Here is a 144,179-nt window from a genome sequence, read left to right as displayed (position 1 = left end):
TTATTGCACCAAGGAAAAGCTGCCTAATGACAGCTCCCGATTGGTCCAGCCTCAATTTGTTACAGATTCTGTGGGAGTCTGAAGCCAGAAAACACCTCTCCCTCTCCCTGAAACGATTAGATTTTCGGCCCAACCAGTCCACAGCCACCCTCCAAAGAGTAACCCACCCAGCCCCATTCCCCTCTGACAAATGCACCACACACTATGGGACAATTTAGCCTGGCCCATTCACCCTAACCTGCACGTCTTTGGACTGTGGGAGGGAACCCCACGCAGACAATGTGCAAACTCCACACAGTGCAGTCGCCTGAGGCTGGAATCGAACCTGGGTCCCTGGTGTTAGCGAGGCAGCAGTGCTAACCCACTGAGCCACCGTGCCACCCAGAGGCAAAACCCAATCCACCCAGAGACTTGTGATACTGTGAACTTCATAACTTTAATAAACTGTTGAAAGAATCACACAGAGATACACACAAAAATAGTAGCATAACTCTGGAATAAACTATTAAGGGACAAGGGCACATTTAAACAGAAGTTGAAGATGATCAGCCATGTCTAGGTAAAGGTTTCGAAGCTATGTAAATAAAGCTGTTTTGACACCTGCCTTATGCATTAATGACTGGCCACAGGGATAGATTCATCCCCTGCAGATGAATTTAAGGAATGAATCATTGGATTCTGTGTCTTCAAACAGACAGTCAATGCCAAATGTTATAAGGAATAAGAAATGGCAGATGGAGTACAGCGTGGGCAAGTGTGAGGTCATGCACTTTGGCAGGAAGAATAGGGGCATGGACCGTTTTCTAAAAGGGGGAGAAAATTCAGAAATCTGAACTGCCAAGAGACTTGAGAGTTCTAGTCCAGGATTCTCTCGAGGTAAACTTGCAGGTTGAGTCAGCAGCTAGGACAGCAAAGGCAATGACAGCATTTATTTTGAGAGGACTTGAATATAAAGGCAGGGATGTACTTCTGAGACTCTATAAGGCTCTGGTCAGGTTACATTTGGAATATTGTGCGCAGTTTTGGGCCCCATATCTCAGGAAGGATGTACTGGTCTGGAGCGGGTTCAGAGAATGGTCCCAGCAGTGAAAAGTTTAACATATGAAGACTGTTTGAGGACTCTGAGTCTGTACTCGGTGGAGTTTAGAAGGATAAGGGGGGGATCTAAATGAAACTGACAGAATACCGAATGGCCTGGACAGAGTGGATGTTGGGAAGATGTTTCCATTGGTAGGACAGCCTAGGACCCCAGGGCACAGGCTAAGAGTAAAGGGAAGACCCTTTAGAATGGAGATAAGGAGAAACGTCTTCAGTCAGAGAGTGGGGAATCTATGGAATTCATTGCCATAGAAGGGTGTGGAGGCCAGATCAGTGAGTATATCTAAGATGGAGATAGATAGGTTCTTGAGTGTCAAGGTTATGGAGTGAAAGCGGGAGAGTGTGGTTGAGCAGCTTATCAGTCATGATTGAATGGCGGAGCAGGCTCAATGGGCTGAATGGCCGAATGTCTGCTCCTATGTCTTATGGTCTTATGAACAAAGAAGCTACTTCTGATAAGAAGGCAAGCTGCAGATTTGCAATATTTTGTTTGAGAGGAATCTAAAGAGTCATCAGTAATATCACATCACAGACCTGAAAGATGTAAGTCTGTGTTAAGAATCCAACACCATAGAGTCAGAGAGATGTACAGCACAGAAACAGACCCTTCAGCCCAACCCACCCATGCAGACCAGATATCCCAACCCAATCTAGTCCCATCTGCCAGCAGCCAGCCCGTATCCCTCCAAACCCTTCCTATTCATATACCCATCCAGATGCCTTTTAAATGTTGTCATTGTACCAGCCTCCACCACTTCCTCTGACAGCTCAGTCATGCACCACCCTCTGTGTGAAAATGTTGCCCCTTAGGTCCCTTTTATATCTTTCCCCTCTCACCCTAAACCTATGCCCCTCTAGTTCTGGACTCCCCCTCCCCAGAAAAAAGACCTTGCCTATTTATCCTATCCATGCCCCCTCATAATTTTGCAAACCTCTATAAGGACACCCCTCAGCCTCCGACACTCCAGGGAAAACAGCCCCTCGGCCTCTGCCTAGAACAATTCAGCAGCAGAACTTCTCAAAGAACAACATTGTACAAGGATCAAACTGTGGACACATCGAAAGACAGACACTGTTGGTTGGAACTGTAACTAAATTTCACCATAATTAGGTAATAGCCAAGTCGACTTATCAGGCTTACTTAACTTAAGAGTTAAAATTCACACAACATTAGGGAGTGCTTCCAAATAAACCTGTTGGACTATAACCTGGTGTTGTGTGAATATTAGCCTTGTCCATACCAGTCCAATATCAGCTTCTCCAAATCTTACTTAATAGGTCTTATTTTGGTTGCAACTTGCAATAAAGTTTAAATAATTGTTTTAGTATTTGAATGTCTGTGAGATTCCTTAAGAAGTAGCCAATTTAAAGGTAACTTGAGGTGATTTAGCCACAACAGACTTAAAACAAAGAATTCTGATGTGAGAGAAGACGGAGGTCAAATGACCAGCTGTGAAATTGAAAACCAACAGTCGCTCTGCAGACAAAGAACTGTGAGAAATATCTCTCTATTCCTCATAGTCTAGATGTTTAATCTGCAGAAATCATTTTACCTTTCCATATAGTTTCCATTTGTAATGTTTTTGTCAAACTGCTTGTCTTTTGTCTGTCCTATTTCTGAATGTGTGTGTGTATATGTGTATGTGTGTCTCTGTGCGTCTGTGAGACCATGTGTCTTTGTGTGTGTGTGTGTGTGTGTGTGCGTGTGTGTGTCTGTGTGTCTGTGCATCTGTGTGTGTTTGTGTGTGTGTGTGTGTGTGTCTGTGTCTGTGCATCTGTGTGTGTTTGTGTGTTTGTGTGTGTGTGTGTGTCTGTGCATCTGTGTGTGTTTGTGTTTGTGTGTGTGTGTGTGTGGCTGTGTGTCTGTGCATCTGTGTGTGTGTGTGTGGCTGTGTGCATTTGTGTGTGTGTGTCTGTGTGTCTGTGCATCTGTGTGTGTTTGTGCGTGTGTGTGTGGCTGTGTGCATGTGTGTGTGTGTCTGTGTGTATGGCTGTGTGCGTGTGTGTGTGTGTGTGTGTGTCTGTGCATCTGTGTGTGTTTGTGTCTGTGTGTGTGTGTGTGTGTGTGGCTGTGTGTCTGTGCATCTGTGTGTGTGTGTGAGTGTGTGTGTGGCTGTGTGCATCTGTGTGTGTGTGTGCATGTGTTTGTGGCTGTGTGCATGTGTGTGTGTGCATGTGTTTGTGTGTCTATGTGTGTGTGGCTGTGTGTGTGTGTGTGCATGTGTTTGTGACTGTGTGCGTGTGTGTGTGGGTGTGTGCATGTGTGTGTGTGTCTATGTGTGTGTGGCTGTGTGTGTGTGTGTGTGCATGTGTTTGTGACTGTGTGCGTGTGTGTGTGTGTGTGTGTGCATGTGTGTGTGTGTGGCTGTGTGCATGCGTGTGTGTGCATGTGTGTGTGTGTGCATGTGTTTGTGACTGTGTGTCTGTGTGTGTGTGTCTGTGTGCATGTGTGTGTGTCTGTGTGTGTGTGGCTGTGTGCGTGTCTGTGCGTGTGTGTCTCTGTGCTTGTGTGTCTATGTGTGTGTGTCTGTGTGTATGTGTCTCTGTGCATATTTGTGTGTCCCTGTGCATGTATGTCCGTGTGTATGTGTCCCTATGCATGGGTGTGTGTGTATCTGTGTGTATTTATATCTGTGCATGTGTGTGTGTGTCTCTGTGCATGTGTGTGTGCGCGCGTGTGTGTGGTTAAGGTTTGAAAGGGGTATAGTTAAATTCTGAAGGTAGTAATGTAGTGATCCAACATAACAGAAACATGGCTCAGGAATGGACAGGACTGGCAGCTTAATGTTCCAGGATACAAATGCTGCAGGAAGGACAGAAAGGGAGGCAAGAGAGGAGGGGGAGTGGCATTTTTGATAAGAGATAGCATTACAGCTGTGCTGAGGGAGGATATTCCTGGAAGTACATCCAGGGAAGTTATTGTAGGGAATGTAGGGAAATAGATGGTGACATCTTGCAAAATGTCCATATTACAGAGGAGGATGTGCTGGATGTTTTGAAATGTATAAAAATGGATAAATCCCCAGGATCTGATCAGGTGTACCCAAGAACTCTGTGGGAAGCTAGGGAAGTGATTGCTGGGCCTCTTACTGAGATATTTGTATCACTGATAGTCACAGGTGACGTGCCGGAAGACTGGAGGTTGGCAAACGTAGTGCCACTGTTTAAGAAGGGTGGTAAAGACAAGCCAGGGAACTATAGACCAGTGAGCCTGACCTCGATGGTGGGCAAGTTGTTGGAGGGAATCCTGAGGGACAGGATGTACATGTATTTGGAAAGGCAAGGACTGATTCGGGATAGTCAACATGGCTTTGTGCATGGGAAATCATGTCTCACAAACGTGATTGAGTTTTTTGAAGAAGTAACAAAGAAGATTGATGAGGGCAGAGCAGTAGATGTGATCTATATGGACTTCAGTAAGGCGTTCGACAAGGTTCCCCATGGGAGACTGGTGGGCAAAGTTAGATCTCATGGAATACAGGGAGAACTAGCCATTTGGATACAGAACTGGCTCAAAGGGAGAAGACAGAGGGTGGTGGTGGAGAGTTGTTTTTCAGACTGGAGGCCTGTGACCAGTGGAGTGCCACAAGGATCGGTGCTGGCCCTCTACTTTTTGTCATTTACATAAATGATTTGGATGCGAGCATAAGAGGTACAGTTAGTAAGTTGCAGATGACACCAAAATTGGAGGTGTAGTGGACAGCGAAGAGGGTTACCTCAGATTACAACAGGATCTGGACCAGATGGGCCAATGGGCTGAAGAGTGACAGATGGAGGTTAATTCAGATAAATGTGATGTGCTGCATTTTGGAAAAGCAAATCAGGCAGGATTTATACACTTAATGGTAAGGTCCTAGGGAGTGTTGCTGAACAAAGAGACCTTGGAGTGCAAGCTCCTTGAAAGTGGAGTTGCACGTAGATAGGATAGTGAAGGAGCTGTTTGGTATACTTTCCTTTATTGGTCAGAGTATTGAGTACAGGAGTTGGGAGGTCATGTTGCGGCTGTCCAGGACATTGGTTAGGCCACTGTTGGAATATTGTGTGCAATTCTGGTCTCCTTCCTATCGGAAAGATGTTGTGAAACTTGAAAGGGTTCAGAAAAGATTTACAAGGATGTTGCTGGGGTTGGAGGAATTGACCTATAGGGAGAGGCTGAACTGGCTGTTTTCCCTGGAGCATCGGAGGCTGAGGGGTGACCTTATAGAGGTTTATAAAATCATGAGGGGCATGGATAGTATAAATAGCCAAGGTCTTTTCCCTGGGGTGGGGAAATCCAGAACTAGAGGGGCATAGGTTTAGGGTGAGAGGGGAAAGAGACCTAAGGGGCAATGTTTTAACTTATAGAGTGGTACGTGTGTGGAATGAGCTGCCAGAGGAAGTGGTGGAGGCTGGTACAACTGCAACATTTAAAAGGCATCTGGATGGGTATATGAATAGGAAGGGTTTGGGGGGATATGGGCCAAGTGCTGGCGAGTGGGACTAGATTGGGTTGGGATAACTGGTTGGCATGGACGGGTTGGACTGAAGGGCCTGTACATCTCAACGACTCTACGACTCTAAGTGATGAACCCGAGAGATAATTGCAAGCTGTGCCAAATCAAGTGAATCAGCGAATCATGTGATCGTAATGAAAGGATTTGGGAGAGGTGGACTCTGATGGGAAAAAGGAATCACAGTACCCGCTAACATTCCAGCAGCTCACTGACCCCCCCCCCCCCCCCGGAGTCTAGTATCGGGTGGTCCCTCAGGCTGATGTATTCCCTGCACCTCAGTCCCACTACTGGGTGAACCAACCCAACAGGTTACAGTGTTGAGTTCCTAAGGAATGCAGCTTCTTAAAGATATTGGATACAGTCTACGCTTCTTACTGCTCCCAATGAAGTCACAAACCAATCTGGAAGGGAAATGGGAAGGTGGTCGATCCTCAGTGAGAGAAAGGACAATTCAAAACAACTTCTCCCCTCAGTGATAGTGGAATCACTGGGCTTATCTATGAGTGGTCTTCGATGGGTCGTTCGGGACTGGAGGGACTGTATTCAATAAGGAAGAATGGTCTTCGATGGAGAGTTAGTGGAGTAGAGGGATGGTCTTTGATGGGTTGTTAAGGGTTAGAGAGATGGTCTTTGATGAGGGAATTAGGGGTCTGGAATGATGGTCTTTGGAGGGTATATGGTGGAATTGTATCTCTTCATGCATGGGATGTGGGTATTGCTGGCTGGACTGGCATTTATTGCCCATCCCTAGCTGCCCTTGAGAAGGTGAGGGTGAGCTGCCTTCTTGAACCACATTACCAAGTCATAATCCAGTAGTTTTATTTGGAAGCACTAGCTTTCGGAGCGCTGCTCCTTCATCAGGTGGTTGTGGAGAATAAGACCACAAGACACAGAACTTACAGCAAAAGGTTACATTATCATGCAACTGCAATAATATAAAATGCTATAAAACCTTAAGTTATCTCAAGAAGGTGACTTAAAAGAAGTTCTGGGATTTACATATTAATGAACTGAAACCTGTAACTATTCTAAAAGATGAGAGACTTAACAACAATCCAGGTTTGTTCACCTGCATGATGATGTGATCTTTTGCTATAAATTCTGTATCTTATGGTCTTATTCCCCACTGCCACCTGACGAAGGAGCATCGCTCCGAAAGCTAGTGTGCTTCCAATTAAACCTATTGGACTATAACCTGGTGTTGTGTGATTTTTAATTTCGTCCACCCCAGTCCAACACCGGCACCTCCAAACCTTCTTGAACTGCTGCAGTCCGTGTGCTGTAGCTTGACCCACTTTGCCCTTATGGAGGGATTTCCAGGATTTTGACGCTGAGGGAATGGCTGATATATTTCCAAGTCGGGATGGTGAGTGGCTTGGAGGGGAACTTGTAGGGGGTGACGAGTTTGGAAGGGCTTTGTGTGTGGATGGGTCCCTTGTTGTGTCACCTATTCCTCTCTGATTACTTCACGTTGCTCCATCTCAAAAACAAAAGCTCAGGATTTTCTACGAGTTCTCTTCCTTAACCACGCGAGGAAATCTTTGGATAATTGCATTCTCCGTCATATCTTTCTCTCTCTCTCTTTCTCTTTCTCTTTCTCTCTGTCTCTTTCTCTCTCTCTTTCTCTCTCTCTCTGTCTCTCTCTCTTTCTGTCTCTTTCTCTCTCTCTCTCTCTTTCTCTCTGTCTCTCTCTCTTTCTGTCTCTTTCTCTCTCTCTCTTTCTCTCTCTCTGTCTTTCTCTCTGTCTCTTTCTCTCTCCCTCTTTCTCTCTCTCTCTCTTTCTCTCTCCCCCTTTCTCTCTCTCTCTCTCTCTCTCTCTGTCTCTCTCTCTCTTTCTCTCTCTCTCTCTCTGATAATTGCACAGCTCATTAAATCCTATCCTCCAGCAATTCAGATACTGACAGCTCGCAACCTTTGGAGTGACATGACGAGCTCAACAATCCTTCAAACCAGCTCCCAAGTCCCCAGGAGGTGTCCTTGCTACAATCCGACATTCTGGAAAGGTATCCAATGAAGGGTGGCAGATGGGGACACAGAGGCTGGTCGGAATAAGAGACTCAAACCTTTGAAGGTGGCATCGAAGGTTCTGGGAGGCGGTGGGCGAATCTGAAAAGGTTCTTTCTCTCACTCCAGGGGGAGCAATTAAATTTGCGGAATGAGTTCTGAGCTCCCAGGTCCATTTCCTCAGCAGCGATCTCGCTAGTTGCCAAGGATTCTGAGCTCCGGAATTTCCCTCCCTCAACCTCTCCACCTCTCCTCATTACACCCTCCCTCAATCCAGCCAAAAATACAAACATGCAAAAGGTACAGCGTCTAGGGGTGCAGGTTCATAGCTCTTTGAAAGTGGGGTCCCAGGTACAGCCATAGAGTCCTCCAGCACGGAGAGAGGCCCTTCAGCCCAAACTGGTCCATGCTGACCAAAATGGCCGTCCACTCTAACCCCATTTCCCTGCACTTGGCCCATATCCTTCTAACCCTTTCCTATCCATGGATTTGTCCCGATGCCTTTTAAATGTTGTTAATGTACCCGCCTCAACCACTTCCTCTGGCAGCTCATTCCATCTGCGTACCCCCCTCTGGGTAAAAATGTTGCCCCTCAGGTTCCCTTTTATTCTTTCCCCCCCTCACCTTAAACTGATGCCCTCTAGTCCTCGATTCCCCAACCCTGGGGAAAAGACTGAGTGTATTCACCCTGTCCATGCCCCTCATGATCTTATACACCTCTATAAGGTCCCCCCCTCAGTCTCCTACGCTCTGATGGAAACAGCCCTCGCTTGTCCAACCTCTCCCTATAACTCAGACCCTTGAGTCCTGCCAACATCCTTGTAAATTCCTTCCACACTCTTTCCAGTTTAATAACATCCTTCCTATCGCACGGGGACCAAAACTGAACACAATACTCCAAGTGCGGCCTCACCAACCTCCTGTCCAACTGCAACATACCTTCCCAACTTCAGTCCTCAAGGCCCTGACTGATGGAGGCCAGTGTACCAAAAGCCTTCCTCACTGCCCTGTCTACCTGGGACTCCACTTCCAGAGAACAGTGCACCTGAACTCCAAGGTCCCTCTGTCCCACTACACTCCTTAAGGCCCTGTCATTCACCATGAAACTCCTGCCTTGATTTGACTTTCCAAAATGCAAGGCTTCACATTTATCTATATTAAACTCCCGATAGTGGGGAAGACTTTCTGCATACTTGGTTTCATTGATCAGAGCACTGGGTATAAGGATTGGGACATCTTATTGCAGTTGTACCAGACGTTGGTGAGGCCACACTTGGAGTACTGCATACAGTTTTGGTTGGCTATCAGCAGAAAGCATATTCTTAAACTAGAAAGCTTGCAGTAAAGATTTCCTAGGACACTTTCTGGGCTGTAGGATTTGAGTTGTAAGGGAGAGGCTGGATAGGCTGGGAATTTTTTTTTCCCTGGAGCGTCAGAGACTGAGGTGTGACCTTATAGAGATTTATAAAATCACAAGAAATTACGAGGGGCATGGATAGGGTAAATAGGCAAAGTCTTTTCCCTGGGGTCGGGGAGTCCAGAACTAGAGGGGCATAGGTTTAGGGTGAGAGGGGAAAGATATAAAAGGGACCTAAGGGGCAAATTTTTCACACAGAGGGTGGTACGTGTATGGAATGAGCTGCCAGAGGAAGTGGTGGAGGCTGGTACAATCACAACATTTAAGAGGCATTTGGATGGGTATATGAATAGGAAGGGTTTGGAGGGATATGGGCCGGGTGCTGGCAGGTGGGACTAGACTGGGTTGGGATATCTGGTTGGCATGGAAGGGTCTGTTTCCATGCTGCACATCTCTATGACTCTCTATTCCCTAGAGTAGAGGAGTCTAAAACTCGAGGGCATAGGTTTAAGGTGAGAGGGGAGACATACAAAAGGGTCCAGAGGGGCAATTTGTTCACACTGAGGGTGGTGAGGGCTGTGAGGGGTAGTGGTGGAGGTGAGTATGATTCTGACATTTAAGAAACATTTGGACAGATACATGGATGGGATAGGCCTGGAGGGATATGGGGGGTTGAAAACCGTGGTGCTGGGAAAGCGCAGAAGGTCAGGCAGCATCCGAGGGGCAGGAGAATCAACGTTTCGGACATAAGCCCTTTTTCAGAAGGGCTGAAGAAGGGCTTATGCCCGAAACGTCGATTCTCCTGCCCCTCGGATGCTGCCTGGCCTGCTGTGTTTTTCCAGCATGTCATTTTTCAACTCTGGTCTCCAGCATCTGCAGTCCTCACTTTCTCCTGAGAGGGATATGGATCAACCACAGGCAAGTGGGACTAGATTAATTGTGAAAACTGGGCGGCATGGACAGGTTGGGCTGAAGGGCCATTTTCCACGCTTTTAGACCTCTCTGACTCTAAAGAGGCCATTCAGCCCATCAGAGATCCACAGACGACGCTAACAGCCCCAGCCACTCTTGGTGGTAGATTCTGAAATCACCTCCCCCCGTCACCCCACAGTATCTTTCTTACCCTTGTTGCTTCCTCCAAGTGTTGCTCAACGTGGAGGAGTACTGATTCATCGGCCGAGGGTATGGGGCAAGAGGTCCCCTCACCCGTGTTTGACCTGAAGCTTGAGCCTTCATGGGGTCCAGAGTCAATGACGAGGACTCCCAGGGCAGTCCATGAGAATAGGACACAGCCATGTATTACAGAGCCCTTGGGGGCATTGAGAGAACAGAGGGGACCTCATTGAAAACCAATCCCAGGACTAACGAGCTGGTTTGGACTTTGTTTAGTCACTAATCTGGCAAATAGCTCCTACATGGAGTCCCATGCATGTGGCCCTTGTTATGTTTGCACTCTCAGAGTCATAAACAGACCCTTCGGTCTGACTCGTTCATGCCGACCAAATTAACTTCGGAGGCCTTGGCCTAGCTGTATTATCACTGGAGTCAATCCAGAGGCTCAGGGAACGTACTGGGGACCTAGGTTTGAATCCTGTCATGGCAGATGATGGAATTTGAATTCAATAAAAATCTGGAATGAAGAGTCTAATGATGACCATGCTGATTGTCGGAAAAACCCACCGGGTTCCCGAATGTCCTTCAGGGAAGGAAACTGCCATCTTTACCTAGTCTGGCCTACACGTGACTCCAGATCCTCAGCAAATGTGGTCGACTCTTAACTGCCCTCTGGGCAATTAGGGACAGGTAAGAAATGCTGGCCTGGTCAGTGGTGTCCTCATCCCATGAATGAATAAAACCAATCTAGTCCGACCTGCCAGAACCCGACCCATATCCCTCCAAACCCTTCCTATTCATATCCCCATCCAGATGCCTCTTAAATGTTGTCATTGTACCAGCCTCCACCACTTCCTCTGGCAGCTCATTCCACACACGTACCACCCTCTGTGTGAAAAAGTTGCCCCTTAGGTCACTTTTATATCTTTCCCCTCTCACCCTAAACCTATGTCCCTCTAGTTCTGGACTCCCCCACCCCAGGAAAAAGACCTTGTCTATTTATCCTATCCATGCCCCTCATAATTTTGTAAACCTCAATAAGGTCACCCCTCAGCCTCTGACACTCCAGGGAAAACAGCCCCAGCCTCTTCAGTTTCTTCCTTTAGCTCAAACCCTCCAACTCTGGCAACATCCCTGTAAACCTTTTCTGAATCTTTTGAAGGTTAACAACATCTTTACTGCAGCAGGGAGACCAGAATTGAATGCAATATTCCAAAACTGTCCTGTACAGCTGCAACATGACCACCCAACTCCTGTACCCAATCCTCTGACCAATAAAGGAAAGCATACCAAACGCCTTCTTCACTATCCTATCTACCTGAGACTCTACTTTCAAGGAGCTATGAACCTGAACTCCAAGGTCTCTTTGTTCAGCAACACTCCCTAGGACCTTACCATGAAGTGTATACGTCCTGCCCTGATTTACCTTTCCAAAATGCAGCACCTCGCATTTATCTCGATTAAACTCCATCTGCCACTCCTCAGCCCATTGACCCATCTGATTAAGATTCCTTTGCACTCTGAAGTAACCTTCCTCACTATCCACAACAGCTCCAACTTTGCAGTTTCCATCTGCAAACTTACTTCACGATTCCAACTAGGTTCACATCCAACTCATTTGTGTAAATGGTAACCAGCAGAGGACCCAGCACCGATCCTTGTGAAACACCACTGGTCCCAGGCCTCCTGTCTGAAAAATAACCCTCCACCATCATCCTCCACCTCTAACTTTCAAAGTTAAATATCACACAACACCAGGTCATAGTCCAACAGGGTGATTTGAAAGTACAAGGTTTTGGGGCGCTGCTCCTTCGTCAAGCTGATTTTGTATCCAATTGGCTAGCTCTCCCTGGATTCCCCGTGGTCTGACCTTGCTGCTCATTCCACCATGCAGGACCTTGACGAATGCCTCACTGAAGTCATTTCAGCTTCGTAGAGTCCCCACAGTGTGGAAACAGGCCCTTCGGCCTAGCAAGTCAACACCGAGCTCTGAAGAGTAACCCACCCAGACCCATTTCCCTACACCATTTGCCACTGATTAATGCACCTAACCTGCACATCCCTGGGCACTATGGGACAATTTAGCACGGCCAATCCACCCTAACCTGCACATCCCTGGGCACTATGGGACAATTTAGCACGGCCAATCCACCCTAACCTGCACATCCCTGGGCACTATGGGACAATTTAGCATAGCCAATCCACCCCAACCTGTACATCCCTGGGCACTATGGGACAGTTTAGCATGGCCAATCCACCCTAACCTGCACATCCCTGGGCACTATGGGGCAATTTAGCACGGCCTATCCACCCAAACCTGCACATTCCTGGGCACTATGGGACAATTTAGCATGGCCAATCCCCCCTAACCTGCACATCCCTGGTCTCTATGGGACAATTTAGCACGGCCAATCCACCCTAACCTGCACATCCCTGCACACTGTGGGACAATTTAGCACGGCCAATCCACCCTAACCTGCACATCCCTGGGCACTATGGCGCAAATTAGCACAGCCAATCCACCCTAACCTGCACATCCCTGGACACGATGGGGCAATTTAGCATGGCAAATCCATCCTAACCTGCACATCCCTGGGCACTATGGGACAATTTAGCATGGCCAATCCATCTTAACCTGCACATCCCTGGGCACTACGGGACAATTTAGCACGGCCAATCCACCCTAACCTGCACATCCCTGGGCACTATGGGACAATTTAGCGTGGCCAATTCACCTGACCTGCACATCCCTGGGCACTATGGGACAATTTAGCACGGCCAATCCACCCTAACCTGCACATCCCTGGGCACTATGGGACAATTTAGCATGGCCAATCCACCCTAACCTGCACATCCCTGGGCACTATGGGTCAATTTAGCATGGCCAATCCACCCTAACCTGCACATCCCTGGGCACTATGGGACAATTTAGCACGGCAAATCCACCCTAACCTGCACATCCCTGGGCACTATGGGACAATTTAGCACGGCCAATTCACCCTAACCTGCACATCCCTGGGCACTATGGGACAATTTAGCACGGCCAATCCACCCTAACCTGCACATCCCTGGGCACTATGGGACAATTTAGCACGGCCAATCCACCCTAACGTGCACATCTTTGGACTGTGGGAGGAAACCGGAGCACCCGAAGGAAACCCCACACAGACACGGGGAGAATGTGCAAACTCCACACAGACAGTTGCCCAAGGATGGATTCAAACCCAGGTCCCTGGTGCTGTGAGGCAGCAGTGCTAACCTCTGAGGCACCGTGCTGCTCTGCGGTTGCTAATTCTGAATCCACGTGTCCATGTTTAAGATGGAAACTCCCTAGGTAAACCCAGCGCCAGGCAACAAGAGACAAGACAACCACTACCCCTTGACATTCAATGGTGTTATTCCACCATTCCCCATTGTCAACATCCTGGGGCTTACCACTGACCAGAAACCCAACTGGACCTGCCATACAAATACAGTGGCTACCAGAACAGGTTAGAGACTGGGAATTAATAGGAACAGAGGAGCTAGGGTAGACCATTCAGTCCATGTACCCCTCAGATCCCTTTTAAATCTTTCCCCTCTCACCCTGAACCTATGCCCCTCTAGTTCTGGACTCCCCCATCCCAGGGAAAAGACTATGTCTGTTTACCCTATCCATGCCCCTCATGATTTTGTAAACCTCTATAAGGTCACCCCTCAGCCTCCTACGCTCCAGGGAAAACAGCCCCAGCCTGTTCAGCCTCTCCCTGTAGCTCAAACCCTCCAACCCTGGCAACATCCTTGTAAATCTTTTCTGAACCCTTTCAAGCTTCACCAACATCCTTCCGATAGGAAGTAGCCCTCCAAGAGAGGTCTCACCAATGTCTTTTACAACCTTAACATGAGGCCCCAACTCCTATACGCAAAGTACTGAACAATGAAGGCCTTATTTACTTCCTTATAGCCTTATGTGTATATGACGCATATATGTAGGCCAGACTGGGTAAGGATTGTAGTTTCCTTCCCTAAAGGACTTTGGTGAACCAGATGGGTTTTACTGGACCGTTGACCTTCATGGTCTTCATTAGACTCTTAATTTCAGTTTTGATTTTTAAAAATTGAATTCAGATCACACCATTTGCCCATGGCAAGATGTCAGCCGAGGCCATTACCTTGAGGTGTAGATAAACAGACCAATGATAATACCACTATTGCCATTGCCTCACCCTTCATAGCCCTCCTTTGCCATATTTTCAAACTTTCCCAATCATCAGGTCCCTTACTATTTCTGGCAACTTTACAGGCCCTTTTCTTTTAACCTTACACTAACCTTAACTTCCTTTTTTAATCACGGCTGACCAACCTTGTTTCGGGTTTTGGTACTTGGAGGAATATACAGTTGTTGGAAACCATGTAATGATTATTTAAAGACCATCCAACACCCAAGTACCATCTTACTTTTTAATCTGTCTATTCCTGATGAAGGGCTTTTGCCCGAGACGTCGATTTTCCTGCTCCTCGGATGCTGCCTGACCTGCTGTGCTTTTCCAGCACCATTCTAACCTAGACTCTGGTTTCCAGCATCTGGAGTCATTGTTTTTATCTTACTTTTTAATCTATTGTCCCAGTATACCACAGCCCTTCGTAGTTTCTTTTGTACAATCTTGAGACCTTAGTTTCAGATTAGGCCACCTCACATTCAAACATAATGTAAAATTCTAGCATATTGCGATCACTCATCCCGAAAGATTCCTTTGTGGCGAAATTATTAATTAGCCCTTTTCCGTCATATAATAGTAGGTCTAAAGTTCATATCCTTTAGTTGGCTCCTTGATATACTGTCCCAGAAAACTGTGCCTACAACAATCCAGAAATTCTCCCTCCACAGCTTTAGTGCTCAAATGGTTTGCCCAGTCTATGTACAGACTGAAGTCGGCATAAATACCATGTTACTCTCGCTACACTTTCTCTCATCCCTTGAGGTATTCTATGCCCCACATGATCACTAAGGTTTGGGGGCCCATAAATAACTCCAATCACTGCCCAATGCCCCTTAGCTCCACCCATTCCCTTCTCCTGATTCTGCCTGTACTGGACCCACATTTATCTGAGCCGTTCTCTTCCTTTTTAACCTCCAAGGGCTTTTGTAGTCTTTGTTCACTGGTTTACATCCACATTCCGATCTTTTTTGTCATCCTCTCAGTCCTTCCTTCTTAAATCCTCCCAATCCTCATGCTCACTGCCGGCTCTGGCAATTTTTTATAAGTTCCAAATTTTTCTCCCCCCCCCCCCTTGGGATAGGTCCTTCCTACATGAATGTAGCCTCTCCATTTCCTCCTTGCCTGTCCTTCCTGACTATCCTGGAATATTCAGTCCCCGGATCCTGGTCACCTTGCAGTCATGTGTCTGTAACTGCAATCGGACAGACTCATTTACCTCCATTTGTGCTTTCAGCTCATTCACCTTGTTGCATTCAGATACTGGTCCTTCAACTTTGTTTCCTTTTTGACATAACTCTGCATTCTTCCAAACCCATGATTGCCAGCTGATCCACCTCCCCTAAAAAAACAGATGCCCGGTAGCCTTTCTGTGAAGCCCTTTGTCCCTGGCACTGGGGAGGTGACACAGCTTCCTGGCATCATGTTTCATGCCATGGAAATGTTTGTCAGACCTCCCCCCCCACTGAATTATCCACCATCACTACTGCCCTTTCATGTCTCTTTCTCCCTTCCTGTTCACCCTCGGTGATGTGGGCTTGCCCCTGGGGCTGCACTTGCCTTTCACTGGGATTACAACTTGGCAGGTATGACATACTGTCCCAGAAAACTGTGCCTACAACAATCCAGAAATTCTCCCTCCGCGGCTTTAGTGCTCAAATGGTTTGCCCAGTCTATGTACAGACTGAAGTCGGCATAAAAACCATGTTACTCTCGCTACACTTTCTCTCACCTCTTGAGGTATTCTATGTCCCACATGACCAGTAAGGTTTGGGGGCCCATAAATCACTCCAATCACTGCCTAGTGCCCCTTAGCTCCCTCGAGGGGGTTCCTGCACTCCCTGCCTGGCTCTCCATGCCCAGCCTGCTCGTGCCCGATCCAAGGTGAGATTGCTTCCCCGAGACAAGCTCTCCGTGCAGGAAGGATCCACCTCGTTCCCTGTATCCCTTCCAGGTTTCGCGCCTTCACAAGAGAAAAAGAACACGTTATACACTTTAAAATATGCTCAGCAATTACTGATTATCACCTTCGTCTAAAAAATTTAATCATTTGCGTCATTCCCATAACTCTGTTTCTATTGCGTTGAGGATAAGTTTGAAATACACAATGAGCCATGAAAAAAAGTTACTGAAGTTTTACCAAGCTTGGTTTACATTTGGCTGGTCCTGAAAACTGGTTTCTGACCTTTCGTCTTTATACTAACTGAATTATAACTCGAGAATTGACCAATTTATTTTTCCCCCATCATGCAATGTCAAGCGTTCCCCACGATACCACAGTGGCCCCCCCCCCCTGCAAATTCACAGACGTTCACACACAGACTCAGGATCCCACAGCCGGTGACAGCAGATGTCAACAAGTTCATACAAACAGTCCGACCAGTCCGTGCCGAACTAAACTGGTCCCACCTGCCCGCTCCTGCCCCATGTCCCTACAAACCTTCTTGTACTTATCTAAGCGCCTGTTAAGTGTGGGAACTGTGCCCCCTTCCTCAGGACGTTCATTCCATGCACGGCCCACTCTCTGTGTAAAAAAACCTGCCCCTCACTTTCGCTTCTTCTCTCATCTTAAAGGTGTGCCCCCCTCATCTTGAAACCAACCCCTCCCCGCATTCTCGGGTCAGGACACCGACCATTAACCTTACCCGTAAGCCCTGAGGATTTTATAAAGCTTAATAAAGTTGCTCCTTCTACGCTCCAATGAGAAAAGGTCCCAGCCTCTCCCTATAACGCAAACCTCCCATACCCAGCAACATCCTGATAAATCTCTCTTGAACTCTCTCCCGTTTAATAATATCCTTCCTGTAACAGAGGGACCAGAACTACACACAGTACTCCAGAACAGGCCTCACCAACGTCCTGTACAACCTCAACATGGCATCCCAACGCCTATACTCAAAGGACTGTGCAATGAAGGTAAGTGTGCCAAATGCTTTCTTAACCACCTTGACTATATGTGATGCAAATTTCAAAGAATTACATACCTGAACCCCCGAGGTCCCTCCGTTCTACAACACTTTCCAAGGACCCTACCATTAATTGAAAATGTCCTGCCCCCTGTTGATTTTACCAAAATGCAATACCTCACATTTATCCAGATTGAACTCCATCTGCCATTTTTCAGCGCATTGACCCATTTGATCAAGATCCCTTGAGAAAGCTTTCTTCACTAACGTGCGACCAATTTTGGTGTCGTCCGCAAATATATCAACTGTGCCCTTATCCTGTGCACATCCGGGACGCAGGGTGCCACCATGACTTCCCACGCACCTCGGAACGTGCATTCCCCTTGGCCGAGATGACCTGCCGTAACTTCAGAAACAATCTACTAGGACCAGAATAAATGGAAGGGGAGAAACTGGAGGCTGAGATAGAGGTAGAGAAAAGGGGCCCCTCCTTCCCCTCTCCAACGATCTGCATTACTCACAACGCTCCTCATTCACACTCTGTGCAGATGAGGCACCGCTGTGGAGTCATCTATTGACTTGGCCTGAAAAAAATAATTCAAAGCTTCGGAAAATCTATGAATATTTTTATTCACACCGTTTTTCTAACCAACCTGTTCAGGGGTGTCACTACATGTCTCTGGAGCAGGTGGGACTTGAACACGGGCCTCCTGGTCCAGAGGGAGGGACACTATCAGTGCACCACAAACCCCCTTTGTAACTTGGAGGCTGGCAGGGATTAGCCATGGCAAATGCAGGCTTACGGGGATAGGGGAGGGGGGCTGAGCCTGGTTAGGATGCTCTTCCAAGGGTCAGTGTGGACCCGATGGGCCAAATGGCCTGTTTCCACACTGTAGGGATTCTGTGATTGCACGAATGTGATCGAGAGGGGCTAAATGTTGTTTCTCTGGGCTGCGTGTTTGAGGGGGATCCTAACACTGTGCTGTGGGGGCAGAAATTTAATCCACGCTGGCTTTCTTTCGCGGGCTGGCCTGACATCTCAAGTGTGATTGAGGACAGAGGTGGGACAGAGGAAACCTAAAAAGACTGGCACTAGGCTACAGTTGCCTAGCGATGAGCGCTTACTAAAATCGACCCGTTGCAATGCTGTTTTCATCATGGGCTCTGGGAGCTGACATCTGTCATCACAAACACGACCTGATCAGTCTCACTTCAAACAGGGATACAACATCGCAACAATTAATTCCTGCACTGATCAAAATCAAAGGCATGCACGTTGCAGAGGGTGTTAATCCATCCCGGCCAGGAGCTATTGACCATCCTAATTGCCACAAGTCACGAGTGACCCCGTTGCCAAGGGGATGGAGTAGGCCGAGACCAGGTAAAGATGGCAGTTTGCCTCCCTCAGTGAACCAGATGGGGATTTTCCAACAATGGGATCATGGTCATCATTAGACTGTTAATCCCAGGTTTCTGTTGAATTCAAATTCTGTTGTGGTGGGATTCAAATTCAGGTCTTCAGAATATTACCGGGCTCTCTGGATTCACATCCCAACGAAAACACCTGAAGGCCATCACCTTCCATCGAGGCATATCTGTCTGGACGTTTGTGCCAGGGAGTGAGTTCATGACTGTGCCCCGGGATGTTTCCGCATATTGACGTCCAAACTTGATATTCAACATAGAAATTTTATTTGATCCCCTCGATTACACTCCAGTCTGTAACTCACTCCCAGGTATCTGTTATTCTATATATAAACCACTCCAAAACCCTCAGTTAGATCCCAGTCTGTAACTCACTCCCAGGTATCTGTTATTCTATATATAAACCACCCTGAACCCCTCAGTTAGATTCCAGTCTGTAACTCACTCCCACGTATCTGTTATTCTGTATATAAACCACCCTGAACCCCTCAGTTAGATTCCAGTCTGTAAATCACTCCCAGGTATCTGTTATTCTATATATAAACCGCCCTGAACCCCTCAGTTAGATTCCAGTCTGTAACTCACTCCCAGGTATCTGTTATTCTATATATAAACCACCCTGAACCCCTCAGTTAGATTCCAGTCTGTAACTCACTCCCAGGTATCTGTTATTCTATATATAAACCACCCTGAACCCCTCAGTTAGATTCCAGTCTGTAACTCACTCCCACGTATCTGTTATTCTGTATATAAACCACCCTGAACCCCTCAGTTAGATTCCAGTCTGTAAATCACTCCCAGGTATCTGTTATTCTATATATAAACCGCCCTGAACCCCTCAGTTAGATTCCAGTCTGTAACTCACTCCCAGGTATCTGTTATTCTATATATAAACCACCCTGAACCCCTCAGTTAGATTCCAGTCTGTAACTCACTCCCAGGTATCTGTTATTCTGTATATAACCCACCCTGAACCCCTCAGTTAGATTCCAGTCTGTAACTCACTCCCAGGTATCTGTTATTCTATATATAAACCGCCCTGAACCCCTCAGTTAGATTCCAGTCTGTAACTCACTCCCAGGTATCTGTTATTCTGTATATAAAAATCATCCCCAACCCCTCCATTAGACTCCAATCTGTCACCACTATCGGTTTTAACCTCAGATGAGCTCTGAATGGTGTGGTGTTGCTGGAACACCTCTGCCCTCTTGTGGCTCTTGTAAGAATTGTCAGTGCAAAGAGCAGGTTAGTTTTTGTGAAAATGCTCCTGTCAGCCCCAGTTGGTCACTGATCCCAAGTGGGAGAATGAATCAGTGGTGTTCAAAATGTCTTTCAGATTTGTGAGTCCTCCTCAGTGCTTTCTCTGTTTCTCCCTTTAGACCCCTACAATACAGAACGAGGCCATTTGGCCCCACTATGCTAGTTGATAATGTTTTGAAAGGGCTACTGTTTTTATTTTTCACGTGGATCGTGCAGTTGGGTTTCTGGTCAATGGTAACTCCCAGGGATGTTGACAGTGGGGAATTCAGTGATGACGACGACATTGAATGTTAAGAGTAGATGGAGACCATTTGTCGGAGATGATTTCTGTCTGGCATGAGTGTGGCAGGAGAGGGACTGTAGGGGACTATCAGCAGGAGACAGCCAAACCTTTTGGACAAATCCCCCCTCAACCTCGTGAGCGGCACTGAAAACAGAAACATGCGGCTGAAGATTTTCAACATCTGGACGAATGCAAGAACACCAAATTTCAACCCCTCGTGACAGATGACACCTGAAGGAAGGAAGAGTAGTGATTGGTTCGCAAGTCAACTGTGTCCGAGGCATGCTGTGGGATCTCTAAGCTCCCCGAGTTAACCACGAGCGGGATGCTGCCGTGAGATTCTGCCTTCCATAGAATCCAGAAACGTGGTATCTGAATTTTAGTGCTGGTGTGATGCCGGATATATCGGCGCGAATGATCAGGTGGTTGGCTGTCACAAACAGCCTCCTTCGCTAACTGTTCAAACTAGACTCTACTCAACCAACCTACCCCTTGCAAAACATGAAACAATACAGACGCTGCAAACATGAGCAGCCAATCCCTTACCACCAATGAAACTCACAACATCTGGGAACATCTGCATTTGCTGCAATGAACATACATTCATGAGCAAGGGACCAATCCTTTGCAAACAAAAAGTATACATTCAGGCCTTGTGCTCTTTTAAAATTGACCAGAAGCACGCTGGACAAATAGATCCCCGTCATATTCATCTCAGTCACCAATCAGCGTCCCTTTTCTATGGCGGTGTAAATTGTTGTTCCCCCCCACCCCCCCGTATTTGTCCTGAATTTCTGCGAAACCGTCACAGCTTCAGTGGAAAGCACAGAAACACTCTGGTGCACAACCTACGTTTGTATGGTGCCCTCAGCACGGTTAAATGTCTGCAAATGTTTGAGAGCACTGCTCTGAGCTGGAGGTTTCAAGGTCTGTAATGTAGGAGGAGAACTGGCAAGACAGGGACGGTTAGGGAGGAGAGCTCAGGGATCCAGGCAGCTGAAGGCCTGGGTGCCAGAGGAGGATAGATGGGAATTAAGGGATGCACCGTATGATGATCGCAAAAATTCACAGAGGCAAAGTCACAACCAAACACCAACATATTCTCATTCATCATAGAAACATAGCCTTCGGTCCAACTCATCTGCACTGACCAGGCATCCCAACCTCACCTCATCCCATTTGCCAGCACCCGGCCCATTTCCCTCGAAATTGAATTGAATTTATTGCCTCGTGTATCGAGGCACAGTGAAGAGCTTTGTCTTGTGAGCAACACAGGTAGGTCACACTGAGTTAAGTAGCATCGAGAGTAAATAATAGGGAAACAGCAGCAAAAACAAAAATGTAGGGACAGGCAGGCGAATGTTTGTGAGGCCATTCGGTATTCTAACAACAGGAGGGTAGAAACTATTTGGAAACCGGCTGGTGCCTGTGTTCAGGCTTCTGTACCTTCTCCCCGATGGTAGAGGTTGGAGAAAAACATTCCCAGGGTGGGGATGGGTCTTTGGGAACGCTGGCGGCCTTTCCTTGACCCTGGTAGATGGATTCTGTGGATGGGAGGTTGGCCTTTGTGATTGTTCCCCATTCTCTGTAACCGTCTCCGATCTTGAATGGTACAGTTGCCGTACCAGGTAGTGATACATCCAGACAGAACGCTCTCAATGGGGCACCTATAAAAGTTGGCGAGGGTATTCACCATCATGCCAAATTTCCTCAGCTGCCTGAGGAAGAGGAGACATTGTTGGGCCTATTGTAACCAGTGCGTCCACATGAAGAGTCCAAGGAAGCTTGTTGTGGATGACCACTCCTAGGAGATTGACACCCTCCACTCGTATCCATCCAGGTGCCTTTTAAATATTGTCATTGTACCAGCCTCCACCACTTCCTCTGGCAGCTCATTCCATACACGCACCACCCTCTGTGTGAAAAAGTTGCCCCTTAGGTCTCTTTTATATCTTTCCCCTCTCACACTAAACCTATGCCCCTCTAGTTCTGGACTCCCCGACCCCAGGGAAAAGACTTTGCCTATTTACCCTATCCATGTCCCTCATGATTTTATAAACCTCTATAAGGTCACCCCTCAGCCTCCGACACTCCAGGGAAAACAGCCCCAGCCTGTTTAGCCTCTCCCTGTAGCTCAAACCCTCCAACCCTGGCAACATCCTTGTAAATCTTTTCTGAACCCTTTCAAGTTTCACAACATCTTTCCGATAGGAAGGAGACCAGAATTGCACACAATATTCCAACAGTGGCCTAACCAATGTCCTGTACAGCCGCAACATGACCTCCCAACTCCTGTACTCAATACTCTGACCAATAAAGGAAAGCATACCAAACGCCTTCTTCACTATCCTATCGACCTGCGACTCCACTTTCAAGGAGCTATGAACCTGCACTCCAAGGTCTCTTTGTTCAGCAACACTCCCTAAGTCCTGCTCTGATTTGCCTTTCCAAAATGTGGCACCTCACATTTACTCACATTCATTCACAGACTTAGAAACACACACACACGCACTCATACACACACAGACACACACACTCTCTCACATGCACACATACATGCACATTCCCTCACATGCACACACACTAACACACTCTCACACACACACAGACACACACAGACACTCACTCACTCACACACACACACACTCAGACACACACACGTACACACACACAGACACTCACTCCCACACGCATACAAACATACACAGACAGACACACACGCGCACACACACAGACACACGCACACACACACACACACACACGCACAGACACAGACACACACAGACACACACACACACGCACGCACACACGCACACGCACACACACAGACACACACTCATATGCACGCACACAGACACTCATTCCCCCCCACACACACACACACACACACACATGCTTCCTCAGTTTCCCTTTTTAAAGGCAAACACATTCACTGTTACTGTGAGAGGGGACGTAACGCAAGGTAGGTGTTTGAAGTAAGGGAGCCAGGTGGGTAAGGATTAGAGTGCTGGTACCAAGGATGGCAGGTACATAGTGTGCCAGGTGGGTAAAATGCCCGGTGGTTGGGAGTAAGGTACCAGATAGGTATTCTGCTGGTGAACAGAGGTTTGGGCCCCAGGTGAGTAAGGGGACAGGTAGGTATGATGCTAGGTGAAAAGGGCTTAGGGCACTGGGCATGTCAAATGGCAAGTGGGGAGGATGCTGGGTAGTTATGGTGCCAGGTTTCTGCTTCTGTCTTACTGTGTAAGAGTGTGTGTGTGTATGTGTCTGTGTGCGTTTGAGTGTGTGTGTGTGTGTCTGTCTGTCTGTCTGTGCGAGTGTGAGATGTGCGTATGAGTGTAGGTGTGAGCGTGCATGTTAGTGTGCGCATGTGAGAATGTGTGTGTGTGTGAGTGTGCGTATGTGTGTGTGAGATTGTGTGTTTGTGTGTGTGTGGGTGTGTGGGGGGGTGTGTGTGGGGGGGGTGTGTGTGTATGTGTGTGTGTATATATGTGTGTGTATGTGTGTGTATGCATGTGTGTGGGGGTGTGTGTGTGTTTGTGTATGTGTGTGTGGTGAGTGTGTATGTGTGTGAATGTGTGTGTGGGTGTGTGTGTGGGTGTATGTGTGTGTATGTGTGTGTACATATATGTGTGTGTTTTTGTGTATGTGTGTGTGTGGTGTGTGTGTGGGGTGTGTGTGTGTATGTGTGTGTGTGTTTGTGTATGTGTGGGTGTGTATGTGTCTGTATGTGTATGTGTGTGGGGTGTGTGTATGTGTGTATGTATATGTGTGTGTATGTGTGTTTGTGTTTGTGTATGTGTGGGTGTGTATGTGTCTGTATGTGCATGTGTGTGGGGTGTGTGTGTATGTGTGTGTATGTGTATGTGTATGCATGCGTATGTGTGTGTGTGTTTGTGTATGTGTGTGTGTGGAGTGTGTGTGTGTGTGGTGTGTGTGTATGTGTGTGTGTGCATGAGGTGTGTGTGGGGTGTGTGTGTGTGGTGCGTGTGTGTGTGGGGGAGGTATGTGTGTGTGTGGGGTGTTTGTGTGTGTGGGGTGTGTGTGTGGTGTGTGTGTGTGGGGTGTGTGTGTATGTGGGGGTGTGTGTGTGGGGTGTGTATGTGGGGTGTGTGTGGGGTGGGTGTGTGTGGGGGGTGTGTGTGGGGGTGTGTGTGTGGGGTGTGTGTGTGGTGTGTGTGCGTGGGGTGTGTGTGTGGTGCGTGTGTGTGTGGGGTGTGTGTGTGGGGGTGTGTGTGTGGGGTGTGTGTGTGGGGTGTGTGTGTGTGGGGTGTGTGTGGGGGTGTGTGTGGGGGGGAGTGTGTGTGTGGGGTGTGTGTGTGGGGTGTGTGTGTGGGGGGGCGTGTGTGTGGGGGTGTGTGTGGGGGTGTGTGTGGGGTGTGTGTGTGGGGTGTGTGTGTGTGGGGGGTGTGTGTGGGGTGTGTGTATGGGGTGTGTGTGTGGGGGGGGTGTGTGGGGTGTGTGTGGGGTGTGTATGGGGTGTGTGTGGGGTGTGTGTGGGGGGTGTGTGTGTGGGGGGGGTGTGTGTGTGGGGTGTGTGTGTGGGGTGTGTGTGTGTGGTGTGTGTGTGGGGTGTGTGTGTGGGGGGGGTGTGTGTGGGGTGTGTGTGTGGTGTGTGTGGGGGGTGTGTGTGTGGGGGCTGTGTGTGTGGGGGTGTGTGTGTGTGGTGTGTGTGTGGGGTGTGTGTGTGGGTGTGTGTGTGTGGGGTGTGTGTGTGGGTTGTGTGTGGGGGGCGTGTGTGTAGGGGGGGTGTGTGGTGTGTGTATGGGGTGTGTGTGGGGTGTGTGTGTGGGGTGTGTGTGTGGGGGGGTGTGTGTGAGGGGTGTGTGTGTGGGGGGTGTGTGTGTGGGGGGGTGTGTGGTGTGTGTATGGGGTGTGTGTGGGGTGTGTGTGTGTGGTGTGTGTGTGGGGGGTGTGTGTGTAGGGGGTGTGTGTGTGTGTGTGTGTAGGGGGGGTGTGTGTGTGTGGGGTGTGTGTGTGGGGTGTGTATGGGGTGTGTGTGGGGTGTGTGTGTGGGGTGTGTGTGTGGGGGTGTGTGTGTGTGGGGTGTGTGTGTGGGGGGGGGGTGTGTGTGGGGTGTGTGTGTGTGGGGGGTGTGTGTGTGGGGGCTGTGTGTGTGGGGGTGTGTGTGTGTGGGGTGTGAGGGGGGTGGTGTGAGGGGTGGGTGTGTGTGTGTGGTGTGTGTGTGTGGGGTGTGTGTGGGGGCTGTGTGTGGGGGGGTGGGTGTGTGTGTAGGGTGTGTGTGTGTGGTGTATGTGTGTGGTGTATGTGTGTGTGTGTGTGTGGGGGGTGTGTGTGTGAGGGGGGAGGTGTGTGTGTATGTGTGTGTTGGTGGGGTGTGAGGGGGGTGGTGTGTGTGTGAGGGGGGTGTGTGTGTGTGTGGTGTGTGTGTGGGGGGTGTGTGTGTGTGTGGTGTGTGTGTGTGTGTGTGGTGTGTGTGTGTGGTGTGTGTGTGTGTGTGGTGTGTGTGTGTGTTGGTGGGGTGTGAGGGGGGTGGTGTGTGTGTGTGTGTGAGGGGGTGTGTGTGTTGGTGGGGTGTGAGGGGGGTGGTGTGTGTGTGTGTGGGGGGGGGGTGTGTATGTGAGAGTGGAGGTGGGGGAGGTGGAGTGACATGGTTTTAATTCCCTGGATTTTTCCACTCCACGTGGGGCCTGTCAAAGTAAAAGTTGCCCTCCATGTTTCTGATGGAGTTCCCACCGGAATTTCCTGTCAGAAATGTGGATATGGATTGCTAATTCCTGATATTCCTCAGAAACTCCAGCCGGTGAACTTATTATGTTAACCAATCGGGGCGGGGGTGGATTTAATCGCCTGGGTGGAACCGCACTGACCGAAGTGTGAGGGACAGGCAGCCATGGTACCAGCAGACCCACTCCCTCCTGCCCACGCCCCCCCCTCCCCAAGAACACCCTTCATCCCCTGATGAAAGACTTGCACATTGGACAGGGGGCGATTGTACAGGGCACCAGATGGCTCCCTGGTACCAAACCAGGGACCCATTTCATTGGCACTGCAACCTTTATAGGACAGTAAGATAAGAGCTCAGGAGGCCATACTGCCCCTCGGTCCTGCTGCCCCATTCGATGAGATCGCGGCCAATCTGACGGCCCTCAACCCCACTTTCCTGCATTTTCCTCCCGATCCCCTCTTCCCGTTAAAAATCTGCCTCAGCCTTGAATATCCTTAAGTGACCCAGATAGCCCTCTGAGGCAAAGAATTCCATAGATTCACTCCGAGAGAAGAAATTCCTCCTCATCCCGGTCCTAACTGGCTGGCCCCCTTATTCTGAGATAATGTTCCTCTGTTTCTCGACTCTCCCACAATGGGAGATAAGCTCTCCATATCCAATGGCAGCACGGTGGCTCAGTGGTTAGCACTGCTGCCTCACGGCATCAGGGACTTGGGTTTGAGCCCAGCCTCGGGCTACTGTCTGTGTGGAGTCTTCACATTCTACCCCCGTGTCTGTGTTTGGTTTCCTCACACAGTGCCCAGGTTAGGGTGGATTGGCCGTGCTAAATTACCCATAGTGCCCAGGGATGTACAGGTTAGGGTGGATTGGCCGTGCTAAATTACCCATAGTGCCCAGGGATGTACAGGTTAGGATGGATTGGCTGTGCTAAATTGTCCCATAGTGCCCAGGGATGTGCAGGTTAGGGTGGATTGGCTGTGCTAAATTACCCATAGTGCCCAGGGATATGCAGGTTAGGGTGGATTGGCCATTCTAAATTACCCATAGTGCCCAGGGATATGCCGGTTAGGGTGGATTGGCCGTGCTAAATTACCCATAGTGCCTAGGGATGTGCAGGTTAGGGTGGATTGGCCACGCTAAATTACCCATAGTGCCCAGGGATGTGCAGGTTAGGGTGGATTGGCCGTGCTAAATTGTCCCATAGTGCCCAGGGATGTGCAGGTTAGGGTGGATTGGCCGTGCTAAATTGTCCCATAGTGTCCAGGGATGTGCAGGTTAGGGTGGATTGGCCGTGCTAAATTGTCCCATAGTGCCCAGGGATGTGCAGGTTAGGGTGGATTGGCCGTGCTAAATTATCCCATAGTGTTAGGTGCGTTGGACAGAAATGGGTCTGGGTGGGTTACTCTTTGGAGGGTCGGTGTGGACTTTTTGGGCCAAAGGTCCTGTTTCCACGCTGTAGGGATTCTAAACTAATCTAAAGTCTCTCAAGAATCTTGTATATTTCAATAAGGTCACCACTGATTCTTTGGACCTCAGTTGAGTACAGACTAAATCTCCTCAACTTCTCCCCATCAGACTGTCCCTCTAATAAGTGGGGAACCTTCTCTGGCCTACCTCCAATGGCAGTGTGGCTTCCCTAGATAAGGAGCCTAAATCTGTTTGCAGTATTCCAGCTGTGGGCTGACTAGTGCCTTCCTGATGAAGGGCTCATGCCCGAAACGTCGATTCTCCTGCTCCTCGGATGCTACCTGACCTGCTGTGATTTTCCAGCAACACGCTCTCGACTCTGATCTCCAGCATCTGCAGTCTTCACTGTCTCCTCATGCCTTGGACAGGTTTAACCAAACCTCACAACTTTTATATCGCATTGCAATAAAGGCCAATACTAAATGAACCTTCCCTGTCACACGCTGAACTCAGAGGCTAGCTCATGGAAGAGGGCCCCCAAATCCCCTGGTCCACAGCTTTCCGCAGTTTTTCTCCATTTAAGTAATATTCAGCTCCTCTGTTCTTCCTGCCAAAGTGTGTAACCTCACATTTCCCCTCACTATATTCCATTCACCTCTGCATTTTGTCTTGGTCCCTGATTATTCAGAAGTATCTTACAGAGTCAGAGAGTCATACAGCACAGAAACAGACCCTTCGGCCCAGCCAGTCTGTGCCGACCATAATCCCAAACTAAACTAGTCCCATTCGCCGAGCTGGGAATTTGTGTTGCAGACGTTTCGTCCCCTGTCTAGGTGACATCCTCAGTGCTTGGGAGCCTCCTGTGAAGCGCTTCTGTGATCTTTCCTCCGGCATTTATAGTGGCCTGTCTCTGCCGCTTCCGGTTGTCAGTTCCAGCCGTCCGCTGCAGTGGCCGGTATATTGGGTCCAGGTCGATGTGCTTATTGATTGAATCTGTGGATGAGTGCCATGCCTCTAGGAATTCCCTGGCTGTTCTTTGTTTGGCTTGTCCTATAATAGTAGTGTTGTCCCAGTCAAACTCATGTTGCCAGACTACTGCGACCACTAGGACTCATAACAGCACACAAACCAACAGCCACACTCAGAAAACAACTCACCAGAACGAAGGACCCGATACCCAGCATGAGCAAAACCAACGTAGTGTACAATATCCCATGCTAGGACTGTACAAAACACTACATAGGACAAACAGGAAGACAGCTAACGGTCCGCATCCATGAACACCAACTAGCCACGAAACGACACGACCAGCTATCTTTAGTAGCCACACACGCAGAGGACAAGCAACATGAGTTCGACTATGTTCTATACGCTATGTTCTACGTTCTATGCTCTATGTTCTACGTTCTATGCTCTATGTTCTACGTTCTATGCTCTATGTTCTATGTTCTATGCTCTATGCTCAATGCTCTATGTTCTTTGTTCTGTGATCTATGTTCTATGTTGTAAGTTCTATGTTCTTTGTTCTATGCTCTATATTCTATGCTCTATGTTCTATGTTCTATGTTCTATGCTCTATGTTCTATGTTCTATGTTCTATCTTCTATCTTCTTTGTTCTATGCTCCATGTTTTATGCCCTATGTTCTACGTTCTATGCTCTATGTTCTATGTTCTATGCTCCATGTTCTATGCCCTATGTTCTATGTTCTATGATCTATGTTCTATGCTCTATGCTCTATGTTCTATGTTCTATGCTCTATGTTCTGTGCTCCAAGCCCTATGTTCTATGTTCTTTGTTCTATGCTCTATGTCCTATGTTCTTTGTCCTATGTTCTATGTTCTGTGCTCCAAGCCCTATGTTCTATGTTCTTTGTTCTATGTTCTATGTTCTATGTTCTGTGCTCCAAGCCCTATGTTCTATGTTCTTTGTTCTATGCTCTATGTCCTATGTTCTTTGTCCTATGTTCTATGTTCTATGTTCTATGCTCTATGCTCTATGTTCTATGTTCTATGCTCTATGTTCTGTGCTCCAAGCCCTATGTTCTATGTTCTTTGTTCTATGCTCTTTGCTCTATGTTCTATGTTCTATGTTCTATGCTCTATGTTCTATGCTCTATGTTCTGTGCTCCAAGCCCTATGTTCTATGTTCTTTGTTCTATGTTCTATGTCCTATGTTCTTTGTCCTATGTTCTATGTTCTATGTTCTATGCTCTATGCTCTATGTTCTGTGCTCCAAGCCCTATGTTCTATGTTCTTTGTTCTATGCTCTATGCTCTTTGTTCTATGCTCTTTGCTCTATGTTCTATGTTCTATGTTCTATGCTCTATGTTCTATGTTCTATGTTCTGTGCTCCAAGCCCTATGTTCTATGTTCTTTGTTCTATGCTCTATGTTCATTGTTCTATGTTCTATGCTCTATGTTCATTGTTCTATGTTCTATGCTCTATGTTCATTGTTCTATGCTCTATGTTCTATGCTCTATGTTCTATGTTCTATGTTCTATGCTCTATGTTCATTGTTCTATGTTCTATGCTCTATGTTCATTGTTCTATGCTCTATGCTCTATGCTCTATGTTCTATGTTCTATGCTCTATGTTCATTGTTCTATGTTCTATGTTCTATGCTCTATGTTCTATGTTCTATGCTCTATGCTCTATGCTCTATGCTCTATGTTCTATGTTCTATGCTCTATGTTCATTGTTCTATGTTCTATGTTCTATGCTCTATGCTCTATGCTCTATGCTCTATGTTCTATGTTCTATGCTCTATGTTCATTGTTCTATGTTCTATGCTCTATGTTCATTGTTCTATGCTCTATGTTCTATGCTCTATGTTCTATGTTCTATGCTCTATGTTCTATGATCTATGTTCTTTGTTCTATAACTATGTCCTATGCTCTATGCTCTATGCTCTATGTTCTATGTTCTATGCTCTATGTTCTATATTCTATGCTCTATGTTGTTTGTTCTATGCTCTATGTTCTATGTCCTATGTTCTATGGTCTATACTCTATGTTCTGTGATCTATGTTCTATATTCTATGATCTATGTTCTATGCTCTATGCTCTATGCTCCATATTCTATGTTCTATGCTCTATGTTGTTTGTTCTATGCTCTATGTTCTATGTCCTATGTTCTATGGTCTATGTTCTATGTTCTATGATCTATGTTCTTTGTTCTATGTTCTATGTTCTATGCTGTATGTTCTATGCTCTATGCTATACGTTCTATGCTGTATGTTCTATGCTCTATGCTCTATGCTCTATGTTCTATGCTCCATGCTCTATGTTCTATGTTCTATGCTCTATGTTCTTTGTTCTATGTTCTATGTTCTATGTTCTTTGTTCTATGGTCTATGTTCTATGTTCTATGTTCTATGTTCTATGCTGTATGTTCTATGCTCTATGCTATACGTTCTATGCTGTATGTTCTATGCTCTATGCTCTATGTTCTATGTTCTTTGTTCTATGCTCTAAGTTCTGTGCTCTATGCTCCATGTTCTTTGTTCTATGTTCTATGCTCTATGCTCTATCCTCTATGTTCTATGCTCTATGTTCTATGTTCTATGTTCTATGCTCTATCGTCTATGCTCTATGCTCTATGTTCTATGCTCTATATTCTATGCTCTATGCTCTATATTCTATGCTCTATATTCTATGTTCTATGTTCTATGTTCTATGTTCTATGCTCTATCCTCTATGTTCTATGCTCTATGTTCTATGCTCTTTGTTCTATGCTCTATATTCTATATTCTATGTTCTATGTTCTATGTTCTATGTTCCATGCTCCATGTTTTATGCTCCATGCTCTATGTTCTATACTCTATGCTCTATGTTCTATACTCTATGTTCTTTGTTCTATGCTCCATGCTCAATGTTCTATGCTCTATGTTCTATGTTCTTTGTTCTATGCTCTTTGCTCTATGTTCTATGTTCTATGTTCTATGTTCTGTGTACTTCTGTCCTTTCAGTGGATCACTGCAGGTCAAGTTAGCCAGTGGGATTGATTCCTGGGAGTGGGAGGGTGCAGAGGGTTGTTCTATGCTCAATGATCTGTGCTCTATGCTCTGTGTTCGATATTCTTTGTTCTGTGCTCCACAGAATATGCTACAAGGATTTTCATACAATCGTAGATTCATACAGCACAGCAAAGACCCTTCGGCCTATCGAGTCTGCACTGACATAACTACCTTTAAAGTTGCACTAATCCCAAATTTCTGCTCTTGTTCCACATCCTTGAATGTTATGAGAGTTTAAGCGCTCATCCAAATATTTTCTAAAGGTCAGAAGGTTTCCGGCCTCCAATGCCTTCCCAGGCAGTTCCTTCCAGATTCCCACTGCCTGCTGAGTGAAAAACGGTTTATCCCCAAATCCCCTCTGAATCTCCTGCCCTTATCCCTAAAACTATGCCCCCCCCCCCCCATGATTGACCCCTCCACCAAGGGGAACAGCTGTTCTCTACTCATCCTGTCCACCCCCCTCACAATCTTATCCACCTCAGTCACATGCCCCTCCCCACCCCTCCCCCCCCTTCAGTCTTCTCTGCTGTAAAGAAAACAATCGAAGCCTATCTGGTCTCCCCTTCTCGCTCGATGTCTCCATCCCAGGGAACATCCTGGTGAGCCTCCTGTGTACCCCCTCCAGTGCGATCACATCCTTTCTGTGGTGAGGGGACCAGAACTGTACACAGTACCCCAGCTGTGGGCTGACCAATCCTCTGTACAACTCCAACGTTACCTCCCTGCTCTTATACTCTGTGCCATGGTTCTGATGACAGCAAGTGTCCCATTAAGCCCTAACTATCCTGGTCACGTGCTCTGCCGACTTCAGGGATCTGTGAATAATTAGCCCCAGATCCCTCTGTTCCTCAGTGTCCTGTCATTCGTTAAAGACTCCCTCATCTTCTTTCTCCTTCCAAAGTGCAGCACCTCATCAGCGTTAAACACCTGATCTCCCCATCTGACCAACCCATCTGTATCTTCCCGTAATCTACAGCCAATCTCTTCGCCATTAACCACTCTACCCGATCTCGGCACCATCTGCTTAACATGCCCCCCCCATATTTTCATCGATATCATTTCTGTGTTTAACAAGCAGTAAGTGTCCCCAGTGCTGGTCCTTGTGGAGCACGGCTGGACACCGACCGGCCTCCAGTCACTCAATGTACCCCATTATGAAGCCAGTTTCTGTTCCATCTCCCTCAAGGCTGTTAACACAAAGGTTGGTGGTTCAGGCCCACCCAGGGACGGCCAGTAATTTGCAACAGTCTGTGCGGAGTTTGCACGTTCTCCCCGTGTCTGTGTGGGTTTCCTCCGGGTGCTCCGGTTTCCTCCCACAGTCCAAAGTTGTGCAAGTCAGGTGAATTGACTGTGCTAAATTGTTCGTAGTGTTAGGTGAAGGGGTAAATGTAGGGGAATGGGTCTGGATGGCTTACTCTTCAGAGGGTCGGTGTGGACTTGTTGGGCCGAAGGGCCTGTTTCCACACTAAGTAAGTAAACTCTGTGTCCTTTAGCCTTCGCAGTCAGTCTCCCATGTGGCAGAAGAATTGAATTGGTACTTCAGATCTGTGTTCACTGGGGAAGACACAAGCAATCTCCCTGAGTTAACAGTGGCTGAAGGACCTGAACTGAAGGGAATTTATATTTGCCAGGAATTGGTGTTGGAGAGACTGTTAGGTCTGAAGGTTGATAAGTCCCTGGGGTCTGATGGTCTACATCCCAGGGTACTGAAGGAGGGGTCTCGAGAAATCGTGGATGTGTTGGTGATTATTTTCTAGAGTTCGATAGATTCGGGGTCGGTTCCTGAGGATTGGAGGGTGGCTAATGTTGTACCACTTTTTATGAAAGGTGGGAGAGAGAAAGCAGGAAATTATAGACCAGTTAGTCTGACCTCAGTGGTGGGAAAGATGCTGGAGTCTATTATAAAGGATGAAATTATGACACATCTGGATAGTAGTAACAGGATAGGTCAGAGTCAGCATGGATTTATGAAGGGGAAATCATGCTTGACTAATCCTCTGGAATTTTTTTGAGGATGTAACTCTGAAGATGGACGAGGGAGATCCAGTAGATGTAGTGTACCTGGACTTTCAGAAAGCTTTGGATAAAGTCCCACATAGGAGGTTAGTGAGCAAATTAGGGCGCATGGTATTGGGGACAAAATACTAAGTTGGATTGAAAGTTGGTTGGCTGATAGGAAACAAAGGGTAGTGATAAACAGCTCCATTTCAGAATGGCAGGCAGTGACCAATGGGGTACCGCAGGGATCAGTACTGGGACCGCAGCTTTTTACAATATATGTTAATGATATAGAAGATGGTATTAGCAATAACATTAGCAAATTTGCTGATGATACTAAGCTGGGTGGCAGGGTGAAATGTGAGGAGGATGTTAGGAGATTACAGGGTGACCTGGACAAGTTAGGTGAGTGGTCAGATGCACAGCAGATGCAGTTTAATGTGGTTATCCACTTTGGTGGCAAGAACAGGAAGGCAGATTACTTCCTAAATGGAATCAATTTAGGTAAAGGGGCAGTACAGAGAGATCTGGGTGTTCTTGTACACCAGTCAATGAAGGTAAGCATGCAGGTACAGCAGGTAGTGAAGAAGGCTAATAGCATGCTGGCCTTCATAACAAGAGGGATTGAGTATAGAAGCAAAGAGGTTCTTCTGCAGCTGTACAGGCCCCTGGTGAGACCACACCTGGAGTACTGTGTGCAGTTCTGGTCTCCAAATTTGAGGAAAGACATTCTGGCTATTGAGGGAGTGCAGCGTAGGTTCACGAGGTCAATTCCTGGAATGGCGGAATTACCTTACACTGAAAGATTGGAGCGACTGGGCTTGTATACCCTTGAGTTTAGAAGACTGAGAGGGGATCTGATTGAGACATATAAGATTATGAAAGGATTGGACACTCTGGAGGCAGGAAACATGTTTCCGCTGATGGGTGAGTGCCGAACCAGAAGGCACAGCTTAAAAATACAGGGTAGACCCATTTAGAACAGAGATGAGGAGAAACTTCTTCACCCAGAGAGTGGTGGCTGTGTGGAACGCTTTGCCCCAGAGGGCAGTGGAGGCCCAGTCTCTGGATTCATTTAAGAAAGAGTTGGATAGAGCTCTCAAAGATAGTGGAATCAAGGGGTATGGAGATAAGGCAGGAACAGGACACTGATTAAGGATGATCAGCCATGATCATATTGAATGGTGGTGCAGGCTCGAAGGGCAGAATGGCCTACTCCTGCACCTATTGTCTCTTGGCACCTTGTCAAAAGCTGTGCTGAAATCCATACATCAGCTAACAAATTTGTTAGGCATGACTTCACTCTGACAAAGCCGCGCTGACTATCCCTAATTAACCCATTTCCTTTCCAAGTGACGATCCTCTCCTTCAGAATTTTCCATAATAGTTTCCCTACCACTGACATGAGACTCTGTAATTTCCAGGTTTATCACTACACCACCCATCTTAAAAAGTGGAATGACGCTAGCTGTCCCTCAGTCCTCTTATACATCCCCCCCCTTCCCACCACCCACCCCCCTACCCCTGCCCCCCACCGTGACCATAGAGGAATTAGACATTTGCCACAGAGCCCCTGTGTCACCCTCCCACAGCAGCCTGGGATACAAGTCATCGGGGAATTTTCTGTTTATAAGCCCGATAAAGCCACCACTACCTTCCCCATTTCCTGTGCCAAACTGCGCAAGTTCCACACAATCCCTTGTCCTGAATCCCGTACCTAAGTACTCCTTTTCCAGAGGGAAGACTGAAGAGCAGTATTCGCTCGACCCCCCCCCCCCCCCTTCCAATATCCCACGGCTTCACACACGGATTGCCCCCTTGCTCCCTGATCAGGCTCTACTCTTTCCCCTGGTTAACCACTCCCCTTTCTTGCGTGTAGAAATTACCTCAGGATTCCCCCTCTCCCGGTCTTTCTCATGTTCCCTTTGTGCTCTTTTAATTGCTTTCCTTAAATTCCCTCCTGTACTTCCTGTTTTCCTCAAGACCCAGGGACGAAATTCATTGAGGAGAGATGGTCTCAGAATGGATTGGGGGGGTGGGGGGGTGGGGTGGGGGGGATGCTCCAGTGACGACCTAAATGGAGAGAATTTCTTTCGGTGGATGGTCTTCCCAATTCTCTTCCCCAGTGAGCATTGTAGAGAGACCTGCCGAACTTATTCAAGGCTGAGTTTGAGTGGGGATCCAGGCCACAATGTGATTGACCACGATCATATCGAAGATGAAGAATACTAGAGGGGCCAAATGGCCTTTTCTAGTGCTTCCGACTTCACTCGGATCATGGTGAGGTCTTAGGACCTCACCACCACAGAGATTGTGAGGCGAATGGTGCAGACTGTAAAAAAGGGAAACAGATTAACACACGAGGGAGAAGGGGATAAAGGGACGTGGGGCCACAGGATCTTGATCAGATGGGCCAATGGGCTGAGGAGTGGCAGATGGAGTTCAATCTAGATAAATGTGAGGTGCTGCACTTTTGGAAAGGCAAATCAGGGCAGACCTTATACACTTAATGGTAAGGTCCTAGGGAGTGTTGCTGAACAAAGAGACCTTGGAGTGCAGGTTCATAGCTCCTTGAAAGTGGAGTCGGAGGTAGATAGGATAGTGAAGAAGGCGTTTGGTATGCTTTCCTTTATTGGTCAGAGTATTGAGTACAGGAGTTGGGAGGTCATGTTGTGGTTGTACAGGACATTGGTTAGGTCACTGTTGGAATATTGTGTGCAATTCTGGTCTCCTTCCTATCGGAAAGATGTTGTGAAACTTGAAAGGATTCAGAAAAGATTTACAAGGATGTTGCCAGGGTTGGAGGGTTTGAGCTATAGGGAGAGGCTGAACAGGCTGGGGCTGTTTTCCCTGGAGCGTCGGAGGCTGAGGGGTGACCTTATAGAGGTTTACAAAATCATGAGGGGGCATGGATAGGTAATCGGACAAGGTCTTTTCCCTGGGGTGGGGGAGTCCAGAACTAGAGGGGCATAGGTTTAGGGTGAGAGGGGAAAGATAGAAAAGAGACCTAAGGGGCAAATTTTTCTCACAGAGGGTGGTACGGGTATGGAATGAGCTGCCAGAGGATGTAGTGGAGGCTGGTACAATTGCAACATTTAAAAGGCATCTGGATGGGGACATGAATAGGAAGGGTTTGGAGGGATATGGGCCAAGTGCAGGCAAATGGGACTGGATTAATTAATGGTCGGCATGGACAAGTTGGACCGAAGGATCTGTTTCCATGTTGCACTTCTCTATGACTCTATGACACTGGTTGATGTCAAATGTAATCTCTATGACATTAGCTTGATAGGCCGAATGGCCAGGTTTGGAGCTCTGAATCTGATGCGATCCCAGATGATGCAAAAAGGAGGTCATTTTCAGTGTGAAATGTCAGAGCCTTGTCAGAGGCCGCGTGAAGTGAGGAGGTGTGACAGGAGGGAAACCAAGAATGACTGGAGGGAGCCTGTGCCTGTCTCTGACCATCAGGGAGGTTTGACAATGACAACAAGCTGCTTCAGGCCTGAGGACCAAATGTTAGGCCTCTGCCTTTAACAGAGCGACAGGATCAGTGACAAACACTGACACAAGTACGGTGAGGTATACACCGATCTAATGGATTTCTTAAAACCAGATTTTGCTGTCCTGGGGAACACTGGGCCCAGTTTGGTACAGAGCAGGGCTGGAGTTAATTGCCAGGTTCCATGAGCTCATGTGGGTGTGACCTCTGACCTGCCCTGACCCCATAGTGATCCCTCCTGATCCAATGTGTGTCAGAAGTCAAGGGGTCAGCATGATCAAGAGCTGGAAGCATTCCCCCTGTAACACCATCGAAGGGACATACCCAGCTCTCAATCTCCAGCACAGAGGGAGTGCCGCACTGTCAGAGGTCGGTACTGAGGGAGTGCCGCACTGTCACAGGGTCAGTACTGAGGGAGTGCCACACTGTCAGAGGGTCGGTGCTGAGGGAGTGCTGCACGGTTGGAGGGTCGGTACTGAGGGAGTGCCGCACTGTCGGAGGGTCAGTACCGAGGGAGTGCTGCACTGTCAGTGGGTCAGTACTGAGGGAGTGCTGCACTGTTGGAGGGTCGGTACTGAGGAAGTGCTGCACTGTCGGAGGGTCAGTACCGAGGGAGTGCTGCACTGTCAGTGGGTCAGTACTGAGGAAGTGCCACACTGTCAGAGGGTCGGTACTGAGGAAGTGCTGCACTATCGGAGGGTCAGTATTGAGGGAGTGCCGCACTGTCGGAGGGTCAGTACTGAGGGAGTGCCGCACTGTTGGAGGGTCGGTACCGAGGAAGTGCCGCACTGTCGGAGGGTCAGTACTGAGGGAGCGTCGCACTGTCGGAGGGTCAGTGCTGAGGGAGTGCCGCACTGTCACAGGGTCAGTACTGAGGGAGTGCCGCACTGTCAGAGGGTCGGTGCTGAGGGAGTGCTGCACGGTTGGAGGGTCGGTACTGAGGGAGTGCCGCACTGTCGGAGGGTCAGTACCGAGGGAGTGCTGCACTGTCAGTGGGTCAGTACTGAGGAAGTGCCACACTGTCAGAGGGTCGGTACTGAGGAAGTGCTGCACTATCGGAGGGTCAGTATTGAGGGAGTGCCGCACTGTCGGAGGGTCAGTACTGAGGGAGTGCCGCACTGTTGGAGGGTCGGTACTGAGGAAGTGCCGCACTGTCGGAGGGTCAGTACTGAGGGAGTGCCGCACTGTCAGAGGGTCAGTACTGAGGGAGCGCTGCACTGTCAGAGGGTCAATGCTGAGGGAGTGCCGCACTGACAGAATTTGCAGCCCATAATAAACTGTTCACTCTTACACCGTCTCACCCACTCTCTCTCACTTCCTTTCCCCCTCTCACACTCAAACCTTCAATCAAACATTCTCTGACACACACACTCTCTCTCTCTCTCTCTCTCTCAGGGAAGCTGATTGTGCTCCAACCTTGATGACTGACTAATGGAGCAGTGGGTGACACAAACTGTCCGCCTTTTCATCGACCGGCTGTGTGAATTGTGCTCCCATTATGTGTGGTGACTCTGCTGCTCATTGGCTTACCTCTGGGCTACCGTACCCACCGACGGAGACACAATCTCCTCCTATAAACCAATCTTCACGTCAAGATCGGGGGAATTTCCGGAAAATGCAACACATCGGTGACCCGGTTGAACTCTGTGGATATTTCCTCTGCAGCATGGGGAACATTTTCATGGGATATTCCAGCCAATTGCATCAGCGTTCGCCCCATCACTGTTTTCAAACTCCTTCTGACTTTGCCTGGATCTGTCCCACATGGACAGCCACTTTCTCCAGAGCAACCACCCCTTCCCCCACCACCTCCTGCCTCAGATTTAACCCTCCATCATGTACCCAGGGCTGAAATCGTACCCTGTTCCTCCACCCCAGCCACTTCCATAACCTTCACACAGATTCACCGGACATTTCTCAAACTTCTGCGCTTTCCTCTCCAACCTCGTCCAGGACTCTAACACTTTACAGGACTAAATCGGCATGTTATATTCTTTGTTCGAGGGACATTGTGCTTTTATTGACTGTCCCCAGTTGCCCCTTGAGAAGGTGGGGGTGAGCGGCCATCTTGAACCGCTGCAGTCCGTGTGCTGTGGGTTAGACCCACGATGCCCCTGGGGGAGGGAGTTCCAGGAATTCTGACCCAACGACACTGAAGGAATATTATTTCCAAGTCGGTATGGGGAGTGGCTTGGAGGGGAACTTGCAACGGGCTGGTATTCCCATGTATCTGCTGTCCTTGTCCTTCTCGATGGAAGTGGTCGTGGATCGGGAAGGTGCTGTCTGAGGATCTCTGGTTAACTTCTGCAGTGTACCTTGTAGAGCTTCTTGAGTGTTGTTGGAGCTGCCCCCCCCCCCCCCCATCCAGGGGAAAGTGGGGAGTATTCCCTCACCCTCCTGACTCATGCCTTGTCGATGGTGGACAGGCTTTGGGGGAATCAGGAGGGGAGTCACTCGCTGCAGGATTCCCAGCCTCTGACCCGCTCTTGGAGAGACAGTACTTATATGGTGAGTCCAGTTTCTACTCAATGATAAGAACCAAGAGAATCCCAACATTGTGGGAGCAGGCCATTTGGCCCATCGAGTCCACACCGACCCTCCAAACAGTGTCCCACCCAAATACAAACCCCCTTCCCTATCCCTGTAACCCTGCGTTTCCCACAGCCAATCCACCCTAACCTGCACATCCCTGGGCACTATGGGACAATATAGCACGGTCAATCCACCCTAACCTGCACATCCCTGGGCACTATGGGGCAATTTAGCGTGGCCAATCCACCCTAACATGCACATCCCTGGGCACTATGGGACAATTTAGCACGGCCAATCCACTCTAACCTGCACATCTCTGGGCACTATGGGACAATTTTGCATGGCCAATACACCCCTAACCTGCACATCCCTGGGCACTATGGGACAATTTAGCACGGCCAATCCACCCTAACCTGCACATCCCTGGGCACTATGGGACAATTTAGCATGGTCAATCCACCCTAACCTGCACATCCCTGGGCACTATGGGGCAAGTTAGCACGACCAATCCACCCTAACCTGCACATCCCTGGGCACTATGGGGCAATTTAGCACGGCCAATCCACCCTAACCTGCACATCCCTGGGCACTATGGGACAATTTAGCACGGCCAATCCACCCTAACCTGCACATCCCTGGGCACTATGGGGCAATTTAGCACGGCCAATCCACCCTAACCTGCACATCTTTGGACTGTGGGAGGAAACCGGAGCACCCGAAGGAAACCCCATGCAGACACGGCAGGGGGGGGATGTGCAAACTCCACACAGACAGTCATCCAAGGCTCTAATCGATCCTGGGTCCCTGGCGCTGTGAGGCAGCAGTGCTAACCACTGAGCCCAAGTGGCAAGTATCGTTTATGCCACACCAGTCTCAGGAAATGACCATCTCTAACCAGAGATCATATAACCGCTGCCTCCTGACATTTAATGGTGTTACCATCATTGAACTCCCCTGTTATTGGCATCCTGGAGGTAATAGCTATGTAGCTTCACCTGATTGATGTCGAGAGTGTGTAGTGCTGGAAAAACACAGCAGGTCAGGCAGCATCCAAGGACCAGGAGAATCAACGTTTCGGGTATCAGCCCATCCCCGAAGGGCATATAACCCAGAACGTTGACTCTCCTGCTCCTCAGATGCTGACCGAACGGCTGTGCTTTTACAGCGCCACACACTCTCTTGACTCTGATCTTCAGCAATCTGCAGTGCCCACTTTCTCCATCTCCTGATTGATACCCACCTTCAGGTCAGCCTGGTGCTGTTCCTGGCATGCCCCCCCCGCCCCCGCACTCTCCATTGAACCAGGGTTGATCCCCTGACTGGGTGGTCATGGGTGAGTGGGTACAGATTGTGCAGGAGTACCATTCTGATGCTGTTGATAGGCCACCACACCTTGAGTAACTAGATCTGCTCGAAGTCTGTCCCATTTAGGGTGGTGACTGTGAACGGAGGGTATTCTCAATGTGATCACGTCTCCACCAGAACTGGGCGGTGCTCACTCTTCCCGATGCTGTCGTGGACAGATGCGTCTGCAGCCGGGAGATTGGTAAGGGTGAGGGTCAAGTATGTTTTTCCCTCTTGTTCCCTCTCCCTCACCATCTGCCGCAGACCCAGTCTAGCAGCTACACCCTTCTGAACCTGAACAGCTCAGTCGTGCTGTAGCTGCGCCAGTCTTGGTGAGGGGGCATTGAAATCCCTCACCCAGAGTACATTTCGCCAATCCTCAGTGCTTCTTCCAACTGTCGTTCAATCTGGGGCAGTACCAGTGCATCAGCCGAGGGAAGAGGTTACATGGAGTCCCCTGCCCGTGTTTAAACTGAACCTACGAGACGTCCTGAGGTCCAGAGTCAACACTGAGGACTCTCAGAGCAAATCTCTCCCAACTCAGCACGATATATCCAGGGACGGATGGTGGTGTCAGAGTCACTGCCTTAGACATATTTTCTGGTCTTCACGATATTAAATGCTTTAGTGTACTTTTGATACTCTCCAATTTAAACACAGTGGCTGCAAGAGGCTGCGAAAACCTGCAGCAAGTAATTCCCTACCACCCCCTCAACTCTCCAAAGACTGTCTACAGGCCTCAAGTCAGGAGGGTGAGGGAATCCTCCTCACCTACCCCTGGAGGGGGGTGGGCAGCTCCAACAAGAAGCTCCCCCAGCCCAATTGGCACCACACCCACACCATCGACGCTCAGTGTGTGCCATCTACAAGATGCCCGGCAGAGATTCACCGAAGGTCCTGAGACAGCACCTTCCAAACTCAGTACCGCTTCCATCTAGAAGGACAAGGGCAACAGGTACATGGGAACACCACACCACCCCCCCCCCCCCCCCCCCACCCCCCCTGCAAGTTCCCCTCTAAGCCACTCACCGTCCCGACTTGGAAATAAATTGCCATTCCTTCAACATTGCTGGAGTACCCTCCCCCAGGGGATGGGGAGGTTCCCCCCTACCTTACGGACTGCAGCAGTTCAAGATGGCGGCTCATCACAACAGAGGGACAATCAGGAATGGACAGTCAGCGCTAGCAACATCCACATCCCATGAACGACCATCTAGTTGGGTGGGCGGCCTGTAGGATTGGCCTGGTTTCGTTCAGTTGGTCGGGGTTCAATTCCACCCTCAGGAATGTGAGGAGTTTGTGTGTGTGAATGTCTGTGTGCAGTTTGCACTTTCTCCCCGCACCCCCCGCCCCCCCCCCCCAACCCCACTCCGTGTCTGCGTGGGGTTTCCCTCGGTTGCTCTGGTTTCCCCCTCAAAGACGCGCAGGTCAGGGTGAGATTGGCTGTGCTAAATTGCCCCATTGCGGCCAGGAATAGGTGGGTTGACCAGGGTAAATAGGGTGGGGGGGGTTGGGGGGCGATGGATCCGAATAGCTTGCTCTTTGGAGGGTCGGTGTGGGCTGAATGGTTTGCTTCCACACTGTAAGGGTTCTATCACTGGCCTGCCCAGTTACCTCACCATCACCCTCAGTAGAATATCTGTCGGATTTAACGCCGTGGTGAAGAAATGGAATCCTAATCGCTCATATACATCCATCTTCAGCAGCACACCGCTCATGGTCACAGCAAGACAAACACCTCCAAATATTCATGATTTATTTTAACCATGGTGGAAGCGACAGGCTATGTGTGTGTGTGCGTGTGTGTGTGTGTGTCTGTGTTCACGCTGAAGAGAGAATGACCATCCATTGGTGACAGTAAATGTTGATCAGGATTAACTCGTTGCCAGTGTGCAGTCCAGGGAGAGCCCAGTCAAGAGTAAAACACTTACATTGTCCGATTATCCCAGGGAATCAAAGTAAACCTGATCAGATACAGATCCCTGGAAGGAAAGGTCACGTCAGACCGAATCCGGTAACCGTGTGTTTGAGGGTTGATAAAGGGGAGCCGATGGATGCGGTGTTTGGAGAAAAGCCAAGAGTTCGCAGGACGGGACAGGGGGGGGTTGGGAGGAGGGGACGATATATTCACAGAGACATGAAAGAGCAGGTGGTTTTCCAAGGACGCTGAGCTGCCCCAGCCTGTGTGACCATCCCTCCCCCGCTCCCCCCCCCCCCCCCACCCCCCAAAGGACTGGTCAATACATTCCCCTGGGGAAGGGGAACTCTTGATGGGTCAGGCAGGCTCAAGGACGCCACCGCCAGCACAAAACAAAATGGCGGCTGCAGCGAGGAGGAGGAGGGGAAGTGAGGTGTGGGAGGGGAGCCACGGGTTCCGTGAGTGGGCGGCGATGGATCACCTGGCCGAGGGGAATGGAAAAGTGGACCAGACCGTAAATGGGAAAATCGGGAATTGGGCGCCCACGTACCACGCATCACGGAGTTAAGGTTTGATCACGGCAAGCAGGTGGGGAACCCACACCGAGCATTACCCTTCGGTCACGATGGGATAATCCGCCCATAATACTAGAGAAGATTCGCTACTGTCACATAGGGCCGTGGAAAGTGCACAGTTTTCCATCTCCTTATTTAAGGAAGGGCACAACTGCCTTATGGAAGCTTAACCGAGTGATCCCTGGGTACATAACGGACAGGACATGTGTGCGTGTGGAGGACTGGGAGGTGGTCAGATGGAAATGTATAACATTTTGATTTGGGTAAGACATCGTGTCCCCCAGCACGGAGCAGAGGAGGGGCACAGTTTCAGGACAAGGGGCTAATTGTTTTGGAATGATGTGCTGGGGGAAGAGGGTGGTTAATCTTTGGAATTCTCTCCTGGAGTCTTCCCTCCGTTGAGTAAGGCCGGGACAGGCACCTCTCAAGGGACTGAGGTGGGGGAGAGTGGGGCTGAGGCGTGCCCTCCAAGATGGCGTCACCCGGGCATACAGCAGGAAGTGGGGGGAGGGGGGGCCGCCAAATGGCCAAGTGCAATTCGCCCCAGGTCCTTGTCTATCTGGGAACTGGAACCCAGTTTACCTTCGATCCCCAGGTGAAGGAGGGAAGGAGCAGGAGAGAGAGGAGGCATTCTGGTAACTCAACACTGCACCCTCCCCACTCCATTTTTTCCACATCCCTCCCCCCACTCCCATCCCTCTTTCTCTACCCCCCGACACTGGAATCTCTTCCCAGAGGACTCAACGCCCAGTGGTTAAGTGAAGTTGGAACTCAGTTGTGAGGCTTTTTCAGGAGGGGGGGATGGGGACAGTGGGGGACCTTCCCTTGACCATGAGTTCCCCTTGAGCTAAAACAGCCGCCATCTTGGAGCGTGAGAACATATGTAAGGGGAGGGGGCGCCAGTGGCGGTGAGGAACCGTAGTTTGTTTTTGGTTTTGTTTTGACAGTTTCACCCCCTTTGGCTGTTCCTGTAGCGAGACGTGAACCGGTCGAGGGAGAGGGACGGGATTAGTTTGCCGATGGCGAAGGACTTTTTCCTTTGAGGGGTGGGTGCGATGCGGATCAGTTGACAACAGTCGGGAGGTGAAAGTTCACAACGGTGTGTCTGGCCCCGAGCCCGGGCCTTCCTGTTGCCGGGGCTGGTGCCCCTGGCAACCGCTGCCCGCATGCACGATGAGGCGCGGGAAGTAGATGGCGTCCTGGTAAGAGGGCGGCTCCTCCTCGTCCTCCTCGTCTTCCTCGTCGTCCGCTCTGACCCCCGACCCCGGGGCCTCGATGAAACGCCCTCCGCTCAGGCTCCGGAAGAGGCAGGCACGGCCTGGGCCCTGGAGCCGGCCTAGCGAGAGGCGGCTGCGGCTGAAGGGCAGGCGGGCACATGGCTCACGGGCCGATGGCAGCGAGGAGCTGCTGACTGTCCGGCGGCAGCGCTGGCACCTCTGGGGGTAGGGGGCGGTGGCGGAGGAGGGGGGCCGGGGCCTGGTGCCCCCTCCAGAGGAAGACGCCTCCATCAGCATGGCCTCGGAGTAGCTGGGCACCAGCTGCTGGTTGGAGCGGATGTGCCACTCCAGCTCGGTCATGTCAATGGTGTTGACCCGGGTGACCCGCTGGCCGTAGGGACCGGCCTCCTCGGGGGTGAGGGCCAGCAGCCCCTCGTCCAGGCCGAAGAGCTTCTCCACGTGGTAGTGCACGCTGGCCGTGCGGTACTCCACCAGCACCCGGAGCGGCCATGACAGCACCAGGAAGGAGAGCGTCCAGAAGACGTAGCGGGATACGTACCAGGGAAGGTTCTTGGGGTCAGAGAAGGCCAGCATGTGCTCCTTGAAGTCGACGTTCTTCAGGTGCATCCCTTCGCGGGCCTCCATGTAGTCATCGAAGCCCTCGTTCTGGCTGAAGAAGCGGGCCCTCTGGGTCAGGTAGGCCGTCTCGGACTCGGCGCTGGCGAAGCTGAAGCACTTGGTGAAGCGGAGCTTGGTCGCCGGGTAGTCGCCGAGGCCCAGCAGCTCCTTGGAGACGTCCCGGACGCCGTGCCGCGAGTAGTCGAATTCCGACTCGGCCAGGTGGGTGTTGACCCGCTCGTGGTAGACCTGCGTGGTGGTGTAGGCGTCGCCGTTGCGGTAGCGGGTGACCTGGCGGGTCCGCCGGATGTAGTGGTAGCTGATGGCCTTCCACCAGATGCAGGGGGTGGCCTGCTGGAGGCGCTGCACTCTCTCGTACACGCTGTTGACGTCCACCTTGTGCTGCATCTCGCTCTTGCCGTAGCAGTGCCAGCACTCCACCAGGTAGACCACGTACAGCATCATAAGGAAGGCCAGCGGGATGTAGACATAGCCGCTGGAGCATGGGCTCTCGTGATAGATCATCGACTCACGGCCATAGGGCTTGTTGAAGGCCAGCCGGGTCACCTTGGACAGGTGGCACCAGGTCACCACACCAAAGCAGCTGTACATCAGGAGGGTCAGGACCAGGCATTTCCAGTGAGTCTCCCTGCACAGTGAGCTGCTCAAGGACTGCTTCAGGGGTCTCTGCTGCTTTGGGAAGAGGGAAACACACAAGCAGAAAACAGCTCGGTTACAACTTTGCCCTTTTGCACGACACCGACCCTACCCTCTTCCCCAGTTGGAAACCCAACAGACGCACTGACTGTGTGGTGCAGAACAGACAGTCCTTCACACATTGATCCAGCTCCCTCAGGGGGACAGCTCTCAGAGTGAACCGAGGGTCGGACTCCCTCTGTTGGTTTTTTTGAATCGAGTTTTCTCTTTACTTTCCCCCATACTATCATCCCAGCAGCAGGAGTGCTTATTTTTCCCCCAGCACTGTCGGACAGAGTAAAAATACAAGTGCGTTAATCTTTATTTATATTCCACCACCAGGAAGCAAGGAAACATCCGAGTGGCCAGTGACACGCAGTGCCCTTCACATCAATGCTGTGTGACCAAACAGTGAAGGGGAGGGTAGGGATTAAATCAAAATCGAGTTGGACGGGGAAATAATACACTCCACTCCCTGCGGCGCCCACCTCTCCCTGAACAACTCCAGGGTGTTGGTGGACACCGCGTGCTCCTTTTCCAGAGACACCCAGGCTCTGACATAACCGCGGAAGACGGGCAGGAAATCAGCTCTAACGCCCCCCCAAACCCCCCCCATTCCACGGCCCACTGACCTACCCTGCTCTTAAGAGGCAGACAACTACCTGAGATAAAGCAAAAGATTGTTGGCGACACTCCGAGATCAATTGATTCGACTGAGGTTGACATACTTAGGTGAGGACAATGAGAGGTTAATTCCTCCTGCTGAGATTATCACACACATTTGAGGGCGATGGGAGATTGATCGCTGCTGTTGAGGTGCAACCCAAATCCCTGAGGACAGTGAAGAGTCCACTTGCTCCGACCGCGGCTCAAGGTAAAGACGCCAGAGATTGACCAGGTCAGAGGACTGCCCTCTCAACTCAGGGACAGACAACTGGTGGGGCTTCATGCTGAGAGTCAGCAGGTCTCAGGGGAAGGGAGAGGTAGAGAACCCTTCACAGTCACCACAGCCGGGGCAGGAACTCAACCCACGATGTTGGCATCACTCACCAACTCAGTTAGCGGGCAAAAACGACATGAAGGCTTCAGGTGGATACAGGGCTATGGGGAGAGAGTGGGGCAGTGGGATTAGTTTGGGGATTGATACAGGGCTATGGGGAGAGAGTGGGGCAGTGGGATTAGTTTGGGGATTGATACAGGGCTATGGGGAGAGAGAGTGGGGTAATGGGATTAGTTTGGGGATCGAAACAGGCCAATGGGGAGAGAGTGCGGCAGTGGGATTAGTTTGGGGATCGATACAGGGCTATGGGGAGAGTGTGGGGGCAGTGGGATTAGGTTGGGGATCGATACAGGGCTATGGGGAGAGAGAGTGGGGCAGTGGGATTAGTTTGGGGATTGATACAGGGCTATGGGGAGAGAGAGTGGGGCAGTGGGATTAGTTTGGGGATTGATACAGGGCTATGGGGAGAGAGTGGGACAGTGGGATTAGTTTGGGGATTGATACAGGGCAATGGGGAGAGAGAGTGGGGCAGTGGGATTAGTTTGGGGATTGATACAGGGCTATGGGGAGAGAGTGGGGCAGTGGGATTAGTTTGGGGATTGATACAGGGCTATGGGGAGAGAGAGTGGGGCAGTGGGATTAGTTTGGGGACTGATACAGGGCTATGGGGAGAGTGTGGGGCAGTGGGATTAGTTTGGGGATTGATGCAGTGCTATGGAGAGAGAACAGAACAGTGGGATTAGTTTGGGGATTGATACAGGGCTATGGAGAGAGTGGGGCAGTGGGATTAGTTTGGGGATTAATGCAGTGCTATGGGGAGAGAGTGGGGCAGTGGGATTAGTTTGGGGATTGATACAGGGCTATGGGGAGAGTGTGGGGCAGTGGGATTAGTTTGGGGATTGATACAGGGCTATGGGGAGAGAGTGGGACAGTGGGATTAGTTTGGGATTGATACAGGGCTATGGGGAGAGTGTGGGGCAGTGGGATTAGTTTGGGGATTGATACAGGGCTATGGGGAGAGTGTGGGGCAGTGGGATTAGTTTGGGGATTGATACAGGGCTATGGGGAGAGTGGGACAGTGGGATTAGTTTGGGGATTGACACAGGGCTATGGGAAGAGACTGGGGCAGTGGGATTAGTTTGGGGATTGATACAGGGCAATGGGGAGAGAGTGGGACAGTGGGATTAGTTTGGGGATTGATACAGGGCTATGGGGAGAGTGTGGAGCAGTGGGATTAGTTTGGGGATCGATACAGGGCTATGGGGAGAGTGTGGAGCAGTGGGATTAGTTTGGGGATCGATACAGGGCTATGGGGAGAGACTGGGGCAGTGGGATTAGTTTGGGGATTGATACAGGGCTATGGGGAGAGTGGGGCAGTGGGATTAGTTTGGGGATTGATACAGGGCTATGGGGAGAGAGAGTGGGGCAGTGGGATTAGTTTGGGGATTGATACAGGGCTATGGGGAGAGAGTGGGGCAGTGGGATTAGTTTGGGGATTGATACAGGGCTATGGGGAGAGAGTGGGGCAGTGGGATTAGTTTGGGGATTGATACAGGGCTATGGGGAGAGAGTGGGGCAGTGGGATTAGTTTGGGGATTGATACAGGGCTATGGGGAGAGAGTGGGACAGTGGGATTAGTTTGGGAATCGATGATAGGGCTATGGGGAGAGTGGGGCAGTGGGATTAGTTTGGGGATTGATACAGGGCTATGGGGAGAGAGTGGGGCAGTGGGATTAGTTTGGGGATTGATACAGGGCTGTGGGGAGAGAGTGGGGCAGTGAGATTAGTTTGGGGATTGATACAGGGCCATGGGGAGAGAGAGTGGGGCATTGGGATTAGTTTGGGGATTGATACAGGGCTATGGGGAGAGAGTGAGGCAGTGGGATTAGTTTGGGGATTGATACAGGGCTATGGGGAGAGAGTGGGGCAGTGGGATTAGTTTGGGGATCGATGATAGGGCTATGGGGAGAGAGTGGGGCAGTGGGATTAGTTTGGGGATCGATGATAGGGCTATGGGGAGAGAGTGGGGCAGTGGGATTAGTTTGGGGATTGATACAGGGCTATGGGGAGAGAGTGGGGCAGTGGATTAGTTTGGGAATCGATACAGGGCAATGGGGAGAGAGAGTGGGGCAGTGGGATTAGTTTGGGGATTGATACAGGGCTATGGGGAGAGAGTGGGGCAGTGGGATTAGTTTGCGGATCGATGATAGGGCTATGGGGAGAGAGTGGGGCAGTGGGATTAGTTTGGGGATTGATACAGGGCTATGGGAGAGAGTGGGGCAGTGGGATTAGTTTGGGGATCGATACAGGGCTATGGGGAGAGAGTGGGGCAGTGGGATTAGTTTGGGGATAGATACAGGGCTATGGAGAGAGTGTGGGGCAGTGGGATTAGTTTGGGGATTGATACAAGGCTGTGGGGAGAGAGTGGGGCAGTGGGATTAGTTTGGGGATTGATACAGGGCTATGGGGAGAGAGTGGGGCAGTGGGATTAGTTTGGGGATTGATACAGGGCTATGGGGAGAGAGCGGGGCAGTGGGATTAGTTTGGGGATTGATACAGGGCAATGGGGAGAGAGTGGGGCAGTGGGATTAGTTTGGGGATTGATACAGGGCTATGGGGAGAGAGTGGGGCAGTGGGATTAGTTTGGGGATTGATACAGGGCTATGGGGAGAGAGTGGGGCAGTGGGATTAGTTTGGGATTGATACAGGGCTATGGAGAGAGTGTGGGGCAGTGGGATTAGTTTGGGGATTGATACAGGGCTATGGGGAGAGAGTGGGGCAGTGGGATTAGTTTGGGGATTGATACAGGGCTATGGGGAGAGAGTGGGGCAGTGGGATTAGTTTGGGATTGATACAGGGCTATGGAGAGAGTGTGGGGCAGTGGTATTAGTTTGGGATTGATACAGGGCTATGGAGAGAGTGTGGGGCAGTGGGATTAGTTTGGGGATTGATACAGGGCTATGGGGAGAGAGTGGGTCAGTGGGATTAGTTTGGGATTGATACAGGGCTGTGGGGAGAGAGTGGGGCAGTGGGATTAGTTTGGGGATTGATACAGGGCTATGGGGAGAGAGTGGGGCAGTGGGATTAGTTTGGGGATTGATACAGGGCTATGGGGAGAGAGTGGGGCAGTGAGATTAGTTTGGGGATTGATACAGGGCTATGGGGAGAGAGAGTGGGGCAGTGGGATTAGTTTGGGGATTGATACAGGGCTATGGGGAGAGAGAGTGGGTCAGTGGGATTAGTTTGGGGATCGATGATAGGGCTCTGGGGAGAGAGTGGGGCAGTGAGATTAGTTTGGGGATTGATACAGGGCTATGGGGAGAGAGTGGGGCAGTGGGATTAGTTTGGGGATTGATACAGGGCTATGGGGTGACAGTGGGGCAGTGGGATTAGTTTGGGGATTGATACAGGGCAATGGGGAGAGAGAGTGGGGCAGTGGGATTAGTTTGGGGATTGATACAGGGCTATGGGGAGAGAGTGGGGCAGTGGGATTAGTTTGGGGATTGATACAGGGCTATGGGGTGAGAGTGGGGCAGTGGGATTAGTTTGGGGATTGATACAGGGCAATGGGGAGAGAGAGTGGGGCAGTGGGATTAGTTTGGGGATTGATACAGGGCTATGGGGAGAGAGTGGGGCAGTGGGATTAGTTTGGGGATTGATACAGGGCTATGGGGTGAGAGTGGGGCAGTGGGATTAGTTTGGGGATTGATACAGGGCAATGGGGAGAGAGAGTGGGGCAGTGGGATTAGTTTGGGGATTGATACAGGGCTATGGGGTGAGAGTGGGGCAGTGGGATTAGTTTGGGGATTGATACAGGGCAATGGGGAGAGAGAGTGGGGCAGTGGGATTAGTTTGGGGATTGATACAGGGCTATGGGGTGAGAGTGGGGCAGTGGGATTAGTTTGGGGATTGATACAGGGCTATGGGGTGAGAGTGGGGCAGTGGGATTAGTTTGGGGATTGATACAGGGCAATGGGGAGAGAGAGTGGGGCAGTGGGATTAGTTTGGGGATTGATACAGGGCTATGGGGTGAGAGTGGGGCAGTGGGATTAGTTTGGGGATTGATACAGGGCAATGGGGAGAGAGAGTGGGGCAGTGGGATTAGTTTGGGGATCGATACAGGGCTATGGGGAGAGAGTGGGGCAGTGGGATTAGTTTGGGGATTGATACAGGGCAATGGGGAGAGAGAGTGGGGCAGTGGGATTAGTTTGGGGATTGATACAGGGCAATGGGGAGAGAGAGTGGGGCAGTGGGATTAGTTTGGGGATTGATACAGGGCTATGGGGAGAGTGTGTGGGGCAGTGGGATTAGTTTGGGGATTGATACAGGGCAATGGGGAGAGAGAGTGGGGCAGTGGGATTAGTTTGCGGATTGATACAGGGCTATGGAGAGAGTGTGGGGCAGTGGGATTAGTTTGGGGATTGATACAGGGATATGGGGAGAGAGTGGGACAGTGGGATTAGTTTGGGGATTGATACAGGGCTATGGGGAGAGAGTGGGGCAGTGGGATTAGTTTGGGGATTGATACAGGGCTATGGAGAGAGAGTGGGGCAGTGGGATTAGTTTGGGGATTGATACAGGGCTATGGGGTGAGAGTGGGGCAGTGGGATTAGTTTGGGATTGATACAGGGCTATGGGGAGAGAGTGGGGCAGTGGGATTAGTTTGGGGATTGATACAGGGCTACGGGGAGAGAGAGTGGGGCAGTGGGATTAGTTTGGGGATTGATACAGGGCTATGGGGAGAGAGAGTGGGTCAGTGGGATTAGTTTGGGGATCGATGATAGGGCTCTGGGGAGAGAGTGGGGCAGTGAGATTAGTTTGGGGATTGATACAGGGCTATGGGGAGAGAGAGTGGGGCAGTGGGATTAGTTTGGGGATTGATACAGGGCTATGGGGAGAGAGTGGGGCAGTGAGATTAGTTTGGGGATTGATACAGGGCTATGGGGAGAGAGAGTGGGGCAGTGGGATTAGTTTGGGGATTGATACAGGGCTATGGGGAGAGTGGGGCAGTGGGATTAGTTTGGGGATTGATACAGGGCTATGGGGAGAGAGAGTGGGGCAGTGGGATTAGTTTGGGGATTGATACAGGGCTGTGGGGAGAGAGTGGGGCAGTGGGATTAGTTTGGGGATTGATACAGGGCTCTGGGGAGAGAGTGGGACAGTGGGATTAGTTTGGGGATTGATACAGGGCTATGGGGAGTGTGGGGCAGTGGGATTAGTTTGGGGATTGATACAGGGCTATGGGGTGAGAGTGGGGCAGTGGGATTAGTTTGGGGATTGATACAGGGCTCTGGGGAGAGAGTGGGACAGTGGGATTAGTTTGGGGATTGATACAGGGCTGTGGGGAGAGAGTGGGACAGTGGGATTAGTTTGGGGATTGATACAGGGCTATGGGGAGAGAGTGGGGCAGTGGGATTAGTTTGGGGATTGATACAGGGCTATGGGGAGAGAGCGGGGCAGTGGGATTAGTTTGGGGATTGATACAGGGCTATGGGGTGAGAGTGGGGCAGTGGGATTAGTTTGGGGATTGATACAGGGCTATGGGGAGAGTGTGGGGCAGTGGGATTAGTTTGGGGATTGATACAGGGCTATGGGGAGAGAGCAGGGCAGTGGGATTAGTTTGGGGATTGATACAGGGCTATGGGGAGAGAGCGGGGCAGTGGGATTAGTTTGGGGATTGATACAGGGCTATGGGGAGAGAGTGGGGCAGTGGGATTAGTTGGGAATTGATACAGGGCTATGGGGAGAGTGTGGGGCAGTGAGATTAGTTGGGAATGGATACAGGGCTATGGGGAGTGTGTGGGACAGTGGAATTAGTTTGGGGATTGATACAGGGCTATGGGGAGAGAGTGGGGCAGTGGGATTAGTTTGGGGATTGATACAGGGCTATGGGGAGAGTGGGGCAGTGAGATTAGTTTGGGGATTGATACAGGGCTATGGGGAGAGTGGGGCAGTGGGATTAGTTTGGGGATTGATACAAGGATATAGGGAGAGAGTGGGGCAGTGGGATTAGTTTGGGGATCGATACAGGGCTATGGGGAGAGAGTGGGGCAGTGGGATTAGTTTGGGGATTGATACAGGGCTATGGGGAGAGTGGGGCAGTGGGATTAGTTTGGGGATTGATACAGGGCTATGGGGGGAGAGTGGGGCAGTGGGATTAGTTTGGGGCTCGATACAGGGCTATGGGGAGAGAGGGTGGGGCAGTGGGATTAGTTTGGGGATTGATACAGGGCTATGGGGAGAGAGTGGGGCAGTGGGATTAGTTTGGGGATTGATACAGGGCTATGGGGAGAGAGTGGGACAGTGGGATTAGTTTGGGGATTGATACAGGGCTATGGGGAGAGTGGGGCAGTGGGATTAGTTTGGGGATTGATACAGGGCTATGGGGAGAGTGGGGCAGTGGGATTAGTTTGGGGATTGATACAGGGCCATGGGGAGAGAGAGTGGGGCATTGGGATTAGTTTGGGGATTGATACAGGGCTATGGGGAGAGAGTGAGGCAGTGGGATTAGTTTGGGGATTGATACAGGGCTATGGGGAGAGAGTGGGGCAGTGGGATTAGTTTGGGGATCGATGATAGGGCTATGGGGAGAGAGTGGGGCAGTGGGATTAGTTTGGGGATCGATGATAGGGCTATGGGGAGAGAGTGGGGCAGTGGGATTAGTTTGGGGATTGATACAGGGCTATGGGGAGAGAGTGGGGCAGTGGATTAGTTTGGGAATCGATACAGGGCAATGGGGAGAGAGAGTGGGGCAGTGGGATTAGTTTGGGGATTGATACAGGGCTATGGGGAGAGAGTGGGGCAGTGGGATTAGTTTGCGGATCGATGATAGGGCTATGGGGAGAGAGTGGGGCAGTGGGATTAGTTTGGGGATTGATACAGGGCTATGGGAGAGAGTGGGGCAGTGGGATTAGTTTGGGGATCGATACAGGGCTATGGGGAGAGAGTGGGGCAGTGGGATTAGTTTGGGGATAGATACAGGGCTATGGAGAGAGTGTGGGGCAGTGGGATTAGTTTGGGGATTGATACAAGGCTGTGGGGAGAGAGCGGGGCAGTGGGATTAGTTTGGGGATTGATACAGGGCTATGGGGTGAGAGTGGGGCAGTGGGATTAGTTTGGGGATTGATACAGGGCTATGGGGTGAGAGTGGGGCAGTGGGATTAGTTTGGGGATTGATACAGGGCTATGGGGAGAGAGTGGGGCAGTGGGATTAGTTTGGGGATTGATACAGGGCTATGGGGAGAGAGTGGGGCAGTGGGATTAGTTTGGGATTGATACAGGGCTATGGAGAGAGTGTGGGGCAGTGGTATTAGTTTGGGATTGATACAGGGCTATGGAGAGAGTGTGGGGCAGTGGGATTAGTTTGGGGATTGATACAGGGCTATGGGGAGAGAGTGGGTCAGTGGGATTAGTTTGGGATTGATACAGGGCTGTGGGGAGAGAGTGGGGCAGTGGGATTAGTTTGGGGATTGATACAGGGCTATGGGGAGAGAGTGGGGCAGTGGGATTAGTTTGGGGATTGATACAGGGCTATGGGGAGAGAGTGGGGCAGTGAGATTAGTTTGGGGATTGATACAGGGCTATGGGGAGAGAGAGTGGGGCAGTGGGATTAGTTTGGGGATTGATACAGGGCTATGGGGAGAGAGAGTGGGTCAGTGGGATTAGTTTGGGGATCGATGATAGGGCTCTGGGGAGAGAGTGGGGCAGTGAGATTAGTTTGGGGATTGATACAGGGCTATGGGGAGAGAGTGGGGCAGTGGGATTAGTTTGGGGATTGATACAGGGCTATGGGGTGACAGTGGGGCAGTGGGATTAGTTTGGGGATTGATACAGGGCAATGGGGAGAGAGAGTGGGGCAGTGGGATTAGTTTGGGGATTGATACAGGGCTATGGGGAGAGAGTGGGGCAGTGGGATTAGTTTGGGGATTGATACAGGGCTATGGGGTGAGAGTGGGGCAGTGGGATTAGTTTGGGGATTGATACAGGGCAATGGGGAGAGAGAGTGGGGCAGTGGGATTAGTTTGGGGATTGATACAGGGCTATGGGGAGAGAGTGGGGCAGTGGGATTAGTTTGGGGATTGATACAGGGCTATGGGGTGAGAGTGGGGCAGTGGGATTAGTTTGGGGATTGATACAGGGCAATGGGGAGAGAGAGTGGGGCAGTGGGATTAGTTTGGGGATTGATACAGGGCTATGGGGTGAGAGTGGGGCAGTGGGATTAGTTTGGGGATTGATACAGGGCAATGGGGAGAGAGAGTGGGGCAGTGGGATTAGTTTGGGGATTGATACAGGGCTATGGGGTGAGAGTGGGGCAGTGGGATTAGTTTGGGGATTGATACAGGGCTATGGGGTGAGAGTGGGGCAGTGGGATTAGTTTGGGGATTGATACAGGGCAATGGGGAGAGAGAGTGGGGCAGTGGGATTAGTTTGGGGATTGATACAGGGCTATGGGGTGAGAGTGGGGCAGTGGGATTAGTTTGGGGATTGATACAGGGCAATGGGGAGAGAGAGTGGGGCAGTGGGATTAGTTTGGGGATCGATACAGGGCTATGGGGAGAGAGTGGGGCAGTGGGATTAGTTTGGGGATTGATACAGGGCAATGGGGAGAGAGAGTGGGGCAGTGGGATTAGTTTGGGGATTGATACAGGGCAATGGGGAGAGAGAGTGGGGCAGTGGGATTAGTTTGGGGATTGATACAGGGCTATGGGGAGAGTGTGTGGGGCAGTGGGATTAGTTTGGGGATTGATACAGGGCAATGGGGAGAGAGAGTGGGGCAGTGGGATTAGTTTGCGGATTGATACAGGGCTATGGAGAGAGTGTGGGGCAGTGGGATTAGTTTGGGGATTGATACAGGGATATGGGGAGAGAGTGGGACAGTGGGATTAGTTTGGGGATTGATACAGGGCTATGGGGAGAGAGTGGGGCAGTGGGATTAGTTTGGGGATTGATACAGGGCTATGGAGAGAGAGTGGGGCAGTGGGATTAGTTTGGGGATTGATACAGGGCTATGGGGTGAGAGTGGGGCAGTGGGATTAGTTTGGGATTGATACAGGGCTATGGGGAGAGAGTGGGGCAGTGGGATTAGTTTGGGGATTGATACAGGGCTACGGGGAGAGAGAGTGGGGCAGTGGGATTAGTTTGGGGATTGATACAGGGCTATGGGGAGAGAGAGTGGGTCAGTGGGATTAGTTTGGGGATCGATGATAGGGCTCTGGGGAGAGAGTGGGGCAGTGAGATTAGTTTGGGGATTGATACAGGGCTATGGGGAGAGAGAGTGGGGCAGTGGGATTAGTTTGGGGATTGATACAGGGCTATGGGGAGAGAGTGGGGCAGTGAGATTAGTTTGGGGATTGATACAGGGCTATGGGGAGAGAGAGTGGGGCAGTGGGATTAGTTTGGGGATTGATACAGGGCTATGGGGAGAGTGGGGCAGTGGGATTAGTTTGGGGATTGATACAGGGCTATGGGGAGAGAGAGTGGGGCAGTGGGATTAGTTTGGGGATTGATACAGGGCTGTGGGGAGAGAGTGGGGCAGTGGGATTAGTTTGGGGATTGATACAGGGCTCTGGGGAGAGAGTGGGACAGTGGGATTAGTTTGGGGATTGATACAGGGCTATGGGGAGTGTGGGGCAGTGGGATTAGTTTGGGGATTGATACAGGGCTATGGGGTGAGAGTGGGGCAGTGGGATTAGTTTGGGGATTGATACAGGGCTCTGGGGAGAGAGTGGGACAGTGGGATTAGTTTGGGGATTGATACAGGGCTGTGGGGAGAGAGTGGGACAGTGGGATTAGTTTGGGGATTGATACAGGGCTATGGGGAGAGAGTGGGGCAGTGGGATTAGTTTGGGGATTGATACAGGGCTATGGGGAGAGAGCGGGGCAGTGGGATTAGTTTGGGGATTGATACAGGGCTATGGGGTGAGAGTGGGGCAGTGGGATTAGTTTGGGGATTGATACAGGGCTATGGGGAGAGTGTGGGGCAGTGGGATTAGTTTGGGGATTGATACAGGGCTATGGGGAGAGAGCAGGGCAGTGGGATTAGTTTGGGGATTGATACAGGGCTATGGGGAGAGAGCGGGGCAGTGGGATTAGTTTGGGGATTGATACAGGGCTATGGGGAGAGAGTGGGGCAGTGGGATTAGTTGGGAATTGATACAGGGCTATGGGGAGAGTGTGGGGCAGTGAGATTAGTTGGGAATTGATACAGGGCTATGGGGAGTGTGTGGGACAGTGGAATTAGTTTGGGGATTGATACAGGGCTATGGGGAGAGAGTGGGGCAGTGGGATTAGTTTGGGGATTGATACAGGGCTATGGGGAGAGTGGGGCAGTGGGATTAGTTTGGGGATTGATACAGGGCTATGGGGAGAGTGGGGCAGTGGGATTAGTTTGGGGATTGATACAAGGATATAGGGAGAGAGTGGGGCAGTGGGATTAGTTTGGGGATCGATACAGGGCTATGGGGAGAGAGTGGGGCAGTGGGATTAGTTTGGGGATTGATACAGGGCTATGGGGAGAGTGGGGCAGTGGGATTAGTTTGGGGATTGATACAGGGCTATGGGGGGAGAGTGGGGCAGTGGGATTAGTTTGGGGCTCGATACAGGGCTATGGGGAGAGAGGGTGGGGCAGTGGGATTAGTTTGGGGATTGATACAGGGCTATGGGGAGAGAGTGGGGCAGTGGGATTAGTTTGGGGATTGATACAGGGCTATGGGGAGAGAGTGGGACAGTGGGATTAGTTTGGGGATTGATACAGGGCTATGGGGAGAGTGGGGCAGTGGGATTAGTTTGGGGATTGATACAGGGCTATGGGGAGAGTGGGGCAGTGGGATTAGTTTGGGGATTGATACAGGGCTATGGGGAGAGAGTGGGACAGTGGGATTAGTTTGGGGATTGATACAGGGCTATGGGGAGAGTGGGGCAGTGGGATTAGTTTGGGGATTGATACAGGGCTATGGGGAGAGTGGGGCAGTGGGATTCGTTTGGGGATTGATACAGGGCCATGGGGAGAGAGTGGGGCAGTGGGATTAGTTTGGGGATTGATACAGGGCTATTGGGAGTGGGTGGGGCAGTGGGATTAGTTTGGGGATCGATACAGGGCTATGGGGAGAGAGTGGGGCAGTGGGATTAGTTTGGGGATTGATACTGGGCTATGGGGAGAGAGAGTGGGGCAGTGGGATTAGTTTGGGGATTGATACAGGGCTATGGGGAGAGAGTGGGGCAGTGGGATTAGTTGGGGGATAGATACAGGGCTATGGGGAGTGTGTGGTGCAGTGTGATTAGTTTTGTGATCGATACAGGGCTATAGAGAGAGTGGGCAGTGGGATTACTTTGGGAATTGATACAGTGCGATGGGGAGAGAGTGGGGCAGTGGGATAAGTTTGGGGTTGTTACAGGGCTATGGAGAGAGAGAGTGATGCAGTGAGATCAGTTGGGGATCGATACAGGGCCAAGGGGAGTGTGTGGGACAGTGGGATTAGTTTGGGGATTGATACAGGGCTATGGGGAGAGCGTGGCACAAAGGGATTAGTTTGGGAATTGATCCAGGACTATAGGGATTGGGGCAATGGGATTAGTTTGGGAGTTCATACAAGGCTATAGGGAGAGAATGGGGCAGTGGGATTAGTTTGGGGATTGATACAGGGCTAAGGGAATTAGCAGAATTAGTTTGGGGATTGATACAGGGCTATTGGTAGAAAGTGGGGCAATGGGATTAGTTTAGGATTGATACAGGGATGTCGGGGGAGAGTGGGAACAGTGAATAAATTTGGGGATTGATACAGGGATATGGAGAGAGAGTGGGGCAGTGGGATTAGTTTGGGAATTGATACAGGGCTATGGGGAGAGGTTGGGGCAGTGGGATTAGTTTAGGGATTGACACAGGGCTACGGGAGAAGAGCAGGACAGTGGGATTAGTTTGGGGATTGATACAGGGCTATACGGAGAGAGTGGGGCAGTGGGAATAGTTTGGGGTTGATACAGGACTATGGGGAGAGCACAGGGCTGCAGGATTAGTTTCGGGATTGTTACATGGCTGTGAGGAGAGTGCAGGACAGTGGGATTAGTTGGGGGATAGATACAGAGATATGGGAGAGAAAGTGAGGCAGTGGGATTAGTTGGGGATTGTTACAGGGCTTTGGGGAGAGAGAGTGGGGCAGTGGAATTCGTTTGGGGTTTGATACAGGGCTATGGGGAGAGAGTGGGACAGTGGGATTAGTTTGGGGATTGATACAGGGCTATGGGGAGAGAGTGGGGCAGTGGGATTAGTTTGGGGATTGATACAGGGCTATGGAGAGAGAGTGGGGCAGTGGGATTAGTTTGGGGATTGATACAGGGCTATGGGGTGAGAGTGGGGCAGTGGGATTAGTTTGGGATTGATACAGGGCTATGGGGAGAGAGTGGGGCAGTGGGATTAGTTTGGGGATTGATACAGGGCTACGGGGAGAGAGAGTGGGGCAGTGGGATTAGTTTGGGGATTGATACAGGGCTATGGGGAGAGAGAGTGGGTCAGTGGGATTAGTTTGGGGATCGATGATAGGGCTCTGGGGAGAGAGTGGGGCAGTGAGATTAGTTTGGGGATTGATACAGAGCTATGGGGAGAGAGAGTGGGGCAGTGGGATTAGTTTGGGGATTGATACAGGGCAATGGGGAGAGAGAGTGGGGCAGTGAGATTAGTTTGGGGATTGATACAGGGATATGGGGAGAGAGATTGGGGCAGTGGGATTAGTTTGGGGATTGATACAGGGCTATGGGGAGAGTGGGGCAGTGGGATTAGTTTGGGGATTGATACAGGGCTATGGGGAGAGAGAGTGGGGCAGTGGGATTAGTTTGGGGATTGATACAGGGCTGTGGGGAGAGAGTGGGGCAGTGGGATTAGTTTGGGGAATGATACAGGGCAATGGGGAGAGAGAGTGGGGCAGTGGGATTAGTTTGGGGATTGATACAGGGCTGTGGGGAGAGAGTGGGGCAGTGGGATTAGTTTGGGGATTGATACAGGGCTCTGGGGAGAGAGTGGGACAGTGGGATTAGTTTGGGGATTGATACAGGGCTGTGGGGAGAGAGTGGGACAGTGGGATTAGTTTGGGGATTGATACAGGGCTATGGGGAGAGAGTGGGGCAGTGGGATTAGTTTGGGGATTGATACAGGGCTATGGGGAGAGAGCGGGGCAGTGGGATTAGTTTGGGGATTGATACAGGGCTATGGGGTGAGAGTGGGGCAGTGGGATTAGTTTGGGGATTGATACAGGGCTATGGGGAGAGTGTGGGGCAGTGGGATTAGTTTGGGGATTGATACAGGGCTATGGGGAGAGAGCAGGGCAGTGGGATTAGTTTGGGGATTGATACAGGGCTATGGGGAGAGAGCGGGGCAGTGGGATTAGTTTGGGGATTGATACAGGGCTATGGGGAGAGAGTGGGGCAGTGGGATTAGTTGGGAATTGATACAGGGCTATGGGGAGAGTGTGGGGCAGTGAGATTAGTTGGGAATTGATACAGGGCTATGGGGAGTGTGTGGGACAGTGGAATTAGTTTGGGGATTGATACAGGGCTATGGGGAGAGAGTGGGGCAGTGGGATTAGTTTGGGGATTGATACAGGGCTATGGGGAGAGTGGGGCAGTGGGATTAGTTTGGGGATTGATACAGGGCTATGGGGAGAGTGGGGCAGTGGGATTAGTTTGGGGATTGATACAAGGATATAGGGAGAGAGTGGGGCAGTGGGATTAGTTTGGGGATCGATACAGGGCTATGGGGAGAGAGTGGGGCAGTGGGATTAGTTTGGGGATTGATACAGGGCTATGGGGAGAGTGGGGCAGTGGGATTAGTTTGGGGATTGATACAGGGCTATGGGGGGAGAGTGGGGCAGTGGGATTAGTTTGGGGATCGATACAGGGCTATGGGGAGAGAGGGTGGGGCAGTGGGATTAGTTTGGGGATTGATACAGGGCTATGGGGAGAGAGTGGGGCAGTGGGATTAGTTTGGGGATTGATACAGGGCTATGGGGAGAGAGTGGGACAGTGGGATTAGTTTGGGGATTGATACAGGGCTATGGGGAGAGTGGGGCAGTGGGATTAGTTTGGGGATTGATACAGGGCTATGGGGAGAGTGGGGCAGTGGGATTAGTTTGGGGATTGATACAGGGCTATGGGGAGAGAGTGGGACAGTGGGATTAGTTTGGGGATTGATACAGGGCTATGGGGAGAGTGGGGCAGTGGGATTAGTTTGGGGATTGATACAGGGCTATGGGGAGAGTGGGGCAGTGGGATTCGTTTGGGGATTGATACAGGGCCATGGGGAGAGAGTGGGGCAGTGGGATTAGTTTGGGGATTGATACAGGGCTATTGGGAGTGGGTGGGGCAGTGGGATTAGTTTGGGGATCGATACAGGGCTATGGGGAGAGAGTGGGGCAGTGGGATTAGTTTGGGGATTGATACTGGGCTATGGGGAGAGAGAGTGGGGCAGTGGGATTAGTTTGGGGATTGATACAGGGCTATGGGGAGAGAGTGGGGCAGTGGGATTAGTTGGGGGATAGATACAGGGCTATGGGGAGTGTGTGGTGCAGTGTGATTAGTTTTGTGATCGATACAGGGCTATAGAGAGAGTGGGCAGTGGGATTACTTTGGGAATTGATACAGTGCGATGGGGAGAGAGTGGGGCAGTGGGATAAGTTTGGGGTTGTTACAGGGCTATGGAGAGAGAGAGTGATGCAGTGAGATCAGTTGGGGATCGATACAGGGCCAAGGGGAGTGTGTGGGACAGTGGGATTAGTTTGGGGATTGATACAGGGCTATGGGGAGAGCGTGGCACAAAGGGATTAGTTTGGGAATTGATCCAGGACTATAGGGATTGGGGCAATGGGATTAGTTTGGGAGTTCATACAAGGCTATAGGGAGAGAATGGGGCAGTGGGATTAGTTTGGGGATTGATACAGGGCTAAGGGAATTAGCAGAATTAGTTTGGGGATTGATACAGGGCTATTGGTAGAAAGTGGGGCAATGGGATTAGTTTAGGATTGATACAGGGATGTCGGGGGAGAGTGGGAACAGTGAATAAATTTGGGGATTGATACAGGGATATGGAGAGAGAGTGGGGCAGTGGGATTAGTTTGGGAATTGATACAGGGCTATGGGGAGAGGTTGGGGCAGTGGGATTAGTTTAGGGATTGACACAGGGCTACGGGAGAAGAGCAGGACAGTGGGATTAGTTTGGGGATTGATACAGGGCTATACGGAGAGAGTGGGGCAGTGGGAATAGTTTGGGGTTGATACAGGACTATGGGGAGAGCACAGGGCTGCAGGATTAGTTTCGGGATTGTTACATGGCTGTGAGGAGAGTGCAGGACAGTGGGATTAGTTGGGGGATAGATACAGAGATATGGGAGAGAAAGTGAGGCAGTGGGATTAGTTGGGGATTGTTACAGGGCTTTGGGGAGAGAGAGTGGGGCAGTGGAATTCGTTTGGGGTTTGATACAGGGCTATGGGGAGAGTGTGGGCAGTGGGATTAGTTTGGGATTCTTGCCGGGCTATGGGGAGAGAGTGTGGCAATGGGATTAGTTTGGGGATAGATATAGGTCTATGGGGAGAGAGTTAGAACAGTGGGATTAGTTTGGGGATTAATCCAGGGCTATGGGGAGAGTGTGGGGCAGTGAGATTAGTTGGGAATTGATACAGGGCTATGGGGAGTGTGTGGGACAGTGGAATTAGTTTGGGGATTGATACAGGGCTATGGGGAGAGAGTGGGGCAGTGGGATTAGTTTGGGGATTGATACAGGGCTATGGGGAGAGTGGGGCAGTGGGATTAGTTTGGGGATTGATACAGGGCAATGGGGAGAGAGAGTTGGGCAGTGGGATTAGTTTGGGGATTGATACAGGGCTATGGGGTGAGAGTGGGGCAGTGGGATTAGTTTGGGGATTGATACAGGGCAATGGGGAGAGAGAGTGGGGCAGTGGGATTAGTTTGGGGATCGATACAGGGCTATGGGGAGAGAGTGGGGCAGTGGGATTAGTTTGGGGATTGATACAGGGCAATGGGGAGAGAGAGTGGGGCAGTGGGATTAGTTTGGGGATTGATACAGGTCTATGGGGAGAGAGTTAGAACAGTGGGATTAGTTTGGGGATTAATTTGGGGATCGCTACAGGCCTATTGGGAGTGTGTGGGGCAGTGGGATTGGTTTGGGAATCGATACAGGGCAATGGGGAGTGTGTGGGACAGTGGGATTAGTTTGGGGATTGATACAGGTCTATGGGAATTAGCAGAATTAGTTTGGGGATTGATACAGGGCTCTGGGTAGAAAGTGGGGCAATGGGATTAGTTTAGGATTGATACAGGGTTGTCGGGGGAGAGAGTGGAACAGTGGAATAAGTTTGGGGATTGATACAGGGCTATGGAGAGAGAGTGGAGCAGTGGGATTAGTTTGGGGATCGATACAGGCCTATTGGGAATGGGTGGGGCAGTGGGATTAGTTTGGGGATTGATACAGGGCTATGGGGAGAGGGTGGGGCAGTGGGATTAGTTTGGGGATTGATACAGGACTATGGGGAGAGGTTGGCGCAGTGGGATTAGTGGCCTTTGACTGGAAACCTCTGAGAAGTGAGCCAGTCACCCTGTGCTTCTTGCAAACCATAGCTCCGGATAAAGAAAGCCCCAGGGGAGACAGAGACCTTCTGATCAGCAACAAGCAACTCCAAGAGTCTTGTGAACAAAGGTCCTTGAAGTGCTATCCCAATTTAGTCTCCATCCATGCGTTCATATGTGTGTGTGTGTGTGTGTGTGTGTGTGTGTGTGTGCGTGTGTTTGCTTTTACCAATGGTTTATAACTGTTTACCTGGAGCTCAAGTCGAATTATTTCCAATCATGAATCATTATGGGTGCGGAAGGAGGCCATTTGGCCCATCATGCCTACACCAACTCTCTTATCTAGTGCCAATCTCCTGCCTCATCCCTATAACTGTAGTGATTGTAACAAGGTCAGAGAGCTCAAACTCGTAGAATGAGTTCCCTGATTGGTGCTATTAATCTGGTCCAACCCAGGAAACCTAGCTGACACAGAAAGATTGAGTGGCAGGGATACTGACACCCTGGTGCCTGACTCTGAACGGGGCAGTTCAATAGTCAAAGACTGTTCATGTATAAATAAAGGGTGAGAGGATACCAGTCTCTGTAGAGTTACTTCAGGGGTGACAACAGTTACATACGATCCTGAAGTAACATGCTCTTGCAACAGTTGGTTTTGAGTTGGGGGATAAGCATTTTCTTACGCCATGCCTTTGTTTGGGAATCTTGACTCATCAGACCCTTCCGTCGAAGACTGGGTGGGCAAATGACATTATGGCAGATGAAGAACAGCAAGTAAGTATTCGGACTGCCTGTGGAGCTGCAGCTTTTTCTGTTATCAGGAGCCCGACTTTCCCCCGAGGCACTAAAACCTTTCAAGAATTGACTGACGTAGTTAAGAAATATTGTGACCCCAAGTCTTCTCTGAGTCACTATCACTCAGAGCCAGGAGGATTTGAATCAGGGTTTCTGACTGGGTTAAGGTGACTGGCAGAAGCCTGTGAATTTTGTTTAACCTTTAATGAGATAGAGACCATCTGGTATGTGGGATTAATGATCTTAGAATCCCCACAGTGTGGGAACAGGCCCTTTGGCCGAACAGGTCCACACCAACCCTCCAAAGATTATCCCTTCCAAACCCATTCCCCATTATCCTATATTTACCCCTGACTAATGCACCTAACTGATAGACAAACCAACAGAACACCCATGGGATCCCTAATATCAGGGTTCTCAGCAGAGGCAGTAACACAGTGACTCGAACAAACAGTTCAGCCAACCATCCAATCCAAACTGTGGGTCCACTATGTGGATGACACCTTTGTCATCACTAAGCAAAACAAATTAGAGGAAACCTTGAAGACCATCAATAAAAACCTTACTGGCATAAAACTCACTAAACAGGAGGAAAACTACAACAAACAGCCATTCCTAGATGTCACAGTAGAGCGAACAGCCAATGGGGAACTTCAATTCAGTGTCTACAGAAAAACAACACATACAGACCAAACCTTGAACTACAGAAGCAATCATCCCAACACCCACAAACAAGGCTACATCAGAACATCATTCCAATGAGCCAACACACACTGCAGCACAGAGGAACGACATAGAGCAGAGGAAAATCACCTTTACAGTGTATTCAAAAAGAACGGGTACCCAATGAACACAGTCCACTGCTTTCTCAGCAACCAACCCAAACAAGCAGACAAAACACGTCCAGAAACCCTCACCACTCTCCCCTACATCAAAGACATCTCAGAAATGACTGCCAGACTACTCAGACCCTTTGGTATCATAGTAGCCCACAAACCCACCAACACACTCAAACAGCAGCTAAAGAACTTGAAAGATCCTCTACAGACAACAAGCAAAACTAATGTCATTTACGTGCAAGGACTGTAACAAACACGACATTGAACAAACAGGCAGAAAACTAGCCACCAGGATACATGAACATCAATTGGCCGTAAAACATGACCCTCTCTCACTAGTATCCTTACATACAGATGAGCAAGGGACAGCACATCCATCCTAAGACAAGCCAGAGACACACATGAGAATTCCTAGAAGCATGGCATTCCAGCTGGAATTCTACCAATAAACACATTGACTTGGACCCGATTTATCACCCCCTGAGAAAAAGAACAGGAACTGACATCACCATAGGAAATGACATAGGAAACCCAAACATATAAACAGGAAGTGGGCTACATCACCAGTGTTTCATCCGGAGGCCCACTGAAGATGTTACCTAGTATGGTGACGAAGCATCTGAAAACAAACCTCCCAGCTCAGCGAGCAAACCTACATCGAGAACCTCAACATGAGCTACAGGTATTCTCAAAACCCGCTAACCCACATATCCCTGAACACTATGGGCAATTTAGCACTGCCAATTCACCCGAACTTACACATCCTTTGGACTGTGGGAGGAAACTGGAGGAATCCCACACAGACATGGGGGAGAATGTGCAAACTCCACATAGACTGTAAGTAATCTAATCTAATTTAATCTAGACAGTCACCCAAGGCTGGAATCGAACCCAGGTCCCAGGTGCTGTGAGGCAGCAGTGCTAACCACTGAGACACCGTGCTGCCCCAAGTGTAACTATGCTAGCTATGGGTGCTACAACTCACTTTATCATTGGAAAATGCAGCACGTGGAGCATATAAGTTGCAAGGTATTCTGATGAGACAGGACAAGGCAGAGCCACCCATAGCTCTAGGCCCCCATTCAGTGGGAGGGGGGGCTCTCATTCTAAACTCTTAGAGCACCATCTGATGAAGGGCTTATGCCCGAAACATTGATTCTCCTGGTCCTCGGACACTGCCTGACCTGCTGTGCTTTTCCAGCACCACACTCCTCGACTTTGAGTCTTCAACATCTGCAGTGCTCACTTCATGGGAGGGCAAGCGTTAAATGTAGATGGATTGATCCATGTCCCATTAGCAGATGCGTTATTAGTGGTTCCTCTGTTGGAAGAGTCTGATGTGATATTAAATGCTCTGGCGATACAACTAGACACAACTAACCTTACCAGACCTTGGGCACAGAAAGAAAGTCTTTTCCAAACTGAAACAGTTGGGGTCAATGGGGGAAAACCAAAGGACCATCATCACTGGAATTAAATGATGGGACTCGGAGAGATCAGCTCATGACAGAGGATGGGATATTGTTATGGGGAGCGAGAACAAGCAACAGTCTAATACTGGCTGAACTCTGACTGGTGGTGATAGGGGGATCTCCAAAACGGAGACATTGTCGAGAGGTCACGTCTGCTGGTCACGCCCTGGATGCAGACAGCGCCGCGTTGTAGGGGGCAGTGCCAACCAGGACAAAGAAATGACCACCAGCAACTCCCCCGCCCCCGTCTCTGGGAATGGGAGGGTAATCCCAGAGCTCAGTTACACATCAACACAGGAGGTCTGTTGGATGGGTGCCAGGATGGCTCGGTAATTAGCATTGTTGCCTTACAGTGCCAGGGGCCTGGGTTCGAATCCAGCCTCGGGTGACTGTGTGGGTTTCCTCCCACAGTCCATAGATGTGCAGGTTAAGGTGGATTGGCCGTGCTAAATTGCCCCATAGTGTCCAGGGATGTGTAGGTTAGGGTGGATTGGCCGTGCTAAATTGCCCCATAGTGTCCAGGGATGTGCAGGTTAGGGTGAATTGGCTGTGCTAAATTGTCCCATAGTGTCCAAGGATGTGCAGGTTAGGGTGGAATGGCCGTGCTAAGTTGTCCCATAGTGTGCAAGGATGTGCAGGTTAGGGTGGAATGGCCGTGCTAAATTGTCCCATAGTGTCCAGGGATGTGCAGGTTAGGGTGGAATGGCCATGCTAAATTGTCCCATAGAGTCCAGGGATGTGCAGGTTAGGGTGGATTGGCCGTGCTAAATTGCCCCATAGTGTCCAGGGATGTGCAGGTTAGGGTGGATTGGCCATGCTAAATTGTCCCATAGTGTCCAGGAATGTGCAGGTTAGGGTGGATTGGCCGTGCTAAATTGCCCCATAGGTTAGGGTGGATTAATCAGGGATAAATGTAGATAAATTGCTTCAATCTGTAATTTGAGAGGGAGAGGGTACAATCGGAAGTGACAATATTTCTGTTGAATAAAGGGAACTATGGAGCTATGAGGGAGGAGCTGGACAAAGTTCAATGGTACAATACCTTAGCAGGGATGACAGTGGAGGAACAATGGTGGATATTTCTGGGTATAATGCAGAAGTTGCAGGATCAGTTCATTCCTAAAAGGAAGAAAGATCCCAGGAGGAGGCATGGGCGGCTGTGGCTGACAAGGGAAGTTAAGAAACATATAAAGTTAAAAGAGAAAAAGTATAACATAGCAAAGATAAGTGGGAAAACGGAGGACTGGGAAGCTTTTAAAGAGCAACAGAGGATTACTAAGAAGGAAATACGCAGAGGAAAAATGAGGTACGAAGGTAAACTGGTCAATAATATAAAGGAGGATAGTAAAAGCTTTTTTAGGTATGTGCAAGGCAGAAAAATGGTTAAGACTAAAATTGGGCCCTTGAAGACAGAAACAGGGGAAATATATTACGGGGAACAAAGAAATGGCAGAAGAATTAAATGGGTACTTCAGATCTGTGTTCACTGGGGAAGACACAAGCAATCTCCCTGAGGTAACAGTGGCTGAAGGACCTGAACTTAAGGGAATTTCTATTTGCCAGGAATTGGTGTTGGAGAGACTGTTAGGTCTGAAGGTTGATAAGTCCCCGGGGCCTGATGGTCTACATCCCAGGGTACTGAAGGAGGTGGCTCGAGAAATCGCGGATGTGTTGGTGATTATTTTCCAGACTTCGATAGATTCGAGGTTGGTTCCTGAGGATTGGAGGGTGGCTAATGTTGTACCACTTTTTAAGAAAGGTGGGAGAGAGAAAGCAGGAAATTATAGACCAGTTAGTCTGACCTCAGTGGTGGGAAAGATGCTGGAGTCTATTATAAAGGATGAAATTATGACACATCTGGATAGTAGTAACAGGATAGGTCAGAGTCAGCATGGATTTATGAAGGGGAAATCATGCGACACTAATCTTCTGGAATTTTTTGAGGATGTAACTCTGAAGATGGATGAGGGAGATCCAGTAGATGCAGTGTACCTGGACTTTCAGAAAGCTTTTGATAAAGTCCCACATAGGAGGTTAGTAAGTAAAATTAGGGTGCATGGTATTGGGGCAAAGTACTAAGTTGGATTGAAAGTTGTTTGGCTGATAGGAAACAAAGGGTAGTGATAAACAGCTCCATTTCGGAATGGCAGGCAGTGACCAGTGGGGTACCGCAGGGATCAGTACTGGGACCGCAGCTTTTTACAATATATGTTAATGAGATAGAAGATGGTATCAGCAATAACATTAGCAAATTTGCTGATGATACTAAGCTGGGTAGCAGGGTGAAATGTGATGAGGATGTTAGGAGATTACAGGGTGACCTGGACAGGTTAGGTGAGTGGTCAGATGCATGGCAGATGCAGTTTAATGTGGATAAATGTCTGGCTATCCACTTTGTTGGCAAGAACAGGAAGGCAGATTACTATCTCAATGGAATCAATTTAGGTAAAGGGGCAGTACAGAGAGATCTGGGTGCTCTTGTACACCAGTCAATGAAGGCAAGCATGCAGGTACAGCAGGTAGTGAGGAAGGCTAATAGCATGCTGGCCTTCATAACAAGAGGGATTGAGTATAGAAGCAAAGAGGTTCCTCTGCAGCTGTACAGGGCCCTGGTGAGACCACACCTGGAGTACTGTGTGCAGTTCTGGTCTCCAAATTTGAGGAAAGACATTCTAGCTATTGAGGGAGTGCAGCGTAGGTTCACGAGGTCAATTCCTGGAATGGCGGGACTACCTTACGCTGAAAGATTGGAGTGACTGGGCTTGTATACCCTTGAGTTTAGAAGATGGAGAGGGAATCTGATTGAGACATATAAGATTATTAAAGGATTGGACACTCTGGAGGCAGGAAACATGTTTCCGCTGATGGGTAAGTGCTGAACCAGAGGATGCAGCTTAAAAATACGGGGTAGACTAATTTAGGACAGAGATGAGGAGAAACTTCTTCACCCAGAGAGTGGTGGCTGTGTGGAATGCTCTGCCCCAGAGGGCAGTGGAGGCCCAGTCTCTGGATTCATTTAAGAAAGAGTTAGATAGAGCTCTCAAGGATTCTGGAATCAAGGGTTATGGAGATAAGGCAGGAACAGGATACTGATTCAGCCATGATCATATTGAATGGTGGTGCAGGCTCAAAGGGCAAAATGGCCTACTCCTGCACCTATTGTCTATTGTCTAATAATAAGATAGGGTGAAATGGGTCTGGGAGGGATACTCTTCGCAGGGTCGGTGTGGGCTTGATGGGCTGAATGGCCTGTTTCCACACTGTAGTGATTCTGTGATTTCTATGAATTGCAGAAATGGCCCTGGATCGGTGAGAGACATGAGGTCAGGACCAGTGATGTATAAAGTTCAGGGAGGAGTGATGGTCCCGAATAGTGCCCACGGATGTGCAGGTTAGGGTGGATTGGCCGTGCTAAATTGTCCCATAGAGCCCAGGGGTGTGCAGGTTAGGGTGGATTGGCCGTGCTAAATTGTCCCATAGTGCCCAGGGATGTGCAGGTTAGGGTGGATTGGCCGTGCTAAATTGTCCCATAGTGCCCAGGGATGTGCAGGTTAGGGTGGATTGGCCGTGCTACATTGTCCCATAGTGCCCAGGGATGGGCAGGTTAGGGTGGATTGGCCGTGCTAAATTGTCCCATAGTATCCAGGAATGTGCAGGTTAGGGTGGATTGGCCGAGCTAAATTGTCCCATAGTGTCCAGGGATGGGCAGGTTAGGGTGGATTGGCCGTGCTAAATTGTCCCATAGTGCCCAGGGATGTGCAGGTTAGGGTGGATTGGCCGTGCTACATTGTCCCATAGTGCCCAGGGATGGGCAGGTTAGGGTGGATTGGCCGTGCTAAATTGTCCCATAGTGTCCAGTGATGTGCAGGTTAGGGTGGATTGGCCGTGCTAAATTGTCCCATAGTGCCCAGGAATGTGCAGGTTAGGGTGGATTGGCCGTGCTAAATTGTCCCATAGTGCCCAGGAATGTGCAGGTTAGGGTGGATTGGCCGTGCTAAATTGCCCCATAGTGCCCAGGGATGTGCAGGTTAGGGTGGATTGGCCGTGCTAAATTGTCCCATAGTGCCCAGGGATGTGCAGGTTAGGGTGGATTGGCCGTGCTAAATTGTCCCATAGAGCCCAGGGGTGTGCAGGTTAGGGTGGATTGGCCGTGCTAAATTGTCCCATAGAGACCAGGGATGTGCAGGTTAGGGTGGATTGGCCGTGCTAAATTGTCCCATAGAGCCCAGGGATGTGCAGATTAGGGTGGATTGGCCGTGCTACATTGTCCCATAGTGCCCAGGGATGGGCAGGTTAGGGTGGATTGGCCGTGCTAAATTGTCCCATAGTGTCCAGTGATGTGCAGGTTAGGGTGGATTGGCCGTGCTAAATTGTCCCATAGTGCCCAGGAATGTGCAGGTTAGGGTGGATTGGCCGTGCTAAATTGTCCCATAGTGCCCAGGAATGTGCAGGTTAGGGTGGATTGGCCGTGCTAAATTGTCCCATAGTGCCCAGGGATGTGCAGGTTAGGGTGGATTGGCCGTGCTAAATTGTCCCATAGAGCCCAGGGGTGTGCAGGTTAGGGTGGATTGGCCGTGCTAAATTGTCCCATAGTGCCCAGGGATGTGCAGGTTAGGGTGGATTGGCCGTGCTAAATTGTCCCATAGAGCCCAGGGATGAGCAGGTTAGGGTGGATTGGCCGTGCTAAATTGTCCCATAGTATCCAGGGATGTGCAGGTTAGGGTGGATTGGCCGTGCTAAGTTGTCCTATAGGTTAGGGTGGATTAATCAGGGATAAATGTAGAATAATAGGATAGGGGGAAATGGGTCTGGGTGGGATGCTCTTCACAGGGTTGGTGTGGACCTGATGGGCTGAATGGCCTGTTTCCACACTGTAGGGATTCTGTGATTTCTATGAATTGCAGAAATGGCCCTGGATCGGTGAGAGACATGAGGTCAGGACCAGTAATGTATAAAGTTCAGGGAGGAATGATGGTCCCGAATAATCAGGTGGACCATACAGAAAACCGCAAATTTGCAAACAGTGTGGGGGCAAAACGTGCCTCCGAACGTTTTGGAAACGCTGCCGGAAACCATGAATCCACCCCTTCCATCGAGCCCTCGGAATCAGAGAACGGACAATTCCAGAGGTGGTCACCTTAATGTCTCTGTCACCAGAAGAATGAAACTCTACCGGGGGCTCAGAGCTCTCAAAGACATCTCTCTGTTGTTTTCGGGCGTTTGACTGCCGTGGATGCAACGGGCAATGCTGGAGATTTCTGTGACTCTGTGACAGATGGATGTGGTGCTGCTTTCCTTCCGATGGAGAATTTGTGAGCATCTCTCGCTCGCTCTCTATCTCTCTCTCGCTGTCTCGTTCCAAGCACTATTAAAAATTCATCACTCCAAAAATAGCGACCCCCCCCCCCCCACCGCTTCCACCTCATCTGCTAGCTCCTGGACTCTCTCCTTTCTCCTCATTGTGTAGAGCTCAGATACCCGACTGCAAATATCAGAGCCAGAGCACTAAGGGCCTGGAGGACTGGAGCCGTTGTTTATGACTCAGCAGAGACAACGGGAGTCCATTCGGTCCTTCGAATCTGCTCGATTCACTAGGATTGCAGCTGATCATCCAACTCATTCCCCTGCCCCTGATGTCTCCCTCCCACCTTCGAGACTCCACAGCTACGCCCAACTCCCCTCTTGAAAACATGCAATGTTTTTTTTTTGCCCTGACAGAATTGCACTGGAGAAGGTGCAGAGGAGATTCACCAGATTGATGCCAGGGCTGGCTCAATGGTTAACACAGCTGCCTCACAGCACCAAGGACCTGGGTTCAATTCCAGACTCGGGTGGCTGTCCCTGGGTGTGTACGTTGTGCCTCTACCTTCGATCGGAAACAAATTAAAGCCACCATCGTCTCAGAAGACTATAGACTGCTCTCTCCTTAGAGAGAGACAACAGCTGTTGAGTTTAACCTGGGGGTCAACCCACCTCAAGCGAGAAGACAGACCTCAGCCGCTGTGGGCATTGGATCCATTCTGTGTCATAAGCTAACAGAACGGCCAACAACATGAACTTTAATAACAGGTTATGAAAGGTTTTTAGGTTCTTTACACATGAGTGGTGAGGGCCAGCAGTGGTAGCAGAGACAGATATGTTCGGCACGTGGATGATAGTAAAATGAAGCGTGTATAGGTTAGTTTGATCGTAGATTAGGATAAAAGGTTGGCATAACATCGAGGGCCGAAGGGCCTGTGCTGTGCTGTATTGTTCTAACAGGACGAGGCAGGAAGGCTATTCCTGATGACCAGGTGACTCCAGAACCACAGAGGGGGGAATCACAGTGTAAGGATACAGGGTTGACAGTTTTGGACTGGGATGGGGAGAAATGTCTTCACCCAGAGAGTGGGGGAGAACCTGTGGAATTCATTGCATCATACAGTACAGAAAGAGGCCATTCGGCCCATTGAGTCTGCACCACTGAAAATACACTACTTCCTACATTAGGCCCACAACCTTGAATGTTTTTTTTTTACATTTCAAGTGCTCTTCCAAGTATTTTGTAAAGGCTGTGAGGTTCCCTGTCTTAGCTACCCTCCCAGACAGCGCATTCCAGACCCCCACCATCGTCTGAGTGTTTTGATGTTTCCTCTCATCCTCCTGCCCTTCACCTTATCCGATGTTACTTTCTTATTGACCCTTCGACTAAGGGGAAAAGCTCTTTTCTCTCCACCCTGTCCACACCCCCTCGTGATCTTCTACACCTCCATCAGGCATGTCGTCCAACCCCCCAACCCCAGCCTTCTCTGCTCTGAAGAAAATGACCTTTCTTGTCGGATGTAGGAGGTTAAGGAGAGTTTACGGGTTACTGAGAATTATATCTACAATAAATGCCGCTGGTTGTGAATCCTATCAGATCGAATGGATCGGTTGGAGTGACAGTTAGAGGCAATGAGGAATTTACAAGAGCAAAGGGGGTGTGATGGACAACAGTTATAGGAAGGGAGAAAAGTCGCAGATACAGTCAGGTAGATGGGTTAACTCCAGGAAAGGTAGGAGGGGGTAGGCTATATCCTATGCAGGAGTCTTCTGTGGCTATCCCCATTTCAAACAAATATGCTGTTTTGGAAAATGTAGGGGGTGATGGATTCTCAGGGGTATGTAACACGGACAGCCAAGTTTCTAGTATGGAGACTGGCTCTCATGCAATGAGGGCACGTCGGGTTCCAAGCAATCAATTATGTTAGGGGTCTCTCTAGTCCGAGGCACAGACAGACATTTTTGTAGCCAGCAGTGAAAAATCAGAATAGTGTGTTGTCTCCCTGGTGCCAGGATCAAGGATGTCTCAGAAAGGGTGCAGAATGTCCTCAAGGGGGGGGGAGGGACCAGCAGGTGGGTCATTGTACACATTGGAACTAACAGCATAGGAAAGGAAAAGGGTGATATTCTGAAGGCAGAATATAGAAAGTTCGGCAGGAATTTAAAAAGGAGGTCCTCAAGAGTAGTAATATCTGGATTACTCCCGGTGCTGAAAGTTTGTGAGGGTAGGAATACGAGGATAGAGCAGATGAATGCATGGCTGAGGAGCTGGTGTATGGGAGAATGATTCACATTCTTGGATCATTGGAATCTCTTCTGAGGTAGAAGTGACCTGTACAAGAAGGATGGATTGCACCTAAATTGGAAGGGGACTAATATACTGGCAGGGAAATTTGCTAGAGTTGCTCGGGAGGATTAAACTAGTAAGGTGGGGGTGTGGGACCCAGGGAGTTAGTGAGGAAAGAGATCGATCTGAGACGGGTACAGCTGAGAACAGAAGTGAGTCAGACAGTCAGGGCAGGCAGGGACAAGGTAACACTAATAAATTAAACTGCATTTATTTCAATGCAAGGGGCCTAACAGGGAAGGCAGATGAACTCAGAGCATGGTTAGGAACATGGGACTGGAATATCATAGCAATTACAGAAACATGGCTCAGGGATGGGAAGGACTGGCAGCTTAATGTTCCAGGATACAAATGCTACAGGAAGGATAGAAAGGGAGGCAAGAGAGGAGGGGGGAGTGGTGTTTTTGATAAGGGATAGCATTACAGCTGTGCTGAGGGAGGATATTCCTGGGAATACATCCAGGGAAGTTATTTGGGTGGAACTGAGAAAGAAGAAAGGGATGATCACCTTATTGGGATTGTATTATAGACCCCCCCAATAGTCGGAGGGAAATTGAGAAACAAACTTGTAAGGAGATCTCAGCTATCTGTAAGAATAATAGGGTAGTTATGGGAGGGGATTTTAACTTTCCAAACATCTACTGGGACTGCCATAGTGTTAAAGGTTTAGATGGAGAGGAATTTGTTAAGTGTGTACAAGAAAATTTTCTGATTCAGTATGTGGATGTACCTATGAGAGAAGGTGCAAAACTTGACCTACTTTTGGGAAATAAGGCAGGGCAGGTGACTGAGGTGTCAGTGGGGGGCCAGCGACCATAATTCTATTAGTTTTAAAATAGTGATGGAAAAGGATAGACTGGATCTAAACATTGAAGCTCTAAACTGGAGGAAAGCTAATTTGATGGTATTTGGCAAGAACTTTCAAAAGTTGATCGGGTGCAGATGTTTGCAGGTAAAGGGACGGCTGGAAAATGGGAAGCCTTCAGAAATGAGATAACAAGAATCCAGAGAAAGTATATTCCTGTCAGGGTGAAAGGGAAGGCTGGTGGGTATAGGGAATGCCGAATGACTGGGGAAATTGAGGTTTTGATTAAGAAAAAGAAGGAAGCATATGTCAGGTATAGACAGGATGGATTGAGTGAATCCTTAGAAGAGTATAAAGGCAGTAGGAATATACTTAAGAGGGAAATCAGGAGGGCAAAAATGGGATATGAGATAGCTTTGGCAAATAGAGTTAAGAAGAATCCAAAGGGTTTTTACAAAGGTGTGTGGGTCAGGTGAATTGGCCGTGCTAAATTGCCCATAGTGTTAGGTGCATTAGTCAGAGGGAAATGGGCCTGGGTGGGTTACTCTTTGGAGGGTCGGTGTGGACTGGTTGGGCTGAAGGGCCTGTTTCCAAACTGTAGGGAATCTAATCTAATATATTAAGGACAAAAGGGCAACTAGGGAGAGAATAGGGCCCCTCAAAGATCAGCAAGACGACTTTTGTGTGGAGCTGCAGGAGGTGGGCAAGATACTAGAGGAGTATTTTGCATCAGTGTTTACTGTGGAAAAGGACATGGAAGATATAGAATGTAGGGAAATAGATGGTGACATCAGCTGTCAGCAGCCAAGGAAAAAGGCTCTTGCTGTCCACCCTATCTAACCCTCTGATTATGTTGTATGTCTCTGATGATCTTCTAGAATACTGTGTCCAATTCTGGTCATCCAGTTTTCAGAAGTGTATTATTAGGCTGGAGAGTGTTCAGAAGAGATTTACCAGGACGTTGCCGGGTATGGAAGATTTGGGTTATAAAGAAACGCTGGATAGGCTGGGACTTCTTTCATCGGAGCGTAGGAGGTTGAGAAGTGACCATATGGAAACTTATAAAATCATGAGGTACATAGATAGAATTAATGGTCGTTGCCTTTTCCCTGGGGTGGGGGATTTGACCACGGGGCACATTTTTAAGGTGAGAGGTTTACAAAAGACATGAGGGGCAACTTTTTATACAGAGAGTGGTTGATGTGTGGAATGAACTTCCTGAGGAAGTGGTGGATGTGGGTACACAGTTACAACATTTAACAGACATTTGGATAAGGACATGAATAAAAAAGGTTTGAAGGGGTATGGGCCAAGCGCAGGCAGGTGGGACTAGTTTAGATTGGGATTATGGTTGGCATGGACTGGTCAGCATGTGTAAGAATTCACATGAGAAAGCACATGTGCAAGAGTGTGCCAGAGTGTGTGCGTGTGAGCATTGATTGTTACCGACAATCCTACCCGGATGTATCACGGCCTCGTACAGCAACTGCTCTGCCCAGGACCGTGAGACACTCCAGGGAGCTGTGAACACAGCCCAGTCCCTCACACAAACCAACCTTCCATCCTCTGACTCCACCTACACTTCCCACTGCCTCGGGAAGGCAGCCAACGTGGGTGGCACAGTGGCACAGTGGTTAGCACTGCTGCCTCACAGCGCCAGAGACCCAGGTTCAATTCCTGCCTCGGGCAACTCTCTGTGTGGAGTTTGCATGTTCTCCTCGTGTCTGTGTGGGGTTTCCTCCGGGTGCTCCGGTTTCCTCCCACAGTCACAAAGATGTGCAGGTTAGGGTGGATTGGCCATGCTAAATTGTCCGTAGTGTTAGAACATAGAACATAGAACAATACAGCACAGAACAGGCCCTTCAGCCCACGATGTTGTGCCAAACATTTGTCCTAGCTTAAGCACCTATCCATGTACCTATCCAATTGCCGCTTAAAGGTCACCAATGATTCTGACTCTGCCACTCCCACAGGCAGCACATTCCATGCCCCCACCACTCTCTGGGTAACGAACCTACCTCTGACATCCCCCCTATACCTTCCACCCTTCACCTTAAATTTATGTCCCCTTGTAACACTCTGTTGTACCCGGGGAAAAAGTCTCTGACTGTCTATCTATTCCCCGATCATCTTATAAACCTCTATCAAGTCACCCCTCATCCTTCACCGTTCCAATGAGAAAAGGCCTAGCACTCTCAACCTATCCTCATACGACCTATTCTCCATTCCAGGCAACATCCTGGTAAATCTCCTCTGCACCCTCTCCAAAGCTTCCACATCTTTCCTAAAGTGAGACGACCAGAACTGCACACAGTACTCCAAATGTGGCCTTACCAAGGTCCTGTACAGCTGCAATATCACTTTACGACTCTTGAATTCAATCCCTCTGCTAATGAACGCTAATACACCATAAGCCTTCTTACAAGCTCTATCCACCTGAGTGGCAACTTTCAAAGATCTTTGAACATAGACCCCAAGATCCCTCTGCTCCTCCACCTTACTAAGAACTCTACTGTTAACCCTGTATTCCACATTCTTATTTGTCCTTCCAAAATGGACAACCTCACACTTGACAGGGTTGAACTCCATCTGCCACTCCTCAGCCCAGCTCTGCATCATATCTAAGTCCCTTTGCAGCCAACAACAGCCCTCCTCACTATCCACAACTCCACCAATCTTCGTATCATCTGCAAATTTACTGACCTCCCTTTGACTCCCTCTTCCAAGTCATTAATAAAAATTACAACAGCAGAGGACCCAGAACTGATCCCTGCGGAACTCCACTTGTAACTGGGCTCCAGGCTGAATATTTACCATCTACTACCACTCTCTGACTTCGACCGGTTAGCCAGTTCTCTATCCAACTGGCCAAACTTCCCACTATCCCATGCCTCCAGACTTTCCACATAAGCCTACCATGGGGAACCTTATCAAATGCCTTACTAAAATCCATGTACACTACATCCACTGCTCTACCCTCATCCACATGCTTGGTCACTTCCTCAAAGAATTCAATAAGACTTGTAAGGCAAGATCTACCCCTCACAAATCTGTGCTGGCTGTCCCTAATCAAGCAGTGTCTTGATTTATGATACTTATAAATCCTATCCCTCAGTACCCTTTCCATTACTTTGCCTACCACCGAAGTAAAACTAACTGGCCTACAATTCCTGGGGTTATCCCTGTTCCCTTTTTTGAACGGGGCACAACATTCGCCACTCTCCTGTCCCCTGGCGCCACCCCCATTGACAGTGAAGACGAAAAGATCATTGCCAACGGTTCTACAATTTCCTCTCTTGCTTCCCACATAATCCTAGGATATATCCCGTCAGGCCCGGGGGACTTGTCTATCCTCAAGTTTTTCAAAATGCCCAACATATCTTCCTTCCTAACAAGTATCTCCTCTAGCTTACCAGTCCGTTTCACACTCTCCTCTTCAACAATACAGTCTCTCTCATTTGTAAATACTGAAGAAAAGTACTCATTCAAGACCTCTCCTATCTCTTCCGACTCAATACACAGTTTCCCATGACTATCCTTGATTGGACCTACCCTCGTTCTCATCAATCTCATGTGTCTTACATACGCATAAAAGGCCTTGGGGTTATCCTTGATCTTCCCCGCCAAAGATTTTTCATGCCCTCTCTTCGCTCTCCTAATCCCTTTCTTCAGCTCCCTCCTGGCTATCTTGTATCCCTCCAACAGTCTGTCTGAACCTTGTTTCCTCAACCTTATGTAAGCCTCCTTCTTCCTCCTTACAAGACATTCAACCTCCCTCGTCAACCAAGGTTCCCTCACACGACCATCTCTTTCCTGCCTGACAGGTACATACATATCAAGGACACGTCGTATCTGTTCCTTGAAAAAGTTCCACGTTTCAACGACATCCTTCCCTGACAGCCTATGCTCCCAACTTATGCTCCTCAGATCCTGTCTTGCAGCATCGTATTTACCCTTCCCCCAATTGTAAAACCTGCCCTATTGAACTCAGCTGTCTCTCTCCATAACCAAGGTGAAAGTCACAGAATTGTGGTCACCATCACCAAAATGCTCACCCACTAACAAGCCCATCACTTGCCCCAGTTCGTTACCAAGTACCAAATCCAATATGGCCTCCCCTCTGGTCGGACAATCTACATACTGAGTTAGAAAAGCTTCCTGGACACACTGCACATACACTGCCCCGTCCAATCTACTTGACCTAAAGAGCTTCCAATCAATATTTGGGAAGTTGAGATTGCCCATGACTACTACCCTGTGGCTTCTGCACCTTTCCAAAATCTGTTTCCCAATCTGTTTCTCCACATCTCTGCTGCTATTGGGGGGCCTATAGTAAACACCCAACAAGGTGACTGCTCCTTTCCTATTTCTGACTTCAGCCCATACTACCTCCAAAAGCAGATCCCCCTCAAACTGCCTTTCTGCAGCCGTTATACCATTTCTAATTAGCAACGCCACCCCGCCTTCTTTTTTACCACCCCCCCTAATCTTACTGAAACATCTGTAACCAGGAACCTCCAACAACCATTCCTGTCCCTCTTCTATCCACGTTTCCGTGATGGCTACAATATCGTAGTCCCAAGTACCAATCCAGGCCTTAAGTTCACCCACCTTATTTCTGATACTCCTTGCATTGAAGTATACAGACTTGAGCCCATCTCTGTGTCCGCAAGTAGTCCCTGTCAGTGCTCCCTTCTCCACAGCCTCCCTACATTCTTGGACATCCTGAAAAACAGCTAACCTACTTGCTGGACTACAAGTCCGGATCCCATCCCCCTGCCAAATTAGTTTAAACCCCCCCGAAGAGTGCTAGCAAACCTACCTCCCAAGATATTGGTGCCCTTGTGGTTCAGGTGCAACCCGTCCTGCTTGTACAGGTCCCACCTTCCCCAGAATGCAGTCCAATTGTCCAAATACCTGAAGCCCTCCCTCCTACACCACCCTTGCAGCCACGTGTTCAACGGCACACTTTCCCTATTCCTTGCTTCACTGTCAGGTGGCACCGGCAACAACCCAGAGATGACGACTCTGTCCGTCCTAGCTTTTAGCTTCCAGCCTAACTCCCTGAGCTCCTGAATGACCTCCCCACCCCTCTTCCTACCTATGTCGTTGGTGCCAATGTGCACCACGACTTCTGGCTGCACACCCTCCCCCTTAAGGATTCTGAAGACACGGTCCGAGACGTCTCGGACCCTGGCACCCGGGAGGCAACAAACCACCCGAGAGTCTCGCCCATGTCCACAGAACCGCCTGTCTGTCCCTCTAACTATAGAGTCTCCTATAACTAGCAGTCTCCTCCTCTCCCCCTTTCCCTTCTGGGCCTCAGAGCCGGACCTTGTGCCAGAGACCCAGTCACTGCAGCATACCCCTGCTAGGCCGTCCCCCCCAACAGTATCCAAAGCGGTATACTTATTGTTGAGGGGAACGACCACAGGAGATCCCTACACTGCCTGCTTGCTCCCCTTCCCGCCTCTAATTGTTACCCAGCTACCTCTGTTCTCTGGTGTAACTATGTCCCTGTAGCTTCTATCGATCACCCTCTCAGCCTCTCGAATAATCCTCAGTTCATCCAACTCCAGTTCCATTCCCTAACTCGGTCTGTGAGGAGCAGGAGCTGACTGCATTTCCTGCAGGTGAAGTCGCAGGAGCATCGGTGTTAGGTGAAGGGATAAATGTAGGGGAATGAGTATGGGTGGGTTGCTCTTCGGAGGGACGGTGTGGACTTGTTGGGCTGAATGGCCTGTTTCCACACTGTAAGTAATCTCATCTAGTAAAAATAAATCATCAAAGACCCCTCCCACCCTGGTTATAATCTCCCCCACCCTCTTCCCTCAGACAGAAAGTACAAAAGCTCAAACACACACACCAACAGATTCAAGAACAGCTTCTTCCCCGCTGTTGGTAGACTGCTGAACGGACCTCTCAAATTTTAAATTTAATGTTGATCTCGCTCTCTGCGCACCTTCTCTGCAGCCATAACGTTTTACTCCTCACTCTGTTCTATCGCCCTGATGCACTTTGTGTAGTATGATCTACCTGTACTGCTCACAAAACAAAACCTTTCACTCTACCTAGGTACATGTGACAATAATAAATCCAGTCAAAAAAGAAGGAGGAAAGGAAATGGTGGAACAATCAATGAACAAATGACAGCTACATTCTGGGCCTTTTGGGAGCAAACAGCTATTACCATTGCACAAAGAGAGGGACGGGTCTGTGGGTTCAAAGGTCCAGGCTGGGGTGCCATCAGAAAGGAGTACTTCATGAAGATGGAACGAGATTGGAATATGGCATTTGACAGCAAGAGGGACAGGATCATCTGCAAGGTGACAGAGGTGAGTAATGATGTCCCTCTCGGCTGGAGGTGGGAACTGTCCTGGACACAGGCAGCAGCAGGATGGGGAGAGATCTCCTCAGCACCCTGAGGAAAAGGCAACCAAACCAACAGCCAGATCACACAAATGCTGGGAAAGGTACGGGATTGCTCTTTGTGTGAGAGAGGCTATAACTGTGTGTGGGAGTGTCTGACTCTGAGAGTGCGTGTGCGTGTGTCTGCACTTGAGTGTGTGTGCACGCATGGGAGATTGTGACTGAGTGAGAATGTGTGGGCAAGAGTGTGTGAGGGCATGTTTGTCAGTGTGTGCATGTGAGACTGTGTGTGTGAGTGTAAATGTGCACATGAGTGTGTAAGGGCCGAAGAGTGAGAGTGCTTAAGAGTGTGTGTGTGACTGAGTGTGTGTAGGTATATTCACATGCGAGAGTGTGTGTACATGTCCATAAGTGTGTGAGAGTGTGTGTGTGTGCATGTCTGAGTGCACAAGAGTATGTGTGTGAGAATGAGTGAGCAACAGTGTGTGTACAAGAGTTTGAATGAGTGTGTGTGTAAGAGTGTACGACAGTGTGTTTTCTTGACAGTATGTTCGAGGGTGTGTGTGTGTGTACAAAAGATTGTGTGCACGAATGTGTGTACATGTGAAAATATATTACTGCGTGAGAGAATGTAAATGCAAGAGTGCCTTAGACTGTCCGAGAGTGAGAGAGCACGTGTACACTTGCAGGAATGCAAGAGCGCATGTGTGTATGTGTGAGTGGGTGCACACGAGTGCATGTGTGCATTTGAGTACGTGTGCAGATGCATATGAGAATGTGCGTAAGATGGCACAACAGTTAGCAGTTGTGCACATACTCGTATGTAAGAATGTGCGAGAATGTGTGCATAAGAGTGTACAAGAGTTTGTGCAAGTGAGAGTGTATGTGAGCATGTTCATGAGTGCGAATTCATGCGAGAATGTGTGTATACATGAGTGTGTGCATACAAGAGTGTGCCCACGTGCATGTAAGAGTTGTGTGAGTGTGAAGAGTGTGTTTGCATAAAGAATGTGCATGTGTGAGAGTATACAAGTGTCTGTGTGTAAGGGTGTACATGCATGTGCGAATGTCTGTGCTTGTGAGAGTCTGTACATGTGTGGGAGAGTGTATGACAGCGTACATGTTTGAGAATGTGTGAGAGAGTGTGCACACAAGATTGTGTGTTTATGTGAGTGTGTGTATGTGAGCGAGTGCATGCATGAGAGTGTGTGTGTGAGAGTGCGTGTGCCTGAGTACTTGCACAAGTGGGCATGTATGAGAGTGTGTGTTCTAGTGAGAGTGTGTTGTGAGGAGGGCAGTGTGACTGTGTGGGAGAGAGTGTGACTGTAAGAGTGAGACCATGAGCGTGTGCACATTTGTTTGCGTCTGTTCTCACGTCTCTCCCCGCCCATGTGTCTGTGAGCAGGAAGTGAACTTGGACAAGAAGCCAATCCCCAAACACTCATCTCTTGCATCCCAACACCCAGGGCATTCCGGTAGAGATCAATCCCCAGGTTGGAATGAAAGAGATAGGGCTGGGGAAGTGGAGAACTCAGACAGAGACATTCACTCTAACCAATCTGCTCTGTGCAGGAACAAAAGATACTGAGAGACACACAGCACATCTCCACAGATAACATCGAGACACCCTCAAGTCCCCATGTTGCTTTTCTATCTCTGATTTGTGAGGGCAGCCAGTTAAGTGGCTGCAGCCTGTGGGATTTTGATACACAGAGTGAAAGATTGAATCTGTGGTTCCTTAAGAAACTGTAACAGATAATGAGGCATTGAGTGAGTTGAAGAGTGGAGAAATGACTAGACCATGCAGTTTTCTGCATTATTTGTTCAGAACAGTTAAGGTGAACATTGAGTATTCTCTGAAGTGAGGCAATGGCCTACTGATATTATTATTAGACTATTAATCCAGATAAACCCAGATAATGTTCTGGGGACCTACAGTTTGAATCCTGCCGTGGCAGAATTTGAATTCAATGGAAATCTATTCATGCAACTATTGTCAGGGGAAAAAAAAATCTGATTCACTCACATCCCTTTAGGGAAGCAAAATACTTATTGTCCTCAATGGTCTGACCTACATGCCACTCCAGACCCACAGCAATATGGGTAATAAATGTTGGCCCAGCCAGTGACACCCCTGTCCTGTGAATGAGTGGTGAAAAAGAATTAGCAAGCAAATACCTAACCTTTTGTTCCTAATTATATACCAGGGTTTGTGTGTCTGTCTGTGTATGTGTTGGTGTCCGTGTGTGTGTGTGTGTTTGTCTGTCTGTCCGTCTGTGTGTGTGTCTGTCCGTCCGTCTGTCTGTGTCTATGTCCATGTGTGTGTGTGTGTCTGTCTGTCTGTGTCCATGTCTGTGTATGTGTGTGTCTGTCTGTCCGTCCGTCTGTCTGTGTCTGTGTCCGTGTGTCTGTGTGTGTCTGTCCGTCCGTCTGACTGTGTCTATGTTCATGTGTGTGTGTGTGTCTGTCTGTCTGTGTCCGTGTGTGTGTGTCTGTCTGTCTGTCTGTCCGTCCGTCTGTCTGTGTCTGTGTCCGTGTGTCTGTGTGTGTCTGTCCGCCCGTCTGTCTGTGTCTATGTCCATGTGTGTGTGTGTCTGTCTGTCTGTCTGTCTGTGTCCATGTGTGTGTGTGTCTGTCTGTCTGTCTGTGTCCGTGTCTGTGTCCGTGTGTGTCTGTCTGTCCGTCCGTCTGTCTGTGTCTGTGTCCGTGTGTGTCTGTCCGTCCGTCTGTCTGTGTCTATGTCCATGTGTGTGTGTGTGTGTATGTGTCTGTCTGTCTGTGTCCGTGTCTGTGTCCGTGTGTGTGTGTGTGTCTGTCTGTCTGTCCGTCCGTCTGTCTGTGTCTGTGTCTGTGTCTGTGTGTGTGTGAGAGGGAATGTGAGATCATGCCTGATTCCACCCTCACGCGCACATATACATAAAAGATAGAACATTACAGCACAGGCCTTCGATGTTGCGCCAACATGTGAAACCAATCTAAAGCCTATCTAACCTACACTATTCCATTCTCGTCCATATGTCTATCCAAGGGCCATTTAAATGCCCATAAAGTTGCTGAGTCTACTACTAATGTTGCAGGCAGTGCGTTCCATGCCCCTACCACCCTCTGAGTAAAGCCTGCCCCTTCCTGCAGTCCAAAGGCTTCTCCTTGTATCGTCCACACCCACAATCTGTTCAGCTACCCTGTTCTGACTTGTTTGATACTTCATCGGGAATAATGCACGAAACGTCGATCCTCCTGCTCCTCGGATGCTGCCTGACCTGCTGTGCTTTTCCAGCACCACACCCTGGACTCTGATTTCCAGCATCTGCAGTCCTCACTTTCTCCTGGAGATGGCCATTGCCTGGCGTTTGTGTGCATGAATGTTACTCACTTGTAGGTCAGTGAGTAAAACGGGTAGGGGAATGGAAGTTGGTGGGAGCTAAGAAGCACAAAGAAGCAGATGGGGTAAGAGCCAAAATGGCAGGCCTACCAGGCAACCAATCACATTGACTGTCCTTAACCAGATGAGGGTGGGTGGGGACAAAATAGTGACTGATTGCTGCACCAATTGCACCTTATATTCACAGGAAGTAAACATGCTCCTTGAAAGTGGAGTCACAGGTAGATAGGATAGTGAAGAAGGTGTTTGGTATGCTTTCCTTTATTGGTCAGAGTATTGAGTACAGGAGTTGGGAGGTCATGTTGCGGCTGTACAGGACATTGGTCAGGCCACTGTTGGAATATTGTGTGTAATTCTGGTCTCCCTGCTATAGGAAGGATGTTGTCAAACTTGAAAGGGTGTAGAAAAGATTTAAAAGGATGTTGTTGCCAGGGTTGGAGGGTTTGAGCTATAGGGAGAGGTTGAACAGGCTGGGGGCTGTTTTCCCTGGAGTGTCGGAGGCTGAGAGGTGACCTTATAGAGGTTTACAAAATTATGAGGGGCATGAATAGGGTAAATAGGCAAAGTCTTTTCCCTGGGGTCAGGGAGTCCAGAACTAGAGGGCATAGGTTTAGGGTGAGAGGGGAAAGATATAAAAGAGACCTAAGGGACAACTTTTTCACACAGAGGGTGGTGCGTGTATGGAATGAGCTGCCAGAGGATGTGATGGAGGCTGGTACAATTGCAACATTTAAGAGAAATTTGGATGGGTATATGAATAGGAAGGGTTTGGAGGGATATGGGCCAGGTGCTGGCAGGTGGGACTAGATTGGGTTGGGATATCTGATTGGCATGGACGGGTTGGACCGAAAGGTGTGTTTCCATGCTGTACATCTCTATGACTCTATGCAAGGCCACAAAGACTGGGCAGGGAATGTGACTGACAGAATTGTCAGTGGGATGCTGGGAGATGGAATTGCCCCCTCCTGACCCTAAATACACATTAAAACCCCTGTCATTTGCACTTTGCTAAGTCTCACTGACCTCTCACTGCCTGTTAGTGACTTTCTGCACAGACTCACTAGAGCGCACCGAAAGTCTCACGGTGCATTTTGTCCACTTGAGGCCACCATCTGCAGCTGTACCAACAAAGAGAGTGTGAGCAGGAGTTGGAAAAGGACTCGTACTGTTCGAAATTGAAAGGCCTCTTGACTAATCACACTTAAATGATCAACATTCTTCCTTTTATATTCTTGCTGCTTAACAACGTCAAACAAGTGCAGCAGAAAGTATATTTCTATAGTGCCTTTCACATCCACCTTACCACCGAATTAGCAATCAGTGCAGCCAATTGTAATGCAGAAACACAGCAGTCAATGTGCACATAGCAAGGACCCACAAACAGCAGTGTCATAAAGAGCCACAAGTTGTGTGTTTATTACCAAGTGACATTGGTACTATTTCCCACAACAATGAGGAGAACTCACCACACCTTTAACACTTACAAACCTCACCACTCCCCCAACCCCTTTACGCACCTTTTCAAGTAAGGGCGGGTCAATTTTGATGTCCACCAAAATACATTGTCTAAGCAACTGCTCTGAAAGAAGGCAGCTCTGACAGTGCAGGACTCCCTCAGTACTGACCCTCCAACAGTGCGGCATTCCCTCAGTACTGACCCTCTGACAGTTCGGCACTCTCTCAGCATTGACCCCCCAACAATGCGGCACTCCCTCAGTACTGACCCTCTGACAATGCGGCACTCTCTCAGCACTGACCCTCCAACAATGCGGCACTCCCTCAGTACTGACCCTCTGACAATGCGGCACTCCCTCAGTACTGACCCTCCAACAGTGCAGCACTCCCTCAGTACTGACCCTCTGACAATGCGGCACTCCCTCAGTACTGACCCTCCAACAGTGCAGCACTCCCTCAGTACTGACCCTCCGACAGTGCGGCGCTCCCTCAGTACTGACCCTCCGACAGTGCAGCGCTCCCTCAGTACTGACTCTCCCACAGTGCGGCACTCCCTCAGTACTGACCCTCCGACAGTGTGGTGCTCCCTCAGTACTGACCCTCCAACAGTGCTGCACTCTTTCAGTACTGACCCTCCGACAGTGCCCTCTCCCTCAGTACTGACCCTTCGACAGTGCGGCACTCCCTCAGTACTGACCCTCCGACAGTGCGGCACTCCCTCAGGACTGACCCTCCAACAGTGCTGCACTCTTTCAGTACTGACCCTCCGACAGTGCGGCACTCCCTCAGTACTGACCCTCCAACAGTGTGGCACTCCCTCAGTACTGACCCTCAGACAATGCGGCACTCCCTCAGTACTGACACTCTGACAGTGCGGCACTCCCTCAGTACTGACCCTCTGACAGTGCTGCACTCCCTCAGTACTGACCCTCAGACAATGCGGCACTCCCTCAGTACTGACCCTCTGACAGTGCTGCACTCCCTCAGCACTGACCCTCTGACAGTGTGGCACTCCCTCAACATTGACACTTCCATAGTGCGGTGCTCCCTCAGCACTGACCCTCTGACAGTATGGCACTCCCTCAACACTGACCCTTCAACAGTGTGGCACTCCCACAGTAGTGACCCTCTGACAGTGCGGCACTCCCTCAGTACTGACCCTTCAACAGTGCAGCACTCCCTCAGTACTGATCCTCCGACAGAGCGGAATTCCCTCAGTACTGACCCTTAGGCAATGCGGCACTCCCTCAGTACTGACCCTCCAACAGTGCGGCACTCCCTCAGTACTGACCCTCTGACAGTGCTGCACTCCCTCAGCATTGACCCTCTGACAGTGCGGCACTCCCTTAGCACTGACCCTCCGACAGTGCTGCGCTCCCTCAGTACTGACCCTCCGACAGTGCAGCGCTCCCTCAGCACTGACCCTCCGACAGTGCTGCGCTCCCTCAGTACTGACCCTCCGACAGTGCGGCGCTCCCTCAGCACTGACCCTCCGACAGTGCAGCACTCCCTCAGTACTGACCCTCCGACAGTGCGGCACTCCCTCAGTACTGACCCTCCGACAGTGCAGCACTCCCTCAGTACTGACCTCCGACAGTGCGGCACTCCCTCAGCACTGACCCTCCAACAGTGCGGCAGTCCCTCAGTACTGACCCTCCGACAGTGCGGCACTCCCTCAGTACTGACCCTCCGACAGTGCAGCACTCCCTCAGTACTGACCTCCGACAGTGCGGCGCTCCCTCAGTACTGACCCTCCGACAGTGCTGCACTCCCTCAGTACTGACCCTCCGACAGTGCGGCACTCCCTCAGTACTGACCCTCCGACAGTGCAGCACTCCCTCAGTACTGACCTCCGACAGTGCGGCACTCCCTCAGTACTGACCCTCCGACAGTGCGGCACTCCCTCAGTACTGACCCTCCGACAGTGCAGCACTCCCTCAGTACTGACCCTCCGACAGTGCAGCACTCCCTCAGTACTGACCTCCGACAGTGCGGCACTCCCTCAGTACTGACCCTCCGACAGTGCGGCACTCCCTCAGTACTGACCCTCCGACAGTGCAGCACTCCCTCAGTACTGACCCTCTTACAGTGCGGCACTCCCTCAGTACTGACCCTCCGACAGTGCAGCACTCCCTCAGTACTGACCTCCGACAGTGTGGCACTCCCTCAGTACTGACCCTCCGACAGTGCGGCACTCCCTCAGTACTGACCCTCCGACAGTGCAGCACTCCCTCAGTACTGACCCTCCGACAGTGCAGCACTCCCTCAGTACTGACCTCCGACAGTGCGGCACTCCCTCAGTACTGACCCTCCGACAGTGCGGCACTCCCTCAGTACTGACCCTCCGACAGTGCAGCACTCCCTCAGTACTGACCCTCTTACAGTGCGGCACTCCCTCAGTACTGACCCTCCAACAGTGCAGCACTCCCTCAGTACTGACCCTCCGACAGTGCGGCACCCCCTCAGTACTGACCCTCCGACAGTGCGGCCCTCCCTCAGTACTGACCCTCTGACAGTGCAGCACTCCCTCAGTACTGACCCTCCGACAGTGCGGCACTCCCTCAGTACTGACCCTCCGACAGTGCAGCACTCCCTCAGTACTGACCCTCTGACAGTGCAGCACTCCCTCAGTACTGACCCTCCGACAGTGCGGCACTCCCTCAGTACTGACCCTCCGACAGTGCTATCTTATGTGAAGTTCGGAAACTCTCTGTTAAGGTAGTAACAGGCTGGAAGTGGTCTTTATGGCCAAGTCCTTGGTGAAACGAAGGAAGGTGAAGCTATTGAAAGCTGAATGTACTGTTAACCCCATGTCAGTTGCAATGTCGATTAGCTATACAGGGGCAACTGTCATTTCTGCTGTCTAACTCTCCTGCAGATATAATGTTTAGTCTGTAGTTTGTTAAGTCTTTTGTTGCAATTAACTATTTTTTATTCTTTCACGGGATGAGGGCATGGCCAGTATGTATTGCCCATCCCTAATTACCCAGAGGGTAGCTAAGACTCAACGACATTGCAGTGGGTCTGGAGTCACATGTAGGCCAGAACAGGTAAGGATAGCAGTTTCCTTCCTCGAAGGAAATGAATGAATCAGATGGGTTTTTCCTGACAATTGACAATGGATTCAGGGTCATGATTCCACTCTTAACTCTAAATGTTTGTCAAATTCAAATTTCACCATCTGCCATGGCGGGATTTGAACCCAGGTTGCCCAGAGCACTACCTAGGTCCACAGATTAATACTACTGGGCCTTTGCCCCCGCTAAATGTCTGAGATTTTGTCGTGTCGTCCTGTTCATCTATTAACTGGAAGTATGGACTGCTTTTAAAATACTCTCTGTAGATTGAAACATCAACTAATTTAAAAGATATTTGGATAAGTCGGTGAATAGGAAAGGTTTGGAGGGCAATAGGCCAATTGCAGTCAGGTAGGATATGTTTAGTTTGGGGTTATGGTCAGCATGGACTGGTTGGATCAAAAGGTCGGTTTGAGTGCTGTATGACAGGGCGGTTAAGATTGCATGAGTACACTTGCCTTCAAAGTTTGGGAGAAGATTTGTAGCTCGGGTGCTCGTTGTTGTGGTTCTGTTCGCCGAGCTGGGAATTTGTCTTGCAAACGTTTCGTCTCCTGTCTAGGTGACATCACTGAGGATGTCACCTAGACAGGGGACGAAACGTTTGCAAGACAAATTCCCAGCTCGGCGAACAGAACCACAACACTTGCCTTCATTGCTCAAACCTTTCATTATAGGAGTTGGGACGTCATATTGCGGTTATACAGGACATTGGTGAGGCCTCTTCTGGAGTACTGTGTCCAGTTCTGGTCGCCCCGTTACAGGAAGGAGATTATTCAACTGGAGAGGGGTGAGAAAAGCTTTACGAGGATGTTGCCATCAATTATAAAGATACACTGGGAGTTATTTTCACTGCTGCATTGGAGCTTTAGGGCTGATTTTATACAGGTTAATAAAATCATGAGGGGCATAGATAAGATGAATAGCCAAGGTATTTTCCCTGAGGCAGGAGATCAAAACTAAGGGGCATATTATTCGGGGTCTCATTCCTGATGAAGGGCTTTTGCCCGAAACGTCGATTTTCCTGCTCCTCGGATGCTGCCTGACCTGCTGTGCTTTTCCAGCACCACTCTGATCTTGACTCTGATTTCCAGCATCTGCAGTCCTCACTCTCGCCTGGCGTATTTTTAAGGAGAGGGGTGAAAGATTTAACAAATACATGAGGGACGATTTTTTTTACACAGAGAGTGGTTCGTGCGTGGAATGAACTTGCAGAGGAAATGGTGGATGTGGATACAGTGACATCACTTCAGACATTTGGATAAGAACGTGAATCGGAGAGGTTTGGAGGGATATGGGACCAAATGCAGGCAGGTGGAACAAGTTTAGTTTGGGATTGGGGTCAGGATGGACTGGTTGGACTGAAGGGTCTGTTGCCATGCTGTACATCTACGACTCGACTCTACGACTCCATAACTAGTAATCACAAGGCGATTCAAATCAATTAGGCGAAAGTGAGGACCCGCAGATGCTAGAGATCAGAGCTAAAAATGTGTTGTTGGAAAAGCGCAGCAGGTCAGGCAGCATCCAAGGAACAGGAGAATCGACGTTTCGGGCATGAGCCCTTCTTCAGGAATGAGGAGGGTGTGTCCAGCAGGCTAAGATAAAAGGTAGGGAGGAGGGACTTGGGGGAGGGGCGTTGGAAATGCGATAAGTGGAAGGAGGTCAAGGTGAGGCTGATAGGCCAGAGTGGGGGTGGGGGCGGAGAGGTCAGGAAGAAGATTGCAGGTTAGGAAGGTGGTGCTGAGTTCGAGGGTTGGGACTGAGACAAGGTGGGGGGAGGGGAAATGAGGAAACTGGAGAAATCGGAGTTCATCCCTCGTGGTTGGAGGGTTCCTAGGCGGAAGATGAGGCACTCTTCCTCCAGTGTCGTGTTGCTATGGTCTGGCGATGGAGGAGTCCAAGGACGTGCATGTCCTTGGTGGAGTGGGAGGGGGAGTTGAAGTGTTGAGCCACGGGGTGGTTGGGTTGGTTGGTCCGGGTGTCCCAGAGGTGTTCTCTGAAACGTTCCACAAGTAGGCGGCCTGTCCCCCCAATATAGAGGAGGCCACATTGGGTGCAACGGATGCAATAAATGATGTGTGTGGAGGTGCAGGTGAATTTGTGGGGGATATGGAAGGATCCCTTGGGGCCTTGGAGGGAAGTAAGGGGGCGGTGTGGGCACAAGTTTTACATTTTTTGCGGTTGCAGGGGAAGGTGCCGAGAGTGGAGGTTGGGTTGTTGGGGGTGTGGACCTGACGAGGGAGTCACGGAGGGAATGGTCTTTTCGGAACGCTGATAGGGGAGGGGAGGGAAATATATCCCTGGTGGTGGGGTCCGTTTGGAGGTGGCGGAAATGACGATGGATGATACGCCGTATTTGGAGGTTGGTGGGGTGGTAGGTGAGGACCAGTGGGGTTCTGTCCTGGTGGCGATTGGAGGGGCGGGGCTCAAGGGCAGAGGAGCGGGAAGTGGAGGAGATGTGGTTAAAATCAATTGTCTGCTGCAACATTTGTCTGCATTTTGTTCCATTGGTGTCTTGAACTTCCATCCTGGAGAGTCCAAGGCAATCCTGGAGGAGTTAAGAACCCTCCCAAAGCTAACCAGCTCTATCGCTCATTGCCATGGATATCACACTGCTGTTTAAATTTCAGTCAGACATTTCCACCAGATCATGCCTTCCCTTCACTGCAGACCAGCTATGTTGTGCTCTGTGCGAGAGTGAAGATTGCTAGAGGTCTGGCTGGATCCTGACCTTGGAAAGGATGATTGGGGAACCTGATCTCCCACAGCCTGCCGATTCGATCCACAAATCCATTCGCTGGCTTTACATCAACTGTGAGTCGCTCCACTCAGCCAGATCAAGGCTCAGAACTGAGGGAGTGCCGCACTGTCGGAGGGTCAGTGCTGAGGGAGTGCCACACTGTCGGAGGGTCAGTACTGAGGGAGTGCCGCACTGTCGGAGGGTCAGTACTGAGGGAGTGCCGCACTGTCGGAGGGTCAGTACTGAGGGAGTGCCGCCCTGTCTGATGGTCAGTCCTGAGGGAGTGCCACACTGTAGGAGGGTCAGTACTGAGGGAGAGGGAACTGTCGGAGGGTCAGTACTGAGGGAGTGCCGCACTGTCGGAGGGTCAGTACTGAGGGAGAGGGCACTGTCGGAGGGTCAGTACTGAGGGAGTGCCGCACTGTCGAAGGGTCAGTACTGAGGGAGAGGGCACTGTCGGAGGGTCAGTACTGAGGGCGTGCCCCACTGTCGGAGGGTCATTACTGAGGGAGCACCGCACTCTCAGAGGGTCAGTACTGAGGGAGCACCACACTGTCAGAGGGTCAGTGCTGAGGGAGTGCCGCACTGTCAGAGGGTCAGTACTGAGGGAGCGCCACACTGTCAGAGGGTCAGTGCTGAGGGAGTGCCGCACTATTGGAAGGTCAGTACTGAGGGAGTGCCGCACTGTCAGACGGTCAGTACTGAGAGAGTGCCACACTGTCAGAGGGTCAGTGCTGAGGGAGTGCCGCACTATTGGAGGGTCAGTACTGACGGAGTGCCATACTGTCAGAGGGTCAGTACTGAGGGAGTGCCGCACTGTCGGAGGGTCAGTACTGAGGGAGTGCCACACTGTCAGACGGTCAGTACTGAGGGAGTGCCACACTGTCAGAGGGTCACTGCTGAGGGAGTGCCGCACTGTCGGAGGGTCAGTACTGGGGGAGTGCTGCATTGGTGGCTTATCTATTTGTAACCTCATATCCACATTCCCAGCTGACCTCAATGACCTTTCACCCCCATTGCTTGACAAGAACCTATCTACCTCTGCCTTACAAATATTCGAGGATCTGTTTCCTGCCACCTATTGAGAAAGATAGAGTTCCGAAGGCATACAACCCTCAGAAATAAATACATTGTCATATTCATTTTAGAAGTGTGATGCTTTATTTTTAAGCAATGTTTCCTTGTTCTCGATTCCCTCACAAGAGGAAACATCATCTCCACATCCACCCGGTCAAATCCCCTCAGGATTTTATATGTTTCAATCCATGTTTCAATAACTTTAATCCTCTAACACCAGCCCCCCACCACAGACCCTTCTAAACTCCCGTGTGTACAAGAACAGTCCGTCCAACACTTCCTTTCAGACAATCTGCTGATTCCGGGTATTAATCTGGAAAACATTCTATGAATTGCGTCCTATGCATTCTGAATCTTCCTTAAATCTAACCACCGCACATTGACATTCAAAGGTGTTACCATCACTGAATTCCCCACTATCAGTGTCCTGGGGCTACCATTGACCAGAATGAGTGGAGCTCCAACAAAACTAGAGAGGCTCAACACCATCCAGGACAAAGCAACCCCCACTTGATTGGCACCACGTCCGCAAGTAACCCCTCCCTCCACCCTCCCCCCGACGCTCAGTAGCAGCAGTGTTTACCATCTACAAGATGCACTGCAGAAATTCACCCAAGATCCTGAGACAGCTCCTTCTGAACCCACGACCACCAAGAAGGGTAAGGGCAGTGGATGCAGGGGAACACCACCACCCCCCCCCTCCCCACCCCCTCGCAAGTTCCCCTCCAAGCCACTCGCTGTCCTGACTCGGAAACATATCGGCCGTTCCATCAGTATGGCTGGGTCAGAATCCTGGAACTCCCTCCCCCAGGGCATCGTGGGTCTACCCGCAGCACACTGACTGCAGCGGTTCAAGATGGTGCCTCACCCCCATCTCGGGCAACTAGGGATAAGCAATAATGCCAGGCCCAGCCAGCAATGCCCATGTCTCATGAGTGAATGAAAGAAACAGTACTCTAGATGTGGTCTCAACACTACTCTGCGTAACTGAAGCATAACATCCCATCCTGTTGTGTTCAATTGCCCTCACACACAGAAACCATAACACTCTATTAGCTTTCCTGATTAACTTCCTGTGCACTAACCCTTCGCAATTCCTGCAAAAGGCGGGCACTGGGTAATTGTTTGGATGGAAACGTTACTTGCAGGGATATGGGAGAAAGGGCAGGAGACTGGCACAGGCGATAGAACGAGAGCAGGCACAAGGCGCCTGAATGGCCTCCCTCTGTGTCATAACAATTCTGTGACCCTGTGACGAGAACCTCCAGTTCCCTCTGCATCTCTGAGCCCAGCAATCTCTCAACATTGTGATCCTGAGCCTTCTTCCCTATTCTCCTGCCAAAATGGATAATTCCACATCTTCCCTGCACTATTTCCTCACAGGAAGTGGGCATCTCTGGCTAGGCCAGCAATTATTGCCCATCCCTAATTACCCAGAGAGTAGTTCAGAGTCAATCGCAGGTTGATTTGAAAGTACAGTTCTGTGTAGATAGCTGATGAAGGAGCAGCGCTCTGAAAGCTTGTACTTCCAAATAACCCAGTTGGACTATAACCTGGTGTTGCGTGATTTTTAACTTTGTTCCCCCACCAGTCCAAAGAGAAAAAGGGAGGACTGCAGATGCTAGGGATCAGAATCAAAAAGCACAGCGGGGTCAGGCAGCATCTGAGGAGCAGGAGAGTCTACGCTCCCACTAGCTCTCTGACGAAGGAGCAGCACTCCAAAAGCTTGTACTTTCAAATAAACCTGTTGGACCATAACTTGGTGTTGTGTGATTTTTAACTTTGCCCATCCCATTATCTCCCATCTTCCCTAAGGTGCATTAATGAACCTGATTGGTTTTCCAATAGGAAAATTCCTGAAGAAGGGCTCATGCCCGAAACGTCGATTCTCCTGCCCCTTGGGTGCTGCCTGACCTGCTGCGCTTTTCCAGCACCACATTTTCAGCTCTGGTTTTCCAATACTCAACAATGGATTTGTGGTCATCATTATAGTTTTTTTTTAGATTAGATTCCCTACAGTGTGGAAACAGGCCGTTTGGCCCTACAAGTCCACACTGACCATCCGAAGAGTAACCCACCCAGACCCATTTCCCTCTGACTATTGCACCTAACACTATGGGACATGGCCAATCCACCCTGACTTGCATATCTTTTGGACTGTGGGAGGAAACCGGAGCACCCGGAGGAAACCCACACAAACACGGGGAGAATGTGCAAACTCCACACAGACTGTCGCCCGAGGCTGGAATCGAACCTGGGACCTTGGTGCTGTGCTAACCACTGAGCCACCGTGCTGACCCCTCTTAGTTCCAGATTTTTTAATTGAATTCAAATTTCACCATCTATCCTGGTGGGATTTGAACCCAGCTCTCCAGAACATCTGGGTTCAATTCCTGCCTCAGGCAACTGTCTGTGCGGAGTTTGCACATTCTCCCCATGTCCATGTGGGGTTTCCTCCGGGTGCTCCGGTTTCCTCCCACAGTCCAAAAATGTGCAGGTTAGGGTGAATTGGCCAGGCTAAATTGCCCGTGGTGTTATGTGAGGGGTAAATGTAGGGGAATGGGTCTGGGTGGGTTGCTCTTCGGAGGATCGGTGTGGACTTGTTGGGCTAAAGGGCCTGTTTCCACACTGTAAGTAATCTAATCTAATCAGATAATACCAGCAGACCATCAGCTTCCCCCTAAGCCAGACCTTTGCCGCTCACTTCACCCAGCAATATGTTTTTGTTGCCTCTTTGTACCGCAACTTGACTTTCCGATTTGGCTTTCGTTGTCAGCAAATGTGGTAACCAGACCTTCCGTCCCTTCATCGACATCAAGAGGTACTGAAGCTTGGAAGGTGTGCGGGATCTTTATAAAGCCCTGCTTAGGCTTCAGCAAGAGTAATGTGCCCAATTCTGGGAACCGCCATTTCTTGAATGATGTCAACGGCCTTGGAGAGGGTGCCTGGGACCAGAGAGATCAGCGAACGTGGGGACGCTGGGATCGTATCTCCTCGGAACAGCGACGTTTTGTGGGAAGATTTCATCAGGGGTGTTCAAACTCATGAGGCATTTTGATAGACTGATAAAGGAGGACCCGTTTCCAGTCGCAGGAAGGCAGGTGAAAATAAAAACACAAGAACTCGGAGCAGGAGTAGGCCGTCTGGCCCATCGAGCCTCCTCCGCCATTCTGTAAGATCATGGCTGGGTTCGGTTTCACTTACCCGCTCACCGTAACCCTTAATTCCTTTACTGTTCAAAAATCGATCTATGTTTGCCTCAAAAACATTCAATGAGGTAGCTTCCCTGGGCAGGGAATTCCACAGATTCACAACCCTTTGGGTGAAGAATTTCCTCCTCAGTTCGGTCCTAAATCTGCTCCCCCCGTATTTTGAGACTGTGCCCCCCCCCTAGTTTTAGTCTCACCCGAAAGTGGAATCAACCACCCTGCTTCTCTCTTACTTATGCTCTTCATAATTTTATGTTTCCATAAGATCCCCCCTCGTTCTTTTAAATTCCAATGAGTATAGTCTCAGTCTCCTCAGTCTCTCGTCATTAGCCAATAACTTCAACTCCAGAATCAACCACAGTGGTTAGCACTGCGGCCTCACAGCGCCAGAGACCCGGGTTCAATTCCCGCCTCAGGCGACTCTCTGTGTGGAGTTTGCACATTCTCCCCGTGTCTGCGTGGGTTTCCTCCGGGTGCTCCAGTTTCCTCCCACACTCCAAAGATGTGCAGGTCAGGTGAACTGGCCATACTAAATTGCCCGTAGTGTTAGTAAGGGGTAGATGTAGGGGTATGGGTGGGTTGCACTTCGACGGGTCGGTGTGGACTTGTTGGGCCGAAGGGCCTGTTTCCACACTGTAAGTAATCTAAATCTAATCTAATCTAAATCTAAATCTAAGTAAATCTAAAATCTAAAATCTAAGTAATCTAAATCTAAATCTAAATCTAAAATCTAAGTAATCTAAATCTAAAATCTAATCTAAATCTAATCTAAGTAATCTAAAAAATCTAATCTAATCTAATCTAAGTAAAAACCTCCTCTGCTCCCTCTCCAGTGCCAGAACATCCTTTCTCAAGTAAGGAGACCAAAACTCTACACAGTATTCCAGGTGTGGCCTCACCAGCACCCTATACAGCTGCAGCAAAACCTCCCTGTTTTTAATATCTATCCCTTCAGCAATGAAGGACATTATTCCATTTGCCTTCTTAGTTACCTGCTGCACCTGCAAACCGACCTTCTGTGATTCGCGCACAAGGACACAGAGTGCAGAGAGTGGGTAAAAGAACCACTGCAAGGGACACATGGAAAATTACTGCGATGTTGCTGAGATCTGGAATGTGATGCCCTAATTCCAGAAGCAGCTTCAATCGGAACTTGCAAAAGGGGAATGGGAAAACTTTGCAGGGAGACGGGGAAAAGAGCTAAGGGAACAGTTGTATAAATCAGACAGAGCGGTCATGAAACCAGCACTGGAAAGATGAGCCAAATGGCCACCTGCGTGATTGAGGAATCCAAAGTTGCAATTCCAACCCTCACTCCTTCGTTGCTCCTCATTCCAGTTCGCCCAGATCCACGCTATCGACTGAGGTGTCTTTTTTGGGCTCTGCGCTGTCAGAAGGATGTTGTGGCTTGAGGTCAGGGTTCAGTTACACTTTACCCAGCAGCCACACCGGTCTAGAATCCAGATACAACCAAAAGCATTTTGGCTTAGCAGCTTAAAGCTACATATCCTCACAAAGGTCCTATCCTCTGCAAACAGAAAGGACATGGCCAGCCATTGCGAATTTTCCAACTTAGATGGACACTTAGGGAACATTAATTGGTGCGGTGTCTTCTACATGTCAATGGTTCAACCAGTCAGAGTCAACTTGACTTTTTGTTGGATTTAAACGAAACTTTGGAGGACAACTGTTCCACGGTGAATTCTCCCTGGCAACCCCTTGCCCGATCGGAGTCGGCTTGCCAACTAATCATCTCACCATTTTCTCAGGCAACATAGTTGTTGTTCCCTCTGAGATTTGGCATTCTTGCCATTCTGTCCTGACGAGTGCAAGTTGCAAATCTTCAATGGCGTCTCCTAGCGCGTAGAAGAGAGGAGAAACATGCTGTTGGGACTGGGGTTGAAATATCTGCTCGCGAATGCTGACCTGGAGGTATAGCTTGCCAATTTTGAAGTCTGCAAACAATACGAGGCCTGGCCGAATAAACTCTGAGAGGGCACTAGTCGGCAGGGAGAATAGGGGCAGATGAGTAGAGTCAAGCCAACCTTGAAACAGTGCAACCCTGACTAAGATTTGGAAATCTTTGTCACTCAGAAAGCACAAGTAAACTGGAGTCATTACCGTGTTCCTGTTTGCGGGAGTTTTCTTGTGCACAACTTAGCTGCCATGTTACCCGCATTGTACAGAGACAGCGCTTCAGGAAGGGGTTCATTGGTCGCAGAGTGCTTTTAGATGGGGACCTTTTAGTGCAGGCTTGTAGTTCCTTGCAAGTGGAGTCACAGGTCGACAGGATAGTGAAGAAGGTGATTGGTTGATTGGTACACTTGGCTTTATTGGTCACACTGAGTGTAGGCGTTGGGAGGTCATGTTGCAGCTGTACAGGACAGTGATTAGGCCACTTTTGGAATATTGTGTGCAACTCTGGTCTCCCTCCTATAGGAAGGATGTTGTCAAACTTGAAAGGGTTCAGAAAAGATTTACATGGATGTTTTCAGGGTTGGAGGGTTTGAGCTGTAGGGAGTGGCTGAACAGGCTGGGGCTGTTTTCCCTGGAGCGTCGGAGACTGAGGTTTACAAAGTCATAAGGGGCATTGATAGGGTGAACAGCCAACGTCTTTTTTCACAGAGTAGGGGAGTCCAAAACTAGAAGACGTAGGTTTAAGGTGAGAGGGGAGAAATTTAAAAGGGGCATTTTTTACACACACAAGGTAGCACGTGTAAGGAACGAGTTGTCAGAGGAGGTGGTGGAGGCTAGTATAATTGCAACATTTAAAAGACATCTGGATGGGTATATGAATAGGAAGGGTTTAGAGAGATACGGGCCAAATACTGCAAATGGGACTAGATAGGTTTGGATATCTGGTCGGCATGGACTAGTTGGACCAAAAGGTCTATTTCCGTGCTGTACAGCTCTATGACTCTATGATCGTATGAGATGGCAGGTAGACATGAGGAGCAAGTCTTTTTAAAGAGCAACTTGAGGGTTTTGCATGCAGAGCTTTTCAAAAATACCTGGGCAGGTGGTGTCATAAATACAATTTCAAAATAGAAGCGTAGAGTGCAAAGGCTTCACAAAACCCAAACAGAGTCCCAATTTGGCTCAGTATTGTCCAATTCTGGGCACCATACTTTAGAAAGGATGTCAAGACTTTGAAGAGAGTGTGGAGGGTGAACGAGACAGCTTTTGATTACCTGAAAGAGCTGGAGATGTTCTCAGAGAAGGGGAGATTTGCTAGAGGCGTTTAGAGTCATGGAGCGGCTCCATCGAGCAGATCAAAAGAATTGGTTTTCAACAACTGAAGGGGGAGCACAAGTTTAAAGAAAATGTGCAAGATTAGGAAAATGTCGGTTTCAAAATGAAAGGGCCATGTAGCCAAACAAACATCTGTCACCGTTCTTAAAGGATGCTAACTCCAGACATTGATCATTCGGTGATTTACAGTGTTCACAAGTTAACGCCACGTAAAACTTCTGTGGCTTTTCACCAAGCCCTTCTGTCAACATACACCACTGCAGATTGCTAAATTTCTATTCAGTTTTTCTATGTCAACAGTCACACTGTAGCGACAGGCTCTGGCCACCAGGAGGTAAAAACAATGACTGCAGATGCTGGAAACCAGATTCTGGATTAGTGGTGCTGGAAGAGCACAGCAGTTCAGGCAGCATCCAAGTAGCTTCGAAATCGACGTTTCGGGCAAAAGCCCTTCATCAGGAATAAAGGCAGTGAGCCTGAAGCGTGGAGAGATAAGCTAGAGGGGGGTGGGGGTGGGGAGAGAGTAGCATAGAGTACAATGGGTGAGTGGGGAGGGGATGAAGGTGATAGGTCAAGGAGGAGAGGGTGGAGTGGATAGGTGGAAAAGGAGATAGGCAGGTAGGAAATGACCTGGGAGTTGCAGTGGGAGAGGGATTCCCTGAGATTCTTGTAGAGAGAGGAGGAAAACTTCTTCAAGGCAGGCATCCTTGCAAGAGGATTCGCAGTAGGGTTAAAATCAACGAGGTAAAAACAATGACTGCAGATGCTGGAAACCAGATTCTGGATTAGTGGTGCTGGAAGAGCACAGCAGTTCAGGCAGCATCCAAGTAGTCCCCACCCCCACCCTCCTCTAGCTTATCTCTCCACACTTCAGGCTCACTGCCTTTATTCCTGATGAAGGGCTTTTGCCCAAAACGTCAATTTCGAAGCTACTTGGATGCTGCCTGAACTGCTGTGCTCTTCCAGCACCACTAATCCAGAATCTGGCCACCAGGAGGCAAGAGGGAACCAAATCATAAAGATTCCCAAATCTGGAGAGAACAAAGAACAGTGCAGCTCAGGAACAAAGCCCACCCAGACAATACCAACACGAGATACCTTTCTAAACTAAAGACCTTTTGCCTCTGCACAGTCCGTATCTCTCTATTTCTTCCCTATTCATATATCTGTCAAGTTGTGTCTTAAATGTTGCTATTGTCCCAGCCTCCACCACTTCCCCTGGCAGCTCATTCCATACATGCACCACCCTCTGCGTGAAAAAGTTGCCCCTTATGTCCCTTTTAAATCTTTCCCCTCTCACCCTAAACCTATGTCCTCTAGTTCTGGGTTGGCCCATCTGATCAAGGTCCCATTGTACTCTGAGATAACTTTCTTCACTGTCCGATTTTAGTGTCATCGGCAAACTTAACTAACCATAACTTCAATATTCCCATCCAAATCCTACATCTTTGAGGACTCAATTTGCCTTCAGGTTTCCTAAACCTCACCTATGCCTCCTTTTTCTTTTTGACTATATCCAAAGCCACAGAGCTGAGAGTTTTGACAAAAATACATACTTTATCGATGCCTTATTGATCTCCAGGTCTGTCTCTTAAGTGTAACTGTGATTTCCTCCAGAGAAAGGAGACTTTGTGATGTAGTGGTGAGGGAAAGCAGAGGCCTAGATTGATGCTTATAGTCACAGGTTCAAATCCCACTAGAGCAGGTGGTGGAATTTAAGTTCAGTGAGGGGAAAGTGGAATGAAAAACTCTTCACAGGAATGATGACCACAGCAACTATCATCAGGCAGAAGGTACAGAAGCCTGAACACACGCACCAGCCGGTTTTGTAACAGTTTCTACCCTCCTGTTGTTAGAATACTGAATGGACTCACAAACTCTTAACATTCACCTGTATCTGTGTTTTTGTTTTTGCCGCTGTTTACCTGTTATTTAAATATCTATGTTACTTAACTCTGTGGTCGGCCTGGATTGCTCACAAGACAAAGCTTTTCACTGTGCCTCGGTACACGTGACAATCAATTCAATTCAATTCAATTGTACTGCCCACAATCCAGGCCCACTGCAAAGTTGTATGACTGAATTTGACTTGATTCAAGTCAACGAGGGATTGGCAACCAATGTTGGTCTTGCCATTAGATAATTGTTGGAAAAAGGTTCTGGTCAAACCGCATTTGGAATAGCACGGGCAGTATTTTGGGCCCTGTATCTAAGGAAGGATGTGCTAGCAATGGATAGGGTCCAGAAGAAATTTATGAAGCGCATATCATATGAAGAGCATTTGCGGGCTCTGGGTCTGCCCTCGATGGGGTTTAGAAGGATGAGCAGGGGGTCTGACTGGAACTTACAGAATACCGAGAGGCCTGGGTAAAGTGGATGTTGGGAAGATGTTTCCAACAGTAGAGAGACTAGGACTCTAGGGCACAGCCTCAGAGTGAAGGGATGACGTTTCGGAACTGAGATGAGGAGGAATTTCATCAGCCAGACTCTGTGGAACTCATTGCCACAGTGGGCTGTGGACACACAGAGTGTCTTTAGGACAGCGAAAGTTGGTAAGGGGATCAAGGAGAGAAAGTTGGTAATGGGATCAGGGGTTATGGGGAGAAAGTTGGTAAGGGGATCAGGGATTATGGGGAGAATGTTGGTAAGGGGATCAGGGATTATGGGGAGAATGTTGGTAAGGGGATCAGGGGTTATGGGGAGAAAGTTGGTAAGGGGATCAGGGGTTATGGGGAGAATGTTGGTAATGGGATCAGGGGTTATGGGGAGAAAGTTGGTAAGGGGATCAGGGGTTATGGGGAGAATGTTGGTAAGGGGATCAGGGGTTATGGGGAGAAAGTTGGTAAGGGGATCAAGGGTTATGGGGAGAAAGTTGGTAAGGGGATCAGGGGTTATGGGGAGAAAGTTGGTAAGGGGATCAGGGGTTATGGGGAGAATGTTGGTAAGGGGATCAGGGGTTATTGGGAGAAAGTTGGTAAGGGGATCAGGGGTTATGGGGAGAAAGTTGGTAATGGGATCAGGGGTTATGGGGAGAATGTTGGTAAGGGGATCAGGGGTTATGGGGAGAAAGTTGGTAAGGGGATCAGGGGTTATGGGGAGAAAGTTGGTAAGGGGATCAAGGGTTATGGGGAGAAAGTTGGTAAGGGGGTCAGGGGTTATGGGGAGAAAGTTGGTAAGAGGATCAAGGGTTATGGGGAGAATGTTGGTAAGGGGATCAGGGGTTATGGGGAGAAAGTTTGTAAGAGGATCAAGGGTTATGGGGAGAATGTTGGTAAGGGGATCAGGGGTTATGGGGAGAAAGTTGGTAAGAGGATCAGGGGTTATGGGGAGAAAGTTGGTAAGAGGATCAAGGGTTATGGGGAGAATGTTGGTAAGGGGATCAGGGGTTATGGGGAGAATGTTGGTAAGGGGATCAAGGGTTATGGGGAGAAAGTTGGTAAGAGGATCAGGGGTTATGGGGAGAATGTTGGTAAGGGGATCAGGGGTTATGGGGAGAATGTTGGTAAGGGGATCAGGGGTTATGGGGAGAAAGCAAGAGAATGGGGTTGGGAAACACATCAGCCATGATTGAATGGTGTAGCAGACTCAATAGGCCGAATGGCCTCATTCTGTTCCTATATCTTATTGTCATTATAAAAGAATGCGAGAGATACAGTCAACAGGCAGTGAATGGTAGAAAGTGAATGGTACGTTGGCCTTCGTAGTGAGAGGATTTGAGTGCAGGAGCAGGGATGTCTTGCTGCTCGGGCCTTACTGAGACCACAACAACACAGCAACGGGTCCGTCGGTTCACCAAGACTACAGCAATGCATGATGCCTTTCCAAACTAAGAACAGTGTCGCCTCAACACTGTCTGTATCCCTCTATTCCCTGCCTGTTCACATGTCTGCCTCTAAAGTGTTGCTATTGTATCCACCCCCACCACCTCCTCTGGCTGCTCATTCCAGGCACTTACCACCCTCTGTGTAAAACATTTGCCTCTCACATCTCCTTTAAACTTTCCCCCTTTTTACCTTAAACCTATGTCCCCATGCAATTGACATTTCTACCACTGGAAAAGACACCAACTATCCATTCTCCCTGCCCCTCTGATAACTTTGTAAGCTTCTCTCAGGTCGCCCTTCGTCCTTCGATGTGAAAACAAACCGAGTTTGCCCTCATAGCTAATTCCCTCCGAACCAGAAAAATATCCTGATCAATCCTTTCTGTGACCTTTCCAAAGCCTCCACATCCAGAACTGTACACAACTTCCCAAATGTGGACTAACTACTGTTCTATACAGCTGCAACATATCCTGTCAATGTTTGTACTCTCTGCTCCAAGTGATGAAGGCGAGCCGGACATCTGCTTTCTTGACCACCATATCCACTTGGATTGCCACTCCCAGGGAACTGTGGACCAGTATGCCTTGATCCCTCTGCATGTTGATGCTACTAAAGATTCTGCCATTGACTGACTACTTCCTTCTTGCATCAGATGTTCCAAAAGGCATCACCTCATGTTTGTCCAATTAAATCCCATCTGTCACTTCTCTGCCCAAGGCTCCGGCCTATCTATATTTTCCCTATCCTCTGGCAATCCTCCTCATTATCTGCAGGTCCCCCTATCCCCCATATTGTGGGCGGTCTCCTTATCGGAGGAAGGATGTTCTGTCTATGCAAGGAGCCCAATGAAGGTTTACCAGACCGATTCCCGGGATGGCGGGACTGACGTATGAAGACAAACTGGATATATTCACGAGAGACCTATACGATTCTAACAGGACCAGACAGGGTAAACGCAGGAGGCACGTTCCCGATGACCCGGGGAGCCCAGAACCGGGATGGTGGGGGGGGGGGGTCACAGTCTAAGGATTACAGGTGGGGCCATTTTGGACTGAGATGGGGAGAAACGTCTTCACCCAGAGAGTGGGGTGGGGTGGCGGGCTGTGGGATTCTCTGTCGCAGAAACATTGATTTTTCTTAGGGAGGAGTTCAAGGCCGTGAGAAGACACCAGCAAGCAAGAAGTTGGTGTGAAGTGACTCGGGAGCTTCCGCAATAAGGTGAGCGAACCTGCAGCATGGGCTGGTACCTGAGATTTCAATGTTGTGGCCGAGCGACAGGAATGGTTGTTGCAGGTCTCAGGATTTAGATGTCTCAGTACGAACAGAGAAGATGATTAAAGGGGTTGGGTGGTGGCATTGTTAGTCAAGGACAGTGTTATGGTGGCAGAAAGGACGTTTGAGGACTCGTCTACTGGGGTAGTATGGGCTGAAGTTAGAAACAGGAAAGGAGAGGCCTCCGAATAGTTCCAGAGATGTCGAGGATAGGAGATGATCTTCGATAGAAGTGAGAGTGACAGGGTAGTTATTATGGGGGACTTAAACTTTCCAAATATTGACTGGGAATACCATAGTACAAGTACTTTAGATGGGTCCGTTTTTGTCCAATGTGTGCAGGAGGGTTTCCTAACACAGCAACAAAGGCCGAGGCCACATTAGATTTGGTATTGGGTAATGAACCCGGTCAGGCATTAGATTTGAAGGCACTTAGGTGATAGTGACCGATATATTTAGTGATGGAAAGGCGTAGGTATATATCACGGGGCAAGAGTTATAGCTGGGGGAAAGGCAACTACGATGCAGTTAGGGAGGATTTAGGATGCACAGGATGGGGAAGGAAACTGCAGGGAATGGGTACAATTGAAATGTGGAGGTTATTCAAGGAACAGCAACTGCGGATATTTGATAAATATGTACCGGTCAGGCAGGGAGGGTGGGTGTCAAGCGTGGGAGCTGTGATTTACGAAGGAAGTTGAACCTCTTGCCAAGAAGAAGGCCGATATTAGGATGAGATGTTAAGACTCAGTTAGGGTGCTTGGAGAGTTACAAGTGAGCCGGGAAAAACCTAAAGAGAGAGCTAAGAGCCAGGAGGGGACATGAGAAGTCATCGGCGGACGGGATCAAGGAAAACCCCAAGGCTTTCTATAGGGATGTCAGGAATAAAAGAATGACTAGAATAAGATTAGGGCCAATCAAAGATAGTAAGTGGGAAGTTGTGCGTCGAGTCAGAGGAGATAGGGGAAGTCTTAAATGAACATTTTTCGTCAGTATTCACACTGGAAAAAAGTAACGCTGTTGAGGAGAATACTGAGATACAGGCTACTGGACTAGATCGGATTGAGGTTTACAAGGAGGAGGTGTTAGCAATTTTGGAAAGTATGAAAATAGATAAATCCCCTGGGCCGGATGGGATTTATCGTAGGATTCTCTGGGAAGCCAGGGAGGAGATTGCCGAGCCTTTGGCTTTGATCTTTATGTCACCATTGTCTACAGGAATAATGCCAGAAGACTGGAGGATAACAAATATTGTCCCCTTGTTCAAGAAGGGGGGGAAGGTCCAACCCTGGTATTTATAGAGCAGTCAGCCTTATTTTGGTTGTGGGTAAAGTGTTGGAAAGGGTTGTAAGAGATAGGATTTATAATCATTGAGAGATGAATAATTTGACTAGGGATAGTCAATGCGGTTTTGTGAAGGGTAGGTCGTGCCTCACTAACCTTATTGCATTCTTTGAGAAGGTGTCCAAACAGGTGGATGAGGGTAAAGCGGTTGATGTGGTGTATATGGATTTCAGTAAGGCGTTTGATAAGGTTCCTCACGGTGGGCTATTGCACAAAATACAGAGCCATGGGATTGAGGGTGATTTAGTGGTTTGGATCAGAAATTGGCTAGCTGAAAGAAGACAAAGGGTGGTGGTTGATGTGAAATATTCATCCTGAAGTTCAGTTCCTAGTGGTGTACCGCAAGGATCTATTTTGGGTCCACTGCTGGTTGTCATTTTTATAAATGACCTGGATGAGGGCGTAGAAGGATGGGTTAGTAAATTTGCAGATGACACTAAGGTCAGTAGAGTTGTACATAGTGACGAAGGATGTAGTAGGTTACAGGGGGACATAGATAAGCAGCTGAACTGAGAGGTGATGAATGCAGTGTAATACGGAAAAGTGTGAGGTGATTCACTTTGGAAGGAGTAACAGGAATGCAGAGTACTGGGATAACGATATCCTTCTTCGTAGTGTAGATGAGCAGAGGGATCTCGCTGTCCAGGTACATAGATCCCTGCAAGTTGCCACCCAAGTTGATAGGGATGTTAAGAAGGCATACGGTGTGTTCGCTTTTATTGGTAGAGGGATTGAGTTTCCAAACTGCAAGGTCATGCTGCAGCTGTACAAAACTCTGATGAGGCTGCACTTGGAGTATTGCGTACAGTTCTGGTCACTGCACTATAGGAAGGATGTGGAAGCTTTGGAAAGGATTCAGAGGAGATTCACCAGGATGTCGCCTGGTATGGAGGGAAGGTTTGATGAGGAAAGGCTGAGGGACTTGAGGCTGTTTTTGTTCAAGAGAAGACGATTGAGAAGTGAAATAATTGAGACATATAAGATAATCAGAGGGTTAGACAGGGTGGACAAGGAGAGCCTTTTTCCTCAGATGGTGATAGGTAGCATGAAGGGGCTTTAAATTAAGGGGTGATAGATATAGGACAGATGTCAGAAATAGTTTCTTTACTCAGAGAGCAGTATGGGCGTGGAACACACTGTCTGCAACAGTAGTGGACTCGCCAACTTTAAGGGCATTTAAATGGTCATTGGATAGGCATATAGATGAGAATGGAATAGTGTAGGTTAGATGGGCTTCAGATTGGTTTCACAGATTGGTGCAACATCAAGGGGTGACGGGCCTGTACTGCGCTGGAATGTTCTCCGTTCTATGAGTTGGATATAGTTCTTAGGGCGAGAGGGGTTGAAGAGTATGGGGTTAAAGTGGGACTGAGCTGGATGATCAGCCTCAATCTTATCAATGACAGAGCATGCTCAAACGAGTGAATGCCCTATTCCTGCTCCTATTTCCGATGTTTCTATGACTGGACCCTTCAGCCCCTCAAGCCTGCTCCACTGCCCAGCGAAATGGTGACTGATCAATCGATGTTTTGAATTCCACATTTCCATCTACCCCGATAACCTTTGAACCCTCGGCCTAGCACGGATCTATCTAATTCCACCTTTAAAAGTTCAAAGACCCCCCCACCTTCACTGCCTTCTGAGGCACAGCTCCAAAGTCACACAGCCTTCAGAGGAAAACAAAGTGTTCCTCATTTATGTGTTCCAAAACAGTGTCCCCTTTCTGGACTACGCCACACAAGGAAATACCCCTTCCACACCCATCTTGTCGAGATGAAGTGAAGTAGGTGATCTAAGATTATAAAGAGATCTTGATCAATTAGGTCAATGGGATGAGGAGTGGCAGGTGGAGTTTAATTTGGATTAATATGATGTGTTGCATTTTGGTAAAATAAACAAGGGCAGAATTTATACAATTAAAAATAGGGCCTTGGGTAGTGTTGTGGGAAAGAGAGACCTAGGTACCTAATTCTTTGAATTTTGCATCACATATAATGGGGGGGTTGAGAAGGTGTTTAACCCGCTTGCCTTCATTGCTCAGTCCTTTGAGTGTAGGAGTTGGGACGTTCATGTTGAGGTTGTACAGGACATTGGTGAGACCTCGTCAGGAATACTGTGTCCAGTTCTGCTCACTCTGTTACAGGAGGAATAATATTAAGCTGGAGAGGGTTCAGGAGCGATTTACCAGGATGTTGCTGGGAATTGAGTTATAAGGAGAGACTGGATAAACTGGATTTTTTCCACTGGAGCATAGGAGGTTGAGCGGTGTCTTTATACAGGTTTATAAAATCATGAGAGATATAGATAGATAAGGTGAATGGCAGGTGTCTTTTCTCTAGAACAGGGGATTTCAAGACTGGGGGGGGTATTTTTAAGATGTGAGGAGAAAGATTAAAAAAAAACATGAGGGGTAATTTTATTTATACAGACAGTAGTTCATGTGTGGAATGAACTTTCAGAGGAAGTGGTGGATGCAGGTACAATTACAATGTTTAAAAGACATTAAGATATGTACATGAATGAGAAAGGTTTGAAGGGCCAAGCGCAGGCAGGTGGGACTTGTTTAGTTTGGCATCATGGTCAGTGTGGACTGGTTAGATAGAAGGGTCTCTTTAGGTGCTGTATGACTTTATGACTCTGTGATTCAGGATCTCATATACTTCAAGCAGGTCACCTCCCACACGTCCAAATCCCTGTGGAAACCAACCCAGTTTGCCTCACCCTTTCCTCATCGGACAGCCCGCTCATTCCAGATATCGATCTGGTTAACCTGCTGTGAACTGAACTCCAACGCAGTAACATCCTCCCTTAAATAAGGAGACCAAAACGTTTTTTTGGTTCATTTGTAAGAAGTGAGTGTCACTAACTAGTCTAGCATTTATTGCCCACCCCGCAGTTTAAGAGTCAATCATTTCTGTGGGTCTCAAGTCGCATGTAGGCCAGACCAGGTAAGGATGCCAATTTCCTTCCCTAAAGGACATTAGTGAACCAGATGAGTTTTTCCCCAATAATCAACAACTGATTCATGGTCATCATTAATATCTTACTTAATTCCAGATTTTTAATTGAGATCAAATTCCACCATCTCCCAAGGCGGGATTTGAACCAAGGTCCGCAGAACATTACCTGGGAATCTGGATTAACAGTGTATTGATAATAGCACTAGGCCATCACCTCCCCTTAGCAGCCAGCATTCAAGATGCGATCTCACTAGAGTCATTCAGCAAAGAAACAGACCCTTCAGTCCAATCAGTCCATGCCAATCATAGTCCCAAACTAAACTAGTCCCATCTGCCTGCGCTTGGCACATACCCCTCCAAACGTTTCTTCTTCATCAACTTAGCAAATGTCTTTTAAACATTTTAACTGCACCCGCATCCACCTCTGGAAGCTCGTTCCACAAACGAACCACTCTCTGGGTAAAAAAATCGCCCCTCTTGTCTTGTTTAAATCCTCCTCCTCTCACCTTAAAACTATGCCCCCTTGTCTTGAAATCCCCCTCCCTAGGGAAAAGACTTCTGCCGTTCACCTTATCTATGTCCCTCATTATTTTATAAACCTGTATCAGGTCACTTTTGAGCCTTCTACGCTCCAGTGAAAAAAGTCGCAGCCTATCCGGCCTCTCCTTATATCGCAACTCCTCCATTCCCGACAACATCCTCGTAAATCTCCTCTGAACCCTCTCCAGCTTACTAATATATAACAGGGTAACCTGACCTCCATACAACCCCCCCAGAAGAGGCCTCACCAACATCCTGTACAACCTCAACATGAACGTCCCAACTCCGATACTCAAAGGTCTGAGCAATGAAGGCAAGCGGGTTAAACACCTTCATAACCACCCTTTTGATGGAAATTTTAAAGAATTATGTGTCTGAAACCCTCAGTCTCTCTGTTCTACAACACTACCTGTATAACTGAAGCATAACATCCTCACGTTTGTAATCAGTTCCTCTCAATAGTTCAGTAAAATCATGGCAGTACTTTTCAGAATATATTCAAATATATTTGATCATGCAACACCCCAAGCATCTGCAGGGAGGGTTGGGGGGAATATGATTTCAACATTAGGGAGGCGCTTCATTGTTACCTCCACCCCACACATACACACCCTCCTCTTGATCACAAACCCTGACTCTGCTTCCTATCTTCTATATTCTGAACAAATCAGGTTTTACATTCATCCAGTCATACAGATGTACAGCATGGAAACAGACCCTTCGCTTCAACTTGTCCATGTCGACCAGATTTCCCAACCTAATCAAGTCCCATTCGTCAGCACTGGGCCCATATCCATCTACGTTGAGATCAGAGTGGTGCTGGAAAAGCATAGCAGGTCAGGCAGCATCCGAGGAGCAGGAAAATCGATGTTGCGGGCAAGAGCCCTTCATCAGGAATAGAGGCAGGAAGCCTCCAGGGTGGAGAGATAAATGGGGGGTGGAGGGGTGGGGCTGGGGAGAATATAGCCAAGAGTAGAATAGGTGAATGGGGTGGGGATGGAAGTGATAGGTTAGAGAGGAGGGTGGAGTGGATAGGTGGGAAGGGAGATAGACAGGTAGGACAGGTTGTGGTGTCAGTGCTAAGCTAGAAGGGGTAAGGTGGGGGGAGGGGAAATGAGGAAACTGGTGAAGTCCACATTGATGCCCTGGAGTTGAAGAGTTCCGAGGTGGAAGATGAGGCGTTCTTCCTCCAGGCGTCGGGTAGTGAGGGAGCGGCGGTGAAGGAGGCCCAGGGCCTGCATGTCCTCGGCAGAGTGGGAGGGGGAGTTGAAATGTTGGTCCACGGGGCGGTGGGGTTGATTGGTGCGGGTGTCCCAGAGATGTTCCCTGAAGCGCTCTGCGAGGAGACGTCCAGTCTCCCCAATGTAGAGGAGACCGCATCGGGAGCAACGGATACAATAAATAACATTGGTGGATGTGCAGGTAAAACTTTGATGGATGTGGAAGGCTCCTTTGGGGCCTTGGATGGTGGTGAGGGAGGAGGTGTGGGCGCAGGTTTTGCAGTTCCTGCGGTGGCAGGGGAGGGCACCAGGGTGGGAGGATGGTTTGTTGGGAGCCGTGGACCTGACAAGGGAGTCACGGAGGGAACGGTCTTTGCGGAAGGTGGAAAGGGGTGGGGAGGGAAATATATCTCTGGTGGTGGGGTCCATTTAAAGGTGGCAGAAATGTCAGCGGATGTCGGCCACATCCCTCCAAACCCTTCCTATCCATATACCCATCCAGATGCCTTTTAAATGGTGTAGTTGTACCAGCCTCCACCACTTCCTCTGGCAGCTCATTCCATACACGTGCCACCCTCTGTGTGAAAAGGTTGCTCCTTAGGTTTCTTTTATATCTTTCCCCTCTCACCCTAAACCCTATGTCCTCTAGTTCTGGACTCCCCCACCCCAGAGAAAAGACTTTGTCTATTCACCCTATCCATGCCCCTCATGATCATATAAACCTCCATAAGGTCGCCCCTCAGCCTCCGCCGCTCCAGGGAAATCAGCCCCAGCTTATTCAGCCTTTCATCTCTGTCTTAAACAGATGACCCCTTATTGTGAAGGAGTGACCACTAGTTGCAGATTCTTCCCACAAGAGGAACCATTCTCTCCCCATCCATCTTGTCGAGCTCCCTCGGGATCTTAGCTGTTTCAACCAAGTCACCTCGCACTCTCCGAAACTCCAGTGGACACAAGCCACCCCCATCCTGTGTAAGACAACCCACCCCATTCCAGTGATTTATCTGGGTAAACCTTCAACAAAAATAAGGGAATCAGATTTATTAATTACTATAGTTCATCAAAAGAGGGAGCTGGGGGCTCATGTGTATCAACCACTGAAGGTGCCAGAATATAGTATAGAATCCCGACAGTGTGGAAGCAGGCCATTTGGCCCATCGAGTCCACGCTAACCCTCCGAAATGCATCCCACCCGGACACAATCCCCATAAACCAGCATTTCCTACGGCTAATCCACGTAGTCTACGTGCCTCGGGATTCTATGGGCAATTTAGCTTGGCCATCCCATTCTAACCTGCATAGCCCTGGACTGTGGGAGGAAACCGGAGTACTTGGAGGAAGCCCATGCAGACGGGCAGGGGATGTGCAAACTCCACACAAACAGTGGCCAGAGTGTGATAGTGGTTTCACAAAATGTATGGTGTCTGGGGCTTCAAAAATAGAAGCACTGAGCAGAAAAACAGGGCCAACCCCTGACTGTAGCATTGTTTCCATCCCTGGATCCCACTCTCACTCATCTCCACCCTCTCCCACACTCTCTTCAGGAGGTGAGGGTCCCCCAAGAAGGTGCGGAGGGACATTGACCAGAACAGTTCCTGGGATGGGGGGGGGGGGGGCAATGGAAGGATTTTAGCTACCAGGTCAAGGGTTGCAAAGGCTCGGGGTTGTTCCTCTCAGAGCGAAGGAGATGAAGGGGAGAGTTGATGGTTGTTGGTTGCCGTGGCAACAGATTCGGCTAAGTCTGGGAAAGAGAAGCTAGGTCCCGTTGGCTGATGGGACAACGGCTGGGGAGGGAGGAGACACAAGGTTGAAGGTTTTGAGGGTGAGGAGGAAGATTGATTTCCGCAGCGAGGGGGAGCAAGCTGGAACCCGTTGCCCACGAGATGGGAAGGGAAGGAGAGACGACGAACAATTTGAGGAGTTGTTTGGACAGGAACCTGAGGGGGAGTAAACTCTCAGGGCAGCGAAGGGGAGCGAATTGGATCGGTGCACAGAGGGCCTGTTTTGACCAGACAGGATGAATGGCCTCATACAAGTTTGCGACTTTCAAGTTTGCGACTTTCAAAAGGGAAGCCATTAAGTCCTTGAAAAGGGGGTGTGTTTACAGGGCCATGAGAAAAAAATGGAGTGAAAAGTCAATTGGGGAGCTATTCCAAAACGCTGACACAGGCTGAGAGACATTGAGTCATGGAGATGTGCAGCGCAGACACAGACCCTTCAGTCCAACTCGTCCATGCCGACCAGGTATCTGTAACTCACTGCCAGTGAGGTTACCAGAGGCAGAAACCCTCATCACATTTACAGAGTTCATAGTTATGCATTTGAAACACTCAAGGCTATGGACCAAGTGCTGTGTAATGGGGTGAGGATAGGTAGATACTTGATGGCCTGCACAGACACGATAGGCCGAAGGGTCCCTTTCGGTGCTGATAAACAGTAAATGACTATATTAAGGGTCATAGAGTTGTACTGCATGGAAACAGACCCTTTGTCAATGCTGACCAGATATCCTGAATTAATCTAGTCCCATTTGCCAGCACTTGGCCCATATCCCTCTAAACCCTTCCCATTCATAGACCCACACAGATGCCTTTTAAATGTCGTAATTGTACCAGCCTCCACCACTTCCTCTGGCATTCAACACACTCACCACCCTCTGCGTGAAAACATTGCCCCTCGTGTTCCTTTTATACCTTTCCCCTCTCACCTTAAACCTATGCCCTCTAGTTCTGGACTCCCCTAGACTTGGCTCCTCCTGTTGTACGGGGTGAGGGTGGGGGACGTTGGTTTCGGTCGTTATCCAGGGAATTGCAGGCTCTGATTGGAACAGGATGCTCTCGCGAAAAGAGACCAGGAGTGTGGACCCCCATCTTCCCAAGCCTGGCCAAGGGGAGATGTGTACGCTCCAATGGGAGGGGGGGGGGGGAAGAAAAAACCTTGGGCATCGACATCACCACCCAGCCTCCCCCCCCCACGCAAAACCAAAATAAACATAAACACCAGCAGATATCCCTTTCTCCAGCAGCAATGCCTCCTCCCAACCCCCCACCACACACCCCCCCCCCACCAAACAAAAGACTCGTCCTTGCTCAGAACAGCTGAGGAGATTAAACTGGGGAAGAACAATGTCAGAGAGAGAGAGAGAGAGAGAGGTGTGAAAAAAAACTGAGGGAACATTTCACTGCAATGCAGTGAATGCTTTCCAGAAATATCACCCCCCATCTCCACCAACATCCACTCCACCCATCTCTTGCCCCCACTATCTTGCCCAGCCTCCCAAAAAAAATCAGACAATTTTGGAGGAGGGTTTTCTTAAAAGGTCTTCTGTTTCCTCACCTCCCCGCCACCCCCCCTCCCCCCCGAATTAGCAGGCTCTGGGTGTCAAAATTGATATTTTTGCTAAAGGCGCACAGAATTGGTTAGAGGTGAACGTGACAGAGCGTTCCCCCCCCCCCCCCCCCCATTTACTGTATCCCTTTCTGCACCCACAGCAAGACACACACCTCCCTCCTCTCCCCTTTGAAGCTTCTTCTTTCTGGTGAAGGTGAAATTTAATTTCCTTGGTATTTCACTAACTCAGTAGGCAAGGGCGGCGATGCCATCCTCTGTGTCTGCGTTTGTGTGTGTGTGTGCGCGCGTGTGTTAGTCAGACTCACCTCCTCTCTGATGTCTTGCAGGCTCGGGGTGTTACCTTCGTTCACCGCTCCTGACAAACTCTGCATGATCTTTCTTCAGCCTCCCAGGCACAGGTCCAGCCGAGCGAAAACGCCATGTGGAAACGGCCAAGTCATTTCCTATCAGGGACAAAAGCTGCCCAGAGGGGGAGCAGGGCGATAGAGATACAGAGAGAGAGAAAGAGCAGCTCCCCTTTCAATCCTCCTTAGTAAAGCACTGTGATCTTACCCTTACAGAGACACACACACACATACACACACGGTGTGTATACAAAAGAGCCATCCTGCAGCATTCAGTTCCAATGAAGCATCTCACATATCCAAGTCTTGTTTTAATGTAAAGCTGAAAGGCATGTTCTAGCAATGGTCCCTGTTTTATATGCAGCACCTTCACTGCAATGTGTCCCTTTTTAATGTATTTGAATCTGAAATTTCTTTGCCTCACCTAGCCACTGACCCCTGTACTCTACAATTTCTGCCTGAAATACATAGCTGACGTCAGCTACCTTGGATACTGTTCCCAGCTCCTGCAATATTTAAAGGGGCAGGCCACGTCGTGATGCCAGTGGGGAACTGGGGGAGAGGAGGCTGCCTGACGACCCCATTCGGGGATAGGTCCAGGGTTTGTTGCCCCACCCTTAATTGCCCCTCTAGAAAGTGGTGGCGAGCCACCTTCATGAACCACTGCAGTCCGCGTGCTGTGGGTGGACCCACAATGCCCTTAGGGAGGGAATTCCAGGATTTTGACCCAGCGACACTAAGGGAATGGCCGCTGTGTTTCCGAGTCAGGATGGTGAGCGGCTCGCGGGGGATCTTGCAGGGGCTCTTGTTCCCATGTATCTGCAGCTCTTGTACAGAGGCAGTTGGTGGGGGCTCTTGTTTCTTTTTCATATTGGGATCATGGAATCCCTATGGTGTGGAAGCAGGCCATTCAGCCCATCAAGTCCACAATGACCCTCTGAAGAGCATCCCACACAACCCCTCCCGCCCAGCCAATTCCTGCAACCATGCATTTCCCATAGCTGATCCACCTAACCTGCACATCCCTGGACACTATGGGACAATTTAGCACGGCCAATCCACCCTAACCTGCACATCCCTGGGCACTATGGGACAATTTAGCACGGCCAATCCACCCTAACCTGCACATCCCTGGACACCAGGGGACAATTTAGCACGGCCAATCCACCCTAACCTGCACATCCCTGGGCACTATGGGACAATTTAGCACGGCCAATCCACCCTAACCTGCACATCCCTGGGCACTATGGGACAATTTAGCACGGCCAATCCACCCTAACCTGCACATCCCTGGACACTATGGGACAATTTAGCACGGCCAATCCACCCTAACCTGCACATCCCTGGGCACTATGGGACAATTTAGCACGGCCAATCCACCCTAACCTGCACATCCCTGGGCACTATGGGGCAATTTAGCACGGCCAATCCACCCTAACCTGCACATCCCTGGGCACTAGGGGACAATTTAGCACGGCCAATCCACCCTAACCTGCACATCCCAGGACACTAGGGGACAATTTAGTGCGGCCAGTCCACCATAACCTGCACATCCCTGGACACTAAGGGACAATTTAGCACAGCCAATCCACCCTAACCTGCACATCCCTGGGCACTATGGGACAATTTAGCACGGCCAATCCACCCTAACCTGCACATCCCTGGGCACTATGGGGCAATTTAGCACGGCCAATCCACCCTAACCTGCACATCCCTGGGCACTAGGGGACAATTTAGCACGGCCAATCCACCCTAACCTGCACATCCCTGGACACTAGGGGACAATTTAGCGCGGCCAGTCCACCATAACCTGCACATCCCTGGACACTAAGGGACAATTTAGCACAGCCAATCCACCCTAACCTGCACATCCCTGGGCACTATGGGACAATTTAGCACGGCCAATCCACCCTAACCTGCACATCCCTGGGCACTATGGGGCAATTTAGCACGGCCAATCCACCCTAACCTGCACATCTTTGGGAGGAACCCTCACAGACGTAGGGAGAGTGTGCAAACTCCTCACAGTCATCCAAAGGTGGAATTGAAACAGGCCCCGTGAGGCAGTAGTGCTAACCACTAAGCCACTGTTCGCTAAAGGGGCATTAGTGAACCAGGTGTGTTTATATGACAACCAGTGTTCGTTGTCAATGGTCACCATCTCTGAGACCAGTTAAATTGCAGATTATTAATAGAGTTTATGCCCAACTTCTTAGACTGGACCACCTTGTAAAGGCCACCTACACTGTCTAGTCGGACATTTGTTAACCCAAGCGGTTATGGACATTCCCTCGCTCCAGGCAGATCCCTTGAAATGTTATCTCCACCATTTCCCCACAAGAGATGTGAGTCTTCAGAGAAAGCCAGTTCGAATCCAAGGCTAGCTATTACCAACGGGAACATTCCCCCCACCATCCCCACTCCTCCATATCACTCCACAACCCTGCCTCCCACTTTCAAAGATGATATTAGACTACACAGAGCACGGAGGGGATGTTAAGAATCATAGAGTCATATAAATGTACAGATCCATCTCGTCCACGCTGACCAGATATCCCTAAGCTAATCTAGTCCCATTTGCCAGCATTTGGCCCATATCCCTCTAAACGATTCCTACTCATGTACCCATCCAGATGCCTTTTAAATGTTAGAAGTCACATGACACTGGGTTATAGTCCAACGGGTTTATTTGAAATCACAAGCTTTCAGGGCACTGCTCCTTCATCAGTCCAACACCAGCATTCCACATCATGGCCTCTTACATGTTGCCATTGTACCAGCCTCCACCACTTCCTCTGGCAGCTCATTCCATACACACACCACCCTCTGTGTGAAAAAGTTGCCACTTAAGTCCTTTTAGAATCTTTCCCCCTCTCACCTGAAACCTATGCCCTCTGGTTTTGGTGAGAAGATCTTGACTGGTCACCCTATCCATGCCCCACATGATTTTATAAACCTCTATCAGGTCACCCCTCAGCCTCCGACGCTCCAGGGAAAACAGCCCCAGGCTGTTCAGCCTCTCCCTGTAGCTCAAACCCTCCAACCCTGGCAACATCCTTGTAAATCTTTTCTAAACCCTTTCAAGTTTCACAACATCCTTCCTATAGCAGGGAGACCAGAATTGAACGCTGTATTCCAAAAGTGGCCTAACCAATGTCCTGTACAGTCACAACATGACTTCCAAACCCAATGCACTGACCAATAAAGCCAAGTGTACCAAATGCCTTCTTTACTACCCTAATAAAAAAAAGTAAAATTAAGACAAAGTTCATCACTGTTTAGTTAACTGCTCCTGGGTCAGGGGAAGGCTGATTAAGGAACAATGGAATACCCTGAAGACGCAGCTGAGATGAGACTGCCTTTCTGGGCCCAGAGCACCATGCACGACCATTGGAATACTGGGCCGGAAGCTTCCGCCAAACAAGGCAGCCATGCTGGACCTAAATGACTAGGCCAGGACAAGACTACCATGTCCAAACTACAATCAACCTGATGAAGGAGCAGCGCTCCGAAAGCTAGTGTGCTTCCAATTAAACCTGCTGGACTATAACCTGGTGTTGTGTGATTTTTTACTTTGTACACCCCAGTCCAACACATCTCCAAATCATGTCCGAACTAAATTGCCTTCTCTTCCTTCAGGCGCCCAGGTCTAGATGCAGACCTGGAGCCTTAGCCTAGCCTGTGAATCCAGGCCTAGACCGCCTTTCTCCTCATTCAGGTGCCCGAGCCTAGGTGCGGATGTGGAGCCTCGGCCTAGCCTGTGATTCAGGGCCTAGACCGCCTTTCTCCTCCTTCAGGCGCCCGAGCCTAGGTGCGGATGTGGAGCCTCGGCCTAACCTGTGATTCAGGGCCTCGACCGCGTTTCTCCTCTTTCAGGCGCCCGAGCCTAGATACGGATCTGGAGCCTCGGCCTAGCCTGTGATTCAGGGCCTAGACCGCCTTTCTCCTCCTTCAGGCGCCTGGGCCTAGATGCGGATCTGGAGCCTCAGCCTAGTCTGTGATTTTGGGCCTAAACCGCCTTTCTCCTCCTTCAGCCACCCAAGCCTAGATGCGGATGTGAAGCCTCGGCCTAGCCTGTGATTCTGGGCTTAAACTGCCTTTCTCCTCCCTCAGGCGCCCGGGCCTAGGTGCGGATCTGGACCCTCGCCCTAGCCTGCGATTCCAGGCCGAGACCGCCTTTCTCCTCTTTCAGGTGCCTGGGCCTGGACATGGACCCGGACCCTCAGCCTAGCCTGCGTGTCTAGGCCGGGGGAGTCAGCCCAGACCTGTTCCTTGCTCGACAGCAGATCCCGGGCTGGGCTGGGTTCGTTCCCGGTCGCTGCTGCCAGAGGCCTCCTCCCTCACCTGCCACTCTCCTGGCTTTGAAGAAAGGAAAATGAACAAAAGAAAGGGAAAAAAAAGCAAAAGTAGAAAACAAAGGAAGAAAACTGAGTGGAACGGATGCATCCCTGCGCTCAGCACCACCCTACTCTGCCGCTATCTTGAAATATTAACGTGGATCTCTGGATTAGTAGCTTGGTGATATTACTACAACGCCGCCATTTCCTCCAAGGTCATATCTCAGATGCCCATTTGCCGGCCATTTATGTGAAGAAAGGACGTCCAGGTTGCTACTCACAACCCAGGAGTGTTTGGCCTGGATCTCTGCAGCCCCTACGATGTTGTGGTCTATATTGACAGCCATTCTTTTGGCGTGATCCCATTAATGTTTAAAATATTGTGGCTGGGGAGAAAATAGCGGCTTGACTGAGGTTCAAAAACGATCCAATGAGGAGTCAGCTTGCTCTCTGGACGCACAGACTCCATGAGAATGAACAAGCCTGGAAGCCAATCACAGGAGAGTGAGACGGCGATGGTTGACAACAGGAGCTGAGTCATCCAGGTATAGGCCCGAAACAGAATTCACAATGTGATTGGTCAGGCCTGAGTTAGGACCTGCGAAACTTGTTATTTCACTGTGAACCACCAGATTCATTCGATATCTAACCCCATGCTGTACCTGTCCTGGGTGTATTTAATGGGGACAGTACAGAGGGAGATTGACTCTATCTAACCCTGTGCTGTCCCTGTCCTGGGAGTGTTTGATGGGGACAGTGTAGAGGGAGCTTTACTCTGTATCTAAGCCTGTCCTGTACCTGTCCTGGGGAGTGTTTGATGTGGACAGAATAGAGAGAGCTTGACTCTGTATCTAACCCTATGCTGTCCCTGTCCTGGGAGTGTTTGATGGGGACAGTATAGAGGGAGATTTACTCTGTATCTAACCCTGTGCTTTCCCTGTCCTAAGAGTGTTTGATGGGGACAATGTAGAGAGAGACTAACTCTGTATCTAAGCCTGTGCTGTCCCAGTTCTGGGACTGCTTGATAGGGGACGGGGAGAGAGAGCTTTACTAAGCGTCCAACTCTTTGCTGTTCCTATCCTGGGAGCTTTTGACGCGGGATGGTGTAGAGGAGGCTTTGCTCTGTATCTAAGTCCATACTGTGCATATCCTGGGGCTGTATGATGGTGACAATGTAGAGCAAGCCTTACTTTCGGTTTAAAAGTGTATAGAGAGCTTTACTAGTAGATAATTCCGGTATCCGGGCTTACTGAGCCTCCAGTTAAATGACACAGACTATGCCAAAAATGAATACCTCCCCCCTGCTCAACTCATTAGCATTAACCAGTTTTCCGTCATGTAACTCCACGGGGGTTTTGGTGTATGAATGACTCATTCGAAGCCTTTCAGTCTTGATGTGTCTCTGTCCGGGTTTCAAACTGGTCACGTTCTGACTGCGACTGGCCCTGGAAGTGGTCCCCAGCCAAATCCCTCACTCTCAGTCCTGCTCAGTACTTTCAGATTGCACTTTTTGCGGTAATTCTGACTGACTCCGTTTCCCGCGCTCCCAACCCCCTCCGCCCCCACGGCCTCTTGGCTGGCTCAATGCCGCAAGAGCTTTGGGTCATCCAGCTAGATCCCAGGGTGGATCCCCTGCTGAATCAACAAGCCCCACCCTGACCAGAAAGGATCACTGGGCAGGGTAGGCCAAGTATGGTGGTGAAGGCGTCTGTAGTGGGATAGCCACTCAACAAGCCGTAGGTTCACGGATGAATTGCGTCCATCTCTCTCGCAGTGAATGGCTACCATTAATTTTATAAGGCACTGTAACACCTCAAAGCAACAGCACGGCACGGTGGCTCAGTGGTTAGCGCTGCTGCATCACAGCGCCAGGGACCCGGGTTCAATTCCCGTCTCGGGCGACTGTCTGTTTGGAGTTTGCACATTCTCCCCTTGTCTGTGTGGGTTTCCTCTGGGTGATCCGGTTTCCCCCCACATTCCAAACATGTGTGAATTGGCCATTCTGAATTGCCCGTAGTGTTAGATGCATTAGTCAGGGGTAAATATAGGATAAGGGAATGGGTCTGGGTGAGTTACTGTTCGGAGGGACAGTGTGGACTTGTTGGGCCAAAGGGCCTGTTTCCATACTTGTAGGGAATCTAATCTAATCAATAATCAGCAAACATCATCAGTCCAAGTGAACTCAGCCATCTCCTTCCCCTCACCTTAGCCCCAGCCTCCAAAGCTGGATCCAATGCACTGAAACTTACCTCCCATTCTTTAAAAAGAGCAAAACTATCGGAGGGTCAGTACTAAAGGAGTGTTGCAATGTCAGAGGGTTTGTACTGAGGGAGTGCAGCGCTGTTGGAGGGTCAGTACTGAGGGAGCACTGCAATGTTGGAGGGTCAGTGCTGAGGGAGCACTTCATCTGTTGGAGGGTCAGTGCTGAGGGAGTGCTGCACTGTTGGAGGGACAGTACTGAAGGAGAGACGCACTGTCGGAGGGTCAGTACTGAGGGAGTGCCACACTGTCAGAGGGTCAGTACTGAGGGAGCACCGCACTGTCGGAGGGTCAGTACTGAGGGAGTGCCACACTGTCGGAGGGTCAGTAATGAGGGAGCGCCGCACTGTCGGAGGGTCAGTACGATATGGGGGCTGTATTGTCGGAGGGTCAGTATTGAGGGAGTGCTGCACTGTCGGAGGGTCAGTACGATATGGGGGCTGTATTGTCGGAGGGTCAGTATTGAGGGAGTGCTGCACTGTCGGAGGGTCAGTACGATATGGGGGCTGTATTGTCGGAGGGTCAGTATTGAGGGAGTGCTGCACTGTCGGAGGGTCAGTATGATATGGGGGCTGTATTGTCGGAGGGTCAGTATTGAGGGAGTGCTGCACTGTCGGAGGGTCAGTACGATATGGGGGCTGTATTGTCGGAGGATCAGTATTGAGGGAGTGCTGCACTGTCGGAGGGTCAGTACGATATGGGGACTGTATTATCGGAGGGTCAGTATTGAGGGAGTGCTGCACTGTCGGAGGGTCAGTACGATATGGGGGCTGTATTGTCGGATGGTCACTATTGAGGGAGTGCTGCATTATTAGAGGCATTGACTCAATCTACCCTCAGATACAGCCATTAAAGATTCCCGGGGCCTCAATTAGATAAAAGTCAGCAAGTGAAGCAATGTGAACACAAATATAAAATCTGGTCATCGTCACAATGCCATTTGTTGGAGTCTTCTGTGCACCAATTAGCTGCAGCCCCACCTCCCCCCCCCTCCCCATATGGCATTAGATGGGTCCACTTCACTGAAGTCCACCATTGGCTGTGAATCAGTTTGGGGAAGTCCTGAGGTTGTGATAGGCCCTAGAGAAATGCATTAGTCATTCCTCTCTGTCAGTCTGCCATAATTGTCCATTTGAGGCATCATTGGGAATTGGTGTCCTGTGCTGGGTTGAGGGGGGGTTGCTGCTGCATTACAAGAGAGGGTGAGAGAGAAATGGTCTTCTTAGGGTCCCAAGAAATCTTGGCAAGTGTTGAGTGTGCAGAGTAAGGCATTGGACAGGCGAGAGAATGGGGAGTGTAGATCAGATGGCCTACTTCAGATTGGGAGGTAAGGACATGGGACACAGCTTTGAGCAGTTAATTCTGGAACTAATATGAGGGAGAACTTTGGAATAGATATTAACAGACTCCCAGATAGAGCAGAGGGGATATATACTCTGATTGTTGGCTGTGATACTAATCGGCGTGTTTGTCTGATCACCTTAACATGGTTGACACTTGGCTAAAGGAATAATTCAGTCCCATCTGGTATTGTACACGTGTGTGTGTCAGTGTTAGCTCCTGTAAATGTACAGTACGCACTGGCTAAAAGTGTTTGTGTGTGTATGTTAAGTGTTAGCTCCTGTAAATGTACAACACACATTGGTAAAAGTGTGTGTATCTGTGTTAGCTCCTGTACATGCTAACACAGTAAAAGGGAATGATTCACTCCTATGTGGTACTGTACAGACCTCAGACCTCTGTTTGTGTGTGTATGCCTGTGTGCGTCTCACACCTGTTTGACTATTCCCCTTCGGCTACTGATACAGCAGTAAACAAGCTGTCAGGTTTCACTGGGACTAGCTGAATGCAGCCTCTGCCTTCCCGGGGACCCACACCAGGGGGCACCAGGCACCAGCTGTTGACTGTGGCTGTCCCACACTGCTCGTTCTCTGTGGGCAACCCACAATTCATCTCCGTACTGCTCCTACCTGTGTACCTTCCAACAGCTCAAGGGACAGGCTGAGGCCATTCAACCCTGCCGGCCTGTCCCTGTTTTGCGAATAGATGTTGGCTGATCTGCATCTTTGCCCCATCCAACTGATCGGGTTCCACTAATCTTCCATATCCCATCCTATCCTGTGTGAGGAGAGTGTTTCAGATTTCTCACTCCCCTCTAAGTGGGGATTCTTCCTGACGTGAAAGATGTTGTAATTTTAAGATTGTTGCACCTCTGGTCTCAGAGGAAACAGCTTCTCTCCGGCAACCTTACCAAATCCTTTAGGGGAAAGTGCGCTTCAGAGGACATCTCTGGGACTCCGGCATCAACCAACCCCACCGCCCCGTGGCTGAACACTTCAACTCCCCCTCCCCCTCCGCCAAGGACATGCAGGACCTGGGCCCCCTCCGTCGCCAAACCCTCACCACCCGATGCCTAGAGGAAGACTAACTCATCTTCTGCCTCAGGACCCCCCCCTACCCCATGACATCAATGTAGATTTCACCAGTTTCCTCATTTCACTTCCTCCCCCCCCCCACCTCCCCCCCCACATTATCCCAGTCCCACCTTCCAACTCGGCATCGCCCTTCTGACCCGCCCTACCTGTCCATTTTCCTTCCCACCCTCCTCTCCGACCTATCACCATTATCGCCACCTCCGATCGCACTCTCAGCTGCATTTCCCCCCACCACTATCCCCTCCCATTTATCTCACCATCCCTCAGCTCACAGCCTTCCTCCTGATGAAGGGCTTTTGCCCGAAATGTTGATTCTCCTGCTCCTCGGATGCTGCCCGACCGGCTGTGCTTTTCCAGCACCACACTCTTGACTCTAATCCAAATCCTTTAATCATCTCAAATTCCCAGATTAGATTGCATTTCAATCTACTTCACAAACCCAGTCCGTGCAACCCCTCCTCAACATTTAGCCCCCTCTTCCTGATGAAGGGCTCCTCGGATGCTGCCTGACCTGCTGTGTTTTTCCAGCAAACACACTCTCAGCTCTGATCTCCAGCATCTGTAGACCTCACTGTCTCCCTTCAGTCCCCGGAGTGTTCTACTGAATCCGCACTGCACCCTGCAAGTTGAGACTGTCCTGCCTGAAGATGTGGTGTCCAGGTTGAACGTGGTCACTCCCAGTGGGTCTCTGCCCAGACCTTTACATCAGCAGGAACAAAACTTCAACACTGTGCAGCAGAGAGACAGTCACCCTGAAAGGGGGGGTGGAATGAGAAGCTGCCAGGGAGAGGCCACAGGGAGATGGGGACCCTGCTCAGACTATGCAGAGATAGGCCAAGAGGCACCAACTCTTGAGGTGAGGCTTGAAATGTGACACGAGAGGGTATAACTCCCATTCAGCGTGGTGACATATAATATCTAGGGATGGACGGGAACACACTATATTTACACTGTCAAGTCTCCAATGCACTGCCAAATGAGTTACAGACTGGAATCTAATCGAGGGGTTCAGGGAATTTATACATAGAATAACAGATACCCAGGAGTGAGCTACAGGCTGGAATCTAACTGAGGGGTTCAGGGCAGTTTATATATCGAATAACAGATACCTGGGAGTGAGTTACAGACTGGAATCTAACTGAGGGGTTCGGGGTGGTTTATATATAGAATAACAGATACCTGGGAGTGAGTTACAGACTGGAATCTAACTGAGGGGTTCAGGGTGGTTTATATATAGAATAACAGATATCTGGGAGTGAGTTACAGACTGGAATCTAACTGAGGGGTTCAGGGCGGTTTATATACAGAATAACAGATACCTGGGAGTGAGTTACAGGCTGGAATCTAACTGAGGGGTTCAGGGTGGGTTATATACAGAATAACAGATACCTGGGAGTGAGTTACAGACTGGAATCTAACTGAGGGGTTCAGGGCGGTTTATATACAGAATAACAGATATCTGGGAGTGAGTTACAGACTGGAATCTAACTGAGGGGTTCAGGGCGGTTTATATATAGAATAACAGATATCTGGGAGTGAGTTACAGTTTGGATTCTAATCGAGGGGTTCAGGGAAGTTATACATAGAATAACAGATACCCAGGAGTGAGTTATAGGCTGGAACCTAACTGAAGGGTTTGGGGTGGTTTATATATAGAATAACAGATACCTGGGAGTGAGTTACAGACTGGAATCTAATCGAAGGGTTCAGGGTGGTTTATTTATAGAAAAACAGATATCAGGGAGTAAGTTACAGATTGGAATCTAATCAAGGTGTTCGAGGTGGTTTATATCTAGAATAACAGATACCTGGGTGTGAGAAACAGACTGGAATCTGTAGTGATTGTAACAAGGTCAGCCAGGGGGACCTCATAGAATATGAGTTCCCTGATTGGGGCTGTTAATCCAGTCCAATCAGAAAGCCCTGGCTGATAGATAAGAACAGGAGTGTCGAGGGCTGACTGCCTGCCCCTCTTCTGCGGTTACGTTAGAGCCCAGGTGTCTCTGGAGAAGGAGCACACGGTGTCCACCAACACCCTTGAGCTGTTCAGGGAGAGGTGGGCGCCGCAGGGAGTGGAGTGCATTATTTCCCGTCCAATTCTATTTTTCTTTAACCCCTGCCCTCTCCTTCACTGTTTGATCACACAGCATTGCCCTTTGATGTGAAGGGCACTGCTTGTCACTGGCCACTTGAGTGTTTCTTTTCCTTCCTGGTGGTGGGAATTAAATAAAGATTTGTACACCTTGGGTCTTTCACTGTGTCTCATACCTGCACACACACAACATGGGTGCTGGGGAATAAATAAGCACTACTGCAGATAGGCGGTAGTGTGGGGAAACAAAAAAAATCAGGAAAAAAATAAACAGGAGTAAAAAAATAAAAAATAAAAAAAAGAACAGCAGTGTCAGACTTCCTGTTCACTCTGAGAGCGAGCTCTGAGATTTGGATCAGTGTCAAGGCCTCTCCACGTGTAAATAAAGAGGAGTTGGTGATGCTTTACTGGCCTCTGTGGAGTTATTTCAGAATTTAATCAAGGGATTTCGGAGGGGGTTATATATAGAATAACACATCACCCAACTGTGCATTATAAACTGGAATATATTCGAGGCGCTCAGATTTAACCTTTAACAAGCTTACACAAACAAACTGCATTAGCCCTTCGAATCTATCCCATCATTCACCCTACCTCGAAATCGATTATTTTCTTAATTCCAGGTGCTTTGAGTGGATGGTGGATGTAGGTACAATTACAACATTTCAAAGACATTTGGATAAGTACATGAATAGGAAAGGTTTGGCGGGATATGGGCCAAACACAGGCAAGTGGGACTAGTTTAGTTTGGGAAACATGATAAGCATGGACTAATTGGACCGAATGTATGACCGCATGTTGTGTGACTCTATGAGAAATCTTCCAGGCATTGACAAGGAGAGGTAGATCTGGTCCAGAGTATATGAGAGAGAGAGAGAGAGTGCAGAGGCTAAACAGGAGCACTGAAGGCAGTCGAGAGAATGTGCAAACAAAACCTGCCCGAAACGGAGTGACTTCCAGGACATTGGTTAGACCGCTCCTGGAATATTGTGTCCAATTCTGGTCCCCCAGCTATAGGAAAGATGTTGTTAAACTTGAAAGGGTTAAAAAAAGATTTACAAGGATGTTGTCGGGGTTGGAGAGAGTATAAGGAGAGGCTTAATAGACTGGGGGCTGTTTTCCCTGGAGCGTTGGATGCTGAGGGGTAGTTTTATAGAGGTTTATAAAATCATGAGAGGTATGGGTATGGTGAATAATCAAGGACTTTTCCCCAGAGTAGGGGAGTACAAAAATAGAGGACATCCATTTAAGGTGAGAGGGGAATGGTATAAAAGGGACCTAAGGGGCAACGTGTTCATGCAGAGGGTGAAAACGTTGAGGTGCATGCATTTAAGGTGAGAGGGGGAAAGTTCAAAGGAGATGTGAGGCATAGGTTTTTTTAGACAGAGAGTGGTAGAAGTCTGAAATGTGCTGCCAGGGCTGAGGGTAGAGTCAGATATGATCGGGATGTTTAAGGAATTTGTAGATAAGCACATGAGTATGCAAGAAATGTAGGGACCAAGATTAGTTTATTTTGCGATCAAGTTCGGCACAACATCGGGGGCTGAAGGGCCCGTTGCTGTGCTGTATTGTTCTATGTTTTACGTCTTTTCCCTAGGGCAGGGGAGTCCAAACCTTGAGGGCACAGGTTTAAGGTGAGGGGGGAAAAACTTAAAAGGTATCTAAGGGGCAACTTTTTCACAAAGAGGGTGGTGCGTATATGGAATGAGCTGCCAGAGGAAGTGGTGGAGGCTGGTACAATCACAACATTTAAAAGGCATCTGGATGGATACATTAATAGGAAGGGTTTAGAGGGAAATGGGCCAAATGTTGGCATATGGGACTAGATTGCAGTAATTTAGGGATGTCTGGAGTTGGGAGTGAATTGAATTGAATTGAATTTATTATCACGTGTACCGAGGCACAGTGAAAAGCTTTGTCTTGCGAGCAATACAGGCAGATCACAGAGTTAAGTAGCATAGATAAGTAAATAACAGGTAAACAGTGGCAAAAAACAAAAACACAGGTACAGGCGAATGTTAAAAGTTTGTGAGTCTATTCGGTATTCTAACAACAGTGGGGTAGAAACTGTTGCGAAACTGGTTGGTGTGTGTGTTCAGGCTTCTGAAGGGTCTGCTTCCCCGCTGCACAAAGATGCGGAGTGTCGGACAAAACTGAAAATCACACAACGCCAGCTTACAATCCAACAGCTTTGTTTGGAAGCATTGCCTTTTGGAACGCCGCTCAGGTGGCTAGCCCCGAAGGCGAGTGCTTCCGAGCAAACCTGTTGGGACGATACAGCCCGGTGCTGTGTGTGATTATTAAATGAAGTCACTGCCGCTTGCAGTGAGGTTGTTTGTTATTGGGAGTGTGTGTTTGTGTCAGACAGTGTGTGGTTTGCAGTGAGTTAATTCTAAAGGAGGCAGGTTTGTGGTACAGCCAGTGCATTAAAAGGGAAGGCAGCCCTGCCTTTGCCTTTAAGTGTGCAGCCAGCCCAGAGGAGGAGGGTCTGAAGGACAGAGAGTTGCAGGCTGGGTTTGAGTCAGTTTGAGGAAAGAGGACAAGTCTCTCAAAGCCTGCTCCTGGTGATAGATAAATAATAAAGCCCCCCCCCTCCTTTGAGGGATGGCAGTGAGCCCAGGCGGGGACACCAAGGGCCTGCAGCTCCCTGACTCCCAGTGTGACTCTGGCCTGGATGGGGAGCTGGAGCGCCAGGAGCCCTGGGCCCTGGGCCTGGGCCTGGAGCCGGGGACAGGGGCAGGGGCGGCCCCGGGCCCTCAGTGCGGGGCCTCCGGGGAGGACAGCTGCGACTCGGCCTACGCCTCGGATTTGCTGGAGACGTTCAGCGCCCGCTGCTCGCTGGGCTCGGCCGGGGGACAGGCCCCGGGCCCTGAGGCTCCCTTCGACCCCTGGGCCTACCTCAGCGAGGAGGGGGACACGTAAGTGGTGCACTTTGACCCTCACCCCTCACCCCTGACCCTCACCCTCATCCCTGACCCCCACCTTCACCCTCATCCCTCACCCTCACTCCCCCACCCTCACCCTCACCCCTGACCCTCACCCTCACCCCCCCACCCTCACCTTCACCCCTGACCCTCACCCTCATCCCTGACCCCCACCTTCACCCTCATCCCTCACCCTCACTCCCCCACCCTCACCCTCACCCCTGACCCTCACCCTCACCCCCCCACCCTCACCTTCACCCCTGACCCTCACCCTCATCCCTGACCCTCACCCCCCACCCTCACCCCTGACCCTCCACCCTCATCCCTGACCCTCACTCCCCCCACCCCCACCCTCATCCCTGACCCCCACCCTCACCCTCACCCTCACCCCTGACCCTCACCTTCACCCCTGACCCTCACCCTCATCCCTGACCCTCACCCCCCCCACCCCCACCCTCATCCCTGACCCCCACCCTCATCCCTGACCCCCACCCTCACCCTCACCCCTGACCCTCACCCCCCCACCCTCACTCCTGACCCTCCCCCTCACCCCCCCACCCTCACCTTCACCCCTGACCCTCACCCCCTCCCCCCTCTCCTCCCCCCTCTCCCCTCTCCTCCCCCCTCTCCCTCCTTTTCTTTCTCTCTCTCTGTCTCTCTCTTTCCCCCCTCCTCAACCTCCTCCTCTCTCCTTGTCCCACAGGGGTGGGGGAACAGAGTACAGCAAGTTCTCACCAACAGCAATCTGTGACCCAGCATTTACAGGAGGGGTTCAGAGTGTTTACATCTAGAATGACAGATACCCAGGATTGAGTTATAGACTGGAATCTAATCAAATAATTTGGGTGTTTTATAGATACAATTCTATTTACCCGGGAGTAAATTACAATCTGGAATCTAATTGAGGAGTTCAGAAGCTTTATATACAGAATAACAGACAACCGGGAGTGAATAAAGTCTGGAATCTAACTGAGGGGTTCAGGGTGTTTATATATAGGAGTAAAGTTTGGGGTTTGGAGTGGTTTATATGTAGAATAACAGATACCTGGGAGTGAGTAAACTCTGGAATCTACTTGAGGGATTCTGTGTGGCTTTTATATAAAATTAGCAAATATCTGGGAGTGATATACAGACTGGAATCTAATTGAGGAGTTTGGAGTGGTTTATATATAGAATAACAGATACCCAGGCTTAATTTACAGACTGGAATCATGTCGAGGTGCTTGGATTTAACTTTTTACAAGCTCTTAGAAAGGAACAGCATGAAGACGTTCGGCCCTTGAGCTGATCCTATCATTCAGGTGGATTAGAGAGTGCAGAGATTAAATAAATATTGGGGCTGGACGATGGGGACATCCCTATCCCACTTGCAGTAGTTTCTGTGGGGTCTTTTCTATCTAGCTGAGGCTTTGTGTTGTCTGGACAGTGGGGTAGTGGGAGTGTGTATGGATTGTGTAAGTCAGGAGTTAACCCATGACTTACTGTCTTGGAGGCAAGACTGAGTGTGACAGGGCTGACGTGCAGGATGGTGAAGGTGTGACATGTGGAGCTGCTGGGGTTGGGTGGTTTCGGGGTGGGGTCTGGGGACTTTGCCATTGAAACCAAGGCATTTCCACCCCCTCCAACCGAACGGAAATCCCAGAGCCGTTTCTCACACAGTCGCGTCACGCCCTCCTCCCCAGGCAGAGGGGTAGTGAAGGCAATGCCACCTCATGCATGACTGGTGCTGATGGCCAACCCAAGATAGGCAAGGGCACGTGACAAGGCCGTTCAGCCTGCTGCTCCCGGGCTAGCTCTCTGCAAGAGCAGCTTGGCCCAACCCACACCTGCCCCCTTTCGTCGTGGCCCTCTGCACTCGCTCAGGCTTTTATGCAATTCTCTTTAGAAGGTTTCAGTCAAACCTGACTCCCCCATGCTGTTGGTGTGACCCTCAGCTGCTCGCTGTCTGAAGTTTTATCCTGGTGTTCGGACTGCTTCCTTTGTCAATCGCTGTGTCCCCTGCTCTTCGAACCTTTGGAACAGATTCTATCACACACAGACACACACAGACACACTCTCTCTCTTGACTCTAACCCGACCTCCTCCTCACATGTAGACAGTGTGGTAAAGAAGCACACATGCCTTCATTGCTCAGACCACTGAGTATAGGAGCTGGGATGTCATTGTTGAGGTTGTATAGGAAGTTGGTGAGGCCTGTTCTGAAGAAGAGGCTAGAATCTTTTGCGCTGGGGCATAAGAGATTGAAGGATGACTTTATACAGGTTTATAAAATCATAAGGGGCATATATTCATTCCTGATGAAGAGCCTGTGCTTGAAACATAGACTCTCCTGTTCCCCGGATGCTGCCTGACCAGCTGTGCTTTTCCAGCACCACACCTTTTGACCGTGAGGGGCATATATAAGATGAAGAGCCAAGCTCTTTTCCCTAGGGTGGGGAAGTTCAAAACTAGGGGGCATATTTTTGAGGTGAGAGGATAAGGATTTAAAAGGGACCCGAGGGTCAGTTTTTTCCACACAGAGGGTGGTTTGTATACGGAATGAACTGCCAAAGGAACTCCAGGTATAGTTACATTTAAAAGACATTTGGATAAGTACTCGAATAGGAAATGTTTAGAGGGATATGGGCCAAATGCAGACAAGTGGAACTAGTTTAGTTTGGGAAACATAGCGTGGACGGGTTGGAGTGAAGGGTCGGTTTCTGTGCTGTATGACACTGTGACCTCTCTCAGCCCTCCTCCCAACTTCCTCTCCTTCAAGCAGGACCCAGTTTCTCTAATCTATCCACGTCACTGAAATCCCTGCCATTCTTGTCAAACTCCTTGTATTCGCACCTTCCTTCCTAAACTGTGTTGTAGGTATTGGACACAACAAACACTCCATGGCATTAGTTGGCCTGTTAGTCCATTGACCCTAAGTTGTGGTGTTGATTTTCACATTGAATGAGAGACCATTCCTGTCTTTGCTACAACTTCAAGTGCTGTACAGTACTGGCTAATGCCGTGTTTATAAATTGACACAAAGACATTCCTTTTTTAAATCAAGGTTTGTGGTAGCTGAATTCTCATTGGTCTAGTCGACGTAGGAGTATTGTGATGATCAGCTTGATGTATCGCACTCCCCTTTGGAAAGTCCCTATAAAACCCTGTGCACTAGCACCAACACGGGTTTTGCTGTCTGTTTTGTTCAGAGCTGAAATTTAATGAGCTTAATAAACTCAGTACGTCATGGTGATCATTTTGATGTACCACGCTTCACATCAGAAAGCTTTCAGTAGAGATCCACAAAAAACATTCCACTACCATTCACATGCATAGACAACTGTGACTCTATTCCCCTTTCTCTCTCACACACACATATACACGCACTCTCTTTCACACACATGTGTGTTTCCCCTCCCCTCAAACATGTACACTCCCTCACTCTCTCTCAAACATACCCGTGTGCACACGCGTTTACTCATACACATGCTTTGTCACACACACACACACAGATAGACATGCACACATGCACTCTCTCTCCCTCACACCTGTGTGCACAAGTGTTTACTCTCATATAGATCTCTCACAGGCTCCAACCCTCTCCCACGCAGATACACACACTCTCTCCCTCTCTCACATGCACATGCTCCCTATCTCTCTCATCCCTTTGTCTCGCCTATGTGCACAAATGTTCACTCACATGCAGTGTCTCTCACACCTACACACAACTCCTCCATTTCTTTCAGATCTAGATTTAGAGTGTAAATGAAACAAGGGTGATGCGAGGAGAACCTTTTTTCAATTAGTGAGTAATCATTGAATCCCTGCAGTGTGGTGGCAGGCCATCAAGTCCATGGCAACCCTCCCAAGTGCATGCCGCACATGAGAGAGACCCCCCCCCCCCAACCCTATTGCTGTAAGCCTGCATTTCCCATGGCTAACCTGCAAATCCCTGGACACTATGGGACAATTTAGCACGGCCAATCCACCCTAACCTGCACATCCCTGGACACTATGCGACAATTTAGCACGGCCAATCCACCCTAACCTGCACATCTTTGGACTGTGGGAGGAAACCAGAGCACCTGGAGGAAACTCTGGGAGAACATGCAAGCTCCACAGAGCAGGGTCACTGGAGTTTGAAAACTCCACATTAGGGTCTGGGATGCACTGCCCGGAAATGTGGGAGAGACAGGTTCAATAGAGGCATTCGAGAGGGGCATCAGATAATTATTGGATAGTAATGATGTGCAGGGGTATGGGGAGGAGGTGGGAGATTGGTGCGAATGGATAGGACCGGACTAGATAACTGAGCTGGTGCAGCCATGATGGGCTGAATGGCCTCCTTCTGCACCTTAATAATTCTATAATTGATGTCTGACTAGCATTTGATGAACATTTTTCCAGACTGTGTTCAGACCGTCTTAGTCTGTCTCTGTGGAAATAATTTGTGTGTGAGAGGATTCCTGACCCTTGGTATGCCATCCCAGACTCCAGTTTTACACATTCAGCCCTTCTCTGTGTGAAGAGGATCCTTTTAGCTAATTGTCCCGGTGATGGGTTGAACTTCACGAACCCCACCTCCCAAAGTAGAGGAGTCGAACAATTGGGAAAGGGGGAACTGGCTGTCCGCACTTCCGTTTGGCAGAAGGAGAATGGATTTCTACTGGAATCGTGTAAGGGCATAGGTTTAAGGTGAGAGGGGAAAGATTTAAAAGGGAATTGAGGGGCAACTTTTTCACGCAGGAGGTGGTGCGTGCATGGAACGAGCTGCCAGAGGAAGTGGTGGAGGCTGGTACGGTTACAACATTTAAAAGGTACCTGGACAGGCAGGGTCCATACTGTACGGCTGCATAAATGGGGAGAATTTCTGTAGCCTCATTGGAGGGAGGGAGAATTTGGTGTGTGTGCTTTTGGGATGTGGGTGAAAAATGGAAACGGAAGTGGGTGACTGTCTCTGAATTGAGATCAGGATGGTGCTTCGAAATGAGGGCATGGGGATATCAGTAACAATGCACCTCCACTCTCCCTCTCTCAAGTAGCTCCCTACACCATCTACACTGGTTTCAGCACAACCTGGGTGACTCCATTCCCTTGTGCTTTTGGCTATATCACCAGGAAGAGAGCATCCCCCTGCCTGCCCTGCACCCCCAACCCCCATTGGGAGGCCATTTGGCCCATTTCACTTGCTCCTATAGCGGCCCATTGATGAATGATCCAGAGCCCCAGGCCAATACTTGATGGACAAGGGTTCGAATCTCACTGCAACAGCAGCAAGAATTTAAGTTCCGAGAATGCCTTCTGGATTTGCAAGTTGGCTCAGCATTGGCGACCACGACAGCTTGCCTTTATTATCATAAACACCCGCCTGATGGCATTTTGGGAAGGAAGTGGGAGACAAGCCAGGAAAACCAATGAAAGAATTTTGTTTAAAAACCCCAGGGATTTTACATTATTCTTGGTTTTGCATCTCCACTGGGTTGTGGGCAGTGTTCCAAGTGTCTGAAATTAGTCCCAGTCTTTGTTCCCCTTTTTCTTTGTTTGGACCTGTCTCCCCGATTATCCTGAATGGGAAGTGCCATTCCAGATCCCGCCCTCCCGTCCACCTTGCTCACCAACCTTCCTCATCCTTGGTTTCATGATTTCCCCCTCTCCGACTTTGTGACCTCCTCCAGCCTTAAAGCGCTCCAGGATTTCTGCATTTCTCTCAGCCCAGTTCTTCAGTATTCCGGCCCTCGCGACCGATTCCCATCGCTTCCCCATCAGCAGCCTCGGGGACCCCGAGGTCAGAGTTGCCCCCCTCAACCTCTCCACATCTCCTCCTCCTTTATCCCCACATAGCCCCCAAATCTCCATCTCTCTTCCAAATTGTCTCCCCTCCCCCGCCCCCCAAATCTGCCTTTCTCTCTTTGGTTTAACACTGATTTGTTTTAAAACTGTGCGCTCTTTGACCGAGCGTTTGGTCACCTTTCCGTGATGTCATCCTGTGAATCTCGGAGGTCAATTGCTGTTTGATGTTCTCTCCTGTGAGGCGGTCCGTGATGCTCTCCCAGTTTTAAAAGTGCCATATGAATGCAGGTTCTTGTTAGAAACCTGAAGATCTGGTGGTCTTTTCACAGACACCCCTCCTGGAAGGGGTAGGAGAGAGATTGGGGCAGAAGGTCAGCCCAAACATTGGAAATAGCCCCCTTACCCTGCGGTCAATGTTCTGATTCATGGCTCCAAGTGGAGAATGGCCAATCCCTGACATCGGGAGGCGGTGGGGGGATGGTCCCATCCTTGATTCCTGGAGAGGGAGTGGAGGATGGTTTGACACTTAACCCCTGAGGGGAAGGATGGTTTGATCTTTGACCCAGAGTAGGGGTTGAGTTACAGAGGATGGTTCTTGGCCTGGGGTAGGTGGAGGATGGTTTGATCCTTTGTCCCCAGAGAAGGGTTGGTGGATGGTTTGGAATGTGACCCAGGAAGTGGGCAGAGTGTGGGGGCAGGGCAAGGAATGTTACAATTTGTGAGATAGAGGGGGAAGAACAGTCCAATCCTTGGCATGGGGTACAGAGGGTGTCTCAATTCCTGATGCAGGCATAGGATATACTCAAACTCTCGAGCTTTGGGCTGGACATTGTGGGATAGTCAAGTCCTTGATCGTGGTGGGGAGAGGGGTGGAGGTGGTCTGATCCTTGTGGAAGGAGCCACTGGTGATGTCCCAGTCTGGAACTCCCAGGAGAGAGTAGGGAATGGTCTAATCCTGGAGCCCAGCGTTGGGGTTGGTTCCTATTCTGCACTCTGTGGGTGGGGGAATGGCCTAATTCTTGACCAGTGGGTGTGCAAAGGTCTGTTCTTGACTCGGCGTCCCCCTGATGTTTGGAGGTGGCTGGGGGGGTGCGGTGAGAGGTGCCCAAACCCCTTGCTCGGGGCTGACAGCAGATCCAATCCTTCACCCTAAGTTGGGTTATGCTTAGCAGGGAGAAGAAGCCACCGAGGAGAACCCAATCCCTCTTTGGAATCTCAGGATAACAGAAGATTCCAAATGAGACCAAGGGGGTGAGTGGGGACGTAGGAGAGAATGAGGACAGTTCTTCGGTTTGGGTGCCACGAAGGATAGGGAGGCTGGCACCCGGGAACAAGGAGGGAGTGGGAGAGACTGGCAACAGACGCTGGCCTGGCGCGAAACAGGAGAGTCTTGGTGCCAGGTTGCTGGATGTCCCTCATGATTTGGGATGTCCTGATCCTTGACCCCCTCCATCTCTGTGTCTTCCAGGTTCCTCCATCTCTGCATCATTCACGAGGCTGAGGCCTTAGCCCTGGCATTCATTGACCAGTCACCGCTGGAGTATCTGAACTGGCAGAATGACCTCTTTCAGGTAGGCAGTGAGTGCTTCCCACGGAATGGGTGGTGGGCAGGGGTGGCTCTCAACGTGGGTGGGGGGGCTGACTGAGACACTTGGTGATATGCCGGCACTTAGCTTGTGTCTGTCTGCGTCAAAGTATATAGCTGCCCAGTTTACTTCAAGAGCTGAAGAGGTGCCAAACACTAATTTGGTACACAGCACGATCCCATGATTGATCTGCTGATGGGTGAAGGATAAACCCTACCATCACACTCGGGGAGGTGGGGGGGGGGGGGGGGGGGGATCTACATGGCTCATCTCCTGTCTGTCCAGTAGGAACTCTCATCTTGATTTGAGTCATCATTAAGCTACCCTCTGTCATCCAAACCCAAAAGCTCATGATCTTTCTTGTAAATCTGTCCCTCCTTGTTTTAAGTAAACATTCGTCTCCTCTTTCAGCAGAGTACAAGACTATCGTTTCACCATTATGTCTCTGCTGGTACATTGATACATCATTCACCAAACAACATTGCCTCACGCTCTCATTCTACTATTCCCAAACCTACTCTCGCTGCCACATTCCCCCTTCAGCCCTGTACCAATCCCCAAACTAATCCCACTGCCCCACTCTCTCCCCATAGCCCTGTATCCATCCCCAAACTAATCCCACTGCCCCACTCTCCCCATAGCCCTGTATCCATCCCCAAACTAATCCCACTGCCCCACTCTCTCCCCATAGCCCTGTATCAATCCACAAACTAATCCCACTGCCTCACTCTCTCCTCATGGCCCTGTATTAATCCCACTGTCCCACTCTCTCCCCATGGCCCTGTATTAATCCCACTGTCCCACTCTCTCCCCATGGCCCTGTATCAATCCCCAAACTAATTCCACTGCCCCACTCTCTTCCCATAGCCCAGTATTAATCTCAAAAGTACTCTCACTGCTTGGATATCCTCTATAACTATGTATCACTGGTTTAACTATTAGCCGTAGAACAGAGGGGGACTCTCTCTGACCTGAGTTAGATGTTTCTAGATTTAACTTCAACTCCCAGACCCGAACACAACCCGGGAGTGCCGCGCTGTCGGAGGGTGGGTGCTGAGGGAGCGCCGCGCTGTCGGAGGGTGGGTGCTGAGGGAGCGCCGCGCTGTCGGAGGGTGGGTGCTGAGGGAGCGCCGCGCTGTCGGAGGGTCAGTACTGAGGGAGCACCGCGCTGTCGGAGGGTCAGTACTGAGGGAGCGCTGCATAGTCGGAGGGTCAGTGCTGAGGGAGTGCCGCACTGTCGGAGGGTCAGTGCTGAGGGAGTGCCGCACTGTCGGAGGGTCAGTGCTGAGGGAGTGCCGCACTGTCGGAGGGTCAGTGCTGAGGGAGTGCCGCACTGTCGGAGGGTCAGTGCTGAGGGCGTGCCACACTGTCGGAGGGTGGGTGCTGAGGGAGTGCTGCACTGTCGGAGGGTCAGTACTGAGGGAGTGCCGCACTGTCGGAGGGTCAGTACTAAACACAGCACTGAAAGAGGAGTCAGCAAGTTTAGAAAGGATTCAGAGAGCGGGTAGGGGCTTCATTTTGAACTCAATGCCAAGAGTGGCTGAGTGTGAAAAATTGAACTGGTGGCTGGATGGAGGGAATGAGATTTCCGAGACGCAGGCACTAGTTTAGGGTAAAGAATGGGGACTGATAATCCTCACAGGGAGACCTACTCACGGATGGGTTAAACTCACTCGTCAGAGGAAGGGGAAGTTGAGGGGTAACCCAAGATGGAAGAATAGCTGGTAACCAGATAGAACAGAATAGAAAACAGGAGAAACAAATCTGAGCATTTAGCATGCCTCAAATGATGTTTAAAAAGACAAGAGGCATTGTACCTGAAAACACACAGCATTCATAACAAGATAGACAACCTAACGGCACAAATGGAGGTAAATGAATATGATACAACTACCATTACAGAAACAAAGTTCAATGATGACCAAGACAGGGAACTGTCGAAGGACATTCTACATTGAGCAATGTCAGACAAGTGGGGGGTGAAATTGTGCTGATGAAAAGGGATGGGAGTCGACGTTAGGGAGGGAGGATCTCCGATCAAAAGCATAATGTGTGAAATCTGTTTGGGTGAAGCAATGTGCACCCTTGGGTGCCGCTGGAGAGGCAGCACGCAATGCTCACCGTCACAGTTGAGGCCTTTCGAGAGCAGTGGGCATCATCACCCCAGACCTCATTATGTTGATATTGTAAGTTTCTGTTTGGTTGTGAAAGTTTCCATTCACCATCAGTTTGCATTTTTGTTTGGGACTGTTTCGTCCGAACTTTCCTTTGGGGAAAAAAGATTAGCAAAGGGTAGCAGACATTGGTTGGGCTTATCTCCAGGCCACCCAATAGCAGTGGCTGTGTTGGGGTATGGTATAAATCAGGAGTAGAAACATATGTGTATAAAGAGCAACAGTTATCATCGTCATAGAGATGTACAGCACGGACACAGGCCCTTCGGTCCAACTCGTCCATACTGACCAGATATCCGAAATTAATCTAGTCCCAGCAGTTGGCCCATATCCCTCTAAACCCATCCTAATCATGTCCCCATCCAGATGCCTTTTTAGATGTTGTCATTGTACCAGCCTCTACCACTTCCTCTGGCAGCTCATCCCACACACGCACCACCCTCTGCATGACGTCGCCCCTCTCACCTTAAACCTTTCCCCTCTAGTTTTAGACGTCCCTGCCCTGGGAGAAAAGACCTTGACTATTCACCCTATCCATGCTCCTCATGATCTTATAAACTTTTCTAAGGTCACCCCACAACCTCCACCACTCCACAACACCAGTCTATTCAGCCTCTGTCTGTAGCTCAGACCCTCCGACCCTGGCAACATCTTCGTAAATCTTTTCTGAGCCCTCTTAAGTTTAACAAGTCTTTCCAATAATAGGGAGACCAGAATCGAATGCAGTATTCCAAAAGTGGGTGACTTCAATCTGCATATAGGCTGGGTAAACGAATTGAACAGTAAAGGTGCGCAGAATTAGTTTCTGGAGTGACTGAGGGATGATTTGCTAGAGCAGTATGTTAAGGAACCACTTAAATTACAAGCTATTTTGGTTCTAGTGTTACGTACATAGAAAGGGCTAATTCACAATTGGGATGAGTAACCACATGTGATAAAATTTTACATTATGTTTGGAAATGAGGTAGTTCGGTTTGAACGAAGGGGGATCATGAGGACATGAGTCATAAATCGGCCAAGCTAGATTGGGGAAAAATATATTAAAAGGCATGATTATATGTAAGTAACTGATTAGTCTTGTAGGAACTATCAGATGCCTTACAGCAACTTTACATTTCTTCAAGTTGTGAAATTCACAAAAGATCAATCAACTGTGGTTGACAAAGGAAGTTAAGGATTGCGTAAGATGAAAAGGAAGGTCTTATATGGTGGCCAGAAGCAGTAATAACGTGGAGGACGGAGAGGTTCTTAGAATGCGGCAAAGGAGGATCGAGAAACCGATAAAGAAAGGAAGAATGACAAATACAATCTGGCAAAAAAATTAAAAATGGACTGTAAAAGCTTCTACAGTATGTAAAAAGGAAATGTGGAATCAGGAGAATTTATAACGGGGGAATCAAGAAACGGCAGAGGATACAAGAAATCTCCCAGAATTCGAGATCCAAATGACTAGAGAGAATGAGTTGAAAGAAATGAGTATTCGTGGGAAGGTAGTACTTAGGGAAATGAATGGGACTGAAAGTTGATAAGCCCCTCGCACCTGATGGCCTACATCCCAGAGCCAAAAGTGTGGCGCTGGAAAAACACAGCTGGTCAGGCAATATCCGACAAGCAGGAGAGTCGACGTTTTGGGCATAAGCTCTTCATCAGGCATGTGGGGGAGGCCCGAGGGGGTTTGGGAGATAAATGGGAGGGGCTAGGGCTGGGGTGAAGGTAGCTTGGAAGGCAATAGGTTGATGAAAGTGGGGGTGATGACGATAGGTCAGAGTGGAGGGTGCAGTGGATAGGTGGAGAGGAAAATGGACAGGTAGGACAGCTCAAGAGGGTGGTGCCAAGTTGGAGGGTTGGATCTGGGATAAGATGCCCAACCCACCACCCCCTCCCATTTATCTCTCAACCCCCTTGAGGGTCCCCCCATATTTCTGATGAAGGGCTAATGCCCAAAATGTCGACTCTCCTGCTCCTCGGATGCTGCCTGACCTGCTGTGCTTTTCCAGCACCACGCTTTTTGACTCTGATCTCTAGCATCTATAGTCCTCACTTTCTCCTCCAAGCCAGAATGTTGAAGAAGGTGGCTGTTGAGAGAGTTGTTGCAAAAGTCCCATTGATTCTAGAAGGAATCTTGCAGATTGGAAGCTTGTAAATGTCACCCTAATGTTTAAGAAAGCAGTGAGGAAATAAAAGACGGACTTACAGACTGTTTGTCCTTACACGAGGCGTAGGGGATAAACGATTTAATAAATGAACTCTTGGATAAGAAATTATCTGATTGGGCATAGTCAGCATAGATTTGAGAAGGGAAAGTTATGTTTGACAAACTTTTCAGGATGTTACTAATGTAATTGATAAAGGCGAATTGATGGATGTACTATATTTTGGATTTTTGAGAAGGTTTTTGGTAAAGTTCCCTACAGGAGGTTGGTTAGAGTATTTGATTTAGGAGATGATATATTGACATAACCTCTTGGCTAACAGACAAAACAGAGTAGCAATAAAGACTCATTGGCAGGCCGGGACTGGTGGGACACTGTAAGGATCAGCACTCCTACCAGTTCATGGTTTATATCAATCATTTGGACGTGGGGACCAAATGTGAAATTACCAGAATTGCAGATGATACAAAACCAAGTGGGAGTGTGAGGAAAGTGTCAAATGTTTTCAGGAGGATTTGGAAAGGCTTGATGATTGGGCAAAACATGGCAGATGGAATATAATGTGGAATCACGTGTGGTTATCCACTTTGGCAGGAAAAACAGATGTGCAGAGTATTTCTCAAATGGTGAGAGGTTGGAAAGTGTAGATCTACAAAAGGCACCGAGTGTCCTTGTTGATAAATCACTGAAGAAAGTGAGGACTGCAGATGCTGGAGATCAGAGCTGAAAATGTGTTGCTGGAAAAGCACAGCAGGTCAGGCAGCATCCAAGGAGCAGGAGAATCGACGTTTCGGGCATGAGCCCTTCTTCAGGATAAATCACTGAAGACTAACATGCAAGTGTGCTGAGCTATTAGAAAGGCCAATGTTGGCCTTTATCACAAGAGGATTTGAGTACAAGAGCAATTGTATAACTAACATGTTTCAATTGTATAGGAGCTTAGTCAGACCATACCTGGAGTCCCGTGTTCAGTTTTGGTCTGCTTATCTCAGGAAAGTCATTACTGTCCAAGGAAGTACAACAAAGTTTCACCAGACTTGTTCCCAGGAGATGGGGTAAAGATTTAACTTGTGGTAATTTACACACTACAATGTGCAGGACATTGGTGAGGCCTCTTCTGGAGTACTGCGTCCAGTTCTGGTCGCCCTGTTATTGGAAAGACATTATTAAATTGGAGAGAGTTCAGAAAAGAGTTACCAGGATGTTGCAAGGACTGGAGGGCTTGAGTTATAAGGATAGACTGGATAGGCTGGGACTGTTTCCAATGGAGTATGAGGGGTGACCTTTATCGAAGTTTATAAAATCATGAGAGGCATAGATAAGGTGAATAGGAATGGTCTTTTCCCGAGGGTGGGTGAGTTCAAAACTAGAGGTCATAGCTTATAGGTGAGAGGAGAAAGATTTAAAAGGGACCTGTGGGGCAATCTTTTCACACCGCTGAACTGCTGGAGGAAGTAGTAGATTCAGGTATAGTTATGACATTTAAAAGGCATCTGGATGGGTATGTGCATAGGAAGGGTTTAGAGGGATATAGGCCAAATGCAGGCAAGTGGGACTGGTCTAGTTTGGGGAAACTTGGGACGAGTTAGACCAAAGGGTCAGTTTCTGTACCATATATGTATGACTGTACAAACTAGTCTGGAGACTTGTATTCTCTAGAGACTTGAAAAATGAGAGGTGATCCCATTGAGACTTGCAAAATGTTTAAAGGGATAGAAGGGGAGATGCAGGTCAGATGTTTCTCTTGGTCTGGAGTGTAGAAGCGGGAGGGGGGGGGGGGTGGGGGTGGGGGTGGAGGAACATTGAGAGGACGGTGAACCTGTGGAAATCTCTCCCACGGTGGAGGCTTGGCCTTTGAGTAGGCTCAGAGCAGAGGTTGATAAATTATTGATTATCAGCAGCGTTCTGGCACAGCGTGGGGAAAGGCTCTTGGGCAATAACGGCCCATTTCCTGTGAAACACTCCGTTATTGCAACCATGTTCCGGTTGTGTGCTAGCTACATGCTCACGTTGCACTAAACCAGTGTTTGTTCTGAATTTCAGACGCCCCTGCATTTGGCCATGTACACGCGCCAGACGAAGATAGTGCGGCAACTGGTTTTGAAGGGAGTGGACACAGAGCTACAGGATCGTAACGGAAACACCGCACTGCACCTGGCCTGCCAGTACAGCCTGGAGGAGTGTGTGCCAGTCCTTACAAAGCCTGTCACAGCCAAAGAGCATGCCTTGTTTGGATTTGACACCCCCAGCCCCCTGGGACCTCAGAACCTCGAGAGACATAACTGGCAAGGTGCGGGCCTTTGAGAAAGCAGTCCCTTTGCCACAAAATCCAACCAGTCATGTTCCACACTCGGTGCGGGCAGATTAGAGAGAGAGAGAGAGAATGTGGTGGCTTCATTGATAGTATGCTCAACTCCCAAGTCACAAGTTTCTGGGTTCAAATCGTGAAGGACAAAACAATAGGCAAAGCTGCCCACAGGAATGCTGCACTGTCAGAGGTACTGTCTCTTGGATGAGACATTAAACCAGTGATCACTTCTGTCTGGCAGGGACGCAATTTGATCTTGAGCGAGAGCACAGCCCATGTCGGTCCATTGATCCTCAGCTTGAGAAATTGTTTAAAAATGGAATGTAGGTTACCTGGCTGTCGTTCTTTGTGGGATCTTGCACATGTTGGGATATGTTGCAGAGATAGAGCTGGTACATGCTGGTGGAGAGGTCTTCTCTTAATTTATCCTGTGGAGAAAGAGTGAACTCAGGTGACATTGGGAGGGGGGGATACTTGAAGCGAACTGTGTCCCACCTTCTTACTGAATGATCTCTCTTCCTGTAGGTTTGACCTGTTTGCACCTGGCAGTTCTATATAGGAATGATGTGATGGTGGACTACATGCTGTCTTCAGGAGCGAGAGTCAATACACAGGTCAAACACTGCCCTATGACTCCAGTTACCAACCTTCGGCATACCAAACCACGGGCACATATGCATACAGACGCGTATACACACAGAGATACATACACATATGTGCATATATATGCAGCGGCGCACATATACAGACATGTGCATACTTGCACATGTATACAGTGGCATACATGCGCATATCCACAGAAATTTTGTAGTTAGCAGGTTTTACCAGCTAGATTTCTTGGTTCAGCTCCCTGACCAAAGTCAGGGGGAGACCCTCCTCTCAATCCCCATTACACAGGCTGTACTGCTGCAGGCACAGATGCGTTGCCTGCAATCGGGGCAGGTTCTTAACAGCCCCAGTACCCACGTCGCTCACTCGTACCGAGTAGTAGCGGACTGTCCTAAAATACCGAACTTAGGCCAATGCCTTTCGGGTTAATTGAAGTCTCACCTCATGAAGCACTCTCCTTGGAACTGGCTGGAGATTTCACTCTGTCCGTTTGTCATTCCATCCCCACGCCAGAGTTAACGGCAACTCACTAGGAGTAGGACTTGATGTGACTCTGGGATGGAGAGGGCTAACTGTGAAGAGGTCCAGTCAGTCACGTTGTTCAGTTTAAGGGGAATCGATGGTAATCCTTTACTAGCGAGCACATATAAACTGGCATCGCCGGTGACACCGGCTGTGGTTGAGAGCTGTGAGACTGAGCACAAACTCTCTGCCTAGCTCCGTTCCAGTCTCACCAGCTGACTGCCAACCGTGGCTGAGTTGAGTGGGGTGGGGAATGTCATCCTGTCTTCAATCTTAATTCTTTGACCCCCCCCCCCCTCTCTTCGGTTGGCAGGAGTCAACGAGTGGACGGACGGCCTTGCACCTGGCGGTGGAGCTAGGGGAGCTGGGGCTGGTGACACGGCTGCTGCGAGCTGGAGGTGAAGTGGACGCTCCAATGTACAATGGCTGCACTCCCCTCCACCTGGCGGTGGGGCGGCTAGATGCTGGCATCGCTGTTGCCCTCTGCCAGGCTGGTGCCAACCCGCTGCTGCCCAACGTGGAGGAGGACACCCCGCTGGACCTCGCCAGCAACAGTGGCAACGTATGTGACTTCTTCCCGGTGTGCGGCGGGGAAGCGAAGGGATTTGTTATGGACCAGCTCAGACCCCTCCCCTAAAAACATTTCGAGAAGACCCTAACTTTTCTAGTTGTTTTAAGCAGGTGTATAGTGGATATTCCAGGAGTGATGCAGCTGGGCAAAACCCCTCAGTTTTAAACAAAGCAGAATTTACTTACAGAGTACCAAATGAAAGAGAACAGAAAAACTTAACCATCTGAAAACCCAACAGACTGTCCCACCTTTT

At 49.5% G+C, this 144,179-nt stretch overlaps 2 protein-coding genes across 3 annotated transcripts in view; one reads left to right on the top strand and one right to left on the bottom strand.

Annotated features, from left to right (window-relative positions):
- Window positions 1-42,845: 42,845 nt before the first annotated feature.
- LOC140457016 (transmembrane protein 151B-like) lies at window positions 42,846-114,643 on the bottom strand. Of its 2 annotated transcripts, none has more exons than XM_072550915.1 (2): window positions 114,149-114,643; window positions 42,846-45,642 (listed from the first exon to the last, which is right to left on the bottom strand). In XM_072550915.1, the coding sequence occupies exons 1-2, from the start codon at window positions 114,212-114,214 to the stop codon at window positions 44,206-44,208; spliced, it is 1,503 nt and encodes a 500-aa protein (XP_072407016.1). In that variant the 5' UTR covers window positions 114,215-114,643; the 3' UTR covers window positions 42,846-44,205. The 2 variants fall into 2 exon arrangements, with proteins under 2 accessions (XP_072407016.1, XP_072407017.1); XM_072550916.1 differs by having other exon boundaries at window positions 42,846-45,639.
- Window positions 114,644-127,586: 12,943 nt separating this feature from the next.
- Window positions 127,587-144,179, top strand: part of LOC140457015 (NF-kappa-B inhibitor epsilon-like) — a 19,593-nt gene continuing 3,000 nt past the window's right edge. The window contains exons 1-5 of the mRNA XM_072550914.1: window positions 127,587-128,228; window positions 135,472-135,574; window positions 141,960-142,206; window positions 142,750-142,838; window positions 143,669-143,917. Coding sequence (XP_072407015.1) covers window positions 127,915-128,228; window positions 135,472-135,574; window positions 141,960-142,206; window positions 142,750-142,838; window positions 143,669-143,917 — 1,002 coding nt within the window. The 5' untranslated portion in view covers window positions 127,587-127,914. The remainder of the gene's footprint in view (window positions 128,229-135,471; window positions 135,575-141,959; window positions 142,207-142,749; window positions 142,839-143,668; window positions 143,918-144,179) is intronic.

Source organism: Chiloscyllium punctatum, chromosome 31 (genome assembly GCF_047496795.1).
Source record: "Chiloscyllium punctatum isolate Juve2018m chromosome 31, sChiPun1.3, whole genome shotgun sequence".
NCBI lineage: Eukaryota > Metazoa > Chordata > Chondrichthyes > Orectolobiformes > Hemiscylliidae > Chiloscyllium > Chiloscyllium punctatum.
This window is presented reverse-complemented; position numbering and strand designations above follow the sequence as displayed.

Excerpts from the sequence above, each read along its gene's own strand:
- LOC140457016 (XM_072550915.1), bottom strand. The coding sequence starts at position 114,214 with ATGCAGAGTTTGTCAGGAGCGGTGAACGAAGGTAACACCCCGAGCCTG. Across the intron at positions 45,643-114,148 it reads TGCAAGACATCAGAGAGGAG|CAGCAGAGACCCCTGAAGCA; the intron begins GTGAGTCTGACT and ends CTCTTCCCAAAG.